This window comes from Carassius gibelio, chromosome B6 (assembly GCF_023724105.1).
Source record: "Carassius gibelio isolate Cgi1373 ecotype wild population from Czech Republic chromosome B6, carGib1.2-hapl.c, whole genome shotgun sequence".
Lineage (NCBI taxonomy): Eukaryota > Metazoa > Chordata > Actinopteri > Cypriniformes > Cyprinidae > Carassius > Carassius gibelio.
In genome coordinates this window covers 24570510-24692405 of record NC_068401.1, presented here as the reverse complement: position 1 = coordinate 24692405, position 121896 = coordinate 24570510, and the positions used below count along the sequence as shown (strand labels likewise).

Genomic DNA, 121896 nt, shown 5'->3' with positions numbered 1-121896 from the left:
CACACTGATGTTTACTTCTTGCCTTTGTTTAGTTATAATTTTCTCCTGCATCAATATTTAGCTAAGCTGAATATTTTGGATCCTGATAGTTCTCTTGAGGTCTTGTAAATTCTTCCTCTTTTCAGAGACAGTTTTGTGGGGACTGGCCTGAATAAATTGATTACTGTTAGTAAATCATCTGTCACACTGAGTTTATGAGTCATTGTGGATTCATCAATCCCCTGCATCCAATGGTCATATTGAGGAACAACTGAAAAACTAAAAAGTATTTGACTTTTTCTCTTCATAAATATATATATACACACACACACATGCGGTCAGAATTGTTGTTGTCCTTGGTGCATATGATCAAAGATCTGCATTGTTTATCCTTTTGATCTTTTATTTAAAATATCACAAAAATCTAACTTTTTATATGGAATAAGAAATTAAATATCATTATGAAATAAATGTTTTTTTCTCAAATACATGCTGGACACAGTTACTGGTACACTTAGAAATTCTTATGAGTAAATTATATCTGAAATATATTCCCATTGATATTCACAATTATGAGCAGACCAGGGTGATTATGAACATGAAATTATCCAGCCATGGCTTCCCATTTCACAGAAATATAAATAGGAGGAGGACAAAAAGGCCAAATTCCAAATTAATCACCCATCATTATTAAAAAAACCAAAGAATACATTTTTGCTGTGCAGCAAAAGCTAATTGAGCTTCACAAATTAGAAAGTGGCTTTAAGAAAAGAGCTAAAGCAGTGGAAATTCCCTTTTCCACCATAAGGGCAATAATTAAGAATTTCCAACCAACAGAAAATGTTCCAAACTGCCTGGAAGAGGACGTGTGTCTATATCGTCCTTATGCACGGTGAGAAGGTGAGCTTGAGTGACCAAAGACTCTTCAAGGATCATAGCTGGAGAATTGCAGAAAAAGAGTTTTGGGGTCAGAAACTCTTTTGAAAAATGATCACACAGCCCCTACATCACCACATGTTGTTTGGGAGAGCTTCAAGAAAGAAAAATCAAGAAAAGAAAAAGCTTTCACCAAAGAACAATCTCCAGCAGCTGTCAGACACGACTGGAACTTCAAACGGGACTGGTTTCTATGGTCAGATGTAACTAAAAAATGACCTCAAGATGGGTTTGGTGAATACAGGGATAAAAAGTATGTACACAGAAATCTTTTAACGGGCCATTGGGTCTTCCAACCAGGCAATAATCTAAAAACAAACCTTAAAAACAACACAAAAATGGGTCACTGGGAACAAAACCAAGCTTCTGCTATAGCCATTCCAGTTCCCTGAGCTGCATCTTATAGAAAATTGTGAACTGAAGAGGAAAAGCACCGTCATGGAGCTGGGAATTTGAAGGGTCTGGATGATGAAGGAATGGTCTCTGATCTCTTGTCTTTTTGTTCCCCATAAAAGTTTAGATTTAAAAAAAAAAAAAAATCAAAAGGATTAACAATGCAGATTTATTTTCTTTGATCATATTTACCAAGGGTACAAATAATTCTGTCCATTTGTATGTGTGTGTGTCTGCCTGTATGTATATATGTATGTATACATGTATACATTATGGTCCCTTTTTCAAGGGACCATAAGTAATTGTAACCATAAGTAACCTTAATGATTTTTAACTGATTGTGGAAATCTCTAGTAGTGACTAGTGAATATTTTCGGTTTTCGATTTTTGCATTTATTAGATTATTTCCCAACAATGTTTTTTACCTGACCATAGTGTATTCAGACAGAAAATGGAATGTTTAGTATGTAGTATGTTGTTTAGAAGGCCTGTGATTGTATAAAAAATGAATAAAAAGCTAGTCACTTTAGTGTTGGTTTGGACTGAGCCATAAATAAGGATTCATAACACAGTTGAGAGTTTCTTTCATTAACACTGCTATGTAACTGCTTCCTCCTCTTTTCACCTTTCCGTCCGCTCATCCTGTCATCTCGTGGACATTTTTATACATGGGCTGACTGTCACATACTGTCTTTTTGTCAGGGTTAAAAATGAACAACAACCTGGAGCTGAACTGCATTTGAAATTGAATTCAGTCAAAGCAGACATAATTGAACATCTTCATATTAAATATTATTACAAACAAATACAATCTCAGTGTAAAAGTGTGTAACACAAGATGAACGATTCATCCCCATGATCTACAAGATTATTCAATTCATGAGTGATTTTAAGCAGAGTTATGCCATTCATCAAGAAGTTCAAACATCCTTTCGTTTTGAGATCATCTTACCTGAGCTTTGGCAGTGTCTGCTCCGGATAGATCCAGTCGTGTCATATGAGAGTCCACTCCAAATGCAGAAGCACTGTCATCAGAAGAGGAAACCAAAGATGCAGAGAGTAGCCAGCGAAAAACATTTTGTTCCCCATAGCAGGACAAGAATTAGAACAGCTAGGAAGCATTTTATCTTCATACATCATCATCAGATACAGGTTTTTTGAAACTTTAAATCCAGCTGTAAATCCGGACAATAATGCTAAGATTTTCTTCAGTTCTCTTACTGATGTAATTTCTTAACTGTGGGTTTGACTGCCAGCGCTGATGTAAGTTATCATACTGTTTCTTTTTTAAATACAACAAAAATAATAAGGTATTAAAACATAAATTGAGTGAATTATTCTTAAATGGACATCATTTTTGTTGAACATTGTGAGGCAGCTGAGGATGGAATATAAAAACATGAGTTCATCTGCACTGAAAAACGGCTCCTCAGAGAGCTCTGATTGCAAAGCCACAAGTCGCGTGAGAAACTGCTCTCAGTTGCCAAACCTTGAAGTTTATAAATCATCTATCAAGGATTACAGGACTAGTTTAAATAGAGAAAAAGGCTTGGACTCAATACTGTCATCTCACTGTTTTAACCAGATTCCCTTTTCTCAGGCCTCGTGGACTTTTTTAAGCCAGTCTGTTGTACGTTGAGAAATCAAAATAAACGTCTTTTGCCTATAAAATAAACAGAAGATTCCAGATATTAAGTCTGTGAACATTTCATTCAAATGGCAGATTTAGTCTCAAGACCTAACAGAACTTAAAAGGATATTTAACCCAAAATGGAAATTTTCATCATTTACTTGTGTTCCCGTAGCTCAATTGGTAGAGCATTGCGCTATCAAGTGCAAGGTTGGGGGTTCGCTTGCCCGGGAACACATGATAGGTAAAAATTGATAGCCTAAATGCACTGTAAGTTGCTTTGGATAAAAGCGTCTGCTAAATGCATAAATTAAAAATGTACTCACTTTAATTTTTGATTTGTTCTATTCTTTCAATGAATTTCTGTCTTCTGTTGAACACAAAAAAGACATTTCAAAGAATGCGGGTAACCAGACAGTTGCTGGTCCCTATTGACTTCCATAGTATGAAAAAACAAAACAAAAACAAGTCAATGGGGACCAGCAACTGTTTGGTTACCCACATTCTTCAAGATATCTTTAGTGTTCAGAAGTAGAAAAAAAAAATCATAAAGGTTTGGAACAACTTGAGAGTGAATAAATGATCACAGATTTTTCATTTTTGGGTGAAGTATTGCTTAAGGTCAGGTCATGACTATATTCATATCATCTGTACTATAGAGACACAGCTCGACTCTAGCTCTTTTCTCACCAGCATCTGCAATATTTAGCTTTGAATGCATCCAAAATGCTGTTGCTTGAATGTCTTCAATTCTGAGGTCTTTTTTTGCTGGCTACCTGTATCTGCTCTGTGCCAACACTATCCTCAAGGGTCTGATGCTTCACTCCTTCAATCTTCTCTCAAGCTGGACGCACTTCAGCCACCTCTTGATGCAAAGCCCACATTGATTTCTATATATAAGGGACTCTAGTAGAAAAGCACTTTTTATACAATTGTGCTGGATAATTTTAAGATTTCTTTTAATCATTTCATTTTAAAAGGTTAATGCTGAACTTTCTAGAAGTCATATTTTCCCACTTCAGGTCCAAAGTTTCATTAAAAATGATGTCAGGAAAATTAAACTGTCATTTTAATGGAGAAAATATCACAGTATAATGGGACTGAGCAGAATGTGCAGTGAGACAAAAATCGCATGGACTATATGTAGAGTGAAAGTAGATACTTTAACAATTTGGTAAATGGTCTACAATTTTAAAATGACAAAAATACTACATTATAGCTTAATGTTTAGCATTACAGAGCATGCAAAATCTATCTAGTAATATGACTGTATCCTATTAATATATTAAATGAATAAGTCATTAGAATATACAGCAAAAAAATAACAGTCAAAACGGTGAATATATATGAATATATATATTGACATAATTTCTGAGGCTTCCAAATTAGCACCACAATCAAAATTTTACGTAAAACCTGTTGTAAAGAATCTTTTCTCATCTTATTGATAATTTGTACTTTATTTTTATCAATAAAAATCCCCACCTTCAGTTTGTGGTACACATGAAATCTGGATTTACATTATAAGCCAACAGAATTTTATCTTACCTTTCTGGCCATAAATATACAGTGGAGATTAAAATTAGACAGCAACCTGCAATTTCCTAAACTGCTTTCCTAAACTCACTAGTCCTATTTGAAGTTATCCTAACAGGAGTACAAGGGCAGTTTTTAAGCACATTTCATTACATAATTGACTTAACTACTTAAATTAGATATTTTTAAAAAATCTAATCAAATCAAAATTAGAGAACACTTCAAGTTAATTCAGCACTTGTCGCTAATTTCCTTAATTACAGGACTGAGATTTTAAGATTATGGGCCACTCTAAGTACCATGTCCATGAAAGCCAAATGAATGAGAAGGCAGCACAATGTGGAGAGTCTCTATGGAGAATCGGTTCAGCACTGCAGCTGGAATTGCTGAATAGGGTAAGGATCTGCCTCGGCATGTTTGGACTGAGAGCCCACTCTGAAGTGACCAAGCATCTCATCAACAGAAAGAATCAAAAGGCTAAGCTCACCTTTGCTGAAGAGCATGTTATAGTTCACTTCAGTGATGAGAGCAAGTTTAATTTATCTGGGTCTGATGGGACTTTTTTTTATGCAAGACAATGCAGCTGTAGGTCTTGTAATTAACATCGCTGGTTTACATAGGTTCCTCACTGTGAGAAGCAGACCTTACTCTAGAAACAGGACGGTTTCATTTACACAGGAATTTAGCATTAGCAGACCTCAAGAGTGAAAAACAGCCATAAAAAAGTGGAAAGGTCTTATGTCTGTGATACAAGAGACACAAATCATGTGCCGAATTAATTGTGTTCATGACTCAACAGTGCTTTTTAGGATGAGGGACATGAAAATGTACTGCATTCTAGACTATAAATGACCAACAAAGCAGTAAATAGATTCCAAACCTTTATTAATTGGTCATCAAAGGCAAGTATATGTTGTCTCAATACTCAATTTATTATTTTACAAGGACTACAGCTTGTCGTTGAAAGTTTGATTCAATTGAATTTGAATTCCATATACCTTCTGGGAAGTATTTATTACTGTTGGGGGTATAACACAACCTTTACTCCAACCAGACACTGGCACAGTGTTTTACAAAGACAAATACACAAGTACATGTAATAGAATCACACTGTTAAAGTCATACTGTTAAAATACAGGAAAAAACTGCTCCTCAAAAAGGTGTTAGTAAAAACAAGACGTATTAAAGTCTTGTTTAATACTGGAATCACTTGACAATGCCTGCAGAAAAGTAGTGCTGGTTTCATTTTAAACTGAAAAAAAAAAAGTTATAATAATTCCTTACAATACATAACAATGAAAACCTGTAGAAATACCTTTTATTGGATTTTTGGCATTGAATAACCCGGTCATTCACTCAGATGAGAAGCACCGTTTTCATAATCCTAAGTACTATATTAAAAAGTAAGAATGATAACTTCATTTTATTGACCAAACTCTGGTCTACACAATTCGGTTCATAAAACAATAAAACATGATTTAAAACTAAACACTTTAAGTACTATTTCAAACTTTAAACACAACTGGTTTAAAATCTTGTTAAGAAAAGAGCATATTAGAAACAGTGAAATACAATACAAAAGTAAAATACATTCAAATCATCCCTATCAAACCACTGGACAACACTTGACGGGTAAGAAATGCTGTAGTCAAACTCTTTCAGTAGTGTCTTACAAAATGTATCTCAAAGTAGAAAATGCAATTTAGGACAAAATCCACATCACAGTTGACAATCAAGGTCCAGGTTATAAAGCTAAAAAAGTCAGTGTAGTGTAATTGCATCATTTTGGAAAGAAAGACCACAGCAGAAAGAGCATCTAGACAGTCTGTGGGCCATTAAGCAGTGGTGCTTCACTGTGACTGAGAGGAGGCTGCGGTGAGGGGTTCGAGGCTGAATCCGTCTTCAGCTTGAGGATGTGCTGCTGTAGATGCATGACCCAATCCTCCTGTACGGAGAGCGGCCCTCGAAAAACCTCCTGACAAAACCTATCATCATGCACAAATAATCACTTACTGTTCTAGTCTTTTAGTGGATATTTTTATTATTTATGGACATTTCATTACAATGCATTTTGACAACTATTGGGGGGCATAATGCAGGACAGATTCAACATCAGATTCCCTTGATCTTTTGATATACAAGAAGTCATTGTGCTATAAAAAAAACATTCTGTACGTTTCAGAACTCAATACTTTTTTACGCATGCCTTATTTTTATATGAAAATAAACAAACTGAAAAACTTTTAGTGCTTTTCTATAGTATTAAGCCTCAAACGTCAAGTATACATTTGATTGGTTTCTTCTTTAAATTATAACGTTAAAATATGAATGGTATTATAATGTTATAATAAAAATTTAAATAACAGGGATAAACCCTTAAGATAACATGTAGAAAGAAAAAAATGCATCTTAAGCATGCAGAGTAACATAAGTGGACTTAAGTGAACAATTAATTGCTGCTTTGAATGTTTACGTAATTGTGGCATTCATAATTGAATCGAGATTAGAAATTGGATTAATTGTGCAGCTCTACTGTTTAGCCCCACCCAGCGATAGGTGGTAGGCAAATGAAAAGAGGTTGACGCAGAAACCAATTTTTTAAACTTAATTTGATTAATTTTCTTTTTAATTAAGTACCAGACCACGTCTGGGTCCTTTGTTCACTACATTTTACCGTGGATTTGTTTACAAACAAGGCACAATTTGACAGGATTTTCATAAAAATTACAACTAAAAGATGATGCTGTGCTGACTATATTGGATCTGACAGTAATCAAGTGTGTTTATTACATGGTCACTATTGCTTTGTCTGTTACTACAGATCGTTTGAAATGTGCTTAACATCTATGGGTTTTTAATCTAAAACGGAGCATTCTGATGAGGCGGTAAAAACATAACAGAAAGAAGCCTATTACTTCTAAATGTTTTTTAATGTAAAAATCTTGATAACATTATAAGTGGACCCCAGAGAACAGTACAAAATAAAAAACAAAAGCCAGTTCATTTTTTCATTTAGTACTGCCCTTCAAAAGCAAAATAAGATACTTGATAAATGTTTCCTACAAGAAAAAATTCATTGTATTTGAAATGTTCTTTTTTTTGGAACATTTTGTACTAGTTGTTTATGAGTCCCCCAATTGTCCTCTGTGTAAAAAGTTGCATCTCAAAAATCATACCGTCACTGCTGGAAAGGGTTCAAATATGTATAAGATGCTGGAAAAGCAAAGAATGTGCAGGATCTGAAGAGAAGTTAAACTGCTAAGGACAGATAAGGGACCCATGAACAATTAGCAAAATAAAATAAAAAACCATCCAGGTTAGGACAAAAAGTATAAATAATTAAATGATGTATACTTTTGAACGTTAATTATACTTTATTCAGTTCAAATGTTTTTGTCTTATGGCACATATATAAACATCTATTATAAAAATACATGGAAATTTAAGCTACTGAATGTAAAAAAGAAAAGAAAAAAAAAAAAGGTAATTGCAAGCTTCACACAATTGACTTTTTCTTGCATTTGTAAGTTTACATCTTGCAATTCAAAAAAAAAAAAACAAATCTCAGAATTGCCTGATATAAACCTGTGACAAACTCACAATTCTGACTTTTTTCTCATAATTGCGAGTTTATTTTTTGTATATTGTGACATTTTTCTCTCACTTCTGACTAACACAGTTTCAAGTTAAGTCAGACTTGTGAGATATAAACTCGCAATTCTTATAAAATATCTGTCTTTTTTCCCCTCAGAACTGGACTTTATGACTCAAAATTGCGAGTTTATATCACAATTCTAAGAAAAAAAGTTGGATTTGTGAGATGTAAACTCGCAATCACAAGGAAAAGAGTCCGAATTGTAAGAAAAGTCACAATTACCTTTATTTTTTACTCAGCAGCGGAAACAACCTTCCATAAAAATGGTATATTCAGGGCAGCACAAAATAAAAATATCAAGCAATTTGCTTCATCCTTTTCAGCTCAAAGGATACTTTGGTTTATTTTGGTTTTGTACGCAGTGGAACATGACCCCTTTTCAAAATAAGCTTAATTTGATCATGTGCATGAACATAGGCAGTCGACACATGCACACTAGAAAGAATCCTCCTTGTCCAGTGTCTGTGCCTTTTCTCTCAAAATGTTATTAGCGATAAACGTGTCTGTACTCGTTTAAACTACAGTTGTAGGTATCTTTTAAGCCCCTCACACAAGCACTCGTCCAAAATCAGGCATTTACAATGCTGATGATATCCAACATGGGCACTGTATGCATAAAAGTATACTTTAGGCCAAAACGTTTGCAGATCCCTGATCTAGAACCATCAGAGGTATAGATGGCAAAGTGGAAGAATAAAACCACCAGGTTCACTGAACACGAACTGATTAGAGGTCTGAACTCACCTGCACTTAAGGGAGTACACCTTCCCTACCAGCTTTACTAGGCTGGTCTCTGGTGGTCTAGGCACCAAGGATGGAATGTTTCCAGCCCGAGAAGGCTTTGAAGGCTCGGTTTCCCCTGATACACTCTCAGAGTGAGATAAATGCTTTGGAGGACGCCGTTCACAGCCTAAAACAAGGACAGTGATTCTCACCATGCATATTAATGTTCTTTTGGTGAAAACAAAATTTGCAGCCTTTGTTTAAACTAGATATTTCCCTTACCTCGAGGTGAACGAACGTTTAGTTCACTGCGGGCTGTGGGGATCTGGATCAGGCTGTTTGAGGATAGTTCATATGATGAAGAGCGTTTTTTGTGTGATGAGGAGGAGTGGCTCATCCCTGCTTTGCCTTCTCTAGTTGCTTTTTTGTAGAACTGGGATACCTGCAGCTGACCCGCAGTGTCTCGAGCTGCTGATGAAGCTGTGTGTGAACCAAGACGGACGGACAAGGAGTCTGAGGAAGAGTATGGAGTGGAGGTTCTTCTGGAGGCCTACAACAGAGGGAGACAAAGAGACAATTTGTGAGTATCATGACAAGAACAAGTTGCTGGAAATTTTGTGTACATGCAAACCTTGAGAAGGAACACAAATACTTCAAAATACTTAAAATTAATCTGTATTAAAAAAAAAAAAATAATAATAATAATATATATTTTATTTTTTGCAAATGTAATGTTTAGGTCACTTTGGACCCAGGGGTATATGGCGTATAAGTTATCAAAAATAATTTTAGAAGAATAATTAATACTAGTTTATACTCACACAATTTTGTTGATAAATATGAATATGTATGAAAACATACAAACCATTGCAGCATGAAAACGTGATCTTTTTTTCATCTGAAAGTGAAAGTTTATGCAAGTAAAATAATGTTGGTTTAAAAATAACATGGTATTATCACTGAAAACTCGGACTTCACACACAGACATTCTTCATTTTTCAGCAACTGATCATATACAATATGATTTTATGGGTCGCCATACTTGACTGTATGTCATGTAACTTTCACATAAATATATACAAATAAGAATCCATGTAAACAACACTGTTTAAAATAATTCTCAGATAAATATTTTAGAATAAATTTGATCTAATTCTTTTCCACTGGAGAAAAAGTATTTCATTAGTTTTAAACAATTCAGATCAAATTTAATTTATGCAGTGTTGCTGATAAGGTGAAATTCTTTTAACTATTTTTAGTGGGTGAGAGAGTAAGTGACATGACATACATTCAAGTATGGTGACCCATACTCAGAATTCGTGATCTGAATTTAACCCATCCAAAGTGCACATACACAGAGCAGTGAACACAGACACACACACACACACACTGTGAACACAGACCCATATTTTTGCATAGCATGAGATCTGCAGTTTAGTTTAAAGATAAATTATTGTGCACCTATAGCACTCCATGCTGTCATTAAAACAGCATGCCACAGGAAAAGTGATTAGGCGCGTTCCACTAAATATGAGAGTGGAATATTTAATGTAAATGTGCATATATCGAAATGAAAACGGATTTTAAAATCATTGCTTTCTTCATCACTTTTCTCATGCCAGGAAAAAGAGTGTATGCATGGCCTAGAATGTCAGTAAGATGCGTACATATTTACGTCAAGTTTAGTTTTTATAAATTCCGATATGTGGGTGGAAAATTGAGTACGCAGTTTCTATCCCTATTTTGTGCATACACAATGTTTATAAATGAGACCCCTGAAATGTGAAAACAGCATACAAATTTTAAATGCAGTTATGAGGGTTAAAGTTTATATTTACCTGAGAAATAAAATTGCTTAAGATCTTACAATTAGTTTTAAGATAATATATCTACCCTTTTTTCATGTTTTAAGTGCACCTCTTATAAACTTGACTGTGGTTTATGCTTATAACAGTTCAAAGCACTTTCTAATAAGAAAAAGTAAAACAAACTAGAATGATTTCAAATCAGCAATTTCACCTGGACTCACCTTCTTAACAAAAGGCAAGTCCCCCCTCATGTAGCTTTTATGGAGCTCTGCTACCTTCCCCGGCTCCTTCTTCATCCAGGCTGCAAGGGTTTCAATAGGAGAGCCGATGACCTTCCAATCCACTCCCTGCTGCCTCAGGTGGGCTCTTGCGTGGCTGGCCAGTGCCTTTCGATTCTCAAAATCAAAACCGCAGAGTTCACAGGTGGCATCACAGCCTATGGCAGAAAGCGTACACAGTGGAGAACACAAGATATGAAACAGACATTGCACCAACCTCCAGAAAAACATCTGGATGGAGTCAGCTTTTGTCAGTTTGTCCTTTGAGACTTAATTTGACTATATGTAAAATAATAATGAGAGCTATGCATATAAATGCTGCTCTAAAGCCTGATGCATCATATTTGATTTTTCTGAACAAAATATGAACAATGAAGTTATTTCAGTCCAGCAATGTTCATCTTGACATATTATTGTTATATTTTTATGTTTACTTCATTAAAATTCACAGCAAAAAGACAACTCTAAACCTTGTTTTTCTGTATTGTTGGAGGTTATACTGTTACAGAGAGGTAAACAATCATGAAATTTCCATGTACCTGTAGACATGCTGTCTGAGGCAGCTTTCTCTGTTTCACCAGGTGACAGAGGTAACGTCTGAGGTGAGGGTGCTGCTTTTTTCCACTGTGCTGCCACTTTTGATGCAGGTTCTGATTTGATTTTGGATGCCCGTTCAGTGCCCGCCCGCTTCATGAGCTCATACAGGGCCTCTATGGGTGGGACTTTCAGGGACCACCTTGCCCCCAGCTGTCGTAAATGACCACGTGCATGACAGGATAGGGCTTTACGAGTATCAAACATCTCGCCGCAGTAGTCACAGCATACAAACGGTTTGGGCTCCTGCTTCTCAGGCTTAGGTGCTGTGGAAAGCATACAGAAATCATCATAAACTGAACAAAATAAAGCATTAGACTTGCTTCTGAGAGTTACAGGGTTTATGCAGGTTTAAAGTTAAAAAATTGAACTTCTAACAGACCTACATTATGTTTAGAAAAGAAAAAGAAAAAAATACTTAGGATACAAGGTCTCTGGCATGCAAGGTATCTATTGGCAGACTTATATCAAAGGGAAAACAGGTATCCTCTGCCAACAGATATCTGATATCAAAGAGAAAACTGGTTTTCCAACCCCTCTGACAGATAGTTGTTCTGGTTTCAATCATAAATTCACTTAATTTTATTTAGTTTCTCAGAAAAAACTAAACAAGACTTAATATCTTCATTTTGTATTTCAAGTAAATGTATTTCGATTTAACGATGTTTGGATATTTGTAATAAATGAGGGTTTTTTTTTTAAGCAGATGTCAAATTTTATGTAGTGACCATATTTATGTATTGTCAAATGCCAATAAAGGTTGTCACACAATGGAAAATTCTGCTTTCTTGCAATCTATCTATGCTACAATGTTGCATCTCACACATCGAGGGTCACAATAATCTATTAATCGTTAAATAGATGCAAGAAAGTGAAACCAAAAGTAGCCAGGTAAATAAATGTAAGAAATATGACCAATAAGAATTAATATGCATATAGTACAATTATGTAATTAATGTAGGTTTTCACATCTTAATTTCTTACATTTAGTTTAGATCTTTACTAATAAATTAATAGCATTCCTAAGGCAAAAATCCAGTGAAACTCAAATGTATAATCTGCATGTTAACCGTGTCGGCTGAATTAATTACAGGAATGTGTAGGAAAACAAGCATAACAGAAGTGACTCATTTTTTACGCACCGATGACAGGTGATTTAACTGTGTTGGAATCAGACTGAGGTGTTAAAGGGCTGGTGGGAGTGCTTTGTGGCTTAGGAGACTCTATGACAGAGATATCAACTTCCACAGGCTCATCCTTTGGTTTCGGGATCACAGTCCTGGAGCCTTTCTTGGCCTTTGGAACTTTGTGAGGAGCTAGAGGAGGTGAGGAATGCTGGGTAACGGGTTTAGGGGACGGGAGGAGAGGGGCTACAGCAGTGGGTACAGAGGGGGATACAGGTGGGGTCAGTGAGGGCGGCCCCATGGGACTGAGAGATCCTGCAGAACTACCACTTTGGGCCATGACCTCTCGCAGCGTGGCCATGGGAGACCCCTTGACGGACCACTCAGTGATGCCCAGCTGACGCAGGTGATAGCGGGCATGACTGGCCAGGCTCTGACTCTTCTTAAACTTCTCATGACAGAATTCACAGTTGACATCTTTAGATGACTCGCCTTTGGTGTAAGAAAGAAGCAAGCATGTCAGGACAGTTTTTTTGTTTTTTCTGTGACAGAACTGTATCTTCTGGTATATTTGATAATTATAAAACTGACCAACAACCAAAGTTTGTTAGATTTTGGATGCAAAATCCTGCCATAATTCCCCCTGTGAATAAGTTTTAAGTTAACTGAATATTAGATACACTACTGTTCAAAAGTTTTGGATTGGTACTTTTTTATAATGCATTCCTTTTGCATTTATTTGATCACAAATACAGTGAAAACAATAATATTGTAAAATATTAATATAGTATAAAATAACTGTTCTGTTTAAAAAAAATGTTAGACAGTCATTTATTTCTGATGGCAAAGCTTAAATTACCACGACCCTTCAAAAACATGCATATCATGCACTGTATCAAAAAAAAAAAAAAAAAAAAGTTAATGAGTAATTTCTTACTCAAAGGAATAATTCCTTCCCGGCCTCAAACTTCTGGAAGCCAGAGTACATGTATATTGTTATTGCCCGAAAAAAATAAAATAATTAGAACAATATTGTATAAACAATTTCATAATCAGGTTCCTTAATTTTTTGACGAACATATTTCCATGACTTTCTAGTTGTTCTTGGCAGGAAAGAATAAAAAAATAGATAAATTAAGATCTCATTAAAAAAGAGATTTTTGTCAATTTGAAAACTTCTAGTCTATAGAAAAATATTAGGCTATAAGAAAAAATAAATTTTATTATTTTTTATTAAGTTTTCCAGGCCGGAATATCAACAGTGTCTTTAAACATTCTTAAAAAAAAGAATAAAAAAAGAAATAAATTAAAATGTTCACCTCGAGAGAGTGATCTAAATTCAGCTTTTTTGCCAATTGGCAAACTTGCTGAAACATCTAGAGAAATCTTTTGCTTCTTAACTGAGGGAGGTGATTTAAATTCGCTTTCCTCGTTGAAAGGCAATTCCTCTGAAACATCGGTAGAAATCTTCTGCTTTTTATTTGGGGGAGGTGATACCAATTCTCCATTACCACTGAGGGGCGAGACTCCTGAAACATCTGGAGAAACCTTTTTCTTTTTCTTTGAGGTAGGTGCTTTCAATTCTTCTTGGCCACTGAGTGGCACATTCCCTGAAAACTCAAGTGAAATCTTCTGTTTTTTAGCTGAAGGAGGGGATTTAAATTCTACTTCGTCACTGAATGGCAAGTTTCCTGAAATGTCCTGAGAAGTCTTCTTCTTTTTGATTGGAGGATGTGTTCGACGAATGGATGTCAGTCCTTTAAACGACAGAGGAGCAAGAGGGGGATTTTTGCTAATGGAAGGAGTGGAGGAAGGTGACGAGTAAACCTCAAAGTCCGACCCTTCCAGCTGCCCGGCACTGGCCTTTTCCTTAAAGTCCACACTCTGTATGTATTTATGGAGCATGTCTATGGGAGCACCTTTAGAGTCCAAATTCACACCAAACTGCCGCAGGTGAGCCCGTGCGTGGCTGGAGAGACCTTTACGGGTCTCGTACCACGCTCCACATAACTCACATACATGGACATCATCCCTCACTGAGGAATTAATCATCGATTCTGGTAACAAAAGCACAAAACACATTTTGTAGTTAATTGGAATGTTACAAGCAAGGATTGCTTCATCATTTTAACTAGCTTGCTTTATAGAGTACTAAAAATGTGCCAGTCCAAGCACATACCGGAACATTTTTGATAGTTACTTACCTAAATTGAGAGGGGCGTCTGTTTCCTGAGGGGCCCAGAGGGGTTTGGCTGAGGCCAGTGAGAGGGAGGTAGAAGGACTGCATTCACTGAGCCCGTATTCCATATCTTTATCAAGAGATGAGGCTAAAGATGGAGTGGACACTACAATCTTCTTTGAAGATGCTTTATGAGGTTTCCCTACAGCAAAAGGCGAAGAAGAGCGACCTGATGCTGCTGATCCTTTTACAGCAATAGGGGAAGATGAGGAAAGGGCATATTTTTTCTTTACAAGGTTGGATATTTTAATCTTCAGTTTAGGCCCAGCATCCTTTTTGAGGTTGGGGGACTTTGTTTTGTATTTTTTAACAGGGCTGACCTGTTTTTCGAGCTTGGGTAGAGTTCCACCTCTTTCTTTCATTAGCTGGTACAGAAGGTCTATCGGAGCTCCACTGCTTTCGGACACAGCCACTCCCAGCTGCCTGAGATGATACCGGGCATGACTGGAGAGACCCCGTCTGGATTCAAAACTGGTCCCACAAAACTCACAACTATGGACGAGTGCTGTAAGAATGTGAGAGAAATTGTATGATGTGATGTTGCTCGTTTTTTTTCCTAAAGGGAATGCATTTTGTTTTCTAGACTGTAACAAAGAAATCATAACTGAAAAAAAAAAACTAAAAACAAAACAAGTGTCAGTGTTTTTAAAGGAATAATTCGCCCAATGATAAAAGGTCTGTTCCTCATGATTTTAGAAAGACTTTACGTTAAATACAGACTTTTAGGTAAAATAAGAAAGAAAAAGTTTTCAACTGAACTGTTTATTAAATTGAGGCTGGAATACACAACTTTCAAACAAATTTTACAACATTAGGCATTACACAAATAGATTACACAACATTGGGCTTTACACACTTGTCGACTTTGCAAATGGTTACAGAAATGGCATCATACACTAAATGGCAATGATCTGATCACATACTACACCGATTTACAGGTTGTTGGGAACACAATGAAATCAGACAGAAAGCAGAGTTTATCATCTGCCTTTGGTGTACTTACAATCAGAGTCATCCATGTCTTTATCTAAGTCTGTCTTCAGACACTCTTTGGAAATATTGACAGAGCTCGTCTTCTTTGCCGTGTCTGATGCTGTCTTCTCCATCGCTGGAATATCCTCCTGGTACCTAGAAAAACAGATGATAAATTAAGACAAATTTCATCTAATGCAATATGATGTCTGAAAAACATAAGACTCAAAAACTGATAAAAAGATAAATAGTATTACATAAGTAACATTTTTATTAAGAGTATAGCCATCACTGTAATAAAAATAAATAAATAAATAAATAAACAAACAAACGAATAAAACGTATGGGGATGTTAAGGTAATGTTTACATCTTACTGCAACACTGACAAGCAATTCGTTTCCTTCTCTCGTTAAACATTTCTTTCTCTCTGTAACATTACCTGGCTGAATTTGTGAATAATCGTTTATTTTAACGAGTGTCCCTACTGGACTTGTTAATGTTGTGCTGTGATGACAAACCAAGAACAACTTCCCATCTCGTTCCAGCAATGTATAACACAATGGACGCGCACACATGCAGCTAGCACGAGCTAATTATTTATCGCGCATTGCAAGTCGATTAAACAGGTTAGGTAGTCTGCAAAGGCATATAACCTTTGGACTGTTCGGCTACATGTAGCTAACTACATTGAAAACAAAGTGTTAAAGAAAATAATGCTCAAAATTACCTTTAAGTGGCGAGGTTTCTCTTACTGGAGGAAATGCAGGCACCTTAATCAAAACAGCACAGTGGAGTGGCAATATCCAGTCAAACTCAATCGATAGCTGATTTAGAAAACGCAACACGAGGGCGAATCACAGGGGCGTGGCTTTAGTTAGAACTAGACTGTGCGGTTTTGCATACAGATTAGCTGTCGAGATTTAACTTTACTTTTAAAACTGGAGATTTATTTAACATCCTCATGTTAAATGTAAAGATAAAATCTCACACAACGAGAAAAAAGTGTCTTTGAAGGTACAGATAAACTGCAGGGGAGCCCCTCCACAGTACTGTATTTGGTAAGCAAGATTTTCTTGTACTTTTTTAGTTTAGAATTTGTCATATATGTAATATACAAAAAACTCAATTGTAGTGATTTTTATATATTTTTAAACAGTATATTGAGCACTGTTTGAGACACTTTTTGTGTCGATACTGCTACAATAATTTAATGTCTTTGCCTTTTGCAATGATTTACCTTTTTTGATGGTATTTCTTAGCAAATACTGAGAATGATGCAATGATATCATATATTGAATTTAATTCAGTTTATATATATATATATATATATATATATATATATATATATATATATATATATATATATATATATATATAAAGGTAGGGTTGTAGTAATTGAGAACTGGATTACAAACTGGAAAAATGGATACATTCAGTGTGATTTATATTGCAGAATAGTAAAACAACCATTGAAAAATATGTGTTTACACATACAGTTAGTGACTTTGTGGCTTTCTTTGTTCCAGTCATTAAAACATCATGCTTGTAGTTGTAGCATTATTGTAGTTGTAGTCATAAAGCATCATGCTTGCACATGAATGAAACTGTGGTGCTTTGCTCTTATAAAAAAAAGCTCTTCATCCTGAAAAATATATTGACAACTTTTAAAAAAAACAAAACAATGATTTTGTATATACTTACATATATTAATTATTAAGGAATAGGTTAGTGATAGTAACACCATATTATATTTTTAGAGTCATCAAAATTATTTTTGTTGAAAATGCCTGGTATAAAAGTTACAAACATACTGTAAGAAACCAACATAAATACAAACCTTACATTGTAAAGTACTTTGTACATGCACTTTCAAATACATTTGTCCTTTTCTTTATCCTTGGCACACATTTTTCATTGACTCTATTTTTAGGTTATCTGGTGTTTTGAGTTGGCCTAGCTGCAGTTACATTTACAATTATTACAGTTAAAAGAAATACATAGATGATTCAGCTTGGTTTGATTAATGCACATTTTATTTGTGAAAGTCTACAAAACAGTTGGTGAGAAAAAAGTCTTATGCAGGGCCATTCATTTTTAGTTTGGTCATTTTTTTTTACAGTTTTTATTACAGTATATTGTTGCATTGATAATGGATTTGGTTTTAATTGTGACAGGTAGGTAACTAGAAGCACAGTATTGTCAATTAACTAAATAAATCTAACAAAAGCTAATAGCAATGCAAAAGGGCACTATGTAACACACCACACCAGTTTACTTCATGTTTTGCATCAGGTATTGATGTAAGTCTTTCTCATGCCATCAGCATTAACTGCATAGAGTTGGTGCACATCTTTCAACAATCCAGCAAACTGCTCCTCCTGTTATCGGACACACAGTGAAAGTGTTAACTTAGCCATATTGTATGTACAAGCCTGAATTAATGATGCATGTCTAAAAAAATAGACTAAAGTGAAAACCATATAACTTACCAAAACATTCATGCGTTCTACTGCAGCTACAGCAACATTAAGCTTTCTTTCGTCTTCCTCTCTCTCTTCTTCGATGACGCCCAGTCTGCACAAACAGGAAGGAGAAAGAGACTTTACAAATAAACACATTTTGACTTCTTTTAAATAAATTAAAAAAAATTGACTTTTTGTTTACCTGAAAGTTGCGCTTGCTAGCTGTTCTTCACGGATGGCTAACAGATTCCGAAGTTCCTGAACCTCTGCCTGTAGCTGTGTATTCTGATCTTGGGTCATTACTATGAAGTCTTCTAACCGCTTGGCCATCTCCAGCTCACGCTCGGTAACTTGCTCCACGCCCAAACGCAGCTCTCCCAACTCTTGCGCATGCTATGAGACACCAAAACTTTGTCAACATAATGTGGCCTTTTATTACACCATTTCCATCCTTTATTACACAAGTTAATTCTGACAAAACATCAAAGTAGTGGTAAAATATTTTTACTTACATCAGTCTGATTAAACACTGACTTTTTCATTGTAGGTTTTATTCAAAACATATTATTTTGCTTTATGTTACACTCGATGGTCCTGAAATCAGATGCATTTAGCATTTGTAAAATAGACCCACCCTGTCTAATATGCTTGTCTCCTCTTGCTCTTGCCCTATTTTTTGATAGGGCTCGTTGCTGTTGTTTTGTTTGATCCAGTGTACTTTTGCTGCTGAGGGTTTGGGTTTAATGGCCTATGACAAACAGGAAATAAGTATTTAAAAGCACATCATTGGCAAAATATCTAGTAAATTTGAACCAGTCTTAGTTACTCACATTACTAGGTGATGAAATTTCCAAACAGGGATCCTTTTCTTGATTGTAGTCCTGGCACTGCGTTGGTAGCTCTTCTTTGCTTGCCTGCCTCTTTACTGGTTGCCGTTGATGCCGTGATGGTCTGTTGGGGACACTAAAAGCCCGCTGCACCTGCTTCCGCTGACGTTCTTTGCCTTGGTTGAATTTTGAGTCTGTGGGAAGCTGCTGCATGGAGTTTTGTAATGGACTGTACTTGGGGAGATCCTTTGGAGGTAAATATGTAGGCTTTGGTGTTCCATGAATGCTGTTTCCACAAGAATAGAGACACAGGTTAGAGAAAAGTACTTTGAACAAACATTGATTTTAAAGCTTGGTGCAGCTTCTCTTGGAGCCCCCTTGGGGAATTTTGTTTATATAACCTTACCTGCTAACAGGGATCCGTTGAGCTTCCTGGCCAAGGAACTCTGTGATCTGGTTTAGGATTGAAGGCAAGGGATGTAGGTTGTCTATTTGGTCCTACAAAAAAAGATGTAATTTTGCCCATGAGCACACTGTTTAATTAATGAGAATCTCATAGTGCTCAGATGAGCCCTGAAGTTTTATGTTACCTGTTTCATTACAGAGATAATATCGACCAGGAGATTGTGAAGGACTGCTAGACGAAGGGGCAGGTCTACATAGCCATCAAATCGAGCCATGGCAATTTCACTGTCTGGATCAGATACTTTCTGTAAGAATCCTCTCATAGGCTCCCAGTGTTGTTCTAGAAACTCATTCATAAAAAACATGTACTCTTCTTTTTCGCCAAACCTGGTGGATATTGAGATAAAATAGTTGTTGCCAAGAACAAACCTTACAAAACCCTAATACCATTGGGATTTATAATCAATACACAAACATTTTTGTAGACCTGATGTACGTTAACTGAAAGATGGAATGGTAATCAGAAAATGAAGGACTTTAGACCGGACTTACAAGGTGAAGTTTGCAAGGTTTTGAATGACCTTGGCTGTCAGAGTGAGAGTACGAAGGGTGTTTGGCTCTGGATAGGATTGGGTAAGTCCAAAGAGTGATGGACTGAGGATCGCTGGGCATAGGAATCGAAGAAACAGAGATGATGATATGAGACGGTGTCCGATGTCTGTTTGACCTCTGTCCTCACAATCTGATACCCAGCTGGAAAAAATCTCATTCAGCTCCGCAGGGAATGAGCTGTTCATAGAAAGGAAAGAATTAATCATTTAAAAATAATTTCCATTGGAAAACTAAGGACACCCATTAGGAGTTAAGTGGACATAGTATATTTAGTTACTATAATATAGTATATCACAACAATTCGGTCATCTTAGCTGTGTTTTCTAAGAAAATACTTGCTCTTTTTTTCAAATATACTTAGGTTTATCTTACTCTTGCATGTCAGTTATTCTCTTTACAACATCTGCACATGTCTCCTTCAGATGTCTCTGGTTGATTGGTAGATCAGAGGCAGAGCATTTCTGCGGGTCTACTTCACAGTTCTCTCCTCCATTATACAGTCTGGCTATGAAGTCACCTGTGGATAAAGAGGGTTAAACAGGAGGTAAGACGTAAATAAGATGACACAAGCAGTTTTAGAACAAGGGATGGAGTAATATTCCTTACCAAGTGTGTCAATGAGATACTTCTGGCCCACCAATTTCATATATTCGTCAATAGCCTTTGTGGCCAGTGTATTCTCTCTGAAAATCAAAGCCTCATTTTCTCCCAAGCGCTGAACTTCTGCACTACCCAGATCAATCAAGAACTCCTGCACAACCAAAAACTATTCAGAAATCCGAAGAGCTTATTACTTTTCCAACAGTTACTGCTGTTGCCACTCACCTTAGCTTTCCCAATGCTCTGGAGAACATGAACAAGTGCTCCTGCAAGTTCTTCTTTCTCCCGTACATTGAGAAGGGGTTCCAGGCTGCTGCACATGTCCACATAATTCACTGTGATATACTCTGCAAATTCCTTGTACCTCTCAATAGGCAGAATTTTCAGGATCTTGAATTTGGACTTGACTCGAAGTGAAGCTTGTGGACCAACTTGGTCCTTTGCTGAACTTGTCCCTGGGGGCTTGTAGGGAACGATGGGATACCACTTCTCCTGATAAGCCCGTCCTTTTATTTCTGCCAGATTCAGAGCCACACTTCCAAAAGGATGCAGAGTAGAGTCATCCTTGGAGTGGCGCTTCTTTTTAGGGTCTTCGTCTCTAAAGAGGTGCAGGGTGATCTGGCTGACAGGGGGCAAATTGTCAAGTTCAAAAAATTCACCCCAGAATAGCTGGCAACCTCCTGAACCACCACCACCATGGCCTGTGCCAGCTGCTCCAGATCCTCCATCAACTGCTTGGCTGGAGCGTTGGACGGACTTCCCCACGGCCCGGCTACTGGTACGAGCAAACAAGGTACCATCAAGGTGGACCTCACAATAATATCGCTTCTTTGGGGGAAGGTCTTTTGCTTCATTAACCCAAAGGCTCAGTGAGTACTCAGTGCGCTCACAGTTGTCCTGAAGGTAGATAGTATAAAACATTATCATTATTTGTAACAAGTTCACAGTTAAATATTTTGGTCGACCTTAAGTTGAGGAATATTCAGCACCTTATTTGGATGAGCGGCACGACGCAAGTCTTCAATCCAGCGGTCTCTTTCTGCAGCTGAACTGCAGCCAAAGCAGTGGTTATTCTCTGAGTTGATGACCTTTTATGAGTCAGATAATGAAATGGACAGAAAATAAAAGATTGGTTTGGATTATGGATTGACATGAAAATCTGAAAATGTAAACATAGTTTGTACTTTAATATGCAACAGTAAGGTCTACCTGAAAACAGTACTTCTCCCCTAGAATTGAGCTGTGGACTGGCCTGATGACAGTAGTCTGGTCTGTGCTAAGATCCAGGCTTTTGGCCGCACTGACTGGAATGGATAAAGATTCTCTTGAACCAAACCTTGATAGAAAGTGTGAAAGATTAGTAAATGGCATATCATATAAAACCATCAGATGATAAGATTGTTCCAATTGACATTAATCGGTACTACAGAGTCAGATCAGTCTTTTTCTATATTATAAAAATGCTCCTCCACCTTGCAGCAACACTTAGTCCTGCAGTATTGAGCTGTGTGCTGCTTTTCCGTTTATCATCACCCTGCAAGCGTCGCTTGATTAAATTCTATCATGAGAACGAGAGAAAAGAATTGTCATGGGAAAATACAGATATTTTTTACATGCATTTTGTTCAGGAACAGTTTCTTAGAAATACTAATTTATACTTACTTTGACACCACCATCTTGCCCTTTTATTTTGGTACCACTCTGGGGGACCACAGGATCTGGATTTAGCTCTAAGGAGAGAATGAGAACAGTTTCTATATTAGATGATCACTTTGATGACACAGTATTCCTGTTTTGTCTGTAGTAATCCCTTTCTTTTTTGAAACATGTTACATACTGCAATAATTGATTATTAGAGCTTAAATGATCAAATCTATGTGTGCATGTATATCTTTCTGTTTATTTCATTCTGGTGGGATAAAATACAGCAGAAAAACAAATAATCTCAATGCAATCGCAGATTCTGAAACCAAGGCAGGAAGCATAGTCATTTCCTTCCTTCTATGTGCATAAAATCAATAATTTTCCAGTTTAACAGAAAATGTAACTGCATTACTGCAGTTGAATTCTGTCTATACAGAACAGAACCAAAATCTAGGGGCTTATTTAATTTTGTATGTCAAAAATGAGCTTTTACTTGATCATCCCATCCGTGTGCCTTTATGAAAGCTGGAGAGCAGACAAGCAGTACTATGCAAAGCATGTGGTCCCAATTTTTGGACTTTCATGATTATAGGGGTCAGACTTAGGGGTGCTTAAATAAATCAAGATTACAAAAGCAGCAGCTGTAAAAATGAGTCATATTTGCTTGGCAGCCTGTTAACGTTTTGCTTCTGATGAAGTCAGACACTTTGCACTTTGCCATGAATTTGAAAGTATATGAAGCCACTAACTTGCAAAGAATGCAAAAGTGCAACATTAAAAATGGCATTGTCTTCAAATGTATCAGCAACCACTGCAAATAGAAATTAAGCTAGCATTTATTGCAAATCTCCCAAGGCCAATTGTGATGCATGTCCTGTTATTAAAAGCGCAAAACATAAAAAAAAGTTATGGTTTGATTAAACTTATTTCAACATATTTCCCACGTATAGTATTTGTAGTTGCTGAATCCCACATATCCCAGACATTGGGAAAAAACAGTAGGATGCCTTCAACACTGGTCCATTGTCCATAATGGTAAGGTCAACATGCTTATTTTAGGAGTCTTTACATTGTATGCCATCTCTGAAGCCAAGAGAATACAAGACTTTTAGAAAACTTGACCTAATATGCTTCTAAAGGTTAATCCACAAAGCTCAGACAAACACCAATAAACAATTTGGCCATTGGATTTATAATTTTATATATAAAAAAAATAAAAATACTGTCATGTTTACACTGCCCGAATAGACACTGACAAACTGAACACGTTCCCTCTGGTAAAAACAAAACATTGTTGCCAACAGTTGTAACACACTGATGGCATTTGTCTGTGTGGAGTAAATTGACCTCAAACTTTCCATCACAATGTACATACTTACAAACTTCAGAAGGTTGATATCTTATATGATCTTTAAATTACCAAATCAAAAAGTGATTTTATATATATATATATATATATAAATGTATAAATATGGAAGCACAGAAATTGGTAAGCAACTCAGCCAACAGATAAGCGCCAGCAAATGACATCGTATTTGAAAGCACTACTTGTAATATATCTTTGTGCTTTGCTAAACAACTGAATTAGCTGAAAGTTAAGATCAATGTAAACTCAGTTAACTGGATTCTGCCATCTCCTTAGACTTATTTTAATGCTGATTAAATTTAACATACATTAAACTCTCCAGCAAAGTTATTTGACTGAATTATCGAAGTAGGCAAAATTAAAATAATTTTGCTTACCTAGTGCCCCTCCACATACAATCCAACGCCTGAAACCCATGTTTTGGAGTAGCTCAGGATATTTTTCTCACAAATCACAAATGCCCTTTTCTAAGTTTTTTTACTTTTAACATAAGGGTGCCACATTCTTGTTTTGAGTGAATAAGACAGCACACCCCTTCAGTCGTCCTCTAGTATGGAACACCCAGTTATGATGGTATCTTCAGACACTCAAAGGAAGCAATTTTACAAGCACACGCACACATAACCACGTCAGCCATTTCCTCTGTGAGTATTTATCTAGCTTCACTTTAGTTAATGACAGTTTGTCATTGGCTAGATAGAGACAGATGGTATCTCTCATCTCCTGAAGTCATCTCCGGTTTTTAAATAGTCAGGACACAGCGAGCTCAGCGAGTCACTTCATTCAAGTGTACTGCAATCCCCCTAGTGATCTTCACAAGAACATTTTCATATTTGTTCTTATGAGGCCAGTTAGTCAACAATAAAAGTGGATCAGAAAGTTCGGTTGCACTTTATTTTACAGTACGTGTACTAACATGTACTTATAGTGTACTTACAGTGTATTTATCTAAGAAAGTTCTGTTAATACAAGATAACTACAATGGGGTAGGGTTAGGTTTAGGGTTAGTACCTAGTTATTACATAGTTATTGTAATTACTATAATAAGTACATAGTATGCGCATGAGGAACAGGACTGTAAAATAAAGTGCTACTGAAAGTTCTGAGCAAAGCTCTCGTGTCATTTTTTTGCAGATATTACTTGGTTACACATTTCTGACTTCTATGTAAATGCAACTCTGTGATACTGACCAGTGTTACTTCCACTGATGTTCTGGAGACTGAGGCTGGAGAGACAACTGCTGGCCCGGTTCCGTACCCTCATCAAAGGCTAAAATGAATTCAAAACATAATGATATATTGGCAGCATAAGCATAAAATCAAATAGCATTTCCAAACTAAATGCACTGATGCTTCAAAGTCAATTTAATGGTATACATCTAATACCTTACTCTGCTATAAGTATAATGTCACATCTGTTGGCATTGTTGAATGTGCATGTTGTTCATTACCTCCTCCTCACGTGGGATAAGGATCTGTCCATCTTGAAGAAAGCAGTTACTAATGTCCCAAACAGGAACGTCTTGTTGAGGGGCCCAGGAGAAGCGAACAGGCTCTTGGACCAGGGTCTCAGGATCACACTTTTCTTTGCGTTTTCATAAAATGTAAAAGAGTGTACATGCACAGGTTTAATTTAAATAGCTTAGAAGCTTCAAAGACAAAATATACTTCATGCAAGAATTAATTTAGAGCTTAATTAGTTAGCAGTCCTATCATCCTATCAACATCCAATTACATGTTTAGGTCATTTGGGTACAAAAGAAAAAAAAAGATTTCTGTGGATTCTTTACTTTGTTTATTGTTCAATGTCGTACATCCTGTTGTTGTACCCTCATTCTTTAGCGCCATTTAGTGGCATGTGCATGTACAATCTTTATAAGGTTAGAAAGCAAGTCTACACTCTCCAACAGTAGAGATCTTTCTAAATGTTAAACAAAACACAAGTTGAAATCATTATGAGGGTTCCTCATAATGATTTCAACTTGTGTTTTGTCTAACATTTAGCATTGAATATAAAGCGCTTACCATGCTCTGCAATGGCAGCACTCTGCAGACGTTGTCTCTTGAATTTCTGTGAAACCGTTTGCAGGTACTTCCTTATTTTACCCCTCTGCGTTGTGTCCTGGACAGTGGACCCAGATGCCTGTGTGCTGGAGGACCCAGATGCAGAAGAGGAGGACAGGACCGAAGATAGAAGGGACCCTGGTGGCTCTGAAAGAGCTCTGCGGAAAGGGTTTTTTCTTGAAGTTACTGGCTTGTCCGGTTTGGATGGGCTTTCGCTCCCTCGAGGTGCAGTCGAGCATTTTTCCCCCGCATCTTCACTCAGAGCTTTGCGCCAATTCTGCATTTTATTCCATTTGTTTGAAGCCCCTTTCTCAAGCCTCTCAATAGTCCCCTGTGCCGCCGTCTCAGGCTTGGCCCCTGTGTGCCACTTGTATGTGTTGAGTAGCTTGCCATCCTCTGGTTGCTGTGGGTCTTGGTCAACCGGACTGTTCTGCTCAGGAGACAGATCCATGTCTTCCTCAATCTGTGGTGCTGATTGCTCAGCACTCGGATCTTTGTTTGTACCCATCTTGATTCCTACTCCGTGACCCAAATTAGCACGTTTTCTGGGTGCAGGATGTTTCGATGCAATGCAAAGTTTGTACTTTCTTGCAGTATCTCAAAGAGTATAGATTCCTCAACACTTACTAGTTCTAGAGGTCTTTAAATGTCTTGTATTTTCAATTTCGAGTGCTTCGGATCTCATCCTCTGCTCACTTCACCTATTGGCTCGTTTCAAATGATGCAACCTTTGTGGTCCTCGGCGCTTGTAGGTATGAGGCTTTTTTTCTGTGCGTACTTATCGTCCAGTATTCAGGAAGCCAGTCAGTTTGAGGGTGGGGAAATCAGGTTAGGTTTACAGGTTGATGGAAGACTGAGACTGCCCCAACTAGAGCAAAATTATAGTGCTATGTTCTTTACCTTATTCCTATTTATGGTAAATCTAGAGAGCATGATATTTAATTTGGTCATGTTTTGTTCTCAAACATTACATTTGAGTTTGAATGAACTGGTATGGTTGTGACTGGAAAAATTCTTATGATCATTGTAGCATAACATGATGAAGATTAGATTTTTGTTGTTGTTTTTTTAAATATGATCAGAGTTGACAGTTTAACCTAAATAACTGCTTGTTTTGTTCAGTGACGGTTAAATTTCCTGTCAAAACAGCAGCACTTCCTGTCTCACTCTGGGGCCTTCTGTGAAAACCACTTCCTGTCGTGGTAAAGACTAAAGTAATCTTTCCTTCAAACTGTCACACACAAAACTCAACATGTAGGATTAGAGATCACCTTGTTTATTTTTTCACACGTAATTCTCACTTACATTCGGTACAGTAACATTTCAAGGTTTCATACAGACTTCCAACCAATGTACTGAGTAATGCTAATGGCCTTTTTATGCTAATAACATTTAAATGCCAACCTTCTAACATCTAAATTATATTTAAAACTAAATGTGTATTTAAAATTAAAAATACTTTTCATACTAATTAGTGGGTTTCATTGTTGTGGCTTCAGTCATGTCATGTCAGTGACAGTAGATGTCCTCGTTGTTACTTAAAAGGATCCGTTTCCTGTGAACAACATGTTACAGTCACAGATTAATGTGTTGGTTTGGATGACAGGATTAAACGTTCACATTTCTAAGTTTAGCATCCTACATACTTTGTAGTGTTCCCAGGTTGTTATCTCAGAATACAGAGACTCCCCCGGACATTTTGTGCCTGCTACCACTTGTCTATGACCCAGAATGGTAAAATTCTCCTTCAGAAATCCTTTGCTCACTCCGCAATTGACCAGATGATGGTGCACTAGCTCCATGTCATGTTGGGCAGGTAAATGAGCAGTGTAGTCCCCGATGAAAGCAACACCATACCCAACAGTATTGCGTCCTTTAGTATGAGCCCCTACAGACTTCCAACCTCGTCCTTCGTAGATGTAGCCATCAGACCCAACAACAAAGCTTTGAGAGACAGTCAGAATAATTTACAAATGATACTGACTGTGATCTTTTGCATGCAATCTACTCAAAGAAAAAATACAAATTTGGAAAAATATGGTTGCATGGGCCTATGCTCTGATCAGTTTGCAGAAAAACCACAAAGTAGGTCAGTTAAACTTTTTAACATTTGACATTTTTATGTATGTAAACATTATAGCTGTTCTAGAAACAGCTACTGGTTTCTATGGCAGGAACATAACTTAAATGTAATCTCATAAGGGACTGTTTCAAAATGCTCTACATAAGCAGCAGCTTTGTCTTCATGCTAAAAATGCTCCTCACTTGAAGAACTGGAGAGGATTGACACAATTGATTCCTATGGAGTTTGGAATTAGCATGTTGCTATGCTAACCATTATACACACAGAATTAGGCAAAATATTACTTAGTGCACACAAATGTTGTATAAAATAAAATAAAAATTATTTAGCTATTACCATTATAGACTGAATTATAATATTACATCAGCTGCTATTTTATGTTTATTTTCCCCCTGAGAAAATCTGAGTATACATACTTCCCTACAATATAGTGGTATTAAATAGTATGTAAAAGAGCAGCATGTCAATTTACAGTATTTATAAAACATTAAGCAAAACGTTCTTGGATGAAGTGCACATCCTATTGAAATTTTACTATCGCATGGGAGAGAATTTGTACTGTAAATAGCAGTTAGGCAAAAAAACTGATGCTGATAGGTCAATATGACAAACATAGTACATAGATATTACAATCATGGCAAATTTAAATTAAACATATTGTTTTAATGGTTGTAAAATAATGTGGTTTTCTGGATGCAACAAAAGAGTGAAACACAGAATGCAGTATTAGTGCAATATGTACTACACAGTATGGACAGTATCCTGCCTACTAGTTTAAATGTAGTATGTGATTTCTTTGTATACTCTGATTTTGAAAATACATTATTATGGTTAAAACATAATTTCTCAATATTTAGAAATGTTTATTTAGTTTTATAATTTTTTAAAAATAAGTTATTTCATTGCGATTCATTCTGGGACTGCTTTCTCCATTAAGAACACCTACCGGATGGAACAGCTTTCACACTGGGGTGCTCTCAATATGTCTAAATGTTTATTTAGTTGTGTAAACATTTTTTTCAAATGAAGTAACTTAATTGCAATGCATTCTGGGACACCTATTGTTTGGAATAGCTTTCAGACCACAATGCCCACCTTTGTAGGCAGCAAACTATAGGTCTATGGACAGAAAGTATATTTGTGACCGAATCATGCTGGAGCACATGTTACCTGTAACCGATGTCGTACCAGCCCCGCTGCTTTTGGTGGAAATGTTGCATTGCCTTCATATTTTTGGAACACATCTGCAGGTTTAGACAGGGTTTGCTGGGAATCGCTGTGTGGTGAATATATAGAAATGGCAGGGGTGGAGACAGAGGGTCGAGAGGAACCAGGGGTGGTGCTGCTCCCCACATACATCTTGGAATGATGGCAGGACATTCTTGAAGGTAAGCACGGAGATTTTTGGTTTAACACCAGCGTTTGAACAACAAGTTTTATTTGACCAACTGGAGGTACCTTCACTTACCCACATAACGTAGCATAAACTCTTTAATTCCATTTTCTATAAGACTCTCAACAATGATGTCTCCTTTTTGTTGATGCATATGTAGCGCATCTGCTACTTTCTCTTGAAGCAGTGATAAATGTGTGATATTTTTAAAATTCTGTCTCCGATAGCGACCTCTCAGATGATTACTCAAATCATAATCCAACTCTTCCATAGTCCCTAAGTAGTAGCTCCTTAGTAGTGTGCTTAAATTGACTTTGGAGCAGTTAACAACAGAAAGATGTTTCCCAAGTACGGCTCCATCCATTCCACCATGAACCAGAGCATCGGTGGCCAAGGACGGCACGCCTGAAAGAGTATAAACCATGGGAGCAGATACACTGTCCCAACAACCATCCGGGCCAAGTGGCTCAGGTGGAGTTGCATTCCCAAACTGCAGAAAGGACATGCCTAAGTACTTGGCAAGTGGGAGTAAGTAGAAACCATGAGGCTGGTTACGGTCTTCGTTAGCCTGTAGCCCATATTCAAGACCTAAAAGGAGAGGAGCAAGGGCAACCGTCATGCCATCAGGAGTCAAAACAACTCCCCTCTCATCATGATCCCTTGTTATGAAATGATGAGTGACTTCGTCCAGGAAATTGGAGAGTTTGTGGTTTACATTCATCTGCCCTATGATAAAACTGTTGTTTACATAGTGAATATCACCTTGATTGTCAGATGACCCCACAAAGTCATGCGTGAGACTTTCACTTTGGTCTGCAATTTTGCGTAGACTTGTCACTAAAGCCAGTGAACTTAGTCCTGGGTTTGAATCTTCTAAGTGTGTAACAGCAGTTACGAAGTGCTCCATGTTCCTCAGATGAACTGCTGTAACTAAAATATATAAAATTACTTAAGACACAATAATTTTGCATGTGCAATTATAATCAAGCTAAAGAGGGGTTGGGGGGTGATCGAAGCATGGTCTTAAACCCTTTGAAGACTGTACATGTGACAAAAGCATGTGTGACACAAATTTAATTATTAAATATTGCATGTCTCTGCTGTCTTTTGAAATATCCACATATCACTAAGGTTGAGATGGTAGTCCAATTAAACTGTACGCATACTGGATGAAGCCAAGCTGCGATAACAGTACGGTTTAGGGTTACAGGCAAGTTATTATGCATAATTTATTGTTATTGTAATAGTAAGTACAAGTAAGAGAGTACAACTTAAAATAAAGTGTTACCAACATTTATGGTGTACGTACCTGAGCTCTCAATGACTATACATATCCCAGACATGGTAAAAATCCACAGTGCTCCTGGTGTCATTATCAGTACTAAAAGCTACGTCTTGGTCCTAGGTGCTTGATTTGAATACAGTGTAAGAGTTTTTGTACATATGGTGAAACACTGAAGGCAGGACACTTCAAATTCTGCAATATAATGTTAGCCAGGTGGCGTATTCCATCGTGAAAAACATGTTTTTGTGTTGCTTCAGTGGGATTGCATGTTTGAGGTTGTACTAGTATGTATGTTTGTACTCCGTTGTGAGTAAAGGTCTTCACCATAATCTGAATTGAACTACAAATATTGATTTTTTGATGGCAGTGACTGACAGATCTGCTGTTCTGTTTGTTATGGAAGGAAGAGTTACTGGAAATAAAGGAGGTAAAGGTCATGGCTAGATACTGCAAAGAAGTTAGTTGTTGCACATGTGCCTGCAGTTACCTAATGACTATAGCCATCTTTATTTAGTAACTTTTTGTAGCTGGATTTCTTGATTAGAAGAAATTGTTCCCTCTTGCGGCCAAAAGAAGCAAAAGCATTGAAATTTAAAGTAGCAGCAAATTTTTAGATGAAAAGGCTAAAGCTGTTACTGGAAAACTTGCTTACTACTTACTGAATACTGTTCAGTATGTACTGTATAGGGCATACTATTTTTATTTTTTTTTATAGTAAGAGAAACAGTGGACATTATTCAAAAAATGTTAAACAGTTGTACTCTGTTATATGCATTTCGGTATTAAGTATTGTAACTTATTTTAGTGAGTTTTATTTATTAGGTTACTTGAGGCTTTATTGTGTGCTTTAAGGTTAAATATCTTACCAAACAAATAATTCTAGTTTGCATTTTGACATGTAAAAAGGATTCAAAGACAAACATTTCTTTTTTTTCAGAATTTATTTCATGTGTATGTGGTTTTACAAATGAATAGATACAAGTAGATAAAGTGACTTGTCATTACCAACATCCTGTAAATTGTGCCAAGTGAAATAAATTGAAAAATAAAATTTTATATATGTATTTATATAGTTTCAAATTTCTTTTACAGGCATTTTCTGTCAATAGACATCTATTTGACAGAATGGATTTTAATTGCTTTCATTGTGTCCATTTCAAATATTGAAGTATTTGCAGAAGAATAAAATTAAATCCATAATTTGATGTCTTGATATAATACTTTTTGCAAACATTCAGAGGGAACACAAAATACAACAGAAATAACACAGTTTTCAAGGTACCTGACTGTATGATAAGGAAGTGAAGTTTTGCAAAAAAACATCTGAAAAAACAGTGTCATTCAGAATTGCAACATGAATTTGATAAAAAAAATGTCTGAGCTGTGCTGTATGCATTGCAGATATATAGTCTTGAAAAATAAATGAGAAAGTGCAGTATATTGAGGAACAGTTATGCAGTACAAAACAGCCATTTTACTGCAGTTGAGACACATATCACAACACAGATGCTCTTTTATACCCAAGACCTGAGCGAGGGAAAATACTAGGTCTTAGGACCACCAGGTTTCCATTAAAATCATTAAAGAACCTAAAAAATGAATTCCAAGGCTGGTGTTGCTTTATTGGAATATGAGCAGATCTGCAGCCGCAACAGAAAAATTGAGGCTTGTGGTAAATGAAAAAACAATATTCAAAATTCAATAGCCTGGTCAAACAGAAGTGCATTGTTGCAGTCAAACGAAACAGAATTATAATCTAAATAATGACCATTGTAACAGAAAATTGTGTTTTTTGATTTAAAAAAAAGTTATTTTAAAAGATAAGAATGTTTGAGCAATATTGTAAGAGGCATCATCTATTCACTAGATTTGGTTCCATTGTGGTCGCCCTGCATGTCCGCATCATCCTCTGCAGCATCTGAGCTGTCAATCATTCCCCGTCTGCTACCACCTGTGCGCCTCGGTGTACTGCTGAAGGATGATGGATCGTTGCCTCGCCTGAAATGTTACAACAAATCTTAGCGTAAAATCACATAGACTGCAGGTCGCTTGGTATCTGGTATATTTGTGTTAGCTTTTAAATAGCATGTTTTTGAAACCGTTTGAAACACTTTTTAATCCCAAACTGTTAACAAAGCCAAGGAAGAAGTTAATTAGTGATCTACCAATCAGCAACTGGATGGAATACAAATGGATTTTATGGAAGACCCAGGTTTTTAAAAAATGCTGCTTTCTTAAAATTATAGTATGATACTGAATAATAGCATCACACAGGGTTTGATCTAAAGAATGTTAAGAATTTCAGTTCATATGTGATAAAACTACAGTAATGTGTCTGCTTTGGTTTAATTGATGAATGATTGGTGTGGAGTACTTGCAGTACAAATGTGCACCTGAAACACACAGAGATAAATCACTTCACCAGGGTCCTAATAAATACTTCACCAGAATACAGCCATAATCATCTTTTACAGTGGAAAGTGGTATTAGATTTATAAGGGGTTAAAGGTAGCGTTAAAACCTCATTCGTAAACAGGCTAAATGAGGTTGGTTCAGAAAACAAAACCATGCTTTGAGAGCGAAGAGGGAAATATGGTCAAATAAATGCTAGTCTGTGTTCAGTTGATCTTCAGTGGAGGGATGGAAATCTCTTGAGGTTTTTTTTTTTTTTTTATGTTGTCATAATTTGTGTTTTGAAGATGTACAAAAGCATAAGGGGTTTGGAATGATGTGGGTGAGTAAATGATGACTTATCATACCTTATGTGCATACTCTGCAAAACCTAAGTATAAGTAATAAACCATATTTCACTCTCGCAGGCAGGAAATCTATTTGTGGCAAGTAAAAGGAAAGATTTGTGAGGAGTACATCTTCTGTGTCAACTTTTGACCACAGAGGTACCTGCATAGTCACTGTGTGGGTTCAGGATTGCCTCTGCAACATAGACAGAGATAGACAATCTTCGGTTTGCAGTTTATAAAAGGAAGGGATTTGGGCTTTGATACAAGTGCTGAGAATTAGCTATAAAGCTTCGTCTTAAAGAGTAGTTACTGCCCAAAGATTTCAGTACATTTTGGGGTGCCGAGCCACGTCTTAGGAGTGTTATGCATACCTGAGTTTGCTCTTGAGGGAAGTGACCTCACGGCTCATGGTATCATTGGCTTCTGTGGCCTCATCCAGCTCTCTCTGAAGCTTTCTACGGGCTGCGGTGATTCGCTGGGACTCTTCCTCGCTCTCTTCCAACTGCCTCTTCAGCTGTTTAACACGAGCATTCGCCTTATCCGCCTGTGAAAGAGAAACACTTCTTAGACCAAGTGCTCAATACATTTTAGTATAGTGAATTATAAGATCATTTTTCTTTTTTGTAGGAATAGCTGCTCTATGGCTAACCTGGTCTTTATATTGTTCTGCTTGTTTTCGTTCATCTTCCACTTGGAGCATCAAATCCTTGAGTTTCTTATCCTTCTGGCGAACTGCCTTTGCCGTGTTCTGCTTGTCTCTGCATTAGAGAGAAACATCAGTTACAAACAAACAGCAGAAATCAAGACATACAGTCTGTGACATAATCACGTTCGAAAAAGTTCTGACTTTTTTGACCACCATGAGATCTACATAAACTATGCTTCAAAAATTGGAGGTTGGTGGGTTAAAAAAAAAAAGGTTTTGAAACAAGTCTCTGCTCACCAAGGCTGCATTTATCTGATAAAACATTATTGCGAAATTTTATTACAATAAAATATAAAATTATAAAACAACTGAATTTCTATTTTTATTTGACAAATCAGAATATATATATACAGTTTTGTTCAAAATAATAGCAGTACAATGTGACTAACCAGAATAATCAAGGTTTTTAGTATATTTTTTATTGCTACGTGGCAAACAAGTTACCAGTAGGTTCAGTAGATTGTCAGAAAACAAACAAGACCCAGCATTCATGATATGCACGTTCTTAAGGCTGTGCAATTGGGCAATTAGTTGAAAGGGGTGTGTTCAAAAAATAGCAGTGTCTACCTTTGACTGTACAAACTCAAAACTATTTTGTACAAACATTTTTTTTTCTGGGATTTAGCAATCCTGTGAATCACTAAACTAATATTTAGTTGTATGACCACAGTTTTTTAAAACTGCTTGACATCTGTGTGGCATGGAGTCAACCAACTTGTGGCACCTCTCAGCTGTTATTCCACTCCATGATTCTTTAACAACATTCCACAATTCATTCACATTTCTTGGTTTTGCTTCAGAAACAGCATTTTTGATATCACCCCACAAGTTCTCAATTGGATTAAGGTCTGGAGATTGGTCTGGCCACTCCATAACATTAATTTTGTTGGTTTGGAACCAAGACTTTGCCCGTTTACTAGTGTGTTTTGGGTCATTGTCTTGTTGAAACAACCATTTCAAGGGCATGTCCTCTTCAGCATAGGGCAACATGACCTCTTCAAGTATTTTAACATATGCAAACTGATCCATGATCGCTGGTATGCGATAAATAGGCCCAACACCATAGTAGGAGAAACATGCCCATATCATGATGCTTGCACCTCCATGCTTCACTGTCTTCACTGTGTACTGTGGCTTGAATTCAGAGTTTGGGGGTCGTCTCACAAACTGCCTGTGGCCCTTGGACCCAAAAAGAACAATTTTACTCTCATCAGTCCACAAAATGTTCCTCCATTTCTCTTTAGGCCAGTTGATGTGTTCTTTGGCAAATTGTAACCTCTTCTGCACATGCCTTTTTTTTAACAGAGGGACTTTGCGGGGGATTCTTGAAAATAGATTAGCTTCACACAGACGTCTTCTAACTGTCACAGTACTTACAGGTAACTCCAGACTGTCTTTGATCATCCTGGAGGTGATCATTGGCTGAGCCTTTGCCATTCTGGTTATTCTTCTATCCATTTTGATGGTTGTCTTCCGTTTTCTTCCACGTCTCTCTGGTTTTGCTCTCCATTTTAAGGCATTGGAGATCATTTTAGCTGAACAGCCTATCATTTTTTGCACCTCTTTATAGGTTTTCCCCTCTCTAATCAACTTTTTAATCAAAGTACGCTGTTCTTCTGAACAATGTCTTGAACGACCCATTTTCCTCAGCTTTCAAATGCATGTTCAACAAGTGTTGGCTTCATCCTTAAATAGGGGCCACCTGATTCACACCTGTTTCTTCACAAAATTGATGACCTCAGTGATTGAATGCCACACTGCTATTTTTTTGAACACATCCCTTTCAACTAATTCAACTAATTGCCCAATTGCACAGCCTTAAGAGCGTGCATATCATGAATGCTGGGTTTCATTTGTTTTCTGAGAATCTACTGAACCTACTGGTAACTTGTTTGCCACGTAGCAATAAAAAAATATACGAAAAACCTTGATTATTCTGGTTAGTCACATTGTACTGCTATTATTTTGAACAATACTGTATATGTATACATGTATATATATATTTCATATATTTATTTATTTTCTTTATAGCTTTATAGAAACTTTATCCAAAACTATTTAGGATGCTAAGAACAAGCACATTTGTGAATGAAGGAGAGATGAATACATATTTTTGTTATCTCATAAATCTGTATTGGTTTAATTTTCTTTTTAATCTTTTGAAAATGTTGTTAACTTTTTGTGGTCCCCCTTGCCACTCTTTGGGGGTCCACATACCCCAGCTTGAAATCCTTTGCTATAATAAAAGACTCGCCTGCTCTCCTGCTCAAGTTGTTCCTCCAGTTGTGCCACTTTGGCCTCAAGAGCAGTGATGGAGGACTTAAATTTGGATTTGACTTGGCTCTCCATCTCCTGGAGTTTAGCTTTCAGCTCTTTATTCTGCCTCTCCATCAACTGTCTGGCGCTCTCGTTCTTTTGGGACGTGGTGCGTTCAGCCTGGAGCTCGTTGGTAAGTTGGTCAACCTGAAGGATGAAGAAAACATTTGAGGAAATGACATGGTTTTCATCCAAATTACAAAGTTCTGTCTCTGTAATGGCATTTCCATTCTCAAAGTTTTCAAATCAAAATACCTGCTGGGCACTCTTCCTCAGCTTGTCATTAAGCATCTCCATATTGCCCTGCTCCTCCTCCAGCTCTTCCTCCAGCTGTTGAATCTTCGCTTCCAACCGTCTCTTCTCATCAGCCAGTGCAGATCTTTGAGGTTCAGTTAAACCACATATTAGTTTCAATAAGAAAATGTGCTTGGAGCACATTTTTTCTGAAACGTTTCAGTACACAAACTGTGCTGGTATGTTTAAAAGTGAGCTATTTCACATAACTGAAATCTAGAACTACACTCTGTTCCTGTACAAACTAAAGAATGTCTACCATTAACTGTGACCGTGAAATCGAATCGGAAGTCGATTTATCAGAGGATTATAATGAATTCCACAGGATTCAAAGATTTCTATATTTTATTTTTATGACATACTCACTTTCCAGATGCATTGCTGGCCAACTCGTCAGCCAGTTCATCTCTCTCAGCTTCAGCTTGCTTTTTAGCCCTCTCAGCTGCAGCCAAGTCCTACATTTAAAGAATTTAACTGAATTCTTCAATAATAAAGATGAGACAATCATGCAAATCAATTGCCACAACAGTTCACAATATTTTTTGCCAACTGAACCCTTGAAACTTGACTACTTAAGGTCACTTTTTAAGTAATGCAAGCAATGAATTTTAAAATAATATTCTCATGTTTAGAATGCGTATCGTTATCTATTGTCTTTTTTATTTTTAAAATCCCAATTAGAATATCTATATCAGCTTATTATAATTACATTTTTCAAACGTAGTTCTATATTTGTATTTATATCATATATTGGTTGGGAAACCCTAAATTAGCCAATTCCAAAAACCCAGAATTGTGCTAGCTTGGAAATAATACATTTGTTTGAATGAACAGCCCCATACATAACTATTTTTGGACAAACATTCAAAGTTATCATTCATAGAAGCCTCACCTCATGCATCTGCAGAAGTTCAGCCTCCAAAGTCTTGGCCTTCCTCTCACTCTCCTTGGCACTGGATAAAACTTCCTCCCTGGCAGCTCGAGCATCATCAAGCTCTCTTTGGAAGTCTTTCATTTGAGCCTGCGTTATAAAAACACACTCAAATAATTACTAAATTACGTATATAATTGGAGTTTAATAAATTTATCAAATCACAAATGTTAGTTTTCACCTGGAGCTTGCGGAGCTGCTTGATCGCCTCTTCTCGTCCCTTGTTAGATGTCTCAACTTGGCCCTCAAGGTCCTTTATGTCTCCCTCCATTTTTTTCTTGGAAGCAGCTATTAGAGTTCTTTGCTTACGCTCATCTTCGAGTTCAGTTTCCAGCTCACGCACCTGTTGGTGAAGATGTCCGTTTAAACCCATCCAAACATATGGAAGTCAAAGTGAAGAAACAATACTGCACCTGTTTGATCAACTGCCTCTTCTTCTCCTCCCCTTGCTCATCTCTGCCCTGGAGATCTCGCTCAAACTGGGCCTTCAGAGCCTGCATGTTGACTTCCAGGCGCAGTTTGGCATCTTCTGCAGCCTGTAATTCATCCTCCAGCTCTTCCAACTGAGTCTTCATCTCTTCTACCTGAGCCTCCAGGCCACGTTTGGACTTCTCAAGCTCATGTACCTAAAATTAGAAAATGTGTTTGACTGAAAATTCTCTGTCCTTAAAATGACCTAATTGAAGGTTTGTTTCTGATTGACATTTATTTATTGGTTATACAGTAGTTGAACTTACACTCTTGCCCACATCATCTTTGGAGCTGACCAGGTCCTCCATTTCAGCACGAAGGGCTTTATTGGCTCTTTCGAGCTCCTCACGGGATTCTTGGGCTTCTTCAAGAGCTTTGGCTAAAGAAAGAGCTTTGGTCTCTTTCTCTCTGGCCTCGGCCTCTGCGCGATCTCGCTCATCTGCATACTTATTAGAGATGCTCTTCTCTTCAGCAAGCATCTGAAAGGAATGGAAGAAGTGAAGATACATCCACATCCACTGGCAAAACTACTTGATTTGGTAGACATGTAATGTTTTGAGAAGTGATAAAAAACCTGATCAAACTTCTTCTGTTTCTTCTCAAGGTTGGACACCAGCTGTCTCTGGTTGTCCAAATCCATCAGCGTGTCCTCAAGCTCCTGTTGCAGTCTGTTCTTGGTCTTCTCAAGCTTGTCGAAAGCTGCTGCCTTCTCCTCAAACTGAGTATTGGCAGCCTCCAGGTCTCTCTGCAGCCGCTTCTTGCCTTCTTCTAAAAGTTCAACATTACCTGACACCTCATCCAGCTTCTTCTTAAAGTCAGCGAGCTGTGGACACAAAGGACATTCAAGATATAAATATTAGGGCTTTAATGGAGCAAGACCATTGATTATTAATCTTATCGTTAACCTTACCTGAATGTTCAGTGTCGAAACCTGCCTCTCCACATTCCTCTTTGCTTCCGATTCTTCCTCAAGCTGCTCCTGAAGGGCATTACGGTCATCCTCCATTTGACGTAGTTTGGTGGAGAACTGGAGTTTTTGTCTCGTCTCTTCAGCCAGCAACTCCTAAAAATGTCCAAGTCAGCCAACAACTCAAATCCTGTTCATGTTGCTAAATTACGCTTCTGCTTTGAAGCTATAAATCAAAGAACACTACATAACATTGCACATACCTGTGTATCTTGCACTTGAGAAGTTAAGCTAGCCACATCCTTGTTAAGTTTGATGTTCTTCCCCTCTGCTTCATTAAGAAGGTTGGTAACACTCTCTAGTTCCACCTGGCAGGGCAAGAAACATGTTAAATACACAAGACGTTTGAAGTAACAAACATGTTGTACTGTAGGTTCTCCCAAAAGTGACAAACAATTTCTAATAAGAATAATCTTCTGCTACCACTCACAGTGATTTTAGAGACCCGATCTCCCAGCTCGGCTTTCTGCCTCTCACTATCATTGAAACGAGACTGCAGGTCAGCAAGCTGTCCTTCCACCTTCTTCCTCTTGTTTTCCACATCCTGTTTGCTCTGAGTAAGAGAACGGATCTCCACATGGAGCTCTGATGTTTCCTTCTCCAAAGCTTGCTTGGCTTTTTCCAGGTTTGACTTTACCTAAGAAGCATTTCATATATGTTTTACATTAGCACTAGGAGTTCTTCAGAATGTAAACCTATGAACAGAAATGATATGGTTGCCTACTCTCTTGGACTGCTCCAGCTGCTCTGTAAGCTCCTCAAAAGCTTGGGTATGTTTCTGTCTCATCTCCTGCACCTGGGCCTCATGGACACGACTCTCCTCCTCCATGGCTTTCTTCAAAAGAGTCACCTCCTGCTCACGTTTGGCCCTAAACAATATGAATAAATTATCTGTGCTCTATTAAATCAATGCAATTCATGTCAGATTAAAATGCAGATGTATGTACACACACCTGAGCTCCTGCTGAGTGGCTGTGGTGTCCAGTGTGTCCTCCAGCTCTGATTTGAGGGCTTCAAGCTCTTCTCCCAAGTCTCTCTTGGTTTTTTCAGCCTTATTCCGGGCAGCCCGCTCTGATTCTACATCCTCCTGAAGATCTGAGATGTGTCCCTCCAGCTCTCTAATTTTCTTCAGTGCATTGTTTTTCTGAGCTGTCTCATCCTCCAATCTGAAACAGAAATGCAAAGGGATTACAAAGGTTACTGTACATTTCTGTGTGAATTATACAAGTATTTTCAATGTCGCTTAATTTCTAAGACAATGTCTGTGACGAAATAATATACAAAACAATCATGCATTCAAATGTTAAATTAAAGATCTGTATACCGTGCCAGTGCAGCCTGAAGCTCCTCCTCTTTTTTAGCAAGCTGGGCTTTCAGATCAGCAATCTGAGCTTGAAGGTCAGCAATCTGCTCCTGAAGGTCATTTGACTCACCCTCCAACTTTCTCTTGGCTTTTTCCAGCTCCTGTCGAGTCTTTTCCTCTTTCTTCAAGCGCACTACAGATTATATAAAAAATATATTCACTTATTACTGAATGAACTGAATTAGACATAAATGTGATTTCCAGACAAACATTATCATCATGCATCAACAGTAAATAATGACAAACCCTCCAATTCTGAGATCATTGACTCATGCTTATTCTTCAGCTTTGTCAGGTTTTTGGATTTTTCTTCTTCTTCAGCAAGGTTTGAGCTAAAGTCTGCTACCCTTTCTTCTAGAAGCTTCCTCTCCTGAAAAAGAGTACTTAAAATTGAACACTTCAATTGCCACCAAAATATGTCATCTTAAAACAAGAAGAAAAATCAAATTTGTTGAATTTGACCTTCTGCAATTTGTTGTTGTGGTCCTCCATCATCAAGATATCATCTTCTAGCTTCTTGATCTTGGCATCACAAGTAACCTTCTCCAGTTGCAACTTCTGACGAGCATCTTCTTCCTCCTCAAGATGTTCCTCAAGATCCTTAGAACATTATTTTAGAGACAAGAGAGAGCTATGGATTAAATAGAAGCATTTAAAGATATCAAAGGACTGAATTTGTGTTTCTTGCCAGTGAATGAATACCAATAAATGAAAACCTACTTTGATCTGATCGTGCATTTTCTTCTTTTCCAGTTGTAAGGCTGCACCACGATCCTCCTCCTCCTCCAACCTGGCCTCCATCTCATGCAAGATCTCCTCAAGTTCTTGCTTTTTGCTAGCTAACCGTACTCTCATTTCCTCTGCCTCAGCGTAGAGCTCTGTCTCAGCCTGCAGCTTCTCCTGGAGCTGGTTCCTTTCATCCATAAGCTACAGATGGAAGGAATATATTGTATAATCAATGTATGATTAATTGCTTGTAAACGTAAGAGGACAAAGTAAGATTTAATCATACCTGTGCATGTTTCACTGAAACGTCTTTTAGCTCTGTCTCAAATTTTTGAGCAGATTCTTTGGCTCTATGGAGCTCCTCCTCCTTTAGACTCATCTCCTCTTCTTGGCGTGTCACCTGGAGGAGAGGCTTCACCTGTGGGCATTGATGGAAACATGTTTAGATTAGTACTAACAGAAACCCTTTAACATATTACTATGAAACCAAATTTTACAGGGAAATGTTTCACCTTGGTGAAGAGTCTCCACCATTGCCAGTTCCTGAGTTTCAGATAAGCAGCACAGTTCCTCTGGATCACCTTCATAGCTGTTAGCTGTTGCTGCCTCTTAGCAAAGGCCCTGCACAGAGTTTTAAATAAGAAGTACTCAAATTGCAAATTACCATTTTGAAAAATTTTGGAATGGAAAAACCATTTTATAAACTCTACCCACTTTCTAGCTAGGAATCCCCTGGCCTGTGCCTGGAAGGCAATGATTATGACTGTGATCTTCAAGTCACGCTCCTCTTCAAGCTGGGCCAGGACTCCTGTGCGGAAGAAGATTTTGCTCTGACCAATACGGTACAGATTTGGGTCCAGGTCCAGGTGCTTGATCTACAGAGAGGGTTAGGTATGAATACTGGTTGCCACAATTAGATACAAGTTAGCAGAGTAATGAAACAACTCTGGCAAGAATAATGGGAAAATTCCATGAAGAGGAGCAAAACGTGATGATGAAATCACTTTTGAGACTATTTAAAATCGGATGTGCTGCAGGCATCTTGGCTTTGTTCTCTAGAACAGTAAAGTCTGATTTTGCATCTGAAACTTCCTGATTCAAGAAATTATTTTTTAAAAAGAGAGAAGTCTTTCTATGACATGCTTATTAACAAGATTTAATTTGATAACATCTTACCATCAGACAGCAGGCTTGCTTGCCATCCATGAAACCCTTTGGAATAGCACTTGGTGCCAAGACCTCATATCTATATGTCAAGGTAAAATGAAAAGAACTGTATTACACCTGATAACCTGTACCATGCAATATATTTGGCACAAAATATGTAGTCACACTGGTTTTGAACTGAACATTAGAGTCCAAGTAGAAATGTATTTTTTACTTTTTAAAAAGGTTGTGAATCTTGCCGTGTCATTCTGGAGATTTTTTTAAATACTGTTTTAACTTGACGTGCAGTTCGACAAGTCAAATTAGTCTCACTAAATGAAAAGATCAATCTAAAATAATAAAGCTACCCACCGCTGTCTGAACTCTTGGAAGACAATTCTGTTAGGGAATCCCTGGCGGCAGATACGAATGCCCTCTAGCACACCATTGCATCTCAACTGTTCAAGCACCAGGTGGGCCTCCAACTTTCCTGCCTGAAGGAGAAAAAAAGTACCTTCAACATGCATATAGACAGATATAAAACTAGAATGAAAATGAACCCTATGCCCAAACAGCATTGGCACCACTAATTTTTACATGCTATGCAGTAATGACGTACCCGTTTCTCATGGTTAGGGATAATGCAACGGACAAAGTTTGGCTGCGTGTTGTGCAGTGTGGTCATTAGTTTGGCCAAAGACTCTTTGTAAAGCTGGCCCACAGTACGGAACATGCCCTTCTTGGTCTTAGAGGCACCAGGTGCAAAGCTGTCTGACATTTTGGCAATGGTTTCCAATCCAACCACACGGTCAGCTGAGAAATCAAAAATATAGATGTCAGAAATTATTTGTTATCTAAATTACTCTTTTGATGCAATACTGTGCTTTGATTAACCAAAACAAAAAATACCTGTAGAAAACATTTCTATTTGTGACACTAATTATTAACATACATTCAGTGATCGCAGCTGACTGGTGGATAGTGTATGAAATATGAGAAGCATTTTTAGCTGATACTGACCATCTTTCCACAGATCTTGCACAAATGGATTGGAGGAATTATTGAGCAGCGCTGTAACGTTGTCATTTAAGGGGTCCATGTTCTTGGTCAGCCAAGCTATGGAATTGTAGTCCACCTAATTGAGAAAGGGTAGGTTAGGGTCATGATATTTAATACGGAGTGAAAAATTCACTAAGAATGAACTGTGCACGTCTGCATTTTGTTAACAGTCTCCACAAAATTCCAACTGGACATTATTATCACAACACAATTCCCTACAGTATCTTGCAGGCCTGTTCGGAGTCCTGAATATGCCCAAGAGTCTGTATTCCTTGGGTTATTCATGCCTGGATCGCAATTCTATCCAGATATAAATCAATAAATGAATCTTTCCTTTAAGCCTGAACTCACCCGTCCAGCATAGTGAAACACAGAGAATTCCGTCTTGTCCTTCAGTTGCTTAGGTTTAGCAAACTTAGTATGATTAACATGAGTGTTACAAAGTTTCTCCACGAAGGAAACATCTGTTGCCTTTGGAAACCAACACTCTTCATCCAGCAGAGCCAGGATGCCTGGAGGATTGTTCTGTGGAGGAGTTTCAGTAAAGTGAGTGACATTAAATTCTGTAACGATAAGACATCATTACTTCTATGCAAGACTTCCATCAAAAGTGTGCTTTGTTACAGCAATTGCGTAGAGCAAGAACCATTCTGCTCCTGCAAATCTACACACATTCAAACTTACCGGCCTTTCAATGAGCTCGATGCAAGGTTGCAGATCCAGCCCAAAGTCAATAAAGTTCCATTCGATGCCTTCACGCTGGTACTCTTCCTGCTCCAGGATGAACATGGTGTGGTTGAACAGCTGCTGAAGCTTCTCGTTGGTGTAGTTGATGCAGAGCTGCTCAAAGGAATTGTCCTGAATAAAGAAAAACAGTATATTTTTACATTAGCCTTAATACTTAATTTTTTTTTTTACCAAATGGAATTCTTTTCTTTTGTTTTTTTCAAACCTCAAAGATCTCAAAGCCAGCAATGTCCAAGATCCCAAGGAATGAGGCACCTTGACGTTTTGTCTTGTCCAGTGCCTTATTAACTCTTAGAAGGATCCAACGGAACAAACGTTCATACATGGCTTTAGCTAAAGCTTCAATGGCAAAATCAGCCTGTAAGGGGAAAAGTATATTATTTTTAATACCGTACGTACTTCCATAATGACAATCATGCAGGGGATTGCCAGTTTCATTACATAAGTCACAACTACACTCTCTTCACCTGTTCTTTGGTTTGGGCCTTCTGCACAACCTCACGACCCACTTTAATGCGTGGCGTCAGAATGGCTCTTGTGAAGTCTGTCACATTAATGCCTTGGAGATGGCAAACTTTCTGGGCGGCTGAGAATAAGACACACATTTCAGAAGTCATTTATTGATGATTATATTAGCCTGAGAAATCTTTAATCGGGCATTTTCCCCAATGTTTCTGACCTGTGTTGTCTGGCATGGTAGCCTGTTCCTGGTTCCTCTCTTTTTTGAACTCAATGTTACCCAACTGAAGCACAGTTGAGACAACTTTGAGGACATCTGACAAAATAAATACAATTTCTCAATTTCAATTTATCTTACTAATGTCTCAATGTCTCTAAACGTGTTTTGTTTTATAGACACAGTGTGTATTTTTCACTGCATTTAATACCTGTTCTTTCTTCAACAGTGAAGCCCATGATATCCATGGCCTCCATGGTTTCTTCATACATTTCATCATCCTGGTTGCCTGGAATCTGGACATGGCCAGCCGAGAGGAAACGGTAGTTGCTGAAGTTTTCAAGCAAAAGCTCCTCTGCCAATAGAGAATAAAAATCCCTCAAAATATCACAGCAACAGTACAGTTTATGCAAGAATATCCATTAATTTATAAATCTAAGTCATTAGGTTTATATCCATGAAAAACTGTCACCATATGCCAGTATGTTCTGACAAATTGAAGTGTCTCCACCTACCGCGTAATTTGTCCTTTGCTCCAGCTACCATGTAGTAGAAGATGTGGAAAGCTCTTTCAGTTTTTGCTTGTCTGATACAACGAGATTTCTCTAACAGATCTGAAGTCATTTGGACATTAAGGTGAAACTTTGCAGAGATAAAATGTTTCAATTGATATTCTAATTGTTTATTAATTCAGGATCTGAGATTGATCTGCATATGTATTTGGCTTATTCAAGTCATTAAGGATACAGGTCTCTATGTTGGCTCCAACTATGAAACCTGTCACATCAAAGTTAATGCGGATAAATTTGCCCTGTAAAGAAATGATTTTGAAACCATTAATAAATTACAGTCTTGGTTGATCGGGGTAAAAAATGCTATCATACAGCATTCGCAAACTTACGAATCGGGAAGAGTTGTCATTCTTGATGGTCTTGGCATTACCAAAGGCCTCTAGAATTGGATTGGCCTGCAGTAGTTGCTTTTCCAGCTCACCCTACAGTACCAGAGTTAGAAAGTAATGAGAATCATTCCATAGAAAACACTTCAAGGAAGATAAAAGGAGAATGGGACATGCCAGAAGATTGGAATTAAAAAGAAAAAAAAAATAAGACAACTAACAAAAGGCGTATACAATTAGAGTATACAATGCCACTTTTTAATTATAAATGTTTGGCAGGACAAAATTACAAAATGCCCCAAATCATTTCTTAACATGTGTGCTTCAGATACTTAAGATTCAAGTCTTAAACAGTGCACGAACAATTAGGTCATGTCCATTTAGATGGGCATAATCCCCTTAGATCAAAAGAATGCTGTTCTATCCGCTGCCAAATCTTATGCAGTGAAAAGCCCTGCCAAGCATGTCCACTTTATACAAGGATATCAAGAGAATTGGTTGAGGTCATACTTAGCATGTAGAAAAAGGACATATCAATGGGGATAATGAAATGGATCTCAGTAATAGATCTTCAAGTGTTCACTAAAAAAGATAAAAGTTACTCAGTGGGATGAAACAGAGTCCTTAGAGAGCATAATGCTGCCTTTGCATCACAAAGCCTCTTGTGTCATTTGACCACATAATTAATTTCTCATTTTTAGACTTAGACGAGGCAGAAAAAGGTTTCAACCGTGACACAAACTTTCGATTACTTTCTTATTGAGCATCAAAAAAAGAAAATATCGAGAAAAAGAAAATATCTACCAGAGACAGCTTGCCGCTGAGAAGAAAAGAAGATCGCTGATAGCTTCAGACACTGACAAAGAAAAATAAAGTAAACTAGAAAGGAAACAGAAGAAGTGACATTTAGAATGATGGAGACAGAGAGACTGCTGAGAGAGAGAGAGATTGTTGGGAAGAAGAGGACAGAGTTGGTAGACTGTATCAACATTCCAAAAAGCACTTGGCTGATTTTGAAAGCTTCTCTCAGTGGTCTCAGGGCAAATCATATCAGCAGATGACAGCTTCATTGGTCCACAGAGTGCTAGTCAGAGTATGTGAGTGACGTGGGATGGAAGAGGAATGTGCAGTGGAGTTGCGTTGCGTTATATTTCACTCAAAACATTAGTGTTTTCTCTTGTGCTCCATCGCAAATATAACAAGTAAAAAAATAACCCATAGTGCAATTAAATGTCAGCAAGAATTCAATGCGTTTTAAACAAATTTGATAAACTATTAAGCGCTCAGAAGAAAAGAAAGTTGGAGAAGACAAAAATGAAAAATGTTTTGAAAAATTTATGACAAATGGTGCAGCGTAGGGGACTTTAAAGTGTGGGCTAAGGGGCGTTTACAAAACATTGTTTTCAACTAAAACCGTAAAATTTTTAATCTTTTTGGTCATTCATTTTGAGGTCCTAAAAAAATGCTAAGTTTTGAAATACAGACATGTTGTGTTTCTTTACAAAGTGAACTACTGGCTTGGTGTAACATAATACAGCATTCTCATGAATTGGTGTAAATGTTTTTGTGTACGGATGGCAATGAAACAAACAAACAAAACTAAAAATCCCAAAATGCAAGAGTAAAACATTTTTCGCTTTAATGCATCATCGTCGTGTAAATGAACCAGAAGTGTTCTTTTACATTAAACTAAAGTCTAATCTTCAAGATCAGTAGACTATTCAAACTTTCAAACACACAAACAATCATGCTAATGGGCCATCGTTTTTTGAATCAATGTTTATGAAGTTAGAAAACATCATTAGAGAATACAGCAGGAAAATTAATTGGGTGCAAATTTCTCACGCCAGTCAGTGTAGAACAAACAACAAGACGGAATAATAAAAAAAAAAAAAAACCCTGAGTGGAGTTAGAAAATAACTGTCGATTCACTCCACTCACATACTCTGATGTTCTCTCTCCCTCACATACAATTCGCCTTATTTAAGTTTCACCTAAAGAAAAAAACACCAATAATTTCAACCTTGAACTATTCAGACGCCAAATAAATACGATTAATAGGATATCAGAAGGAGTGTTTAGGAAATTTCAAAGTAGTGCATTCAAGTGTAACAAAACTACTTTAAGAACCAAAAGCATAACTATTATGGGCATACCTTTAAAGCTCATATGCATGGCAGTTATGCAAAAAAAAATCCTAAAACCAGCTATAATGTGTGCATATATTTTGGTTTCCTTGCATATCTCATGTATCGTACCTCGTAAGTACACATTAGCACAGATCTACACTGAGATGGTATTAATATTCCTAATGCACACACATATGAGCTTGACAGATGATGCACATTAACCTGTGGTAGATTAATTAGTGATCAAGGAAAAATGAGAAAGGATGTAAGATCAACAATTCAAAAGGCTATACGTTGGCATGCACACACACTGTGCTCAGACACACCGTTTCAATACCAGGCATCCGCTCTGGCAAAGAAAAAGTTAACCACATCTCAGATGGGGGAATGGCACACACGTGATCTAACGGCATAATCTTGATTTCATTATTTTTATCTAATGATTTTTTAACCATCATGCAAACACTGGAGCTCTTTGGCACATTGTCTACAACATTTAAACAGTAGCCATTCGGGTGGTTTAAGGGTCCCTCCATGTAAGACTTGTCTAATGTCACTCTCAGTGAGAAACTCAAGCATGCAAACTCTCAAACCCACACAAGAAGGAGTTGTACACAATCCTTTTTACTCACATAGGCAAACTGTTGTCCTGTATGTTGCTATTTGAGGAAATTCATTAAGGAAATTAAGGAAATTGTCATTAGAAAAGTGTAAACTAAGAGCATTCTGTTGCATTCACTGGTTTTCCTTTAGCATATGTAGAAGTCTTGATTTCCTTGGGATACAAATGGCTCAGCAGCATATAATCAAAACATATTTCAGTATCAGGCAAAATAACAGCCAGTACAAGAGACAACATAATCTTGTGATAAATGGGATATGATATCAAACATTAAAGACTGAAATGAGTGTTCTTATCTGTTCACAGTTTGACCTCTGCACATCATTACTTTAGTGATTTAAAAGGATTCAGAATGTCAGACTTTGATTCAAAAGAATGAGGTCAAAGCAAAGGACAGAGGTTATCAAAAGAGACAGGTTATCAAACAGAGAAAGAATTATTCAGACTATTTGTACTTACAGCGCTTGTGTCTTTCTTGCCTTTGTGGGACGAGGCCACTACAGCCAAATACTGGATGACTTTCTTGGTGTTTTCTGTCTTCCCAGCACCTGATTCTCCACTAGGAAGAAAGCAACAGTAAATGATAAAACTGTTCTTTCATTCAGTAATACCTATGATCAAAATACCAATTTTCTTTTTTTTTTTGTTTGGCGAGGCATCAAAAGAACAATATTACAGTTTTAGGTGAGACTAGGTTTTAGTTGTATTAAAGCTGCAGTAGGGAACTTTTGACGCTCTAGCGGTTAATAAACAGAACTGCTTGCGTCTTGCGGAAGAACATCGTAGCCGGAACTACTTCTCTCTGTTTATGTCTATGAAGAATCACAAAGGTACTGGGTTACTCCGCCACGGTATCCCCGAAGCAATCTAAAATAGTCCGAATATAAACACTTATTATAGGTGCACCCTAGTGATTAAGGACAAGCCAAAAACACGGTTTGGAAAATGGATTCATTGTATACTCGCTTATTAAATAAATTTTTCTACATTTTGAACACAAACAAAGTTACGGACCGTAGCTCTGATTGGTTATTTTTTACCGGGAGCGATGGAGTTTCTGCAAATGGCAATAGGACCACTGGGAGGAGCCAGAGGAGCTTGATTTTTTTCATAGATTATCTGTCTCATATTCTACTGTAAGGAAATAATGACAGGTTTAATAAATATGTAAAAAATATTTTTTTTACAAAAGTTCCCTACAGCACCTTTAATGTAATAAAAATCAGTACAGGTTTTGACAGGTCTTTTCAGGTTGTCTGCCATATTTATGACCATCAACAGAGGAAAAGTAATGGCTGTGAATACAAAATACATGAACAGAGATACCAAGAAAAGTATAAATCATTAGAATTTTTTTTTTAATAAGTGTTTTTGACATCTCTTATGTTCACCAAGGCTGCATTAAAAAAGAAAAAAGAAAAAAAAACACCTTAAAAAGGAATATTGTGAAATATTACAATTTAAAATAACTGTTGTCTGTTTTTTTAAATGGAATTTATCCCTGTGTTGCGAAGCTGAATTTTCAGCATCATTACTGCAGTCTTCAGTGTCACATGGTTCTTCTTGAATCATTCTAATATCCTGATTTGCTGCTCAATAAATGTTTCTTATAAATAAAGTTGACAATATTTGTGCTGCTTAATATTTTTGTGGAGATTGTGAAGTTCAAAAGAACATAATTTATATATATATATATATATATATATATATATATATATATATACACATACATACACATATGTAGATTTTTTGATAGATTTTTTTAATTATCATCTATAATTTACCTTGTTACAAGGGGTTACAGTGCACTATTGCCTTCTGTGATAGGAAAGAGATATGATTGAACCTTCATTCTGAAAGCTAACATTTCCATATTAGGAAAACTGAGCCGGGATCTACAGGCCCTGCTGCAGCCCAAGGGCTGGTTCTTTGGCTGGAGCAGGATGCCCTCAGATCACTTCACTCAACACATATAAAGCCATTTTATGGGGCACTTCACAATGCATTGTTTTTAGATCCACTGATCCACTGTAAAATTCATGATGGTTATGGTTACTGCTGCCAAATGGGGATTGAAGCACTGGACCATTCCCATACACCACAAGGATATGGGAAAATACGTATGGATTTTTCATAGAGCACTCAGATCAGTGGTTTTTAACAATCCATGTGTTTTTACCAGTTTAACGGCACCTTCTTATTAATACTCTTTGGTGGTCATTCCCAGTCTCCAAAAAGGGTCTCCATGAGAGCGTTGGGCCAAGCAGAAACATCCTGATGTCATTAGAGAATTCTATGCCCTAGCAACGGTTGCCCTAGAGCAGTTTAAATGGCTTCCGTTTCCTATTCCACACTCAGAGGAAGTTTGCAGACAGTATTTATGGGTGCCTCCCACACTGACACATCGAATCAACACCATTTTATTTTAACATCCGCATATTTCACAGCTGTTTTATTACCACACAGATGTATAACAATGAACATGACCCTTGAACATCATTTTATGTCTTTTCAGTAGAGCAACAGCTATTTTCACACGTTTTTTTTTGTTTTTTTCAGGACAGGCAATTTTGTTGCGGGGCCTACACAGATGCAAACCAAATGCCCAGTAATGACTCAAAAACAAGCATAATTGAAGCCAACATGCTTGATCTGGATTTAGAATCAGGACAGGGGGCACATTTCCTGTGAGTAGGCCGACTCTGAGGAGACATGACCCTTGAGGTTCATCTGCCTTGTTCCCACTGCTGAGAACTTTTTTAAAAATGTGATAGTAGAAGAATGTGGTTGCAGCCACATTTTAATCGTTAAATATTAAATTAAAAGGGTCTTGATGTGTTTATCATTAGTCTAAATTTGTCAAAACTGTTTTTTTTTTTGAGGAATGTAAACAGTAACCACTGACACAGATGACATGCCTTTAACCGCTGTCAGATGACACTGAATAACATCATATGGCTTCATCTGCAATGTGATTAAAATGCTGTGTTTACAGGGGTCATTTGATGCGATTTCATTTTTGCCTTTCTCTTTGGACTGTTACAAGCTCTTGGTGCATGAAGAAGATCTGTTAATTTGCAAAGATTAAAGTCTCAAATCCAAAGATATATTCTTTATCAAAGTTAAGACTCTGCCATGTCCCCCTAAAACGGCTCATTCAAACACGCCCCCACATATCTGCATCACAATGTGGAAATATTTGTGTAATGCGGCCAAATTTTCACACAAAGAAAGAAGGTGTGGTTCCAGTAACCGCAGCTAGTGTTGAAGCTGTCATGTCAGGAAGATGCTGTGTATCTAGGTGAAAGCAGAAGTACTTTATTTGGCCTTCTGAAAGTAGATGCATTTAGGAATCTTTAAGATTACTTACAACAGAAAAGCAACACATTTTATGCAAGACTGTTCCGTGAACCGAGGAGAGGAGGTAATTCTGAGTTTGCTACGAAAATCTGGTGCCTCTGAATCAGCTACTGTAAGTATGTTTTGTTATTAATTTAAGTATTTGCTATTGAATGTTCAAATCGCGTGTATGTAAGAGAGAGACAGATGGTTACACAGTGGAGTCAGCTGTCTTAACCGTCCGTGGCCTGTGTACTGCTGACACATAAGAGCTTCATCACTGTATCTGTCAGGTGACTCTGTTCCTCTTTCGGGCTTGAACTGATGGTCAAACTAAGGACATTATTAACTGTATTTACATTTATTTTGAAAGATGAAGCTCCATTATGGAAAGGGGCGTTACATTTCCGACGAGTGCTTGCTGTGTTCAGCCAATCACAATGCACTGGGTCAGTTGGCCAATCAGAGCAGACTGCGCTTGTCAGAAGGAGGGACTTTGTAGAAAATTACACGTTTGAGAGAGGCGGGGCCTACAATAATGTACAGTATTTGAAAAATAATGTGTTTTTTTAACATTAAAGCATGTCAACATATTCTGTTACACAAGATAATGATATGATCCCTTTAAAGAAAATTAAGCAAAAAACATTTCAAAAACCTTTTTTTTTGTTAAAATTAAGACTTTTTACAAAACCCTGATGTTACACAAATTTTAGATTTCTCAGAGCTATTCAAAACAAGGTTGCCAGGTATTCAATTTAGGCAATCAAGTTTAGCTCTACCTGTCTATATCTATTTGTAATTGTGTTTCAGCCATTACCCTTATGAAAATAAACATGGTTTTATTATGGTAAAAGTGTAACAATGTTTTCTTTTTCTGTATTGATTACCATTTTTATAACCAGAGTTTTACTTCAAATTCCATTAGTTTGTGAATTTGCGGTGACCATGATTTAACTAAAGTAACCATGTTATTTTTTGTAGTAAAACCATGGTTAATTTTCATAAGGGATAAGATATTTCAGCTGTAAGTATGAAAAAATAAGTTTTTTTAAATTAAAATAAACTGGGCGTATTTATTTAAATTTAATTAACCATGATTCTATATGTTCTTCAATTAGAACAATATTATAAGTTGTTTAGGGAGAGTGTACAGTATATGATATGTGATTTATGTTATAAAATGAGGTTTGATTTTATGTATTTTTTCATTCATGTATTTTAAAAATTAATTCTGCAGCTCACTGGAAGTCCTGGTTGAGAAGCAGTACTTTAATAATACTAATAAGTGTAATTTATATAGTGCCTTCCCATAATTTAAGGACACTTTAAAATTGAGATACAGCAGGGATACTTGTTAGACTCAAAGCAGTTATTTCAGTGATGCAAATAAAACAATGAAAAGCACTCACGTGCAAAGAATAGACTGGTCCTCTCGATCTGTAGAAAGAAATGACAGACATTACAACGACCCAAGGAAACTGTCAGGCTGGTGCTTATGGAAACTGCAAGACAGTATACCATGTCGTTTTTGAATATCATGAAATACATAAGGGCTGCTTTTAAGCCTAAGGGGGAAAAGTTCTTGACAGTAACTAAACTGGTCTATGATGAATACCATTGTTATTACAGCATCCAATAATGCACATAATCTAATAATCTTTGATTTCCAGTGCAGCAATTTGATTTGCTGAAGAAGAAATTGACTCCACTCTTCTCTTGGGAGATGCAACACAATTCTTACTGAGTTCAACAATGGGATAATCATTGATTCATGCTGCTAAAATTAGAAAACCTTCTCAGATGACCTCGGCTCCATTTAAGGTTTTTTAATCCTAACCGTACAACAGTGATTGTTTAGAAAGCGGAATCAAAAAAAATAAATAAACATACATTATTGGATCATTTATTAAAGAAGTATTTGATTAAGTCAAACAAAATATGATAATCTATGAACAATCCTAAGTCAATGAATTTATAGTTCAAATTTAAATAGGATAGAGCTTGTTCTTATCTATGATTCTGGAGGCTGGGCGGACGCCCAACCAGCTAATCAGCTGAATGTGAGCTCGCTGGTTCTGCTCAAGCACTATAGAATGTCTTCTGTTGTAAACACAATGAATGACTATTGCTCATTTTGGATATGACTTAAGCTGGGCAGGTTTCCACATACAGCATGAAGTCTGTTCCCTTGTTTCTTCCTAATTAAGGCACAAATCGAGGCATTCAGAACACAGAATACCACATCTAAATACACTGATGGGGAAACTGCACCTCAGCCAGAGAGTTTGATGAAAACAAGATGCACAGGTATTGTTTTACCCCAGTTACATACAATAATGACTCTATAGATTCAAATACAAAATATTTATTATCATAAATTAGTGATGTGTGATATACCAGTTCTAATTGGAAACTGGTTTAAATTACACACGGCATGAAAAAAACAAAAAAAAAAACGCAGTGGCTAAGCAATGTAGAAAGTCGTGAATTGAATCTTTGAAAAAACTCAGCCTTAGTTACTGTTGCTGTGTCCAACAAAGCCAAGCCTATCTCACACTACACATCAAGTTCTCACATAGTAAAATAAAAAAAGGCCAGCTTGATGTTTCCTGGCCTTAAGTCTTAGAGTGAATTTGCATTCTCATGCACCCTGTCAGCTGTTTTTGTTTGGTACAGATATGTTTTATTTAACATAATTTCACAAAGCTACAGACTATTCTGCTTTAGCTTTAAATTTTGAAATTATACAATCTAATTAACATTAAAAACTGCTCATACTAAAATGTAGCATGTTTGTTTGGATCGTAATTAAAATGCAGTGGTTCTGCAACTGTTTCATGCAATCGGATTAATATAAAGGCACAGTCAGGGACAAACCGATAAACCTACAGAATCCTTAAAAAAACAAAAAAACATGTTCAAGATTTTTGGCTGCCAAAGCACTATCATAAATAATCTAAAAACTATTTCATTCCTTTCTATTCCATCCCATATGGGATTACGACAAGGCCACACCACTCGGTCAAGCGTGTGAACCTTGCTGGACTTCAAAGAGAGATCAGTGTAAGCCTGAGCAGGAATGTGAATACTGACGCTCATGGCTGATCATGCAGGATTTATACTCGTCATCAGCTGCAGCAGGATATAGCTGCTGTAGGAATCCATCAAAACATGTTAAAGATGTCTTGTCATGTGGTGTTTAGGTGCTATAAATGTATTAATTTTGTGTTATGAACAAGTAACTGTTATCACCAGTCTTCATACAGCAGGAAATGAGTCTCACTGTGAACACAACACGACATTGTGCAATGATCTGCATGAATTTACAGGGTTTGAGCATGATCGTTCGGCCCTTGTCTAATGTAAACAGCTTAATGAGAAGTGAACTTAGCAGAATTACTCTTGAGGAACAGCGTGACAATGCATCTTCCTGCTTCTGCTTTTTGAAAGCATATTTTGCAAGCTTTACATTTCTGAGATATTCCATTGCAAACATTGCAGAGAGGTTTTGTTCACTTATCTTTTCTTTATCTGACTCCAGTTCATTAACATGAGCTGATTAAAAAATTCATTGGCAACACAAGAACTACACTGAGGTGTTAAACATCTTTCCGATATTCTTCTTTTCATTTAGCACCTCAATTTACTCAATAACACAGCTTCAAACTGCTGTGGGTAACAGCAGCTTTTTAAAATCGTTTGAAAGTTTAAAAGTGTTAAAATGGCATTAAATGTGTGACCTGCTGACACATGTGTGAATGCTTTCCTCACACCAAAGACAACCTGGAGAAATATGAGCTTCTACACTTCATTTCAACAAACAAGAATGACATTCAAAGAGCACACTGATACACTGTTCTGATGCCAATTAGTAAAATAAACATGCCTTTGGGATGCATTTGAGTTTGAAGTTTCAAAGACAATGGCTATTGTGAAATCCAAAGATTGAGATGTTGTAAAGAGAAGAGAATGTGTCAATGTCCAGCGGGCCAGGCCTCACCTTGCATCATGTTCCTGTAAGCGTTGTCTGTGATGGAGTAGATGTGGGGAGGTACCTCGTGGCGCTTTTTGCCTTTGTACATGTCAATGATCTTCTCGGAGTAGATTGGCAGCATTTTATAGGGGTTAACCACCACGCAAAACAGCCCGGAATATGTCTGAAGAAAGATAACATCTGGGTTTTCCACTGTTTATGAAGTGTTATGAATTCATCAAGTAAAGCACAACAAAGAGACACGGCAGCGCAGTAATGAGCCATGCAATGTGCCGTAAAATTTACATTAAAGGAAGTTTGGTTTGAGTCTGTATATTATAACTCAAAATATTTGAAAGCTGAGGTGAATCATATTCCATATGGAAGACAGAAAATGTGTTAACTAATGGTTTGTTACCAGAGTGCAAACATAATTTGGAGGCCTGTGGTAGTTATATAACCCCTCACCCTTGGGAAATGTATAGTTCCTCTTTCTTAAGCTTTAGAGTTTGTAAATCATGATTGCCATTTTAACCTAAAACTTGTCAGTGCATTTTTATTTTGCATTGGTTTGGTCACAATGAATCAGTAAGCCTAATTCAGCTGTGTAAATGCATACTTGTTATAATTTATTAAGCATTCATTTATTTAAAATTTAAACGCAGTATGGCATACTCACATAGATGAGTCCGGAGTAGTACCTCTCCCTCAGGTTATGGAGAACAGATGCTTCATTCAGGCAGGTGAGTTCTGCCATATCCTCCACCTTGCTGAATTTGGGTGGGTTCATCTTCTGGATGTCATCTTTGTTGACAGTGATTTTCTTTCCATTGTCCACCAACTCCACCAGTACCTCATCGCCACGTTCCTCTTTGATGCTGGCTGACTCAAAACCATGTTTTTCAGATGGGATCCATACCAGCTTTTTGGCTGACCAATCTGCCTGGGCGACAGAACTGTTAATGAAGTCTCGGTCTGTGAAAAGGAATTTCTCATCCTCACTCAGGGTCTTTTTCGTCATCTTGATGCTGGGTTACGACAACTAGAATGAAGAGGAAAACAGATTTTTAAACAATGTTTTTTTTTGTGAACAAAATTCTCTTTTTGCAAGACCCTGCAACACTACTAATAATCATTTTAAACATTATTGGCCACAATATTGGATCTGTGCAATGGACTTTAATTAAATACAAGGTGCTAAAGGTGGAAAACTATTCAAGGCAAGGGCTGTAATACCACTGAGGTCTCCCCAAACAATTAGAAATGGCCAAATTGTCCCCAAAATATTTGGCACATTACTTTTTTTATTTTTTATTTTTTATTTCTGATGGTCGAATTGTTGCCCTCATTACTCTTGAAGTTAGTTATCTCAAAGAAGGCGGAGCTTTACTGTTCACAGAAACCGGGCGTTAATTTCACCACAGCTCTTCAGTAGGGTGCAAGGTTAGATGTAATTAACTCAAATTTTGTTACTTTGAATTGGAAAATATATGCTGTCATTTAAATGATCCTTTTAATACAGAACTGAATGTGATGGGACAAGAATCATTTTTTTATGTTTTGCTTTTTTTTTTACATATTAGGTATACAAATAAGATTGAATTGATGCATATTTTAACATAAAAGTATTATTTGCAAACATTTCAACCAAATTCATTTACAAAAATTGCATTTTCAACATATCCGGCATGCAAATAAAATTGAATAAGTGCATATTTAAAAATAAAACCCTTTACTTACTTTATTCCTATAAAAAAGTCCATTGCCATTGGGGTCTTAAACACACACACACACACACACACACACACACACACACACACACACACACACTGGGGTCTACCACAATGTTCAAGGCCTATCAATTGAATATGCAACATCAATCAACATCATTCATGGATGAATTTTGGTTCTAGTTTGAATTCACTAACACTACGTACAGTGTAGCTTTTGCAGAGTTCACCAATCAAACCAAAATGTTCCTTAACAAACATTGCAGCGGTCACGGAGTTGGAGGGAACCACAATTATCCTCTATTTAGATGAAAGGGTAAGAAAAATGCTTGGGAAATATAAAATAATGTTATCAGTATTGATTAAACAACCACTCAGTCAAGCCAAAAACTGTACATAACATCCCGATGGGCTAAACATATATAATCATGTGATAATCTCCACAGCGAATGCTGTTTTTCTTGTTACTTTTGGAGTTCAGCTGTGGTCCCGTGCTGTGATGACCATATAAGGCTGCCTTCAAGTCAGTGGACGCTCTGTCGACCTAAACAGCAGAAGCAAGTGAACTCCCAAACAAAGCCCTTATAGGGAATAGTATGTCTCCAGCCGGACTCGCAGTTTATTCCAAAATGATAACATTAGGCAGGGACAGTCAGAGGCTGGAGGGGGTCTGATTTTCCTGCCATTTTCACTCACCCTTCCCTTCCCCTGGTGGGCTGATATAGGGAAGTTTACACAAGTATTTTCAAGTACAGTAGAGTTGGCAAACAGCAGGTGCAGCTTCATACAGCCACAGAGCTTTAAAAGCAAGTTGGGGAAACAATTCCAAAGCTACGCCTTAGATATGAACCAATTTCCTCTGACATTTATAACTATCCATTGTTTGTACATTCACATTGTATGGTTATTGTAAAACAGGAAAAATATTTTTCTCACCTACTTACTTTCTAGCATAAGTTCATTAAAAAAAATAAAATAAATAAACTGCAAACTTATATTCTAAATTATAGGCAGGACAACCGGCACCAAAGTCATTTTACTCTTTTATGCAAAAATTTGCATAAAATCTAAAACCAACAATCAAAGTGTTGTACTTGCTCATGCGGCAATGGAGAATGACTAAAACATAATATCTCATCTTTTGTGTTTCTTCAGAGCCCGTGTTGTAGAAAGAAGACTAGATGAATTTAACGTGCTGACACATTCTGAAAGTATAAAATATTGAGCGTTTCTTAGAAGGGAATCTGTAAATGCTCTTTGTTTTACATGAGGAGTCTGCATTATTTTGTCCAAAAAGCGACAAAATCGTAAAAAACTCGCCTGTTGGAAACACAACGAATGGAAAATGGTAAACGGCCTATAATCATTTGGGGGCGAGACAAACAAACAACATTTTTCTATGATAAGCTGATTTAATTAAATGAGGGAATTTCCTGTGTCCTCTACATAGATTCACATCACTTTCATTTCAGCACTTGAAGGTCATTGAGCTTTCAATGGATCAACAGTTTCACTCCAAACGTACTCTCCAAAATCCAATCTAAAAAGTTAAGGCTATGTTTTATTTCAAATAAAAATTCAGCTTTTTTGACATGACAGAAGTAAAAGGTAGCACAAATGAGCCTTGGCCTGTGTTCAAGTGGGCCTGATGCCCAGAAGATCATGTGACCCTGTGTTGTGCGGATGGATTTTTGTGACCCCTGGTCCTGTGAAAGGTTTTCTCCTCTCTTCTCTACTCCTCCTCATCCTTTTCTCATTCCAACCATATGGTTTACTTTTTCTCATGAGCAGCTGTGGCATTTCAGTGTCTTATATTAACAGTTTTACTGAGATGAACGTTCATACAAGGTCAACAGCTCAAGCTTTAAAGCTGTTGCAATGACACTATATACTGAATATAATGCTTCCTAGATCATCATTTTGCCATTAATGACCATAAAGACTTTCTTTCACCAAAACATGTTTGATCCATGATAGGACTGGATAAACTAATTCACTACTGAATAAACTGGTAAAAATTTAAGTCTACTAATCTTACCAATAAAATGGTTAAACTTCCTTTTTCTGCCAAGCCTGCTTAAACTCAACTTCTGCCTCATGCACACACCTTTTACCTTCACTAGGAAAGATATTCTGAAGCTGCCAGATATTAAAATAGTTAGATTTAGGCCTAAACAGCTAATTCACACACAAATGGAAATGCATTATTTTCTAATTCACTTGCATGCAGTTCTAAACCCAGTTTGTTTTTCTGTGGATCACAAAAGTTGGCTTGCATTGTAAAATTGGGAAATTGAGTTGTATCAGCCACTTTAATGATATTGTATAGTGCTTTTGCAGTCGTTTTAAAGCTTGGCACTTTATTAAAAAGCTGCCAGATTATTCTCTATTAAACTGCACAGGAAAGAAAGGTCTAAAAGGTTTAGGACACAAGGTTTTTCAGCTGTATGACTGCAGCATATATCTTAAGAATGTTCATGTAACTGTTCAAGGATAAATGGATAAATGACCCCATACATACTAAGTACTGAATTGAGTGACTGCTTCCCTTGCATTTTACTTTTGCATTTTTACTAATGCATTTTCTCACACTATTGTCTACACTTAGTCTGTGCATGTCATCACTACAATAGGAAATGAGAGGACAGTCAGTTGACACTGTCTGGTGTTCACCACAACGTTCAGCAGAAACTGCATTTAACAACCATATTTGGAGAACAGGAAACTCTTTGGTTTGTCAGGCTCACTGCTTCTCTCATTCTACGCACTTTCCTCACCCATTTCCTATGACAGACTCTGCTGAAGTCAAGCTTTTGCGTGAAAGAGCAGATAGAAAGACATGGTTTCTATCTAAACCTCTCATGAGATAGTCTATAATGGTGTTTTGATTAGAAGGTTAACGATTCCTGATTTGTTGAAAGCTTTTGCTCTGTGCAACAAAGTTATAATTTAATTCTGTTAATTGAATACAAAGTAATTCTGTCATAGTTTACTCACATCCTCATGCGGTTCCAAACTAAAAAAAAAGTTATTTTTTTATAGCACAGCTGACAGAATCCATTCACTTTTACTGTATGGAACACAGATGCAATGAAAGCAAATGGTGACTTGAGTGACTAAGTCACTAACATCCTGAAATTCATGTCTTTTTATGTTTCACGTAAGAAATATAACATTTGGAATAACATGAGGGTGAGAAGGCTAAATGTTTACAGAATTTCCATATCACTTTTTTTGCAAAATATCACTTAAACATAAAAAAAACTGTCAAAAACATCTTTCAAAGGAAATGAATGTTGAAAGCTTCAGGTTTCAATATTTAGTGGAAGATTAGTTTTCCTTACACAGCTCTGCACTCAAGCAATTTTTTTCATACATGACACTGAATAATCAACTTACTGGTAACCATTCACATCGATTTACACAGCTGAAAGCCTCCGTGAGCGCCGTATGCACAACTAAACCAGTAATATTTAAACTACTTATTATTAAAATAATATGGATGCATACTCACAAGGCTGACGAAAACTTGCCGCGATTTGGAAAGTTAGGTTTTGGAGAGTCCCGTGACAGCGAGGTACTCCAAAGACGAACAGTCCAAATTACAAAGAAAAGCATGAGAACATAATTTAAACTGAGATGTGGATCAGTGGGCGGGGCCGAACAGTCGATCTGCGTGTGATTGGTCAGCGTGTTTTGACAGTTCAGGTGAACGGTCTACTAGTATAGTATAGCGAGCATCCTTTTAAACGTTCTGTTCTGTTTCAACACAATGTAACACACTAGATGTTGTAAGAATACAACTAATTACAGCGAGCGCTGCGTTCTCAGACAGAAGACAGCAATGATAAAAGTGCAAAATGAAAGTGAACAGGAATTCATTAAAGCACAGTTCCATATTTAATAACTGTTAGTTTTTGCTCAAAGATTCAGTTGACTAGCCACTGAGATCCATAAAGTGCACATAATTTCATATCAAGCATTGTATTTTTCCTTAAGGCACAATTGAGCTTCTCTAATATAGCCTAAACACACATCATTCAATTTCAATTAAATTTTATTGTATACAAATCGTTGGAAAGCAACTTTACAGAAAATTAATGTTTCAATCATATTTAGTAGTAGCTTATAAGTGGTGACTCAGTTTATGTACGTATGGCAGAAATGTACAGAAAAATCAATAAAAGACTTAAACAGATGATATTAATATCAATTATTATGATGCAGTCAAACTTATAGCAACATTTGGTAGTTCTGTATGTTGTTTCAGGGTTGGCATCTTCTGAGGTCCTCTGAGGGGTCAGCATCATCTCTTCTCAGGTGTTCTGGATCCAGACTGAAGCTAGATACATCCTTTGTCAAAACGGAGAAACAGATAGAGACATAATTAGCATAGCTGCTGTTCCAACCAAGTAAAATTAATTAGTTTAACCCAAGCTAAAGAATAATAATACGCATTTGATCAGATATAACTACAGTCCATTATGAGATGCATTAACAGAATGCTTGGTGAAAGAGATGAGTCTTTAACCTAGATATAAAGAGAGAGTGTGTCTGAACCCCGAAGGTTTTTAGGAAGGCTATTCCAGAGTTTAGGAGCCAAATTTGAAAAAGCTCTACCTCCTTTAGTTGACATTGCTGTCCGAGGTACTACCAAAAGTCCAGAGTTTTGTGACCTTAGAGAGCGTGATGGATTGTAGAGTGGTAGAAGACTAGTTAGGTACACAGCAGCTAAACCATTATGGGCCTTGTAGGTAAATACAAATATTTTGCAACTGATATGAAACTTAATAGGTAGCCAGTGCAGAGACAAAAAAGAAAATTGGGGTAGTATGATAAGCTGCTGCATTTTGGACTACCTGTAGCTTGTTTATTGAAGAAGCAGGACAACCCCCTAGAAGTGCATTACAATAGTCCATTCTAGAGGTCATGAATGCATGAACTAGCTTTTCTACATCAGAAACAGGTAACATATTTCATAATAATTGAAATCAATGTTTAGAAGATGGAAAAATACTATTTTTGTAACATGGGAAATATGATTATCAAAAAACAAGTTGCTGTCTATAATAACACCCAGATTTGTGACTGTAGAGGATTGTATGCCATACAGTGAAGTGAAGTGAGTGAAGTGACATTCAGCCAAGTATGGTGACCCATACTCAGAATTTGTGCTCTGCATTTAACCCATCCGAAATGGGCACACACAGAGCAGTGAACACACACACACACACACACACACACACACACACACACACACAGTGAGCACACACCTGGAGCAGTGGGCAGCCATTTATGCTGCGGCGCCCGGGGAGCAGTTGGGGGTTCGATGCTTTGCTCAAGGGCACCTAAGTCATGGTATTGAAGGTGGAGAGAGAGCTGTTCATGCACTCCCCCCACCCAGAATTCCGTCCGGCCCGAGACTAGAACTCACAACCCTTCGATTGGGAGTCTAACCATTAGGCCACGACTTCCCATTGTATGCCATCTCTGAAGCCAAGAGAATACAAGACTTTTAGAAAACTTGACCTAATATGCTTCTAAAGGTTAATCCACAAAGCTCAGACAAACACCAATAAACAATTTGGCCATTGGATTTATAATTTTATATATATAAAAAATAAAAAATACTGTCATGTTCACACTGCCCCAATAGACACTGACAAACTGAACACGTTCCCTCTGGTAAAAACAAAACAAGATGTTTCGCAGTATGTTCGGACTGCTCACTTCCATACAGTGAAAGTGAACGGGACTAGGAATATCAAGGAATTCACAAGGAATCCTTGACATACAGAACAGAGGAAAGAAACAGAAACAGCCCAAGTGAGAAAAGGGAGATCCCCTAGACTACATGCCATACACTACATCTGGACGAGGCGAATCCCCTGAGATCCATTTTTGGTCCCTTATCATTACGCACATCACATTCCATCCCCTCCATTCCCACAACGGGCTCCTGCTATCTAATGGAGCTTCCTATATAAGGGCAACCTCAGACTGCATCCCATAAATCAAGCCTGTGATGTTTCCAGAGAACAAGACCATGGCTGGTATGTTCTGAGGCCTTGCTGCGGTCCGAAAGAAAGATGGGGGAGAAAACAAAGCCTGCAGAAGCGACTCTGTCACTGGTCATCATCACGCTCTCTTGGATGTGGGAAGGAAAGGAGGTAGAGAGAGTGTCTTGGAGACGGATGGAGGATGGGGGTGTATAGAGAGAGTGAAAGTGAGAAGTTGCGAGGGAGAGAGAGGCAGAGATGCACGGCTCTACCAGGTCTCTGTTGTGCCATATAAGGAAAATGGGGTCTGCCTGGAATCTCGGCTGTAATCTGTGTTTAGAAGGGAACACCAAAAGACTGGGACAGAGTGACTAAATAAGGTGCAACAGCAGTGTCATTGTTAAGACAAATAGGCATTCATTGGGATATCTTTCGACTGTTTACTCACCAACAATAAACTTTGGAGTAGCTGCAGACTTTCATTCTGGCAAAGACTAACACCAATTAAGGAGTGTGAAGTATTGCACCTGTACATGCTGTATGGTGCTGTAGAAATAGGAACATAAATGTTTGTTTAATAGTTTGATAGTTTAATAGTAAACAGAAGTTTGTATAGTCAGAGACACTAATACTGAAGACAGTTGACAGGCTATATCAAGTCTTGTCTGAACTTGTGATCATAATAAAAAAGACGAGGTTATATTTTTTACTAAAATGTCTCGCAAATATGCAGTGCACCTTTTAATCATCATGCACTCTAAAAGTGTTTATAGTACATACAAACAGTAAAAGCCTGTTAATTGGTAACTGTAAATTATCTTATACATTGTAAAAAAAAAAATACAAATACAACTCAAGTCACCTTTATTTATATAGCGCTTTCAACAATACAGATTGTAACAAAGAAACTGAACAGCATAAAATAGGAAAACAGTGTGTCAATAATGCAAAAAGGCAGTTCATTATTGAATTCAATTATGTCATCATCCAGCTCACTTCAATCTAAATATTATCTGTGCAATTAATTCAACGATATCACTGGAAATTAAGTGTCCCCAACTAAGCAAGCCAGAGGCAACAGCAGCAAGGAACCAAAACTCCAGTGACAGAATGGAGAAAAAACCTTGGGAGAAACCAGGCTCAGTCGGGGGGCCAATTCTCCTCTGACCAGATGAAACCAATAGTTCAATTCCGATTGTGCAGAATCATCTGTTTCCTGTGGTCTTATCCCGGTGGTCATCTAGGAGACAAGGTATTGACTGGGGCTCATCTAGTTGTCCTGGACTCCGGTGGCATTCAGGGCTGTAGAAGTCCTCTCTAGGTGCTGATCCACCATCTGGTCTGGATACGTACTGGATCTGGGTGACTGCAGTGACCATCTGATCTGGATACATAGTGGATTTGGTGGCAACGGTGACTTTGGAATAAGAGAGAAACATACTAATATTATCATAGATGCAATTCTTCTAATGATGTAGCAAGTACATTGTGTGTTATGGGAAGTGTTCCTGGTTCCGGTTTTCCTAATTAATGCAGCCTAAAAATCCTTTAATGGATTTGAATATTAGAAATGTGTTAGTGTGTTATGTGTAAGCCAGGTTAAAGAGGTGGGTCTTTAATCTAGATTTATACTGACAGAGTGCGTCTGCCTCCGGAAACCATGTTAGGTAGGTCATTCCAGTGTTTGGGCGCAAAATAAGAAAGGGATTTACCGCCAACAGTTGATTTTGATATTTTAGGTATTATCAAATTGCCAGAGTTTTGAGAATGCAGCGGACGTGGAGGACTATAGTTCAATAAGAGCTTGTTCATATACTGAGGTGCTAAACCATTCAAAGCTTTATAAGTAATAAACAAAATTTTCAGTCAGGTTTCAAGGTTTCAGGCCCCACAATAGCACAGAAACTCCACTTGTTAAAATTACAAATGACTTGCTTCTTGCATCAGATCAAGGCTGCATCTCATTGCTAGTTTTACATGATCTTAGTGGTGCGTTTGACATCATAGATCATGGCATGCTCATAGATCAATTACAAAATTATATCTTTACCAGGTCAAGAAAATATGATCATATTACCCCAATTTTACAGCTATAGTCTTAGACAGCGTTCTGTGTTATTACATGCAGAGTTTTTAGGTCCTATAATTAACACCTCTGTTTTTTTTTTTTTTTTTTACAGAATTTAGCAGTAAGAAATTACTTCTCATCCAGGTTTTTATATCAACTTTGCATTCTGTAAAATTTTCAAATTGTTATGTTTCTCCGGGCCTCGAAGAAATATAGAGTTGAGTATCATCAGCATAACAGTGAAAGCTGACACCATGCTTGCTGATGATATCTCCCAAGGGTAACATGTAAAGTGTGAAAAGTAATGGCACTAGTACTGAGCCTTGAGGTACTCCATACTGCACTTGTGATCGATATGATACCCCTTCATTTAATGCAACGAAATGATGGTGGTCAGATAAGTATGATTTGAACCATGCTAATACACTTCCATTAATGCCAGCAAAGTTTTGTAGTTCTATTAAAGAGAATGTTGTGGTCGATAGTGTCGAACGCAGCACTAAGCAGAAGTTCCTGCATGACATCACATATGATTCTATTTTAAATAAATAACTTTTTAAAGGACATATAATTTATAGTGTGCATTGCAGTCCAACTTTTTACAACATTGACTTTCTATAGACAGAAAAATTCAGTGACAATAGTCTGGTAAACAGCACTTCTTAGCTCTGGGTAAACAGTCCTTTATTTTCAGCAACTGATAAACAATAAAATGTAGGAAAGGAATTATAATACACCTATTTGGACCAGAGTTTGGCTTCAGTAGGAATACTTTGTTGTAGTCTTAGTGGAAGAGCAGTATCTCAGGAATTAGTCCTGACAGTGTGTCTGAAGGAGAACGGAAGGAGCGAATGGGAAATATGTGCTAGATTAATGCTGAGTGAAGCACAGGCTGTTCAGGGTAGATAGTCTCCTGAGACTCATCCAAAAACTCATTTCTACTGAAGCCGTTCAGAGTAACTGGAGCATAAAGATTTGCCTACATTAGTATGAGAGAACATCACCTTACTAGACAAAATCTCACTACAAGGTACATATGAATCCACTTAGTGTCACAGGCACAAGACATGGACATTCGAAAACAGGCAATTACATGTATACGGAGTTAAATCATTACTATAGAAAAACTAAATGTTTGTTATCTATAATTTATCTTTGTGCACATTGAATTCTCATAAAAATCCTGAGTACATGCACACTACTTTAGAGGGTCATATGTGTTTGGATATATTTGTCCTCGGTGGAACGTGGTTCCAGCTTAGCAGCAGGAGAGCAAGCAAATATTTATCTGCTCATATTTGTTCAAATTGTTTCACATTATCTATCTGTTGATGATAACATTTTTTTTTTTTTACCAGAAAGACTTATTTTAGAAGCTAGCCAACAATCCAGGCTTTTTGTGTGTGGAAATTTTGCAATTTAAAATGAACAATCGAAGCATTTATCTTATGATTAGCTGAACATTTTCAATTTAGACTGCACAAATTAATTTACATGCTTATTTTATTTTTTTTTACAATAAAAAATAAGGTGTACAAAAATGAAATAAAAATAATGCTGCTGCTTTTTTTACAAGTAAAAGTAAATTTAATATTCCATATAACAGCTTTTAAAAGAAGATGATACAAACATCAGATTCAAAATCAGTTAACTGGATGTCAAATAAAAAAAATATATGATAAATATGAATATATTGTAAAATGCTGCATTGTTTTCAAAGCTGAGAAGCTATAAACTGAACAACCACAATGTTTTTATTCATAAAACTAGTACTGTAAGTACAAAAAAAAAAACAACATTTAAAAGTAAAAAAAAAAAAATAATACATTCAACATCTACAACTGGAGTAAGCCGAACAGAATATTTTGTCCTCTTTAATGGCTAATTGTTTTAATTGTGATCATATGACTTCCTCTTGTGTGTTGCTTCCCGAATGACTGCAAAGCTGGAAACAACAAACAGCAGAATGGGATGCAATGTTTCTCAGGCTTATGAAACTAAAAATTACATTTGTTAATCTTTACATTATATCAAAATATAGAAACAAAGCCAACTCGAGCCCTCTCTTACCTCAGTTTTATGACTCTGCACTACGATGGCCATGAGGTTCTTGTGAAGGCACTGTTGCTGAGCCTCTTAGGAAGAGTTTTCCTGTGTGCTCTTCCTTACTGCTAAGGAAATGATGGAGCAATCCATACAACAATGGCCTAAAACATAAAAGCATAAAGGAATGGTTAACCAAAAATAAAGTGTGAAAGCCACTGGTCAAAAGAGCTTCTAGGACATTCTCATATCTCTTTTTATGTTTGACATTTAAAAAAAAAATGGTCAAAGCTGATTAAACGATGACAGATTTTTTTGTTGTTGTTGTTGAACTGTTCCTTTAATATGCAATGAACAGAGGTTTAGAACAGATAATGCAATGAAACGAAATGCTTTCCTGTCTTAAGACAACTTTCATGAGCTTTTTTGATCAACTTCAAATGTTGACAACTATAATATAATAGTTAGAATATTTGATATAGTATTCATAAGTGTTAGTTCAGTGTAAACAGGCCCCAGACTCCCTCACAGTGACCCTGGACCATATTTATTGTTGTGCCTTGTACTTACATGTTCAGTGTCATCTATTATAAACTTTGTAAACACTGTTTTAGAAGGTGCTCTATACAAGTTTTACTTACAAATCATACTTACACTGCTTTGACACTTGAATCTTCTGTGACATTGAGCTCATTGGCCACGAACTCCCGATCTAGGGGAACTTCAGGCTGACCTGATTCTGAGATACATTGTTTTAAAAAAGAAAAGATTAACCTTCACAAGTTTGTTTTTAGAATGTGTTTGAGTTGTGAGGTGTAGCAGAGTGCTAGGACAGAGTGACCGTGCGTATGGTCCTCCTGCAGGGCTCACGCGCTCACCCGCGGTCAGCACCGAGGCGGTGTACTGATACTTGTTGAACTGCAGGTATTCTCGGATCAGTTCATTGATCAGCAGGTTCTCGTGGGACAGCGGCGGCCGCGGCGTGCTCTCATCGTCCAGCGCGCTGAACACCTCCGCCCGGATCCTCGCCTTCAGCTGCCCCAGGACCCCACGGGCCTCCAGCGTCTCTCGCAAAGCTACAAGATCACGCATTTGAAAGTCAGAGAGAGAAAGTGAGTTGGGCTAACTTGCACAGCTATAGCATCCACAACTGTGGAGAGATTTGAGGGTTAACTTACATTTAAGCATCTAAAAACATTGATAACAAACATTAAGACTGAAGATATGTTATTAAACAAACACGCAAAAAAACATCACGTTAGAACAACGATATGGTGCATTATGACAGTTTAGGAGTATTAGCTCACCGCTTTTCAACTCTGTGACGGTTGCCATTGAAACAGAATCGCACTTCTCAGACGCTTCCACTAGAGGTCACTGTGGCTCTTTCTGCGTAAATCTTAGCCATTCCACTCCAAGCGGAAGTGCACGTTAGTTTATTATTTATTTTGTATTATTCAGCATTAAAAAATAATAAAATGTTAGCATTCATAAATAGATAAAAGGGGAATAGAAATAAATATTTTAAAACGGAATACAGAATTATAAAATGATTACATATGATACATATTCAATACAGTTAATATATTTATTAATTATATATTGTGCAAATAATTTAGAGCGTATTAGGACATTCCTTTTCAGCTGCATTTAAAGAATGAACTAAAATAATAATAATAGATTCTTAAAAGCGAAATAAACTGAACAATAATTATTAATAATAATTATGATAATAAATAATTAATAATGTTTAATTAAAAAACATTAAACTCCTTTAAATAATAAACAGGCATTATAACTGTTAAACACAAACAAACTAATTTCAAGCAGAATAGCCTACATAAAGAGAGAGAAGTTAAATAAATCAATATATACATATTTTAAGAATATTAAGAATTTTAAGAAGTACAAAAGTTCAATATTAAATACACCTCTTATTAATATTAAATAAATATATTTCATTCATATAACATTAATAATGAGATAAAGGGGAAGCAGAAGTAAATAAATAAATAAATGTGTGTGTGTGTGTGTGTATTTAATACAAGTATTTTATAGAGTTTAAGGGCGTTCCCTTTTCAGCTGCTTTAAGTGCTGAAATATCGAGTGAAAAGCTACAATCGGAAAAAACAAAAACAAAGGACCACGTGACATCATGCGGATTGCGAAAGTAAACGTCGAGTAGAAAATCTCCTGCGCTCGAAATTCTTTGCTCGCATTTGTCCCGGAAGAACAAGATTTCTCACCGTGTCAGTTGTCGTCAACCTTCGTCCCAAAACAACAACTTTCTAGACTAGGCTTTAAAATGGCTGGAACAGCTTTAAAAAGACTCATGGCTGAATACAAACGTAAGTCATGTCATTGATTAACTTACACTAATGCAGCGCAGTGCTGGCGAAGGGTGGATAACGTTACGTCACACTGTTTTGGTAACGTTAGCTACAGTTTGGCAGCTGTAGATACTTCCAGAACTTCGTCAACATATGCTGACAACATCCATCATTGAAATGATTTCAGTTAATATATTAGCAGTAACCTCCTTAAGTATCCTGAAACACACTGAGCGTGTGACTCCTAATTCGCGTTCAAACTTCATTTCTCTAACGTTACTCGCGTACTGCAAGTGTGCGATGGTTGTCTTTTCATAGATATATTTCCTGCTGAATTGTATGGATACAGATAGCTCAACGCATTTCTTTCTTTCTTTCCAGAACTAACCCTCAACCCTCCAGAAGGGATTGTAGCAGGTAAGAATTAGGGCATTTACTGAACTGCTCCATTGACCTGCTTTTACAGTAGATTCTTAAAAAAAAAAAATTAAATCAGTTTTATTTGTATAATAGATAAATAGATTTTTATAATAAGATAATAAATTAATGAGACTCATTTCTTTCCTACAGGTCCTGTAAATGAAGAAAATTTCTTTGAGTGGGAGGCTCTGATAATGTAAGTATTGTCTATAGACTGTAAAGATGATTTTGTTGAGTGTTTTTTTTTTCTCTTCTTTTATTTATTCCACCACAGGATTTAATAAATGAATTAATAAGTTATGTAAATTTTCCGTTTTATCTCACAACTGAGATATTTTTCTTGCAGAAAGTCTGAATTCTGAGTTTACATCTCACAATTCTAACTTTTTTCTGAGAATTTAGTTTTCATTTGCACAATTAATTTTTTTCTTTATTTTAATTCATTTATTTTTTAAAATAAAAAAAATCACAATTCTGACTGTTTCCTCAGAATTGCAAGTTTATGTCTAACAATTCTGACTTTTATTTTTTAGGTAATTGTGACCTTTTCTGTCTTTAGAATTTTGAGTAAAATCTTCAGTTCTGAGGTTGTGTCTCACGATTCTGACTCTCTCAAAATTCTGAGTTTGTATCTCGCTGTTCTGTTCTGTTCTGTTTTTTTTTATCCACTAAGGAATATATAAAAAAACATGATTTTTACTTCATAGAGTTATTTTGATTTTATATTTCAGTTCTCAGAATTATGAAATTTGAAGTCAGAATTGCTACAGAATAGACTGAAAGATATTAAGTGTCTAAATAATATTATTACATTTACATTTAAATTGACATTAATTCATTTAGCTGACGCTTTTATCCAAAGCGACTTACATTTGCTATATATGTCAGAGGTCGCATGCCTCTGGAGCAACTAGGGGTTAAGTGTCTTGCTCAGAGACACATTGGTGTCTCACAGTGGATTCGAACCCTGGTCTGTCACACCAAAGGCATGTGTCTTATCCACTGCGCCAACACCACCCCCCATATATTATTATTATAGATTTTTTTTTAACGTGGCAGAAACAAGCTTCCATAAAATAGAGCTCAATACGGATGAGAAAATGTGTTTCTTGATGTTAAAATGATTCAGTTCAAACTGCTTTTATCTGCCATGTCTGGTGAGATCCATCAGAGAGAGTAACAATAAAACTTTATTATTATTATTATTATTATTATTCATTTTAGTTTATCTTTAAAGATTGGACACAGATAATAACATGTTAAAGAAATAAAAAAGAATATACTAAAATGGACACAGATAATAACATGTTGAAGAAAACAATATATATACTAAAAATAAAAATTATACTATAAAATGGATTTGAACTATTTCTGAGTAAAATATGAGTAGTCCCAAATGCTAAGGTGAAGCTATGGGGTTGCTAGGGTGTTCTGTCCCACTTGAGGTTTCTGTGATATTTAGTGAGATTTTTTTATTTTGTTGTCTGCGGGGGGAAATGTCCTGTTATTTAGGCAAGTAATAGCACTTAAGTGGTTTCAGAGTTTCTTGCATTTTCTCTTTATGTTTTTAATCTGCAAATTCAATTGTGAGATAACTCCATAAAGAACAGTTATAACTAATATAAGTCACAAATGTTATCTGTAAAGACACAAAACCTGTATATTATGCTATCCTATGCAGTACATATGAATACAACACTCTTTAACGTTTAAAAAGGAACTTCTTTTTTACAGGGGCATTTTTTACAGTTCTGGAATCAGTTTTTGCCCGGGGCTTCTTTTCATTCATCGCATGCACAGCTGTTCATTTACTAGCATTTAAAGGGACATTAAGTGATGATAACTGATTTTAATTTTGGATAAGACTGTCCTCCGGTAAACCAAACTGATGGTTTGATCAGTGGTTTTGAGCGATAAGTTTTTAAGTGAAACCAAGTGCCAAGCAAAATAAGGAACAGTGTCCCAAGCAACCCCCTGACAGCTGTTCCACAGATACGGAAGTGTGCTCGTTTGATGCGCTGCTCATCGTGATTATCGATCAATATCTGCCCATAGAAACAGTGTTTGATTGACAGCTGGATATGGTAAGTAAACAGAAAGAGATTTGCATGTTAAATGGTCCTTTGAGAATGATTCCATGAAGTTTTGCCACCGCTGTCAGTGCTGGATGAATTTCTGTGATTTATGACATTGTGTGATTTTATGATTAAGATGAAGTGTAAAGGGGGTTTTGGAGTTTTAGTTGATACGCTGAAGGCGGTTAATGGTTTAACTTGCCTCTTATATCAGAGCAAAAGATGAAGTTCAACTGAAGTTTGTGTATAATAAAGGTATTTACTTTAAGTTATTTGCATGTCTGAGAAACTTCCTCTGCAACCCCCATGTGGGTTCATTTAATTCCTGATGCTAAAGATTTTCATTATATTCTATAAAAATGATTGCAGTGAATCATGATGTATGTCTTTAATGTTTTTTTTTTTTTACAAATGTTGTAATAAAACTCTACTAAATGCTTAGGATTTGTGGGTAATACATCAATAGCTTATGCAGATATCTACTTATAGCCCTTTCTTAGGGCGATTGTGGGTCTCTTCTGAAATGCTTCATTCTTTGCTTCTGTTTTTGCTTTTTGTTGCAGCACAGAGATTCATTACAATGCACAAAATGATTTACTATGTTGTATGCTAATGTTTTTTTGGTATTTTTTCTTGCTTTCTTGTTTTAGGGGACCAGAGGACACATGTTTTGAGGGCGGTGTGTTTCCTGCCATCCTCAGTTTCCCTTCAGACTACCCTCTCAGCCCTCCCAAGATGAAGTTCACCTGTGACATGTTTCATCCGAACAGTGGGTATAACACGCATTCAGCATATACACAGTATATGTGAGCTTTAGTGACTTTTTTTTTTTTATACAGCACATTTCATACACAATAGTAATTCAAAGTGCTTTATATAAAAAAAAATATCATAAAATAAAACGGATGCATTCATTTTTTTTAAATAAAAGCAAAAAATATGCATGAATGATAGATCAGTATGATGTACTTTAATTTGATTTTTAATCAGTATAATTGAATTTTTCTTGATGCAGTTATTTTATTGAAAAATATTCATATTTAGAAATTATTTTCTTAATTAATTAATTATTAAAGTAATTGGAGAACAGATATAGTTTATAGTACAGTGTTTTCGTCAGCCTTTATGATGTTTTGCTTACAGGTGGAATTGATAGTGCAGCTTCACTATTTTTTATTTTTAATATGTGTGTGTGTATGTGTATATATATATATATATATATATATATATATATATATATATATATATATATATATATATAACAAAAATTAACATATCGTGCATCCCTATATCTATATAGGGATGCACGATATATTGGCCACCATATTGGTATTGGCCAATTAATGTTAATTTTTCTTTTATCGAACCGATAAGAGAATTTGGCCGATATCTTAGAGCCAATAATACATTATTTCCTGCAGAGACACTTCAGATGTGCACTGTCCACCATGATGGTTTTTAATTGCTTGAAATATCATTGGAAGCACTTTGAAAAGGAAATACAGTGAACTGCAACATGTGCAGGGCAAGTCTAAATGCAGAAACACTCAAGCAAGCATACACACGCAGTGCATGTATGTATTTGTACTGGTTTAGAATGAGAGGGACAGTAGTAACGTACTGCCGAGCACATTAAACACAGGCTGCTAGATTCACTTTCGCCAGAAAATCATGTATGCCTAAAGTTGAAAATAAATGATGTTTATAGTGAATGCTCTCTCTCTCTCTCTCCCTACCTACCGTTAAGTAACTTGTGCATTGTTTTACTTACTTGTTTTTGACATATCCGACCCAATACTTTCAAGTGATGAAATGTATATTTACTCGACAAGCTCGCGCATCTCCGCCGCTGCGCTCTCAATCAAAACAGCTGTACAGGGGTTGATACTGAATGTTTCACATTATATTCATTGCTAAATATCCTACGTAAACAACCTTAATCTATAAAAACTCCATTCTGCTGTCTGTTGTTCTGTTTTTGGTGTTTCTTTGTCTGAATATGTATATATACAAAATCTGAATATTTTTTAATACTTGTCATTCAGCAAGGATATATTAAATTGATTCAAAGTGACAGTGAAGACTTGTACATTTATTACAAAGATTTGTTTTAAATAAATGCTGTATAATAAATACATAATAATAATAACAATAATAATAATAATAAATAATCATGAATCAACAAATGCTAAAAACAGTTTTCAACATTGATAATAACAAATGTTTCCTGGTCACCAAGTTTAATTTTAGAATGATTTCTAAAGGATCATGTGACACTGAAGACTTCATTAACAATGCTAGAAATCCAGCTTTGTGTCACCAGAATAAGTTGCATATTAAAATATATGAAAATAGAAAACATACAAATTTTAATATCATATCACAATATTATTGATCATTTTTTATGATTTTTATTTTAGTGGTAAGGCATAAACATGCAATCACAGATCTCTCATGTAATATATTGTATAAGCTTTCCTGTGCATATATTGGCTATTTAACAATCACTGTGTAGGCAAAACTATCCACTTTATGATTTGCAGTGTTAGAAGTTCCTCCAGGAGCCAGAACAGAACTTTTCTAATGCATTTACAGTCCTCCGAATCCGATATAGACAAGCATAGACTTAAGAATCGTAGTCCTAAAGTGTCTTTATGGCCGGGGCATTTCCTGTGGTCCCATTGATGGATGTTTGGACACAGAGTTCAGGGAAGTGGGCCCAGATAAAGGTCTTCCTGCAGGCCACAGATAGCAGCAGCCCAGCCTACAGTCCTCTGATGGTGCCGGGGCTCTGGAGGCGGTTATCAGAGCTGAACGGCTCAGAATCTGATCACTGTCCTCAGCTGTGGAGAGAATGAGGAGATAACATCAGCCGTGATACCGTGTGGGGGTGGATTCATTCAGCCCTGATCCAGGGTTAATAAACTTGTGTCCCTTACGTTCACTCTTCCAAAGTATTACTTGATTGCTTTGTGCGTCTTTAGAAGGGAAACCAATCACGGGTCAGTGCTCACGGAACTAACACTTTAATTGATTCATTGATTTAGTGGATTAATCCGTATGTTCATTTTGATCCTTTAAGGATCCTAACATCTGTTCTTTATTGCATTTTCAACTGTTTTTAATTCAACTGCTTTTAATCCAATTTTGGCCTTTTTAGCTAATTGGTAGAGTAGTTCAGTCTATGGGATGACATGCAGTGAACTGAAGCAGCCAGTCCGTTCCCAACCTTAATATAAAAAAAAAGTGTACAAAATGCTGATATAATCAAATTGAAAGTTCATTCAGTGTATTCAGTCTACTGGGAATGAAGACTGTAAAGATGTCTAGAGGATAAATAACTAAGAAAAACAGGAATGAACAGAACTATTGCAGAACTTTATAAACTTTATGGTGTGTTTGGTGTGTTTTCTGCAGTCTACCCAGACGGCCGTGTGTGTATCTCAATCCTGCACGCTCCTGGTGATGACCCCATGGGCTATGAGAGCAGTGCTGAGAGATGGAGTCCTGTGCAGAGCGTGGAGAAGATCCTGCTGTCTGTGGTCAGCATGCTCGCTGGTTAGTCACCATTAACTACATTTTAAAATATTAAAACCAATAACAGGCATTTTAAACTGTAATAATATTACAATTATTGATCATTCTTATCAAATAAATGTATACTTTGTGAGCAAAAGATGCTTCTATAAAAAAAAAACTTCCCTATACCCAAATTTCTAGACATATAAATGTGTATAAATACGGAAAAAGAGATAAATCTTATCCAGCATGGCAGAAGTAAAGACAGTCATGACTGATTCCCTTTATCACCATGACATTAACATCATTTACCCATCCTCTTGTTATTCCACATTTGGCTTAAAATTTAGTTTTTCTTTTTAACAAAAATAGTATTGATTCTGATCACTGTGAGAGTAGGTGCCTTTCCATTACAGATTTTCCAAAAAAATGTACGATATTTATGTCGATAAAAACAAATGGTGAAATGACGACGTTTCTGTTAACCGATATTATGTGACTAAAACGTCATGACGACGATGTTGGTAGGTTTATGCATACCGCAGCCACTGCACTAGCCATTATTTTTAATCAATGAAGATGTAGACCTGTATTTTTTAGCAAAGCAGCACGTAGAGCCACCTCTGCAATATGTCAACACAAGCACTAGAGTAGCCGCGATCAATGTCAAATATTTCCTTTGCAGTTTTGCGATAATTCCTTTTTCGAATTGCCTGAAAAACCACCTCATGTGAGCATAGGGGCTTTTTTGCAATATATGGATGTTTTTGCTGTGATTTTCAATTCACAGTTTCAGTTTGCGCAGTTAGAAGGCTAAGGGAAACGCGCTTAAGCCACCACTGGAACTTTACCCAGGAACTAGGAACTTTGGGCTGGTACTCTGTGTGTTTCCTCCCCAGGAACTAAATAAAGTTTACCTGCTGGCGAGGTAGTACTTTTTTAAAAGCTCCTGAACTTTTGGGGGCGGGACTTGGGCACTAAACATGCTGATTGGTTGAGTTCACGCAGCATTGTGATTTCAACCACAATTTATTCGGATCATTTTCAAAATATTACTGTTATTGTGTCACGAAATGTAATTTCAAAAGTTTTAAAAAGTATTTCAGGCGAGAATGTAGTTGTTTAAAACTCAAATCTGCGGTTTATTCATAAAGACAGCTCGTATTTAAAAATGAGTTTCACTAATTTGGGAGGCGGTCAGCTCCACACGTTCAGCGAGAGCTCAGTGCTTATGTATCCGCCGAGAGCAGCCTCACCACGGCTATTCCTTCTGATATGTTCCGCTGGCTCTGATGTCTCTTTAGTGGTTAAACATATAATATAATAACAGGTAATCTTTGGTCTGTATTCAATTTATCTATATGTTAAAATGAAAAAAAAAAATAATAATAATAATATTTTGTTTCATTGTAATGGCTTTATATATACACATTTCCCTGAACTAAGTACATTTCTGCAGCTATTATTATGTTCAAATGAAAACGAAAGGAGGCAGTGGTATTTGATATCCTATTTCGTTTTATTGTAAATTTACAGTATATATTGTAAATATATACTCTTTGCAGAATTACCGGATTTGCGTCGTCATGGACATCACACTCCCAGGTCAAATGCGTGAAGTCCGAACTACCGAGGATGCTAGTCCAAAATCAGCGTACTTTGTATTGAGAAGACTATTTTCCTAATCTTCCCGATACTTTAGTATGTGGTGGAAACGCAGAAAGCAACAGATCTTGGGGGAAAATAGTTCCTGGGGGAAAAAGTTCCTGGTACAATTGTTCTGGGTAATTTCGGTGGAAACGCGGCATTAGTGAGACATTTTTGAGAACTAGTGGGGTAGTAAATACTCGATTTTGAATGTTTTATTCCTTTTTTTTGTATTTATATCCTATCAGTGCTTGTCCTTAAATAATTGTGAATATCATCTACTCCAACAGAGCCCAATGATGAGAGCGGAGCAAACGTGGATGCCTCAAAGATGTGGCGTGAGGACAGAGAGCAGTTCAACCGCCTAGCTAAGCAGATCGTGCGCAGATCTCTGGGCCTCTGACACTCTCAGACTCCAGGACAGTGAGGATTGACGTTTACAAGAATCAAACTCCCCACAGAAGAGAAGAGTGTTGTAGTGTACTACCCCCTACCTCCACCAGTGTGAGCACTTTATTCCCATCCAGGCTTTCATACTCTCTTCCCAGTCCTCCCCTCTCCTGTGATTGGGTGAATGTGTTGGACAAATGGTTTTTGATGAAGAAGGCAAAGCGTTATACATTCACTGGACAGTGTTCTAAAAGAGAGCCAAGCATCATTTACTGAATAAGTACACAAACCAGTTATTCACAGCCATTTTGGCAGTCGATTTGTCTTTCATGCCTGTTACTGGTCTATAGTTAAGAAATGGAATGCAGCTTTGGTTTGCTGACAGCATACTGATGCATACTTTTATGCATCATTGTAATGACTGAGGCTATCACATCCACTTACAGATTATATTAATGATCTTTTAGAAATAAGGGAAAAGATCATGTCTATGGATGCAAATGTAATGTTCTAATTAAATACATTTAATATGAAAATTTTTGAAATTTGGTAATGCACAGATAGGTCAGTGGTTTTCTTCAGTTTAACTTTTTACTTTTATGGAAGTTTTTAGATTCAGTAGTAGCAAGCTGGAATCATCCAGCCTTCAGCAGAAAAATGGACCAAAATAATGGTTCGATTTACACCGTCATTACTTTAATTAAAAAATCTTTCAGATCTGTATTTGACTTTTTGCTTTTCATCTGTTCTCAAGGATTGTAAAGCCAATAAAATCAATAAATGTTTGTGATTTATGAACCCCTTGAGTTATTTTTATATGAATGTGCACAAATTACAAATCACCATTTACATTCCTAGTGGACCATTGACACTCCTAATTGAGATTGTGGATAGAGTGTAAATGGTCAATTTGAGAGATGGGTGGCGGTAATGCACTTGTAAGTCTGCGATCTGCCGTAAAGCAAGAAGAAGAAGAAGATGCCTCACATCCAGGCTGTGTATTGAGGAGGCCCTATCCCTTTAAATGCAACACTGTTCAAAGGCTTGTAATAATTTGGAAGAATGCTAACCAAGGCAAGGTTTTTTTTTTTTTTGTGAAACAACATTGTATAATATTTTTACAATTTAAAATAACTTTTCAATTTTAGTGTATTTTATAATGTCATTTATTCCTGTGATTGAAAGCTGTGTTTTTAGCATCATTACTCCAGTCTTCAGTGTCACATGATCCTTCAGAAATCACTCTAATATACTGATTTGGTGATCTGGAAACATTTACTCTTATCAATGTTAAAAAAGCCAACTATGCTCCTTATTATCTTTGTGGAAAGCATGATTTTTTTTCTTTCAGGATTCTTTAATTAATATTAGAAACTGAAACGAGGCATTTATATGAAATCTTTTGAAACATAATTGTCTTTACTGTAACTTTTGATTAATCTGATGTGACCTTGCTGAATAAAACTATGAATTTCTTAAAAAATAGAAAGAAAGAAAGAAAATGTATTGACCCCAAACAAACGGCAGTGCACGTGTTCACAAAACAATTTTCCAGTGAACTCGAGGTGGATATCAAACGTGTTTGATTTGGCGGAGCTCAATCAGGATTTGCAGAATCTGACCGCATCAGAGGCTGGATTAACTCTTGTTATTCTTAATATCATATCAGCTGATGGGACTCATTATAGGACAGCTGCTTCCCTGTATCTGCTTCACCATCTGCATATAGAAACCGCAGGTTGCCTTTATTGCAATGCTATGAGAACTGTTCTTCTGAACGGCGATCACCTCCCACACATTACTGTAATTGAATGTCAGATATGATGACTTTGCTGACAAACCAGCTATGCCTCTGATCAGCTCCCACATACACACCTACTCTCACATTTACTGATGAATTCCCACACTAATTGCATGGACATTCACACAACACAAGCTAAATGAAAAGTATAAATGAAAATTTAATTAATACATTTGATGTAATTGTTACTACAAATATAATTGGCCACAACTGAAACAAAATATGGTTTACATTTTTTCTTTCTCTTTGGAGAGTTAAAAGCGATCTGTAAAGTTGCAAAGACTAAAGTCTCAAATCCAAAGAGATATTCTTTATCAAAGTTAAGAGTCAACCACACACCCCTAAAATGGCTCGTTCTAACATGTCCCTACATGTATACGTCAAAATGTGGGAATACACTCAACTACAAGCCAGTGGTTAAGTTGTATTTACAACCGTTCCAGAATAGTTCAACCCAAATATTCATATGTGTGCAGCGCATTTTGCGGAGGACAAAAAATGCTTCCTGTGAGAGTAGCCTACAATGCCCGTGACTGTTTCTATAAAATTGGGGCAGTTCCAAATTTCCAAGGACAGTCTTTTGAACTTTAAACCACATAAACACATTGCATTGCACCAAATACACAACATATTGTGCTTTTTAGCAATGTCATATGATCCCTTCTAAGTATTTGCCACTGATAATTCAAACGCGAGTTTTGAGCAGTGTAGAGAAGCGCTTGTTGTTTGTCGTTTCTCCAGACATGGTTTCATGTTTACGGAGCACGATACGCAACACAATGCGTAAAAAGACAGTTTATGTCAGTATAATCAGCAGTTATGTCGCCACTGGATGCAAGAAATCTCGTTTATAGTGGGTTTTACTGTTTTTGTCACACGGCATCACAGTATAGTAAGGGGTGTAATATTTCAGTCACACGCTTGAGGTGTTTAGCCAATCACAAAGCGTATAGCTGGCCAATCATTTTCAGAACGATGAACTGTGTAAAAATCTACGCATTTCAGAAGACGGGGCAAGGAGTAGAAACAATAATGTACAGTATGAGGAAAATGAGTTTTTTTTTTTTATCGCATTAAACATTACACCAAATACACAAAATAATGTTCTTTTTGGAAAAGTCAAATGACCCCTTTAATTTTGGTTATTGATAAATGTATGCTATAAAACTTTTACAAACAACTTAATTGGATTAAACAAGAAAATGGCAATAAATAACAAGAATTAGAATTATTCATTCAAAAATATACATATAATTTTTTTGTTATATATAAAATAAAAAATAAAAATAACTGGACACAACTGAAACAAAATATGGTTTAAAAACTAACTAAACTAAACTAAAATTCCTACAAATTATTTTGTTTTTATTTTGGTTATTGATAAATGTATGCTTTAAAAGTTTTATAAATAACTTGGATTAAACATTAAAATGCCAATAAATAGCAATAATATGACCATGCTGTTAAATGTAATGCCTTTTTTATGATACCAGGCAACCCTAAAATACTAAGACCAAAATGAAAATGAATTTAAAATGTATAAATATAATTATTTATTCAAATATATGTTTATAGGCTAATGTATACATTATGTTTATAAAATATATATATATATATTATATAAATATATAAAGTGTATTCCAAAATATACCACAGCAGTGGTTCTCAACTTCCAAACATCAAGAGACCCAACTCTATCAAAATTGTGTATTAGAAGCATTTTCTTAATTATGCCACTACTTTGCTATCCTAATGATGCTAATGATTTATATTTATTATTCACATTTTATTTCCTCTGCACACAATCCTATCAAAACAGACTTGTAACTTATAATCATGCTCACTGAACGAATCAAAATAAGGACAGGACTGTGTCCATCTCTTCTGGAAACTCATCAATGGAAACACAAAGCCTGCAGTTAGCTGATGAGTTTCCCTGTCTAAACATGTCTGATACTTCATACACAGTGCTGATAATAAAGCACAGCTCAGCCTCAGGGTCAGACGTGAGACCACAACAGCTTTCAAAGAACTAACATCACACACACCTCTCTCTATCACTCCCTCCTCTCTCCATCATGCGTCAAACCACTCCTGAACAGTTTCATCTGAAACAGGTTCACTAGAATCCAGATTGTTGTTCACCCAACCCTGAGACTGACGTCAAGGCTAACCTGCATCATCCAACAGACTTATTTTAAGTTTCAAAGGACGCTTTTGTAAAGTGTTATGTACACTTACAGTCAAAAGAACCCACCCACTTAACCATGTCTTGGACAGTGGGTGGGACCTTTTTTGAGTGCTTGTTTTCTATATTAAAAAGACTTGTTTTTGTTTTGTTTAAATGAATTTAATGATTTAAATGGATTATGGGTATAGAGAGAATTCATTAAGAACATTAAAATTATAATAGAATAAGATTTGGACATTAAAACTATAAAATAAAAAATTCAACTTAAAAAAATGATCAAATATTAAATTTGGGGAAACAATTTGACCATTAAAAAATGTTGTTTTAACGTTAAAATGTAACTTCTAAAATTCAACTTTAAAACATTTTGTAAAATATTGGCAAATATTAAATATTGTGGGCAACAATATGGCCATCAATCTATCTTTCAAAACATCTTATCAAATATTGTCAAATATCAAATACTGGAAGGCAACAATGTAGCCATTTAAAAATGTAAAATTAAAACATAATATTCAAAACTTTTTGTCAAATATTTGGGGTAGCAATCAGGCCATCAAAAGTGTAAGACTAACTTTATATATGATATTGTCAGATATCAACTGCTGGTGACCATTTGGCCATCAAAAAAAAAAAAAAAAAAAAATATATATATATATATACATATATATACATATATATATATATATATATATATATATATATATATATATATATATATATATATATATATATATATGTATATATATATATATATATATATATATATATATATATATATATGTATATATATATATATATATATATATATATATGTACATATATATATATATATATATATATATATATATATACATATATATATATATATATATATATATATATATATATATATATATATATATATATATATATATATATATATATATATATACATATATATATATATACATATATATATATATATATATATACATATATATATATATATATATATACATACATATATATATATATATATATATATATATATATATATATATATATATATATATATATATAATTAAGGAATTAAGGTGCAAATTTTAAAACTATTAAATATCTAACATCAAATGTTGTCAAATGTCAAACTGAGGATGTCAATGTCAATTTGGTCATATCTTATTATTGATGGAGACTGTCTTGCTTCATTTCTTCCTCTTCCTCTTCCTAAATAGTAAAATCTTCAAAACTATGCAGTAACACAAGATGAAGTATATTAAATCATAGGAACTGAAACATGGTTTTGTGACAAAGGGTTGTCTCAGAAGTCTGTTATGGACTTTCCTCATTTGGGAATAATATTTCATGAGCCTATCTTTTATAAAAATGCAGGTTAGGAAGGCAGGATTCTGTCCGGAGTTCATGAACAGTGCTTTAATATCCACTACATATTACAAGTGAACTGTTTGTCAAAGGCCGTTGAGCTACTCATGAAGGAATTTCAATTGCTGTGTTCCTCCCCTTTTAACATCCCTAATGTTCCTTCTTTTCTGCCAGCTTTGATGTGAAGAAGACTTTAAGTGACAAAGGTGAAGTTGGGTCAGGTAAACTGCATGCTGGTCTTTAGCCTCAGATGTTGTTCAGATTAGCTCACAAACTATTATCAAACCGGCTATTGTAGTGAGTGATCCAGGTATGTTCTGTCTCGAGTGGTTTGCTGTATTTAAAGCTGCAGTAGGTAACTTTTGTAAATATATATTTTTTACATATTTGTTAAACCTGTCATTATGTCCTGACAGTAGAATTTATAAAAAAAAAAAAAAAAGGGGAAGTCGTGGGCTAATGGTTAGAGGGTTGGACTCCCAATCGAAGGGTTGTGAGTTCTAGTCTCGGGCCGGACGGAATTGTGGGTGGTGGGGGGGGTGCATGTACAGCTCTCTCTCCACCTTCAATACCATGACTTAGATGCCCTTGAGCAAGGCATTGAATCCCCAACTGCTCCCTGGGCGCCGCAGCATAAATGGCTGCCCACTGCTCCGGGTGTGTGTTCACAGTGTGTGTGTGTGTGTTCACTGCTCTGTGTGTGTGCATTTCGGATGGGTTAAATGCAGAGCACAAATTCTGAGTATGGGTCACCATACTTGGCTGAATGTCACTTCACTTTATATGAGACAGATAATCTGTGAAAAAAATCAAGCTCCTCTGGCTCCTCCCACTGGTCCTATTGCCATTTGCAGTTACGGACCGCTCCCGGTAAGAAACAACCAATCAGAGCTGCGGTCCGTAACTTTGTGTTCAAAATGTAGAAAAATGTATATAATAAGCGAGTACACCATGAATCCATTTTCCAAACCGTGTTTTTAGCTTGTCCTGAATCACTAGGGTGCACCTAAAATAAGTGTTTATATTCGGACTATTTTAGATTGCTTCGGGGATACCGCGGCGGAGTAACCCAGTACCTTTGTGATTCTTCATAGACATAAACAGAGAGAAGTAGTTCCGGCTACGATGTTCTTCCGCAAGACGCAAGCAGTTCTGTTTATTAACCGCTAGAGCGTCAAAAGTTCCCTACCGCAGCTTTAAAAGATTGCTAAGCCAAGCATCACTATTAATATTGCTCAAATTTACAGGTAAGGAAGAACTATAAGTCGACTATGTGTTGAAGAACTGTAGCTGCAGTACATGCCTCACTATTAGTCAAACCCACATCATTTAGTCATTGTGCATCCCAGAAAGTACCAGAAGATGGAGAGACCGAGACTGAGAACAGCTGCTGGGAAAACTAGACTGGGATATAACAGACATGAATGATCCCTCAAATCAAGCAGCTTGTTGAGAACAGGTGTGGATAAATGATTATTGAAGTGATCTGGCCATTTCTTTATAGTGGATAATAAAACCAAACTGTTTTACTATTTACTACTATTTTGACTTCCTGTTCCTGTTGCCACTGCCACATGGTTTGGAGATCAGTCTGAACCTTTCAGTCATTCATCTTAATTTACAATTCTTAGTTTTAAAAAATGTCATTTGTTATCTATCCTAAACTTCATTTTTAATTTTTAATCCTTAATCATAACTATTTAATTGAAATCTCAAACTCTAATTTTTTTTTAATTTGCAAAAAGTCATGGCATCATCTTTAACTAGCCCTGCTAGAACTTCAAACCCTTGAACTAACTGAAATGGAGCTGAAGAAAACCATATGAAATGATAATATGAATTCACACCAATTCGTTATATATAGGAATATTAAGAATTAACATATGTAACCAATGGGAACGTTAAAAAAACATTATTATATCTTTTTTGGGAGCTGGGAAGCTGCTCAGCTGAAATGAACTTGTTTCCTAATTGATAAACTTTGCATATGGAACTGAACTGAACTGAGCAGAACTGACTCACTCACGAGCTGAATTGAAGTTAGTCATAGTTTGAATTGGTCTCATATTTGATTTTTTTGAAGTTTACATAATTGATTCTTTCCGTTTATTACTGTGAAGTTGCTTTGATTCTATCTGTTTTAAATAAAGCATTACATAAAGGTGACTTTACTTGAAAGTAATACTTAAAATTAATTGTTTGCACTTACAGATAATGGCCAGTTAATTCAAAATGTGTTAAAAATATGCTAATTTACAATGATACATCTCAAATAATTTATCTTGCATAATAATTGGAATAATTAAGAAAGTAATTGTTTGCTGTGTAACAAATTTTTTTATTAGTATTAGTATTATTTTAATTTTTTTTTACCTTTACACTTACTTGTTGGTAAGGAGTGTTTTGAGTTCAGATCAGCAAAGGTCAACAAGAAAAAAAAAAAAAAATCAAAGTGAGACTGAGAACCAGATCTGGGCACAGAGAGGGACTCCACCCAGAGGCAGAAAATAAAACAGAGAGAGAGAGAGAGAGAGGGAGGGAGGAGGGTTATGAAGCAATGAAATACTGAGATTAGGACCGCAGGAAATCTCTCCCTTTCTGTCTGTCTGCCTTTCTCTCAGCCTCTGTACCTCCTTCTGAGCCCCTCCTCTCGTGTTGACATGGTTTCATTTGAATGTCTCTCTAAATACACCGCTTTTGCCCCTTGAGCTCTCAGTTGTAGTTGTGATCTGTTAACGTGCTGAACCTGCAGGTGACAGGTGAATTAACTGCTGCTTTGTGGACGCCTCTGCGCACCTGAGCTAAGGGGAAGAAGAGAGGAAAAGCGCAGGCTTGTGGATGTTCAGGACTTCAGACTCGTTTGACCTGCTTGTTAATGATTAAGTGGATGAGGAAGGACTTTCCTGAGAAGAAACTGAATTTTCATTTAGTTTGTATTGTGTATTGGAACAGTACCCAGTGCTTGCTATTTGCATGTCTTTTTTTTTTTTTTTTTAAAGAAATCACTTTAAGTAGCTAATGGCTCATTGGTGTTGAACTGATTATTTTCTTAAAATAAAACAATGATGGACAGACCCTCTTCTGGACAGGCCAAGGAGCAAAGGAAACAGAACATAAAGGCATCTTGACCAGCAGACAGCTTTATGAATTTCATGTTTAGGACATTTTTGTGGCCAATCAAGAGTTTGTAAGGACTTTTTTTTAATCGGCAAATCAATAACTAATGGAAGGACAGCATAAGTTGGTGCCATCATCATGGCTACGTGCACTGCAGTTGATACTACTGCTTCTGCCCCTGACAGAGAGTGTGACCGTAGTACCATGGAAACCCTGTACAGGTGAGATACCACACTTAACCCTGCTTATTTGCTCTCTAATTACCAGTATTTTCAATGCAATAGCTGAATAATATTGATTTGCCTTCTGTTCATTGTAAGACAACAAAATGTTAATCTTTAAAGCACTGTTAGCTTACTACAATCTGTTTATCTCTCTATCAGCAGACGCTAAATAAAAGTGACTTCCTATGTAATAAAATCCTTCAGATTAGATCAGGTCCAGACTATAAAGATCTTGAATGAAACTGTAAATCCACAATCTGAGTGTGTATTGTGTGTATAGAAAGACAGTTCTTCAACTGTGGATACTAAAAACCTAGTAATGTCATTCACAACTGTGGTGAAAATGATAATATCTTTATACTTACTACTTACTTTAATAGCTGGAATTTTATTTATACTAATCACACCTAATTAGATGATATTTTTACACTCTTCACATAATTACTAAATTACAGGTCAGATTGTTTGTGTCTCTCATTTCTCTCGAGAATTAATGTTTGTGCCCTTGGTAGCCAGTTTTTAACTTTATTATATAAGGACAAAAGTTGTTTGTTATTGTGGGAATGACATGGCAGGACACTCACAATTTTATTTTCAGCCAATACAAATCCAATTTGTCATTATAATAAACTCTAATTGACCACCACAATTTCACTTAAAGGGATGGTTCACCCAAAAATGAAAGTAATGTCATCATTTAGTTTGATCCAAACCTGTATGAATTTCTTTCTTTAGCTGAACATAATAGAAGATATTTTGAAAAATGACAGTAACCAATCAGTTGCTGGTCCCCATTGACTTCCAAGTCAATAAGGAACAGAAACTGTTGACTTACCAACATTCTTCAAAGCATCTTTTGTGTTTGGAACAACTTGAGGGTAAGTAAATGATGACAGAAATCCATTTTTCGCTGAACTATCCCTTTAATAGAAGAAATGAATGCTTTCTAATTTGTGTAATCTGTGCCACACAAAAGCTTTCACTATGAGAGAAGGGCAGCTTCAGAAGACTGGTGGTGAATCCATGTTGTCATGCTGATTCACGGCTTGGTCTCTACAACGGAAAAATGTAAAACTCTTCTCAAACCCGGCGACATCCCTGGGGCTTAAATTCTTCCATTTTCATACCACGAAGGCAATTACATTAGATACCAGTGCAAAAGAAATGAGAAAATGAAAAATGCTAATATGAAAAAGAGTTTACCAGAAGATCACCAAAGTAAATTCCTGAAGTGGTATTTTAAAATATTGCTTTTGTATGTCAAGAGCAAACCATCTGAATGGTCCATAATTAGGGCAATGAGCTCAACTGAAGGACTGTTATTACAATAGAAGCTGTAAATACCACAATAATGTGGACGAACCAAAGAATGTTGAGAATGTTTAGGGAACTGCAGCCCTGTCACTGATCATCTATAGATGACATCTCTGTGTCATCAGCGTGTGTGTTCTCATTTGAAGCATCTTACACATTTATATCTAGTTTGGAAATTAATTAAAAAGGAAAACATACAAGAACATCAGTTCCAACTTATGCGGTCATTAAATGTACTTCATTTTCATCCAAAATAGTGATTTAGTACACTTTTGAGGAAAACAATGGATCCTATGAATTCATAGACTTGAGGTGCTAATAAAAACATTATACGTTTTTAAGATTTTATTTTAAGGCATTTTTACCTTTATTATGAAAGGACAGGTCAGAGCTGACAGGAAGCGAAGAGCCACTGGGTTGGGATTCAAACTCGGAACGCCCGTAGCACAATGGCACCGTGTCCGTGCAATGCCCACAAGGCTATCGGTGCCGACAATTACACGTTTTTAAACCATGCCATTATATAATGACAGTAAATCAAATATCAGGGTTTTGTAAATTCTGTGAACCTGGGAGAGCTGATAAATATTCTGTCTCTCCCTCTTTCCGCTGTATATTTTGCATGGAAGGCAATTTGCATACTTTGGGAGATAAACTATATCAAGAGCTATTCTGAACGGCAGATGCAAAAATACACTGGCCACCAAAGGTATTCTGATTCATAAGCCACATGAATGGATTTCATAGCCTTGCTGTAGCTTAAACTGATATCAATGCGAAGGTCATGGGAAAGCAAGAAGTGATAAAATGTGTACCTTACATACAATGTAAGTCACTAAATAAATGTAAAAAATGCCTGCCAAACACATAAATGTAAATAGCATTACATAACAATGCATCAAATTTAGTGCTATTTATTTTAAAGAATGATGGCACATTCATGCAATTTCAAAAATAGATTAATTTTTGTTGTATTAAAACATACAGCTATGGTCAAAATGAATGCAAAATATTGTTGGACACTTGCTGGTTGTCAAACTTGATGGAATTAAGGTAGTCTGCAATACCTGGAGAAATCCATCCATTAGTTTTCTCATGAACCGCATGTTATTCACTTGGCGCAGACAAACTCTGAAGCATGCAAACTTTTTGCTCCCATCTTCTAATGGCTAATGGCTAACTCAAATCTAGGCACAGAAGTGTTAGAGTCAATCACCTGAGAAATAAAATCAGAATAGCAACCACAAGGAAAATAATGTCCTGAAAATGCTGATTGTTTGGAGGGGCTAACTGGACCATGTAATGCTCAACCTTGTTTTTGGCATGTGCTCTTCAACTCCTCTCTGTAATCTTTCTCCTCTCCCTCTCCAGATCTCCATCCAGTGGACCTGTTGTCTCGGGTGCTGCCCCGTAACGGAGAGGCTCTGTCTGGGGTCCGTATCGTGCAGGAGGGAGGTGCTCGTGGGATCCAGTTCTTCAGTCCTACGCAGGCACTCACCTTTCCATCCTCTCAGCTCTTCATTAACTGCCCTCTCTTCCCAGCAGAATTCTCCATAGTGGCCACTGTAAAAGTGTCTCACACCAGAATGAAGGTATGCTTATAATGTCATCTAATGCACAGATCGGCAAAGGGTCAGACGCTTGTGTCCCAGTCAGCTATTAAATAAGTCTCAAAATTTGTAAACAGATATTTTTTTTGTTTGAGATATGATATTTTACTCCAAACTCAATCAGGGTTGCACTCTGGTGCATTGTAGTCATGTGATCATTTCACTAGAACTGAAATCTTCTCTTATATTTTGGATACGATTAATTGTTTGAAAGCACAAATATATATATATATATTTAAAAATATTTGTATTTATTTTTCACATTAAAGAAATTTTGTTAAATGATGATTAACTTGATAACATGATAAACTTGATTTTCAGTTTCAAAAGTATATGTCATTGAGCTTCACCGTTTACCGCATATAGTTAGCATAAATTTTAAATAGATTTTGGTGAGGGATTAAAATAAATAAAAAAAATGTTATCGTAAAATATTTCAAATAAATTTCCAAATATTTTCTTTTATATTTCATCATGAAAGTCAATGGTAACTGATTTATTTTGGTTATCAACAATCTTCAAAATATATTCTATGTTCATCAGAAGAAAGAAAGTCATGCAAGTTTAAAACGACATGAGGGGGAGTAAATGATGACAGAATTTTAATTTTTGGGAAACTATTTCTTTAAATACTTTATTTTTTATTTTTTATATTACATCAATGGTATTTTGAATAAGCCAAATAAAAGACAAGCAAAACCTAAACTCTAATATTTCCTGTCTCTATGAACTCAATCTGTGCTTGCTGTTTTTCAGAAGAATGAGTACTTGTTCGCTGTGGTGAAGGAGGATGTAGATCAACTCCTACTTAGCATACGTTTCTCTAAAGAGAAAGTGCATCTCATCTATCAGGGCTCAATGGGGAGGCAGCGTCTCAGCTTTAAAAGAATCCGCCTGGCGGACAACCACTGGCACAGCATGGTGTTAGCCATCAGCGGTCACCATGCCACCCTCACCCTGGACTGCGGCATCCCACTGGAACTGTGAGTCTGTGACGGTAGTAGAAAGACCCCATAAGATATAGGCGTATAGATCACCTCAGAGCTGAATTTTGTTTTTTGGTTACAATTTCTTGGTCAAAATGTGCACATATTCTTGCACTCTCGAATTCTTGAACAATAAGATGCATAATAAATGCAAATTTCATTTTATTATGTAATAGTATTGAAATAGTGAAGCAGAATTTTTCCAAACCACAAAAATACATCCAGAAACGAAATATAATGCTGCATCTCAAAGTTGAGATCTGTGAGTAATGTACGTTCCCTGATGGGTTTCAGGGTCCATAAACAGCCATTTCCCTCTGATCTCAGCACTGATGGATCTAGATTCCACATTGGAAGTCAAAGGAAGTGGAAAGGCCTCTTCTCTGTGAGCATTGGATTCTGATATTGCTATTTAATTTGCATCATTTAAAATTATATTTACGTACACACAAACATATGTGTTGGTAAGATGATGATCTGTCTTTTTTCTTAAGGGTTTACTGCGGCAGCTCGTCCTTTTGCCTGGATCAGACGCGACACCACGTGTTTGTCCCTCTTTCGAACCCTCATTGGTTGAGCTTTCTATCCCTACAATCCTGTCAAACCTGCCAGTGAAATCCCAACAGAATGACGTCCTGCTTCCTCCATACGGTAAAACTAAAATATTGACTAGAACACAATTACAGTTTCAACTATTATAGCGGTTGCCATCAATGAATAGCATCTTAATTTTGGTCTGTTTGGCACACAAAGGCATCCTAAAAATTGTACGATATAAAATTAGATTATATTATTAAAAGAATAACTGATATAATTTAAAAAGCCTTGTGTTCTATGACAATATATGCACATATAGAGGCAAAATAAAATACTGAGATACTTAAAAGAAAAAAAGCTATTTAAACATACAGTGCATCCAGAATGTATTCACAGCACTTCACTTTTTCCATATTTTATGTTACAGCCTTATTCCAAAATGGATTAAATTAATTATTTCCTTAAAATTCAGCAAACAATACCCCATAATGACAACACGAAAGAAAAAAAAAATGTTCATAAGTATTCACAGCCTTTATTCAATACTTTGTTGAACTTTGTTGGCACACCTATTTCTGGGCAGTTTCTCCCATTCTTCTTAGCAGGACCTCTCAAGCTCAATCAGGTTGGATAGGGAGCATGGGTGCACAGCCATTTTCAGATCTCTCCAGAGATGTTCAAAGAGGGTTTAAGTCTGGGGATTCGGCAGGGCCCCTCAAAGACATTCACCGAGTGGTACATAGCCACTCCTTTTTCAATTTATGTGCTTAGGGTCCTTGTCCTGTTGGAAGACAAAACCATCGCCCCAGTCTGAGGTCCAGGTTTTCTTCGAGGATGATTGCTGCAATCTTTCCCTCTATCTTGACTAGTCTCCCAATTCCTGCTGCTGAAAAAATCCTCACAGCATCATGCTACCACCACCATACCTCACTAGGGATGGTATTAGCCAGGTGTTGAGCGGTGCCTGGTTTCCCCCAGACATAATGCTTCCCCTTCAGGTGCATTCTGGCAAGCTCAAGGTAGCCTGTCATGTGCCTTTTCCTGAGGAGCGGCTTCTCTCTGGCCTGATTGGTGGAGTGCTGCAGAGATGGTTGTTCTTCTGGGCGGTTCTCCTCTCTACACAGAGTTGTAGGCCCTTCTTTACTTTCTGGATGAACTGTTTCAGCCTAGCCAATGCTAACACTGAATTACACTCAACCATTACAATAAAAAAATATTGTATCATGACTGGCGCCATGGACAACATTTTGAAGAAAAGAGCAGATCTGTGGTGTGAGAGACCACACCGATGACATCTCGCCCGTGGTCAGATTGAGTTATGGTCCCAAACTAAACATTGAACACTTGTTTCGCTCTGAAAAAGAAAACAGAGGTTGTGCTGCTTGCAGTGAGAGCTGTCAGTGATTGAGTGGGTGTGGGTTTACGCTGGCACACATCTCGGGCATGGCAAACATTGCTGTGTTTATATCACTTGTATTGACAATTTAAATTAGCTAATGGCAGCTTTGATCTAGATTACATACCTTGGATGATACTTTAACACCCTCCCAGCTGGAGCAGACTAGACAGATTGTTTCGCTTGTGATGAAACGCTGAAACATTTGTTTCATATCCATATTCTTTTGATGAAGGATACCCATTACAATTAGTCATCCGATTTCATTAACATAAAACAAATATTTTAATAATCCATTAAATCACAGATTTATTTTAATGCCATTCAAAAAGAAATATTACTTTAATGTAAACATATTTACTCTGTATATTTGCATTCTGATTTCAGAGACGGAGGTCCGTGTGACTCTGGGTTCTAAACCAGCATGTACTTCGGCAGAGCAGGGACAGCTCTGGTTTGACACTCTTAAAAGAGGCCTTTTCTTATGTGATGGTGCATACTGGCACTCTATGCTGCAAGGTAGGAAACTAGAGATCACTTTTTATTATTATTTTACGTTTAAAACAAACTGTTTAATTTGAACTTTATAATTATGACCTGTCAAGTCAATTTCATGGGTGTAGTTTGAATGAAATGAAATTTATGCATTTAGCAGACGCTTTTATCCAAAGCAACTTACAGTGCATTCAGGCTAACATTTTTATTTTTACCATAGTTTGACATACTTATTGAAAACACACACACACACACACACACAAATGTTATGTTAGATGAAGTCTCAGCAGCTCTATTTAATGCTATTCAATCTACAGAGAAAGACAGACTAGACTATGTAGACGATTACCAGAACCTCTACACCACCTCAGAGACGCTGGACATTGAGCTCTTCCAGATTCCCTCTGTTGGCCTGTTTGCTGCTATGGCTCATCGGTCCGACAAACCAGGCTCTGCCATCTACCGCTGGAACCACGGCCAATTCCAGCTCTACCAGAACATCAGCACCTTCAAGGCCCAGGCATGGAAACAGTTTACTATAGAGAGGAAGGTGAGAAGAGAGATTAATGTGGTCAAAGTCTAAAACTGTGAACTGGTGCAGCTGTCCACAAATATAGAGTTAACATATGAAATATTTCAATTTAATCAGATTTTTAAAATTCTGTTAAAACATTAAAAAAATATATAAAAAATAATAGTAAAAGAATCATTGTACTGATTTTTATATATATGAATTTCCACATTTTGGTTATTTCTTTACCACAATCTTTTGACAGTTAGATCCCATAGCCATCTTTTTAATTGTAGTTTTTGTGTGTGTTTTAATAATAATTGTGTCTTATATAAAAATAAAACTTTTACAAAAAAAAAAATTAACAAAAAAACAACAATTAAAAAATAATCTAAGATATTAACACTGTAAAATGAAGTCGCAGTCTTAAAATGAATAAAATATATCAATTTAAAAACAATGAAGATCACGTCAATGAGAAACACATTAAACAGAGGACTTACATTTTCAGTTAGACAGGCAAAGGTTGTACAGAGAGCAGTGATTGGCACTTCATTAGGAAAGAATTAGGCCTGAGGTGAAATGTTAAGGGAGACTTACAGTCAGGAATGAGGTAAGGGGCAGGTAAGAACTGAGACTGGGTTTAGAGATACACTAGATCTGATTCAGTACCATAAGTGTGCATGTTTTCCACAGAGAACAGACTTTACACTACACTGCAGGAGACAGGTGTGTTTTGATGTGGTGTTTCTTACACTCACTACAAACGTATGCAATAACTTTAAATCACTAGTGTAGTCAATCACAGAAATTAATTTCAAGTCTGATGCTTTCCCTTCCCCGAATGAATCATTTATACACATCTGTCTGTCTGCAGTGAAATGGTTTAGTCTTAATTATATCACACAGATCTTGAATTATAAAGAATAGGAAGTAATAAAGGTTCTTTGTTGAAACCTGCAGCCCCTCACGACTATCATCATCATCATTATATCACAGAGTTTGTATTTGTATCAGTTAAAACATCACTAAACTCTTCGCTTGAATGAAATTATGACTCATACTAGGCTTTATAGTGCAATATCTACCAGCTGATCTTCACACGGGTCTAAATTTAGCGAGCTGGATTCATGATAGCCAAATGACGGGCTGACTGATAGGTATTACTTTATCTCAGTTAGTTTGTATCAGGCTCATTTATCACTGTGTGTGTTGTATGTGTGCCAGATGTTCTTGGCGGTGTCGAACTCTGTGGGCCCAGTGGACGGAGAGCGAGAGCTGTCTGTGATCTATAGGTGGAGTAATAAGAGGCTGAAGTTTGTGCGTTATCAGACCCTGGAGACGCACAGCGCCCGTGACTGGGAGGCCTTTCATATCAATAATGAAGCTTTTTTAGCTGTGGCTAATCACCGAACAGGTTGGTCCAACAATAGCTGAACCAAGTGATTCCCTGTTGCCTAATAGGCTTATACATAACTGCCCTAAAATACTGCTAAATGCTTCTCCGTTCACCCCACACCATAAACGTTTGCTGCAAAATGAAGATTCATTCTCACCGTCATGCTTCCCAAGCCCATATGACTTCATCTGTGTAGCAAAAAATGTAATATATAATAATATAAAATATAAAATATTTTAACTACACAGTGAACGAATATTGTTCAGTATGGAAGCCTGTTCCGTCACAGAATAATTAATATATCACAGTTGTCTTTTTTCCCTTTAAATTCTGAGTTTACAGTGCGCAAATCTTTGGAAACCCACTTCCGCCATGGAATAAATAAATAAATAAATAAATAAATTATAAAAGTAACTGCGACTTTTAATCTCACAATTATGACTATTTTCTCCATTCCGAGTTCACATTTCATTACTCTGAATTGCGAGATATAAGAATTATATATTAATGCAATTCTCAGAAGAAAAGTCAGATTTGTGAAATTAAGGAGTCAAAATTACCTTTTTTTGCGATATTTAAACTCAGTTTTCTGAGGGAAGAAAGTCAAGATATAAAAATTATAAATTGTAAGATGTGAAAGTGAAAGTGCAAGTGCATAAAAAATTTAGAGTTATGAGTGTATATATTGCAAAAATATATCTCGCAACTACACTTTTTTTTCTCCCACTCAAAAACACAGTTTTCCTCTATTTGTGATCAAATAAATACAGTCTTGGTTAGCATAAGAGACTTCCTTCAAATACATGAAAACAACTGAATTATTTAGACTGTTATTGTATGGACAGATATGTTTGGAGCCTCTGATGCAGTTCAGCAGATGTTATCAGCATTTTATTTTGTTACTGCTCTTAAAATAGGTACCATTCGTTACATTTATTATCATTTCAAACCCTTAACCTATGCTCCTGTCATCCCTTTCAGAGAATGGAAATCACAACATTGACAGCGTTATTTATAAGTGGAACCCTGGCACTAAGACATTTGAGGTAAACCAAACCATCTCGACATCAGGAGCTTATGACCTGGAGTTTTTTACCGTAGGGCCCTACCACTTCCTAGCCGTGGCCAATGCATTTGACGGTACCTCCACCCAAATAGATTCATCCATCTACATCTGGCTTAATGGAGCCTTTCAGCTCTTTCAGACCATAAGGGTGAGTTTAGAAAACATTACATTTCAAAATGTCTGTGATGGATGCAAGATTCTGGAACTTTCTGATCATTTAGAACTTATTTTGAGTGGAAACACTGGTGTACATACATTTCTTGCACATTAAGAAAAATATTACAGGTAAATGAAGTGGAGAATCATGACACACGCATGATAAAGATAAATGATGGACTCATGTAGGTGTTTCCCATTGCAACTTTTTTTTTTTATATGTACCTGACACCTGTTCTTCAAGAATCACCCTGAGGCATCTGTGGTGTAGCTGGGATTGTTTAAGTATAGGGTGAACAGACGCTTTAACCACCGTAAAAGACCCTGAACCACTGCTGAAGAGATTTATTGCTTGAAATCCTGATGTCACAAACTTTTCATTCTTTACTGCATATGATTTTACTGAATATAAAATATATTTTTACTTAATCAAAAGGAAAAAATTGATATAGGATATGTCTGTTCATGTGTACTGGGCTTAGATTTATTATAAATAAGCTGCACTTTGTTTTTTTTAAGTACAACTGAAGTGGATGGGAAACTCCAAAATCAAAAATTTCCAAGCCCTAAAATTAATAAAAGTATGGAAAAATCAGTTTTGTTTCACAGAGTAAATTAAATTGGGCAAGTTAATAGCAGTATTTCTTTGGAGAATTCTGCCTATAAGTTGGCTGAATAGAACATTTTATTGAATATAAAAAAGGACTTCAATTAGCAATCGGAAGTCAGATGAAAAAGTAGTGACTTCTTTCATTCAAGTTTTAAAAAAATGTAACAATTATCTTATCATTGGTGAATTTTCTCTAAATCTCAAGTACATGTCAACAGACTTAACAACCGCTTGTGATGTTGTCAGCCGTTTCAGAAGGGAATTTCCCTGAGTGCAGATGTGTTTTACAGGGGGAAAGAAACAGAACAAGAAGAGTTTTTTTTTTTTTGTTAATATCAAGTGTTTAGATGATGTTACACTATAATTAAATTCTTGAGATCTTACCAACTGACAAAATCAAAGTCATACATCACAGTGATGTGATATGGATCTCATGAAGTTGTGGATGCAGTCAGTGTCAATTCAGCAGGACTGTGTTTCCCATAAATGTATCTTCACCTAGTACAGAAATACTTTTGAGGTTTAACTTCTACTGATCAGAAATAGTGTAAGCAGGCTTTTACCTAGATCTTTCATAAAAGCTAGGGCAGCAGGAATGCTTTTGAAAATGTATTGTTATTACCAAACCAAATCTGTTTTCCCCCTTCAAACTATCTGCATGTCTCTAGACATTTGGGGCTACAGACTGGGAGATGTTTCAGATTGGAAACAGAGTCTTCCTAGCTCTTGCTAATGGACACATGCTGTGTGAGAGAGGACCAAGCCTCTATACCATCAACTCAACTATATATGAGCTTGATGTGACAACCAAGATGTTCCTCAAGTTCCAAGATATTGTAACATACAGGTAAAGCCTGAACAATAAAGATTTGAGAATCAATTGTCCACATCTTTTGACTTGATTTCCTCTTAAATGACAGTGCGGTGGACTGGGAATTCTTTTCGGTTGGAGATGAGCATTTCTTAGTCGTAGCCAACTCTTATGATGGAGCTTCTTATTCTTTGAACAGCGTTATATACAGGTAATGATTGAAAGCTCAAACATTATACACAGATCATAACTCATGTCTTTTAGAGACAAGTAAACCTATAAATTTCACTTAGATGAATACTGAAGCAAATGAAGTATCATTGTTTTTGTCTCTCGCAGATGGCAGGGATATGAGGGCTTTGTTCCTGTCCATCGGTTACCCACTATTGGATGCAGTGACTGGGAGTTCTTTACCTCAGATGAGGGTTCATACCTGATGTACTCCAGTGCCAAAGCACCTCTCTCCAAAGTCTTCAAGCTCAGGATCCACTGAGGGCACAAACAGTTGCTCATTTTTTGCTTATTTTTATCATATGCCACAGAAGTTGAATCGTTCTCTTCTCTTGACTTACAAACCACTAACACTTTGATGAGAAGCCCTTTAATATCAGAGAAGTCAATCAAACTGACGGATTATGGAGTTTGATACTTCCTGAAAACTACCTCATCTGTGTAAAAGGGACTGTCAAGATGCAAGATAAACTTAGTGTACTTGTGGTGAATCTCATAAATGCGTCCTTAAATCACTGTTAAAATGATATTGTGCTAAAGACTATTCTATTTGAGAAGTCAACATCTGCACATTGGACATCCTGTGAATATAGAAAGGGCACAGAACATTTAGGCTCTGTGTGACTTATTTACAACACACACTTTCCATAAACAGGGCACAATCATTTGTGGAACGTGCATACAATGTTTAATTAATATTATATCAATAATGTAAAATAATGTACTAAATAATATTATTTATGTGTAAAAAAAATATTTTACCTCCTGTTCTTTGCACTACAATAAACTGATCTTACTTTATTGCTGGTTTATCAGTGTTTCAAGATTTAACATTTATGTGTGATACGTTAATTTTGTATAGGCCGTTTGTTTCTAACAACAGATTATTATATAAATATGTAATCTTTAAACTACAGAACCCATGAAGCCAAGCTACAGCCAGTTGAAGGAAATATGTAGTTCTTCTAAACTAAACAAGTTTACTTGCACAAAGGAGGGCCGTTACCATGGAGAACTACAGGTACCACAATGCATAGCGGCTTGACGTGTCATCAAGCAAACATGGCTGCGTCCTAAAAACAATAATGGTTTTCTACTCGGATTTCAATTCTTCCATTATCACTTCTAACAAACTGGTCGATTCGAATGAAACAGTCGAATTTAAAAAGATGATTTACCGATTACGTTAGCGGTCTAATAAAACGAAACTTCTACAGCGGGTGTCAACGAAAAAACTCGTTGTCTTTTTTCTCAATGGTGAAATATGGAAGCAGTGCAGTCACCTCTCGGGTTTCCACGTTGCGTTTTAAGGACTGAGATTTACTCACGACATATTTGATTCATCCAGAGGAACTTCACGACGCTTAAACGGGCAAAAAGAGCATTCAGTTCTAATTTTGGTTTAGAAAAGCGATGTTTAGTCCTGTAAAATCATCGTATTCCAGAGTGAGCCCATTGATTGTTAATAGGGAGCTGGGGAAGACCAAGATGAGATAGCAATAGGTGAAACGCATTCCTTTCACAGTAAACGAAACTCGGTTCACTAAAGATCAGGAGGTTTCACGTACCAATACTAAGCTTTACAAGGCAACCGTGGTCATGTTTGGAGATCTTTTTGAGGAGGACGGGGATAGCTTTTCCTCTACATCTGGCAAAGGTGTGAAGGGGAGAGAGTGTGAGCCTCCACCACCCAGAGGGAAAATCAAACTCTGCGGGATCAAGAATCAGGGTGGCACCTGTTACCTCAACTCCCTGATCCAGACTTTGCTGTTCACACCAGAGTTTAGGGGTAAGACGGGCTGACAATAAATCACATTTTTCATTACCGTTTAAATAATTAGTTTGTCTAAAATGAACGTTTTGTCATTATTTACTTAGTTCTCAGTAGAATTCTGGCCTTTCTAATTTATAGAATTCATAATAAAGCTTCGAACGTTTATGAATCTTTTGTGTCGGAGCTAGAGAAGTCTCGTGACTTTACTACGCGACGCTTCGTTATGTCATATATCAATCTCGATGGTTCGTTTTTTTGCTGAACGCATGAACCCATGTCTAAAATGGTTAACAGGTCTCGAGTATCAATTTTAATGAAATTGAAAAATTCGTAACGTTCATGGGCCAGAAACGCACAAAACAGACTACAAACTGTTGAAAGAACACACTTTCCAGATAAATGTTATATTAAATGATATTAAGTCATTTGTAGATTACACTTTCATGATAACATTTGCAGTTGTCTTGTAAAAGGTTATGTTTGGGCTCGATACTTCATGTATTGATTCCAAACTGATGATTTGTTCAGGAATCAGTTTCAACTTTCTGTTAGCTGCTAAGATTAACCCTGAATGACAATTCTGACTTGTTTGTCCAACAAAGATGTTGATAAATTCAGAAGACTTGAAGGGTCATATGAATCACTTATTCTTTTCTAATTACTTTACTGTAAGTTTGAAGCTTGATAGCCCAAGTTATATTGATGGAGTGACCAAGAATAAAAGAAAACAAACCCATATAGGACATAATTTTCTTTTTGGGGTGAATTAATTTTTATGGTGTTATGACATCATTTGTTTTTTCTTACAGAGGAGCTGTTCTGTCTCGGGCCGGATGAATTAGGATGTCTGGCTGACAAGGACAAACCAGAGGCAAAGGTGTGTGTAAGTGGGAGATGAATAAAAGGCTTTCTAAGTTTGTTTTTATACAGACCAGATGAATAGATGTTTATGGTTCTGTATGATCTCAGGTCCGTGTGATTCCTCTGGAGCTTCAGAGACTGTTTTCTCATCTGCTGCTGGTGGATGAACAAACCGCCTCCACGACAGACCTGACCGACAGTTTTGGCTGGACGAACAATGAGGTACAAAGACTTGTGATCTATACTTACTGTCCATTTAGCAGGTACTTTTCATCTAATGGTGAGCGATTGCAAAGATAGTGCCTTTGTAATCTGGGGTTAAATGGTTCCCCTGGGGTCGCATGGGTCACTGGGTAATAGCATCTATGATGTAACTGAATGATCTTACTCAAGGCAAAATCAGCAGCTGTTCATTGAAACTACACCTTTGAGAAATTCCCCTTTCCTCCTTCATATATGAAATAGGAATGAGTGCTTTACTCTGGTTTGAGAAGTCAAAATGTGTGCTTGTAGACCAGACAGTGGCTCGCAAATCAAACAGTGTCTGGTTAAAGTTCGAGTCGGACGATCACACAGCTCGTTCAAATCTTTGGTCTTATGTTTTGATTTCGTCTTTAGGAGATGGGTCAGCAGGATGTGCAGGAGCTGAACCGGATCCTGTTCAGTGCTCTGGAGAGCTCTTTAGTAGGCACTTCAGGCAGCAGTCTCATACACCGGCTGTACCATGGGACGCTTGTCAACCAGATCACCTGCAAGGAGTGTGGCAACATCAGCGAGAGACAGGTCAGAAAGAAGAATGTGCCCTTGTTTTTACCAATACTTATTTTTGCTTCCAGCAGTCCAACTGTGACAAATATAACCAGCACAAAAACAGAGCATATTTATTATTTATGATACACTGTTCAAAAATTTGGGGTCTTTGTTTATTTCCTTGTTTATTTTTTTAAAAGAAATTAATAATTTTATAAGCAAAGGACACAATAATGTGACCAAAAGTGATAGTAAAGACATTTATTATGTTACTTTCAATAGATTTAATGAATGCTTTTATTTCTGTTGTCTCAGGAGGACTTTCTGGACCTGACTGTGTCAGTGCGTGGTGTGAGTGGGCTAGAGGAGGCGCTGTGGAACATGTTTGTGGAGGAGGAGATGTTCGAGGGTAATAACCTGTACCGCTGCAGCAGATGTGAGCAGCTGGTTCGGGCCGCTAAGGTCAGTCACATCGCAGAACTCAGACTCTTTTTATCTGAGGTAAAAGTGTTCATTTGTCCTTCGAGGCTTTACACAATGGAGAATTTTTGCAAAATTAGTCATAATACTGTTTAGAAGATTATGGTCAGTAAGATTTTTTTCCTGTTTTTGAGTTGTCTTTTATGTAAAACAGTAACATTGTGAATTATTGATACAATTTAAAATAACAGTTTTCTATGCTTTAATATGTAATTTATTCCAATATGCTGATTTGGATTTTGACATTTTGTTTGATCACAGATGAAAACAGTTGTGCTTAATATTTTTATGAAATCCATGATGCAGTTTTTATATGTATTCTACATAATTTTATAGGTCAAGAAAATTTTAATTTGATTCCACATGTAATATGATCCATATTAACGTGAATGGCACTAAATAATTATTCTAGATACACATTCAGATGAATATAAACCTCCTTAATTTTGTCTTATGTTGCAGTCTGCTAAACTGAGACAACTTCCACCATTCCTGACCATTTCTTTGTTGAGGTTCAACTTTGACTTTGCCAAGTGTGAGCGCTACAAAGAGACCGGGAGCTACGTTTTTCCTCTTATATTCAACCTCAGACCATTTTGTGAGCAGGTACCAGAGCCCAGTCACACACACATACATTTTCCAAGCTCTCCAGCCAAGTAAGAGAAGTCTGTGTTATTGGTGGAGATTCTGCACTGAACAGTGCATGATATCTGGTCATGTATTGTAAAGTGCACTGCAAGCTCAGAGTAACTATCCTGTTAGCAGCTGTTAGATTATTTCAAGCAGAGACTTCGAACTCTTTCATCACTAGTAAACTAGAAGCACAGCTCTAGATGGAGAGCTATAATGACCACATCAGCTCAGTTTCAAAGCAAGGTATTAACAGATGCTGTGTTTCCAACAGAACAATTGGCCCGACTCAGAGTATTCATACGAGCTCTTCTCCGTCATCATACATAAAGGAGGTTGTTATGGAGGTCATTATCATGTCTACATCAAAGACATCGATCAGCTCGGCCACTGGGAGGCACCGGTCAGTCTTTTGTTATTTTATTGCAGTCTCTGTGTATGGTATGATATTAACCAGTCCAATCCAAAAGTGACAAGTTTTTTTGTTTTTTGTTTTTTTTTTCAGGAGGAAGAGGTAAAAGTGAAGGTGAGAACCCAGAGACAAGAGGACAAAGTTGGTGAAAAAAAGAAAGAGAGTGAAAATTCTGTTGACACCGAGGATCCCCTTTCTGTTCTCACTGATGTTCTGGCTCAGGTATGCCATTACACTATAAATCTCTACAGCTAGTGGATGTTTTAAATATTATTAACACTTGAAATTATGAGCATATTCTATGTTTTGAAAGGCAAGACAACTGTAATTATTATTTCTTACATTTTGCTGGCATAAAATTCATACGCTGATTTTTCACTTTTTTTTTTTTTTTTGTCAGGAGGAGTCCAAATCTGTTCTTGTAGACCAGCTGGGCCAAAAACTGATGAATAAAACAGGCATGCCGTGGAGCAAAAAATATAAAAAACAGTATGGCACCATCAGCAAGGTTGGGTTTCTAAATTTGTGTACTTTTCATCACACAGATACAGTAATAGATGTTCTAAAGTTTGGGGCCAAGGAGGTTATTTATAAAAAAAAAAAAATATATATATATATATATATTTGTAAACTTTATTCAGCAAGAATGCATTAAATTGATCAAAAGTAGCAGTGATTTTTTTTTAAATCTGTCTTTTCATATATTACTGTATTTTTGATTAAATAAATGAAGCCTTGTTTAACATTTAAAACTGATCCTAAATCCTAAAATTGATCCACAGTGCCTTAAAATATTACAATTACTAGAGTATATAAGTAAATGATACTAATATTATCAATAATATTAGCAGTGCTGCAGTATATCATTTTACTTTTATAGTTGAAAAATATTATCAATAATATTAGCAGTGCTGCAGTATATAATTTTACTTTTATAGTTGAAATGCTAGAATAGTGTAATTGAAGGAAAGTATTCGTGCTGACCGTTTTGTAATTCTTCAGTTTCTTCAGAACCACCCTGAAGTGTTTCTGCTGGTCTCCAATGGAACCCGTGTAGCTCTGAAAGCTGCTGGTCCTGCAACAACAGAACCCAGTCCAACAGAGCCAGGCAGTTCAGCTTCAGCCAATAACAGCCCAGACAACACCGAGCTGCAAACAGCAGGAGACACTGAAGGCCCTGATGGATGTCATTGGTTTGACCTGAATGACTCCACTGTGACTGCCATTTCAGAGAAGGACATAGAGAAGCAGTTTCAGGGAAAAGAGAGTGCCTACATGCTCTTTTACAGGAAGACAACCATGAAAAGACCTCCAGAAGGTATGTTGTGTGTATGTGCACAGGGTCCAGCTTTAACTCTTTGTCACACCTGTCGATAGGCATTTTTTACCACATGTGAAACAAAAGCTAATGTGCTTTGTGTAACTTTTAGTGCTTCGACTCTTTGTGTGCACATGTGGTGCAAATCCATTTAAATACTGAAACGTGATTATTCATAATATTTATGTATCTTTTTAAACAGCCATAGGAAACCCTGCGTACAAAGTGCCTCCTCACCTGGTGGAGATGGTACAAGAGATGAATGCAAGACTTCAGCAGAGAAGGTAGCTTTATATACACTCAAGCACTCACACGCTCAGCATTGGGTGTTTCATGCAATGTTTAAACCATCTATCTCTTGTAGAGCTGAGTTTGATGCCAGCAGCAACAGTGTTGAAGTGCGGCTGCATCTGGCCCCTCATTACCACTACCAAAATGGAGCCCTGCACCCCATATCTCCAGATGAAGACTCCATCATCACAGTCACCTTTGACCGCCGAAAGACTGTGGGAGACCTGCGATTGGCCATCTACCAGGTGACATCACTAATCTATTTCTATTCCTCTTTCCTTAGCTGTGCTCACACATACTGCAGTTTCTCAGTAACAGTACGACCTAATGGCATTTATTTTCAGTGATAGTGGATGGTCTTTTTTGGCTACATGAGCAAAAACAGTTTTAATGGTGATGATTTAGTTTAGTTCTGACAGAATATGTTGCGTTTTCTCTGACCTTTTGACCTTGGTTTCATAGATGCAAGATCTTTGGGAAGGAGACATGGCATTGACATTGGCTAAGAACGTGCCAGCTGGGTTACATTTGTATGACACATTGACAGGTGAAAACACACCATTTATACTGGTGCACTTTTTGTAAAGCCCTCTTAGACACCCTTGACTCAAATGTTCGGGGTCAGTGAGATTTTTTTTTTTTTTTAATTATTAGTATTATTTCAAAGACATTAAAATGTATTCAGCAGAGACATTAAATTGACCAAAGGAGATTGTGTCATAACATATATCATATAATATATCAGTTATCATTTGTCATATATCATATCACCTCTCATATCATATCTCATCATATAATTGTCATGTATTATATCTTATCATATCATATCATATCTACTTCAAATAAATGCTGTTCTAGAAATGGCTGATGGAAAGTCAACTTTGCCATAACTAAAATAAATTCAATTTTAAAATATATTCAAATAGAAAACATTTAGATTAAAATACCTTGGCAAACATAAGAGACTTTTATTAAAAAAAAAAAAAAAAACATTATAAAATCTTACTGATGCCAAACTTTTCAGCAGTAATGTACAATTATTGATTCTGGATGGTTATTTATGTCTCTCGTGTTGTTTCAGATGACCAGATCTCCCTGTATAGTGCTGGTGTGTCTAATGGCTCTGATCTCTTTGTGTGGAATGGAAGAGAGGTGGGCACCTACTTCATCTTTGAATAAAATTTATAATATATCTTTTCTATCAAAGAGTTTGAGTCGGTGCTCTGCTTGTGCTCATTTGAAGCATCTGTGAACCTCTCTCGTAACTGGCCATAAGTTGGATGCTGATGTAACTGACTGTGATACTACGTAACTTGCCCACAAATAAACACAGTTCCTCACGATCTTGGTTTATAAATCTTACTCCTAGTTTTGAGAACATACAGACATCCAAAGTCGTTTGATTTAGCATCTTTTTTCGGAGCATAACGGTGAAGTCAGTATTTCTGGCTTAATACTTTCATTGCTTCTTTGTATGTAACGAGCTAGATAAGGCGCCAGCTTTGAAATCGGCATATCGTTGGTGGAAAAAAGATATATGTGGATTCCAATTTAAATTAGTTAAACCTGAATATATGTTTACTCCCCTTTCTTTCAGGTCAGTGGTGTGGCAGTGAAAACTGGCCTCGAATGGGAGCCTGTTTTGCTCACTGTGTTGCGTCCCTCTTTGGAGGAGCTGGGATGTGAGGATGGGTCAGGGGTCGAAGACACTGATGGATCCGGTCTGGTGCGTTCCATGAAGGGCTTTGCTGGTGGGGCCACTCTGAGTACAGTGCTCGAGGCTTTAGGACCTCAAGAGGCCTTACTGTGCCAGGAGCAGAGCCGTCCAGGGGCCACTGGGGGCGGGGCGAGTGGGTGGAGGGTTTTCCCTCCTCAAGACATGCAGAGGACACTGAGAGAGCTGTCTCTGAAGGACGGGGACGCTCTACTGCTACTGCAGCCAGAGGAAATAGACAGCAGGTAAAAGCAGCAGTTTCATGACTCGATACCATTATTTAACACGGCAAAAGTTTCTATTAAACACACTTCTTTTATCTATTTGAAGGGATAGTTCACCAAAAAAATGAATACTACCCAATGATATAATCAGCCTCAAGCCATGTGACTTTATTCTTTCCAGTGCCAAAATGTCCTGGCTCTTCCAAGCTTTATAATGGCAGTGAATGAGGGTAAAGATTTTGAAGCCCAAAAAAGTGTGTCCATCCATCATAGTGATCCATGTGGCTCCGGGGGGTTAATAAGGGCCTTCTGTAGTGAATTGATGCATTTCTATAAGATAAATATCCGTATTTAAAACTTTATAAACCCTAATCTCTAGCTTCCACTTATTGTTGTATGTGCATACACGAGAGTTTTTTCTTTTTTTTAAGTTTAAAGGTTTAGTTCACCCAAAAATGAACAAAAATTAAAATGTTTGGAAAATTAACGAAACTGAACAATAATTTTCATTGAAATAATCATTTAACTGAATGTAAACAGTCAGTAATAAAATAAAGAACAACAACAACAAAAAAATTCTATTGTGGTTTTATTATTATTATTATTATTCTCAATACAATTTACATATTTTGACATCAGTGTCTGTTTAAAAATGGCTTAACTTGTCTTATGTAATTACATTCATAAAAGTTATCACATTGTCTTGATATTGTGATGAGATATTAATGCAATACTGTGATGACTTTTAAAAGTAACAACACCGATACTGGAGAATAAAATACGTACTGTATACATTGATATAATAAGGAAAAACCATGATTTTCCACAGTATCTTCAGCCTCAGCGGTGACATGGTTACTGTGACAACGCCCTCAGACTGCCGCTGGCTGCAGGTGGAGTTTTGCCCACAGAGTGCAACGAAGGAGGAAGAGGAGGAGGAGGAGGAGCAGGGGAAGAAAAGGAGTAAAGTCTCAGCCTCAGGGAACATGGTAAGAATTAAAGCATGCATGTACAAACAGACACACACTGTTGTTTTTGAATTATTTACATTCTATTATAATCATTAGTAATTTTGTAGTACCGTATTATTCGGACTATAAGTCGCACCTGAGTATAAGTCGCATCAGTCCAAAAATACGTCATGATGAGGAAAAAAACATATATAAGTTGCACTGGACTATAAATCGCATTTATTTAGAACCAAGAGAAAACATTACCATCTACAGCCACGAGAGGGCGCTCTCTGTTTTCAGTGTATACTACAGGAGCACTGAGCAGCATAGAGCGCCCTCTCGCGGCTGGAGATGGTAATGTTTTCTCTTGGTTCATGTCTCTTGGTTCTTGTCAAATTAATTTTGATAAATAAGTCGCACCTGACTATAAGTCGCAGGACCAGCCAAACTATGAAAAAAAGTGCGACTTATAGTACGGAAAATACGGTAATTATAATATAATAATCCTTTTGAAAGAATTCATTTTAATAGTTTCAGGTTTAATAATTTGTCATTTTTATTAGTTTTTGCTTTTATATTTAGTCTTGGTTTATCAGCTTCACTTATAGTAATTTTAGTACATCTTATATTTATTTTATTTCAGTTTTGTCCGTTTAGTACTTTATTTTAGTTGACAGTAGTACGGTGTTGTACACAGTTTCAGATTGTAGTACAGGTGTCTTGATTTGCTGTGACTCTTGCAGCTGCTGGCGGAGGTGAAGGAAAAAGCTCTTGAGGAACTTCGCTTACAGGATGAGCTCAGTGGTAATAACACTACATAATAATACTCAATAATATCTAGTAATAGACAATAATGCTCATTAACAAGGAAATGCTCAATAGTACTTCTCATAGACTTTCTCTGTTTCAGCATTGCCTAGAAAAAAAGCTTTTCAGTTTCATGATATTTTTAAAACTGAGGAGCATAAATGAGTGCATGTGCATCAGGGAAGAGCTTTTGTCTTCCTTGTGTTCAGATCAATCTCATATTTTCTTTTTTATTCTGTTTAGGTGTTGAATGTTGTCTGAGGCAAATGGATAGAACTGGAAAGCTTTTACCACCAGGTACCTTCTCAAAACAGTCATATGCACCCTTGCTAATGTGATCCCTCTAAAGGTTTACATGCTAAACGGCTTTCTGTGTGTTCTAGTGCATGAGCATTTGAGTGTTCGGGATGCAGGGATCAGGTTGATGACTTCACTCTACTTGTGTCCTGGACCAGTGCCAACAGAAACACAGGTGCGTCCGTCCATACAATTTGCGCATGTGTGAATGTAATGCAGAATGCATATCACAACTTTTCTGTAATAAGAAGATATATTTTTTCTATGCAGTTGTTCTTGTACTTCAGTGTTGGTCTAGCGCCCTCAGTTGGTCAGGAGCTAGAGATTATTGTAGAGGAGTCTCTAACAGTCAAAGAGGTAACCTCTGGATTTTGTATTAAATTTAAGCTGTTCTTAAAAAAAGTGTTTAAAAATTCTGGTTCCCCTTTTTCCAGTGCCTTAAGGAAATGTTGCAGATGGCCAAACTTGACGGTAAAATCGGTCAAATGTTTGGTTTATAACAGCACATTTAACTTGTCTAGCTTTCTCAGCTTTGTTAATGAAACCTGTTTCTCATTCTAGGTGAGTCATGGCACTTAAGAAGAGTGGACTGGTGTGAGGAAATTGGAGAGCCACTTATGGATGAGGTATTTTAAATAATAATCTCTATAAATTCATACCAATCCACTAATCTCTTTCTCAGTTTGCTTTGATTTCAAATATTTGACTCCTGTTTGCTCTCATCTCCCAGCATGCATCTCTGAAAGAAGCAAAGGTCATGCATGGGGACACACTGGTGCTGGTGGAGGGGCGTCTGCCTCCAAAGGTGCGTTTTCAGTTTTGGATGATTTCTTACGTAGGAAGGAAATAAAACTTTTCATACAGCTTTCTATCATCTAATCTTAATTTCAGGGTTACCTCAAACTGTCTGTGAAGCTGTACATAGACGCGATTGACAGCTCCAGTGTTCCAGAGCTGAACCACACAGCAGAGTCCCTGAGCATCGAGGGACTCACCACAGGTTCGACTTCTAGAACATTTTCTAAAATCCAAGTGAGATTCATGTTGTTTCTACCTGATGATGACTGCTTGGGTGATATCTCTGGTTTGTGCTTGTTTCTATGTGTGTTTCAGAGGGGTCTGGATCAGAGATGAGATTCATTGGTCATGTGGAGATATCAGAGGAGGCTTCCCTTGATGATCTCAAGACTCAGGTTGGCAATCACTCATCGCAGCATTAATGATTCAAAAGATAATCATGACTTAAAGATGAAATGTGTAATTGCAGTAATGTTTCCCAACACCTTCCCCACATAATCCTACCAGCCCTTCCAAACAGAATATATACAAATACCTGTCACAGGTCCTGATTTTGTGTGATAATTTGGTTTTGATAATGACCACTGTGTATGTTTATACTGTAACACTAGATGACACAAAATATACAAACAACGGCATCAAAGTGTACAAAGGTTACAGTGTTTGCACAGGAACAGTCTTTTATTTAAATCTATCTATATTGTGTTTATTTACTGAGTTTAATTTCTTTGATAATTGGTCAGATTAATCCTGGATTCAAATGTATCTCTATTTTTTTTGGGGCAAAAATAGCTAAATCTGTTGGACAGTTTCTACATATACACGTTTTGTATTCTATTTTATTTTTGTAAAAATAAACGTTTATTCTAATATCAATATGTGTCAAGAAAAGCGGCCAAATGTTTTCTATTTGGTTCATTTCCCTATACTTTTAGGGTGTGTTCACACTTGTAGTTCAGTTCGTTTTGTTCATTTGGTCTGGACCAAAAAGGAAAATAATACATTTGGTCCTGGTCCGCTTCGCATTCACATTAGCATTTTTATGCTAGTTATAGTGATACTTTCACAACCTGATTGATTAGCTTGAATGATTTATATATCGTGATGGAACTCACCGAACACCCTAAACAAAAGGTGTGTTAGACTTAAAGCAGCGCTGTGGGTGTATGATATCAAAGCACCCAATAACCGAATGGAAAGCGCCACTTTGTCAAACACACACGTTCATTCTTGCGTGTGCATGATATAATTTTATGTTCACCACCTGCAAACTCACAAGGAGCTCATAAAAAGCACTTTACCTCATTGTTGCTCCACGTTTGCCTTCAGATAATTAAATTTTGGTTACACCGTGTCGTCAAATCATGTCTCATAATGTTGCATCTTGTAATTACTTCCTGTTTTTGGTTCGTTTAGAAATATTTGGTCCTTGTTGCATTCATATATCATCAGAACCGCACCACAGTTCATTTGGAAGTGGACCGAGAGTCATCTTTTTAGCGGTCTCGGTCTGCTTGTTTGGTGCAGAGCAGGGTTCAGCACTAACAGACCCTTAGTTTACTCAGAAAGGCAGCGTACAAATTGCATATTTAGCGCTGTCAAATAATTAATTGCGATTAACCACATCCAAAATAAGTTTTTGTTTACATAGTATATGTGTGTACTGTGTATATTTATGCATGTGTATATATATTCGAAATATTTGTTTATATATTAAATATATTTTTATATAATAGAAATTATATAAATATATACATTTAAATGTATGCAAATATTATGTAAACAAAAACTTTTATTTTGGATGTGATTCATCAAAATTAATCGACATCACTCTACACATTAAACTGGAATAAGAGAAAATATTTGAACACAAAAAATTATACACACTTCACCTTTATGAGTACACTTATCACCCATTACTCATTTAATGATTAAACAATTGAAAGAAAAGGTAAAGAAACTAGTGACAAAAGAAGTACTGTACACTTCCATTCAAAGTTTTGAGGTCAGCGGGATTTATTTATATATTGGAAAAAAAAATACTTTTAAGGAATTCTATCTAAAAATGCTGTTTCTTTTGAAATTTGGAACTGTTTTCAACATTAATAAAGCAACAAATCGGCATATTTTAATCATTTCAGAAGGATCATGTGACTGAAGACTGTAGTAATGATGCTAAAAATTCAGCTTCAGATTTTTGCTCAAACAAATGACCTTGGTGACCATCTTTCAAAACCCAACCCAAAACTTTTGAACAGTATGGTATGCTTACTGATCTGTTACTGCTGTATCAGATCAGTATAACCACTGCACCCACCATCTCTTGAGAAAAGCCTCATTTGTGTTCTTGTAGATGATGACTCTGCCGGCACTTCAGGATGTTTGTGTGCCCAGTCCTGCATTTCTGCGTGTATGGCTGCTAGAGGGCAAGAAACTGTCCAGGATACTCAGAGGAAACCAGCAGACACTCAGGTTGATAGCTCTGGATTTCCTCAATGCTCATGAATGGTGCTGTGATGGTGATAAAAGCATGTGAAACATTTCATTGTATATTGGGTTGAAGTCGAACTTCTTTTGCTGTAGGAAGCTGAAGCTGGGGAATGGGGTGGAGGTGTGTGTTCAGAGGCTGATGAACGAGGAGAACCTGGGGTGAGTCTCTCTGACTGCAATACAGATAATGAGGCGATTGACCGAAACTGTTTTGCAGTTCGAAAAAAACACCAATCATTCTTTTCTCTTTATCTGTGCAGCCTGAAGGATTTATTGCTGAGGGTTCAGATGGGGGTGCCAGGAGAGAAGGCGTATTATCCTTCTGAGGAGTTTTTGTGGGATGCAGGGCGGGACGGTACCCCCAGGGGCCTATACGCTGCTCTGGCATCCCGGTACGGTCTCACTCCTGACAACCTGCTCCTGGCTAAACACCTGCCTGACAAACACACCTGGATGCCCATTTCCAATTGGGTGAGTAAAGAGAGTGAAAATGGGAATACAGTTGAGTTGAGTATACTTGAATAATCACTTCTGAATAATCCCAGACTCAGCAGGTCTCCAAAAAAAAGAAGAAGAGGAAAGCTGAGAGTCTCCAAGCTGCTCCCTTCTACCTGAAAGATGGAGATACAATAGGTGTCAAGGTAAATTAAAAAATCTGTTTAAATACTATTGGGAAGCTGTAGGAACTATGTTTGAAATTCCAGTCGGCTGTTGGTTTATGTTTGCTCCCTCTTTTGTGCTATTTTAAGTTACTTATAGAAAATATTTTCTTTAAAGTTAACAGTGCAATATCACATTTGCCACATTGCTGGGTGTTTCAGCAATGCCTTACTCACTTTTTTGGTTTTGTTTGTATTTGCATGTGTGTAGAATCTGCTAATAGACAATAATAAAGAATTCACTACTCTGGAAGACGAGATTGGTCAGCAGAGCCTCAGGCAGGAGGCAGCGAATCACAACACAAGGTGCATCCTTTTTTTTGTTACCAATATTACCAGATACAGGTTTGTCAGTGTTTGCTGATTTCATTTGATTAAATGTGTCGTAAAAAAGAAATGTTGCAACATTTGGTCTTTGTCAGTAATATATACATTTTTATTTTGTATATTTATTAATCTAGGATACATTAAATTAATTTTATAAAGACATTTATAATGTTTCACTAATATGCTGTTCTACTTTTTGAAAGTATCAAGCTTTCCACAAAAGATGGCACAACTATTTTCAACATTGATAAAAGTAATGATATTGAATAATTCATGCATATACATTTTAGAATAATTTCTGAAGGATCATGTGACACTGAAGACAGCTGAAAATTCAGCTTTCCGTTCACAGGACGGATGACCGACGAATTGGGATATTGCTTAGACCAATCTACTTTGAGTGTAAACTAAATGAGCCAGTGCACATTGGCATGTGATCACTGCATCCAGCTGCTGCTGATCACTGATAGCTGCATCGGCGGGTGACCAGACTTTTCTGGGGAGGAAGACATTGGGGAAGCATGACCTGATCATCATGTTACTTAGGGGTCAAGGAGGCTAAATCCTCCACGGCCCCCCTCTATACCCTCTTGGGACCTGACTCTAGTGCTCACAGCACTACAGCAGGGCCTATTTGAACCTTTGCAGACAGTTAAACTGAAGTTTCTGTCAATGAAGACTCTGCTCCTGCTTGCACTGGCCTCCATCAAGAGGGTAGGGGACCTGCATGCATTTTCGACCAACGACTCGTGCCTAAAGTTCGGGTGGCTTATTCCCAATTAACCCTGAGGCCCTGGCCCAGCTATGTGCCCAAGGTTCCCACTACTCCCTCCAGGGATCAGGTGGTGAGCCTGTGGTGAGAACGGATAAAAGCTTCAGTACCTCAAACCAGCTCTTCGTCTGTCATGGAGGCCGCCAGAAGGGCAGTACCTTCTCCAAGCAGAGGATGGCCCACTGGATAGTGGATGCCATCACCCTGGCTTATCAGGCACAGGGTGTGCCCTGCCTGTTCAGGTTGCAAGCTCACTCAACTAGAAGTGTTGCATCCTCCTGGGCGCTGGCCTGTGGTGCCTCGCTGACAGATATTTATAGAGCCTGTTGAGCTCCACTATCCCCTCGGCAGCCAGATGTGGTGGAGCGTCCAGCACCATGGCCTCACTTGATGAATCCACGAGAATCAGTAGAGGGCTGGATTCCATATGTAGAGATCTAAGTGGTTCCCATGTGTGTAAAGCCCATTGTATAGCCTCAGAGTCCGTGTTTCCCCAGCAGACATCTGCCAATTCTAAGAGTGTCACAAACACCTCCAATCTTCCATATGCACCTAACGGTTGTTCATATGTGTGTAATTGCTTCCAAAATCACATTCAGGAGACTGTGACTTCCACAGCTTCCCTGTTCCAAGTAGAGGGGGTATGTTTTCCCAGTATCATCCAGTCTTAATAGGTAGTGCCATAGTAGCGGTAGCTGGTCTTCTTGTGCCGAGCCCTGGGCTGCACCAGAAAATAGGGGAGCAGGTGGCCTTCAAAGGACACTGAAATGGGGGTCGCTGTGGCCCTTTGTTAGGGATCCCAATTCGTCGGTCATCCTATGTGACGTCGAGAGTGACCGACTGAAAGAGAACGTCTCAGTTCATTCCCTGAAGGAGACGTCACGTCCCGTCGCGACAGCTCCTGTACCATCGCTGAGCGGCCGGGTCACCTGCTCAGCTCCTCAGCGAAAAGCTGAATATGCAGTGCACCTGCTTTCTACTTATACTCACACTGTGATCAGCGGCAGCTGGATGCAGTAATTGCATGCCAATGTGCTTTGGCTTGTTTAGTTTACACTCGAAGTAGATTGGTCTATCTAAGCGATATCCCAGTTCATCAGCCATCCGACGTGACGTCTCTGTTTCCTCCTTCAGGGAACGAGGTTTACCACACGTAACAAGTCATTTTTAAATATATTAAAATAGAAAACAGTTATTTTAATTGGTAATATGTATTTTTGTTACACACTTTTGTATGTACTTTTGATCAAATAAATGCAGTCTTGGTGAGCGTAAGATTGTTTTTTCAAAAACATTTAAAAGTCTTACTAACCACATTTTTTGTACATGATTTGTTGTCCACTAGGGGGCATCTTGCCACTGGAGACTATTCAAAAGACATTGGGTCCAAGAAGTCGGGCCCAACTAAAAACCGGAAACCAGAGGTGGCCTTATCAATCAATGTGGGGGTGTTCAGGTAACCCACCCCACCCTGTGAACTTTAGAGCTGCCATTTGGTTCTCAAAACCCTCATTAAGGCCGCTGAGGTGCCATGGGACAGACTGTCCCACTGAGTCACAGCAACGAAGCCAAACCGAAAACCAGGAAACCCAGCCTGTGAAAAATATGATTCTTTGGGCACGGGATGCTGATCCATGATTTAATTTTAAGTGGAAATATCATCTTCAGTCACTGAGATTTCTTGAATCTTGCACATTTTCTTTGCCCTTTTATATGCAATTCATTCCTGGAGCAAATATTTGTACCCTACAAGACCAGATCAGTTTCAGCCTATGCCAATGGATTTATCCTCACTTCTGCATTTTTTTTTTTTTTTTTTTACAAAAATCATCACAATACTGTATGGAAGATGTTTTATTCCGATATCTTTAATTACTGTATGTGCAGTTCTTTATCATTCATAATGTTTTAATTCACTCAAAAATAAAATTCTGTGATTATAAACTCAACCCCATATGATCTCAGACTGTATTTTAGGCTGTTGTTCAGTCATAATATTTCTGTTCGTCCAGTACAAGAGTCATCAATACTTCTCATTGATTGTACAGTGTTTTTAGTGACTGAATGTGATGCATCATTTTCAGGTCTAAGTGAAAACACTGAAATATCAGTAAATATTAATGTTTTTGTCTCTTTCTCACAAAGCTTTCAAGAACTTGGATTAATGATCACTGGTCATATGGATATTCATTGTGTGTAATTTTTTTGTTCTCCTAATGAAGGCGAGTGAATGATGACAGAATTTTTATTTTTTAACCTTTCCATATCTGTCATTGTCAAATAAGATTAAAAACCTATTTTCTTATGTTAGTAGTTCTCTGCCACCTTTACAACCAAAATGAATGGATTTCTCAGAACATTGTGGTTGATCCTTTCCCACTGTAGGAAATCAGCTGTGTGCTGAAATAGTGCAGAGAGAAAGAAATGCTGTTTTATAACCAAAAAACCTTTAGCCCTCTAAACCCTTTTTAATGAGAATCCAGCAAGGATTATAATACTGCATAATTTTGTTATTGTAATTGCACAAACATAAAAGAAAATAGTCCTTTATATCAGACACATGCAAATCAGGGATGGATTTGTTTTCTTGCTGTTTTTATTCTTTATAAAGGAGAAAATAAAGACACTGATTGGAACTGAAATGGTTCTATGCACAAAAGCAAAAGAGTATTGTAAGAAACCGTTTTGTTTATGAATGAATTGCATGAGTAGTTAAATATTTTTTTTTGCCTTGTTTCTAATAAAAAGGTAATATTTTTTTTTAATTGCTGTTCAACAAGCATTATTGGGTATATAACTGCTACATTAGCTACATCCATGATTTTTGTTTCAGTTGTTTATTTTCCATTTATTGTTGCTTTTCGTTAAACAAGTATACAGATTATCTATATAATTTCTTTAGTGCTGTGGTTTTATTTACTGTTTAGTAGGTCCGGTGACTTGAATGAGAGGCAAATAATAAAAAAAAAAGTATGATTTTTCTCAGATTTTATTTTTATATTTATTTTATTAAAAGGTCTGCAGTATAATATTTAAATGGAATTAGGCCAACAGAATGCAAACAAGGCGTCGTTAAAAATGAGAGGAATTGTGCGAAAGACGTACAAGAGTAGGACGAGAGGTTTTTTTTAATGAACCTGAAGTCACGTTGGTATAGACGAGGTAAATTAATTAGTTTCTTCTTCTAAGCTGTTCCAGACATAGATGCTACTTTTAGGGCTAAAATGCTTTATGAATTAATCTTAATAAAACACATTCAGAGTCTAAAGTTATGAGTGATAAATCCATTATTTTTAGGGGTTTCTCTTAAATTCGCCAGTTAGGAGCTACTTGTAAAAATTTAAATAAAAAAAAATTAAAATAGTGAAGAAAAAAAAATCTAAAAGAATTTCCTTCTTCTGCTAAACATAAATTCTACTTTGAAGAAGGTGGAAAGCCGAACAGTTGCTGGTTCACATTGACTTCCAGAGTATTTTTTGTTTCTATCAGTCAATATGTCAAAGTCAAAATGGACCAACAACTGTTTGGTTACACAGATTCTTCAAAATATCTTCTTTTGTGTTCAGCACAAGAAAGAAGTTAATATAGGTTTTGGACAACATGTGAGTGTATAAACAGTGACAGAAATACAATTTTAGGGTGATCTATCCCTTTAATTCACATGGCAGCATGTAGCCTACTGTCCCTTTAAGACCTGTGCGCATCTGATATACAGACATGCATCCATTTATTTCAGTTGTTTACTTTTATTTTAGACACATCCAACTGAGTCTATACATAAACCTTGTGTGTTTTGACAGTATTAGCACAAAACGTAACTTAGTAATCAGGCACAGTTTGAAGGGCTTTTTCGTTTTTGTGCCGCGCTTTGATTGTACTCAGAAAAAACGCACGTCAGAAAAGCACACAAATGAAACGTTTAAATAACCAGTAAGGATTTAAAGCAGATGCAAAAAAATAAATATTAATAATAATAATAATAATAATTAAAATAAATAATAATTAGTGTAGTGTCCCGCTGAGTTAAGTCCGATGTTAATGTATATCGCAGTATATTAAAAAAACAAGCAGTATATTAACATCCTACTCTCAGCAGAAACCGATGACGGGGCAGACCAGACCGCGAGGGCACTTTAGCGTTAGACTATAAAGTCGCATGGACTGGAGACCACCTAAAATGACATTTATTTACCGCATTTTTCGGACAATAAGTTGCACCTAAGTATAAGTTGCATCTGTCCAAAAATACGTCATGACAAGGAAAAAAACATATCTAAGTCACACTGGACTATAAGTCGCATTTATTTAGAACCAAAAACCAAGAAAAAACATTACCGTTTACAGCCGCGAGAGGGCGCACTGCATTTTCAGTGTAGACTACAGGAGCACTGAGCAGCATAGAGCGCCCTCTCGCGGCTGTAGACGGTAATGTGAACTCTTGGTTCATGTCAAATTAATTTTGATAAATTAGTCGCACCTGACTATAAGTCGCAGGAACAGCCAAACTCTGAAAAAAGTGTGACTTATCCGTAAAATACGGTAAATGCATTTGTGAGAGCGCGATTACGAGTAAATTAGTCCTGTCTGTCTGTGCAGCGTCTCTCTACTTATACTGAAGCGGTGGATTTTGATTACTTCAAAACACAAAGCAATTTCGCTATAACGTTTCTGTTTCCAAGCATTTTATTGACAAATCAGGTGTGCGAGTTATCCGTTATGTGTCTGTACGTGTGTGCGTGCACTCCTTGTAAGCAGAACTAGTTTAAAACGGCTACAGTTACAACATTAATTGAGCGGAAACCAGAATTCTCCGATTTTCAAAAAAACCTCTTTCAGTCAAAATCAGGCTGTTCAAGGTTTTTTGCGCCAAACTGGATTTTTGTTGGGTCAGACCCATCTGCTAGCGATAGAAAAATATGCACAAAACAATCACTTTTACATTTTAATTTATCATCAGAGGGACAGATAATAAAATAATGCACTACAGTTAAAAGTTTGGACACCTGCTGACCTGCTGAGAATTCAACATTTTATAGCAATAAGAATATATGTGGAATACATTAGGAATATATATGTTATGATCTGAAGGTTTGCCTACATATTGACTGAAAACATCTACGATAAAGAGCAATCATGGTTTGCGGTCAGAAAAATTCCCAGTATATTTTAAGTGTCAACACAATTCATCACAAGTCCTGACTAGGGGAATTTCTACCACATGGAAGACAACACAATTTTACAAAATTTTGCGAAGTTCAGTTAATTACGGTGGGTGGGATCCTCTCTGAACTTATACTAAAGCAACACATTTGAATTGATAGATTACAAGTTGGAAAGTTTTCCTTTCTCTCTGGAGTGTTACAAGCTGATTGTGAATAGATAAGATCCCTAGTTGCAAAGAATAAAGTCTCAAACCCAAAGAGATATTCTTTATTAGAGTTAAGACTGGTCCACGCCCTACTAAAACGCCTTGTTTAAAAACGACCCCACATCTCTAAGTCACTGTGTGGGAAGATTTGCATAATGCCACCCAAATGTTTATGCAAAGAAAGAAGGTGAAAACGGTGGTTCCATTGTGAAATTGGAACTACTTTGTTTGGTCTTCCAAAAGAGGACACAACTAGAAATCAGCGGCTAAGTTGTATTTACAACACTGTTCCAGAATTTGTGTGCAACACATTTTATGGAGGACTATTTCCTGAACATGGGAGAGTAGCCTACAATGCGGTGCTTCTGACTCACAGCCTTAGAGTATAATTTTCATATTTAAAGAATTTGCCACTGACTGTTCAATCCGTGTTTTGAGCAGAAAGGCGGGCATATAGGAGAAACTATAATGTACAGTATGTGGAAAATGTTTTTAACCTTAAATCACATATTACTTCAAATACACCAATTAATGATCTTTTTTTAGCAATGTCACATGACCCCTTTAAAATATGCAGCTCCACCTTTGCGACTCCAGAGGTAATTCTCAGCTCAGTTTAACATAAATTGAGTGCACCATCACTTTGTGATAAATGGCTCCGCTAAGATGATATTCCTTAGAGAAAGTCCTTAGTGCCATAGATTTTAAATTATATAAACGAACAAGAAAAATTTAAGATAATCATCTGATGTCATAGACGGTGTATAAACTCAAACAAACAAAACAATATGACAAGCATATATGTTTTTAAGTGACTTTATTTATACTTTATTTCCCACAAAATCTCAATCCAGAAAAGGTTAATATAATTCATTAATCAAAATAACCCACCAGTTAGGGTTGACAAACAAACGTAGAGTTATAAATATGCTCTCATCTCTTCAGGGCTCGGCGAGGATCCCGTCCATTGGTGATGGTGACCTTAGGTTTTGATCCCTGTTCTCCACCTGGAACTGGAGAAGCACTGCCACTGTTCCAATGACTGCGGTTCAAATGACGTCCACCTGCACGAAAGGAGGGCTCTTGGGGGACCGGAGAAGGGGAATACAGAGCTGAGCCATTTGCTGTGAGAGGTGAAAAGGATGGTCCAAATTACAGGTTATTCTGGCCAAGAACCACACATTAAGACAATCTGATGACATATTTACACCTGCAAAGGTGGCACAGAAGTGCTTCTGAAGAGGGATTTAGATGTGTTTACACAGTTTGTTAAATGCTGCTCAGAGGTGGTACAAGTGAGGGATAATGCACAGCTAGCTGTGCTTCAAACTGTTTTAATCACAATTTGGAGACCAAGAACCACCCTCCGCAAAGTGCATTTAAAGGGTGTATTCACACCAGGAAAGTCTGCTAGTTCACTTTCTTTGGTCGGGACCAAATACAATGTTGATTTAGTTTTTTATTATTATTATGGTTCGCTTTCCCACTGCTCTTATTGCAAGTGAACCAGCAATTGTAAACAAAACAACACGTGTGCTTCATCCATTCATTTGGTTCATCCATTCAACCAAACCAGAGTTTGTTTGGAAGCGGACCAAGATCACCTCTTCAGCTGGGTCTCGGTATGGTTGTTTGGTCCACACCGAGTGCGACTGCTGTATTGAGACCAGCCCAAAAGATCCACACCAAGAGGGGAAACAAACTTGAGTTTGATTCAATCAAACAAACAAGACAGGTGGGAATACACCAAAATCATTTAATGCACAGCTAGCCGTGCATTATCCTGCTTATACCTTGGTCATTTGCCAGCATTCACAATATGCACTGCCCCCTGACTGGGATAGCAACAGAATGTACAAATATACAATCCTTAAACAACCATTCAATTTTCTCAAGATTCAACCTGTAGGTCCTGCAGGTGGCCCAGGAGTCAGTATACTAGGAGTGCTGCCATGAGCTTCTGTTTTAACCTGTTAAGAGATAAAATAGACACTCATTATGTGCTCACACTGTTCATGCCCTCTGAGCAGTCTTTTTGCACTCACATGGGTGTTGTTGATTTGGTTGATTTTTGCCAGCACCTCTGGGTTGGGCTCACTGAAATTGGGCACTTCAGAGAAAATCATACAGAACCTTTGATAGGTGCAAGAAAGTGCTGGTTATTGTTTTGGTGTCAAAGAATTTAAGTTCAGTCAGCTGTGAAGACTTACTCCCCGATCTTCTGAAGGTCCCCTGTTCTTCCAATATACAGTGTAAGACAGCCTTTGAAGAGAGATGCATATCTAAAATATAAAATCAAATATGTACACCTTCAAGATAATAAAGAACAAACCAAAACCTCATATAAAAGATGAATATAATTATCAGGATTAAAAATAACATCAATAATATACTGTCACCCTCGATTGAGTCGGATGATGTCTCCTGTTTGTATCAGGCTGCCCACCTCGTCCCACACCGATATTGTAATGCTTCCGGTCCTGTCAGCTACTTTACATGAACGCACTTCATGACCATCCTTTGTCTTAGACACTCGTCCTGAAACATTTTGTTAAAAGAACAAAAAATAAAAGACACTGGAACAACAATTTGCTCTGGGAATTAGATATTCAGTGAATATATAGAACTTCAGTGAATTGGTTCATTCAGTTCAAGAGTGGGTTCATCAAAAAAGATCCAGGGATTACGTTGAACGTAATTAAGTCACCCCATGCAACGCTTTGTTAGATTATTTCATGATCTCTGTCAGGTATTAACAGAGATCCTCTTCCACAGGCGTTTCCTGTTTTTCCTACATATGACATGTTTCATCTTTCTTTGTCTTCTGCCATCCCTCTCCTTGTCTCCCTCCTCCCATCTGTGTTTTCTCTCTATTGTTTAGTGTTCTGTCTCTTTACCCAAATGTATACGCTCATGCGCAGATAATACCTAAAGGTAAATCGTGAAGTTTGGTGGGGGGACCTTTTAGGCCCAGGTTGATGAGTTTAGTCTAACCTTTGCATAAAGTTGAAAGGCTCAGTGCCAGTATTATTCATTATATGTCCAGTTATTCCTGATCACATGTATGTTATATATAACTTGTTGTTTTGGCTAATATCCAACACATATGTAATCCATATCTCATTGGTCGAAAACAATCATACCTCCTTTATTTTATAAACTCAGTGTATAACAATAAAGATTTGAAGTGAAGGTATACTCAGATCTTGTGTCT

The 121896-nt window shown here is 36.9% G+C and overlaps 9 protein-coding genes across 19 annotated transcripts in view; 3 read left to right on the top strand and 6 right to left on the bottom strand.

Moving 5' to 3' along the window:
• Positions 1 to 5343: 5343 nt before the first annotated feature.
• wiza (WIZ zinc finger a) lies at positions 5344 to 16747 on the bottom strand. 3 transcript variants are annotated; one of them, XM_052559470.1, is made up of 11 exons: positions 16596 to 16747; positions 15899 to 16023; positions 14861 to 15400; positions 13976 to 14713; positions 12675 to 13148; positions 11478 to 11798; positions 10882 to 11096; positions 9718 to 9750; positions 9135 to 9402; positions 8874 to 9039; positions 5344 to 6459 (listed from the first exon to the last, which is right to left on the bottom strand). In XM_052559470.1, the coding sequence occupies exons 2-11, from the start codon at positions 15999 to 16001 to the stop codon at positions 6291 to 6293; spliced, it is 3027 nt and encodes a 1008-aa protein (XP_052415430.1). In that variant the 5' UTR covers positions 16002 to 16023; positions 16596 to 16747; the 3' UTR covers positions 5344 to 6290. The 3 variants fall into 3 exon arrangements, 2 of the variants coding, with proteins under 2 accessions (XP_052415430.1, XP_052415431.1); XM_052559471.1 differs by lacking the exon at positions 9718 to 9750; XR_008154314.1 differs by lacking the exon at positions 5344 to 6459 and having other exon boundaries at positions 8890 to 9039; positions 9674 to 9750.
• A 1136-nt stretch (positions 16748 to 17883) lies between these two features.
• rasal3 (RAS protein activator like 3) lies at positions 17884 to 26599 on the bottom strand. Of its 2 annotated transcripts, XM_052559698.1 has the most exons (18): positions 25810 to 26599; positions 25236 to 25369; positions 24976 to 25054; positions 22437 to 22504; positions 22247 to 22332; positions 21984 to 22110; positions 21764 to 21862; positions 21000 to 21671; positions 20781 to 20925; positions 20547 to 20691; positions 20115 to 20351; positions 19748 to 19949; positions 19564 to 19655; positions 19161 to 19443; positions 18965 to 19078; positions 18533 to 18723; positions 18358 to 18442; positions 17884 to 18246 (listed from the first exon to the last, which is right to left on the bottom strand). In XM_052559698.1, exons 1-18 carry the CDS (start codon positions 26354 to 26356, stop codon positions 18157 to 18159), a joined length of 3396 nt encoding a protein of 1131 aa, XP_052415658.1. In that variant the 5' UTR covers positions 26357 to 26599; the 3' UTR covers positions 17884 to 18156. The 2 variants fall into 2 exon arrangements, with proteins under 2 accessions (XP_052415658.1, XP_052415659.1); XM_052559699.1 differs by lacking the exons at positions 24976 to 25054; positions 25236 to 25369; positions 25810 to 26599 and adding an exon at positions 24162 to 24425.
• A 139-nt stretch (positions 26600 to 26738) lies between these two features.
• Positions 26739 to 31121, bottom strand: LOC127960121 (N-acetylmuramoyl-L-alanine amidase-like). Its single transcript, XM_052559700.1, has 5 exons — positions 30634 to 31121; positions 29400 to 30254; positions 29102 to 29312; positions 27495 to 27792; positions 26739 to 27403 (listed from the first exon to the last, which is right to left on the bottom strand). Exons 1-5 carry the CDS (start codon positions 30695 to 30697, stop codon positions 27383 to 27385), a joined length of 1449 nt encoding a protein of 482 aa, XP_052415660.1. The 5' UTR covers positions 30698 to 31121; the 3' UTR covers positions 26739 to 27382.
• Positions 31122 to 31531: 410 nt separating this feature from the next.
• On the bottom strand, positions 31532 to 61126 carry myh11a (myosin, heavy chain 11a, smooth muscle). 4 transcript variants are annotated; one of them, XM_052559697.1, is made up of 43 exons: positions 60961 to 61126; positions 56396 to 56758; positions 55744 to 55900; positions 53153 to 53180; positions 48861 to 48960; positions 48412 to 48438; positions 45654 to 45746; positions 45500 to 45563; positions 45268 to 45366; positions 44964 to 45107; positions 44756 to 44851; positions 44544 to 44662; positions 44282 to 44434; positions 44014 to 44187; positions 43681 to 43854; positions 43291 to 43405; positions 42890 to 43083; positions 42643 to 42764; positions 42301 to 42370; positions 41839 to 41999; positions 41637 to 41745; positions 41411 to 41542; positions 41119 to 41325; positions 40861 to 40998; positions 40645 to 40768; positions 40360 to 40531; positions 39989 to 40201; positions 39760 to 39904; positions 39466 to 39672; positions 39239 to 39343; positions 38979 to 39131; positions 38643 to 38891; positions 38335 to 38547; positions 38011 to 38223; positions 37779 to 37940; positions 37559 to 37687; positions 37033 to 37121; positions 36628 to 36751; positions 36311 to 36519; positions 34000 to 34108; positions 33722 to 33894; positions 33511 to 33543; positions 32410 to 32607 (listed from the first exon to the last, which is right to left on the bottom strand). In XM_052559697.1, exons 2-42 carry the CDS (start codon positions 56735 to 56737, stop codon positions 33519 to 33521), a joined length of 5832 nt encoding a protein of 1943 aa, XP_052415657.1. In that variant the 5' UTR covers positions 56738 to 56758; positions 60961 to 61126; the 3' UTR covers positions 32410 to 32607; positions 33511 to 33518. The 4 variants fall into 4 exon arrangements, with proteins under 4 accessions (XP_052415654.1, XP_052415655.1, XP_052415656.1 ...); XM_052559694.1 differs by lacking the exon at positions 33511 to 33543 and having other exon boundaries at positions 31532 to 32607; XM_052559695.1 differs by lacking the exon at positions 33511 to 33543 and having other exon boundaries at positions 31532 to 32607; positions 44014 to 44169.
• A 3166-nt stretch (positions 61127 to 64292) lies between these two features.
• Positions 64293 to 68962, bottom strand: cep20 (centrosomal protein 20). Of its 3 annotated transcripts, none has more exons than XM_052559478.1 (5): positions 68864 to 68962; positions 68435 to 68632; positions 68211 to 68295; positions 67584 to 67720; positions 64293 to 64862 (listed from the first exon to the last, which is right to left on the bottom strand). In XM_052559478.1, exons 1-4 carry the CDS (start codon positions 68889 to 68891, stop codon positions 67591 to 67593), a joined length of 441 nt encoding a protein of 146 aa, XP_052415438.1. In that variant the 5' UTR covers positions 68892 to 68962; the 3' UTR covers positions 64293 to 64862; positions 67584 to 67590. The 3 variants fall into 3 exon arrangements, with proteins under 3 accessions (XP_052415438.1, XP_052415437.1, XP_052415439.1); XM_052559477.1 differs by lacking the exon at positions 64293 to 64862 and adding an exon at positions 66181 to 67458; XM_052559479.1 differs by lacking the exons at positions 64293 to 64862; positions 68864 to 68962 and adding exons at positions 66181 to 67458; positions 68735 to 68847.
• ube2g2 (ubiquitin-conjugating enzyme E2G 2 (UBC7 homolog, yeast)) lies at positions 68571 to 78735 on the top strand. 2 transcript variants are annotated; one of them, XM_052559476.1, is made up of 6 exons: positions 68571 to 68668; positions 70268 to 70303; positions 70457 to 70502; positions 73032 to 73150; positions 75799 to 75939; positions 77838 to 78735. In XM_052559476.1, coding segments are annotated over exons 3-6 (375 nt in total). In that variant the 5' UTR covers positions 68571 to 68668; positions 70268 to 70303; positions 70457 to 70500; the 3' UTR covers positions 77951 to 78735. The 2 variants fall into 2 exon arrangements, with proteins under 2 accessions (XP_052415436.1, XP_052415435.1); XM_052559475.1 differs by lacking the exon at positions 68571 to 68668 and adding an exon at positions 69732 to 69904.
• Positions 78736 to 85933: 7198 nt separating this feature from the next.
• Positions 85934 to 98019, top strand: tspeara (thrombospondin-type laminin G domain and EAR repeats a). Its single transcript, XM_052559220.1, has 12 exons — positions 85934 to 86632; positions 89321 to 89541; positions 90316 to 90542; positions 90840 to 90930; positions 91040 to 91196; positions 92866 to 92997; positions 93291 to 93523; positions 94712 to 94901; positions 95865 to 96097; positions 97384 to 97562; positions 97636 to 97737; positions 97866 to 98019. The coding sequence occupies exons 1-12, from the start codon at positions 86518 to 86520 to the stop codon at positions 98017 to 98019; spliced, it is 2034 nt and encodes a 677-aa protein (XP_052415180.1). The 5' UTR covers positions 85934 to 86517.
• Positions 98020 to 98779: 760 nt separating this feature from the next.
• On the top strand, positions 98780 to 115263 carry usp40 (ubiquitin specific peptidase 40). 2 transcript variants are annotated; one of them, XM_052559219.1, is made up of 31 exons: positions 98780 to 99546; positions 100341 to 100408; positions 100501 to 100614; positions 101011 to 101175; positions 101458 to 101604; positions 102085 to 102228; positions 102527 to 102655; positions 102758 to 102886; positions 103065 to 103172; positions 103667 to 103982; positions 104185 to 104266; positions 104347 to 104518; positions 104736 to 104820; positions 105355 to 105425; positions 105871 to 106232; positions 107041 to 107200; positions 107908 to 107968; positions 108215 to 108268; positions 108355 to 108443; positions 108539 to 108625; positions 108703 to 108739; positions 108830 to 108894; positions 108999 to 109073; positions 109160 to 109268; positions 109382 to 109461; positions 111420 to 111538; positions 111650 to 111715; positions 111817 to 112027; positions 112102 to 112197; positions 112427 to 112521; positions 114660 to 115263. In XM_052559219.1, the coding sequence occupies exons 1-31, from the start codon at positions 99357 to 99359 to the stop codon at positions 114772 to 114774; spliced, it is 3801 nt and encodes a 1266-aa protein (XP_052415179.1). In that variant the 5' UTR covers positions 98780 to 99356; the 3' UTR covers positions 114775 to 115263. The 2 variants fall into 2 exon arrangements, with proteins under 2 accessions (XP_052415179.1, XP_052415178.1); XM_052559218.1 differs by having other exon boundaries at positions 98785 to 99546; positions 100341 to 100414.
• Positions 115264 to 119482: 4219 nt separating this feature from the next.
• nabp1b (nucleic acid binding protein 1b) overlaps positions 119483 to 121896 on the bottom strand; it is a 3178-nt gene continuing 764 nt past the window's right edge. Inside the window, exons 2-6 of the mRNA XM_052559598.1 lie at positions 121082 to 121220; positions 120893 to 120964; positions 120728 to 120815; positions 120586 to 120652; positions 119483 to 119806 (exon numbers count right to left, since the gene is read on the bottom strand). Of these exons, the coding sequence (XP_052415558.1) occupies positions 119616 to 119806; positions 120586 to 120652; positions 120728 to 120815; positions 120893 to 120964; positions 121082 to 121220 (557 nt within the window). The 3' untranslated portion in view covers positions 119483 to 119615. The remainder of the gene's footprint in view (positions 119807 to 120585; positions 120653 to 120727; positions 120816 to 120892; positions 120965 to 121081; positions 121221 to 121896) is intronic.

Bases quoted from the DNA above. Each gene is read 5' to 3' on its own strand.
- wiza (XM_052559470.1), bottom strand. From the start codon at position 16,001: ATGGAGAAGACAGCATCAGACACGGCAAAGAAGACGAGCTCTGTCAAT. The intron at 15,401-15,898 runs GTAAGTACACCA...ACATTCTTACAG, and splicing joins AGACATGGATGACTCTGATT to CACTCGTCCATAGTTGTGAG. The intron at 9,040-9,134 runs GTAAGGGAAATA...TCCTTGTTTTAG, and splicing joins AAACGTTCGTTCACCTCGAG to GCTGTGAACGGCGTCCTCCA.
- rasal3 (XM_052559698.1), bottom strand. From the start codon at position 26,356: ATGGGTACAAACAAAGATCCGAGTGCTGAGCAATCAGCACCACAGATT. The intron at 25,055-25,235 runs GTAATGAACAAC...AATTCATTTTAG, and splicing joins TTATCCCACGTGAGGAGGAG to CCTTTGATGAGGGTACGGAA. The intron at 22,111-22,246 runs GTGGAGGAGCAT...CTTTCTATCAAG, and splicing joins GGACTAAGTGTTGCTGCAAG to GTTTGGTTCAAGAGAATCTT.
- LOC127960121 (XM_052559700.1), bottom strand. From the start codon at position 30,697: ATGACACCAGGAGCACTGTGGATTTTTACCATGTCTGGGATATGTATA. The intron at 29,313-29,399 runs GTAAGTGAAGGT...CTTACCTTCAAG, and splicing joins GTTTATGCTACGTTATGTGG to AATGTCCTGCCATCATTCCA. The intron at 27,404-27,494 runs GTATGTAGGATG...TGTTGTTCACAG, and splicing joins CAACCTGGGAACACTACAAA to GAAACGGATCCTTTTAAGTA.
- myh11a (XM_052559694.1), bottom strand. From the start codon at position 56,737: ATGACGAAAAAGACCCTGAGTGAGGATGAGAAATTCCTTTTCACAGAC. The intron at 45,564-45,653 runs GTAAGTTTGCGA...ATTTCTTTACAG, and splicing joins ATGACAACTCTTCCCGATTC to GGCAAATTTATCCGCATTAA. The intron at 44,188-44,281 runs GTTTGAAAAAAA...TTCTTTATTCAG, and splicing joins CTGGCTTTGAGATCTTTGAG to GACAATTCCTTTGAGCAGCT.
- cep20 (XM_052559478.1), bottom strand. From the start codon at position 68,891: ATGGCAACCGTCACAGAGTTGAAAAGCG. The intron at 68,296-68,434 runs GTGAGCGCGTGA...AATGTATCTCAG, and splicing joins CGCCTCGGTGCTGACCGCGG to AATCAGGTCAGCCTGAAGTT. The intron at 67,721-68,210 runs GTAAGTATGATT...TTTATGTTTTAG, and splicing joins GATTCAAGTGTCAAAGCAGT to GCCATTGTTGTATGGATTGC.
- ube2g2 (XM_052559475.1), top strand. From the start codon at position 69,862: ATGGCTGGAACAGCTTTAAAAAGACTCATGGCTGAATACAAAC. The intron at 69,905-70,267 runs GTAAGTCATGTC...CTTTCTTTCCAG, and splicing joins ACTCATGGCTGAATACAAAC to AACTAACCCTCAACCCTCCA. The intron at 73,151-75,798 runs GTGGGTATAACA...TGTTTTCTGCAG, and splicing joins TGACATGTTTCATCCGAACA to TCTACCCAGACGGCCGTGTG.
- tspeara (XM_052559220.1), top strand. From the start codon at position 86,518: ATGGAAGGACAGCATAAGTTGGTGCCATCATCATGGCTACGTGCACTG. The intron at 90,931-91,039 runs GTGAGCATTGGA...TTTTTTCTTAAG, and splicing joins AGTGGAAAGGCCTCTTCTCT to GGTTTACTGCGGCAGCTCGT. The intron at 93,524-94,711 runs GTGAGAAGAGAG...TATGTGTGCCAG, and splicing joins AGTTTACTATAGAGAGGAAG to ATGTTCTTGGCGGTGTCGAA.
- usp40 (XM_052559218.1), top strand. From the start codon at position 99,357: ATGTTTGGAGATCTTTTTGAGGAGGACGGGGATAGCTTTTCCTCTACA. The intron at 102,656-102,757 runs GTCAGTCTTTTG...TTTTTTTTTCAG, and splicing joins TCGGCCACTGGGAGGCACCG to GAGGAAGAGGTAAAAGTGAA. The intron at 111,539-111,649 runs GTTGATAGCTCT...CTTTTGCTGTAG, and splicing joins GGAAACCAGCAGACACTCAG to GAAGCTGAAGCTGGGGAATG.